The sequence below is a fragment of the Bombus vosnesenskii genome, unplaced genomic scaffold (genome assembly GCF_011952255.1).
Source record: "Bombus vosnesenskii isolate JDL3184/JDL3185 unplaced genomic scaffold, Bvos_JDL3184-5_v1.1 scf7180000013370, whole genome shotgun sequence".
NCBI lineage: Eukaryota > Metazoa > Arthropoda > Insecta > Hymenoptera > Apidae > Bombus > Bombus vosnesenskii.
This window is the reverse complement of record NW_022883003.1, coordinates 1,152,091-1,274,808: the sequence shown is the minus strand read 5'-3', so window position 1 is coordinate 1,274,808 and position 122,718 is coordinate 1,152,091. Positions and strand designations below refer to the sequence as shown.

The 122,718-nt window shown below is 31.8% G+C and overlaps 25 protein-coding genes across 53 annotated transcripts; 14 read left to right on the top strand and 11 right to left on the bottom strand.

The window, feature by feature from the left end:
- The first annotated feature begins 5,325 nt into the window (after nt 1-5,325).
- On the top strand, nt 5,326-6,315 carry LOC117237334. The gene is made up of 3 exons (XM_033501168.1): nt 5,326-5,615; nt 5,694-5,765; nt 5,844-6,315. The coding sequence occupies exons 2-3, from the start codon at nt 5,718-5,720 to the stop codon at nt 6,255-6,257; spliced, it is 462 nt and encodes a 153-aa protein (XP_033357059.1). The 5' UTR covers nt 5,326-5,615; nt 5,694-5,717; the 3' UTR covers nt 6,258-6,315.
- Nucleotides 6,316-16,060: 9,745 nt separating this feature from the next.
- Nucleotides 16,061-18,001, top strand: LOC117237332 (40S ribosomal protein S6-like). Its single transcript, XM_033501164.1, has 5 exons — nt 16,061-16,156; nt 16,779-16,983; nt 17,098-17,243; nt 17,437-17,637; nt 17,738-18,001. The coding sequence occupies exons 1-5, from the start codon at nt 16,151-16,153 to the stop codon at nt 17,933-17,935; spliced, it is 756 nt and encodes a 251-aa protein (XP_033357055.1). The 5' UTR covers nt 16,061-16,150; the 3' UTR covers nt 17,936-18,001.
- An 867-nt stretch (nt 18,002-18,868) lies between these two features.
- Nucleotides 18,869-21,474, top strand: LOC117237331 (translation factor GUF1 homolog, mitochondrial). The gene is made up of 7 exons (XM_033501163.1): nt 18,869-18,942; nt 19,063-19,866; nt 19,950-20,189; nt 20,321-20,586; nt 20,673-20,887; nt 20,981-21,193; nt 21,264-21,474. The coding sequence occupies exons 1-7, from the start codon at nt 18,869-18,871 to the stop codon at nt 21,387-21,389; spliced, it is 1,938 nt and encodes a 645-aa protein (XP_033357054.1). The 3' UTR covers nt 21,390-21,474.
- Nucleotides 21,475-22,189: 715 nt separating this feature from the next.
- Nucleotides 22,190-22,985, bottom strand: LOC117237333 (mediator of RNA polymerase II transcription subunit 21). Of its 2 annotated transcripts, none has more exons than XM_033501165.1 (3): nt 22,896-22,985; nt 22,717-22,828; nt 22,190-22,643 (listed from the first exon to the last, which is right to left on the bottom strand). In XM_033501165.1, exons 1-3 carry the CDS (start codon nt 22,935-22,937, stop codon nt 22,258-22,260), a joined length of 540 nt encoding a protein of 179 aa, XP_033357056.1. In that variant the 5' UTR covers nt 22,938-22,985; the 3' UTR covers nt 22,190-22,257. The 2 variants fall into 2 exon arrangements, with proteins under 2 accessions (XP_033357056.1, XP_033357058.1); XM_033501167.1 differs by having other exon boundaries at nt 22,717-22,825.
- Nucleotides 22,986-24,187: 1,202 nt separating this feature from the next.
- LOC117237428 (histone-lysine N-methyltransferase SETD1) lies at nt 24,188-31,803 on the bottom strand. 4 transcript variants are annotated; one of them, XM_033501381.1, is made up of 10 exons: nt 30,756-31,803; nt 28,508-30,261; nt 28,157-28,432; nt 27,751-28,062; nt 27,328-27,606; nt 26,538-27,166; nt 25,777-26,413; nt 25,084-25,305; nt 24,730-24,987; nt 24,347-24,520 (listed from the first exon to the last, which is right to left on the bottom strand). In XM_033501381.1, the coding sequence occupies exons 2-10, from the start codon at nt 30,227-30,229 to the stop codon at nt 24,347-24,349; spliced, it is 4,509 nt and encodes a 1,502-aa protein (XP_033357272.1). In that variant the 5' UTR covers nt 30,230-30,261; nt 30,756-31,803. The 4 variants fall into 4 exon arrangements, with proteins under 4 accessions (XP_033357275.1, XP_033357272.1, XP_033357273.1 ...); XM_033501382.1 differs by having other exon boundaries at nt 30,767-31,803; XM_033501383.1 differs by having other exon boundaries at nt 31,299-31,803.
- Nucleotides 31,804-32,601: 798 nt separating this feature from the next.
- On the top strand, nt 32,602-33,583 carry LOC117237432 (cytochrome b-c1 complex subunit 6, mitochondrial). The gene is made up of 2 exons (XM_033501396.1): nt 32,602-32,898; nt 33,292-33,583. Exons 1-2 carry the CDS (start codon nt 32,809-32,811, stop codon nt 33,463-33,465), a joined length of 264 nt encoding a protein of 87 aa, XP_033357287.1. The 5' UTR covers nt 32,602-32,808; the 3' UTR covers nt 33,466-33,583.
- Nucleotides 33,584-33,594: 11 nt separating this feature from the next.
- LOC117237430 (rabankyrin-5) lies at nt 33,595-43,085 on the bottom strand. 7 transcript variants are annotated; one of them, XM_033501386.1, is made up of 15 exons: nt 42,934-43,085; nt 42,767-42,835; nt 42,496-42,687; nt 42,248-42,437; nt 42,071-42,180; nt 41,732-41,991; nt 41,509-41,658; nt 38,306-38,709; nt 36,863-37,576; nt 36,333-36,605; nt 35,619-36,060; nt 35,289-35,486; nt 34,899-35,139; nt 34,013-34,268; nt 33,595-33,929 (listed from the first exon to the last, which is right to left on the bottom strand). In XM_033501386.1, the coding sequence occupies exons 3-15, from the start codon at nt 42,497-42,499 to the stop codon at nt 33,800-33,802; spliced, it is 3,372 nt and encodes a 1,123-aa protein (XP_033357277.1). In that variant the 5' UTR covers nt 42,500-42,687; nt 42,767-42,835; nt 42,934-43,085; the 3' UTR covers nt 33,595-33,799. The 7 variants fall into 7 exon arrangements, with proteins under 7 accessions (XP_033357277.1, XP_033357278.1, XP_033357281.1 ...); XM_033501387.1 differs by lacking the exon at nt 42,767-42,835 and having other exon boundaries at nt 42,496-42,601; XM_033501390.1 differs by lacking the exon at nt 42,767-42,835 and having other exon boundaries at nt 42,248-42,434; nt 42,496-42,601.
- Nucleotides 38,994-41,158, top strand: LOC117237431. 3 transcript variants are annotated; one of them, XM_033501393.1, is made up of 4 exons: nt 38,994-39,363; nt 40,105-40,281; nt 40,415-40,594; nt 40,674-41,158. In XM_033501393.1, the coding sequence occupies exons 2-4, from the start codon at nt 40,227-40,229 to the stop codon at nt 40,946-40,948; spliced, it is 510 nt and encodes a 169-aa protein (XP_033357284.1). In that variant the 5' UTR covers nt 38,994-39,363; nt 40,105-40,226; the 3' UTR covers nt 40,949-41,158. The 3 variants fall into 3 exon arrangements, with proteins under 3 accessions (XP_033357284.1, XP_033357286.1, XP_033357285.1); XM_033501395.1 differs by lacking the exon at nt 40,105-40,281 and having other exon boundaries at nt 40,442-40,594; XM_033501394.1 differs by lacking the exon at nt 40,105-40,281.
- A 530-nt stretch (nt 43,086-43,615) lies between the features above and the next one.
- Nucleotides 43,616-48,070, top strand: LOC117237406 (uncharacterized protein KIAA1841). Of its 4 annotated transcripts, none has more exons than XM_033501332.1 (9): nt 43,616-43,944; nt 44,158-44,872; nt 44,975-45,355; nt 45,542-45,808; nt 45,874-46,168; nt 46,253-46,481; nt 46,546-46,819; nt 46,910-47,091; nt 47,684-48,070. In XM_033501332.1, the coding sequence occupies exons 1-9, from the start codon at nt 43,860-43,862 to the stop codon at nt 47,695-47,697; spliced, it is 2,442 nt and encodes an 813-aa protein (XP_033357223.1). In that variant the 5' UTR covers nt 43,616-43,859; the 3' UTR covers nt 47,698-48,070. The 4 variants fall into 4 exon arrangements, with proteins under 4 accessions (XP_033357223.1, XP_033357222.1, XP_033357221.1 ...); XM_033501331.1 differs by lacking the exon at nt 47,684-48,070 and adding an exon at nt 47,159-47,349; XM_033501330.1 differs by lacking the exon at nt 47,684-48,070 and adding an exon at nt 47,156-47,349.
- On the bottom strand, nt 47,346-51,680 carry LOC117237408 (lymphoid-specific helicase-like). Of its 2 annotated transcripts, none has more exons than XM_033501334.1 (7): nt 50,812-51,680; nt 49,977-50,341; nt 49,283-49,872; nt 48,555-49,204; nt 48,082-48,476; nt 47,672-47,930; nt 47,346-47,565 (listed from the first exon to the last, which is right to left on the bottom strand). In XM_033501334.1, the coding sequence occupies exons 1-7, from the start codon at nt 50,870-50,872 to the stop codon at nt 47,495-47,497; spliced, it is 2,391 nt and encodes a 796-aa protein (XP_033357225.1). In that variant the 5' UTR covers nt 50,873-51,680; the 3' UTR covers nt 47,346-47,494. The 2 variants fall into 2 exon arrangements, with proteins under 2 accessions (XP_033357225.1, XP_033357226.1); XM_033501335.1 differs by having other exon boundaries at nt 48,082-48,422.
- A 2,004-nt stretch (nt 51,681-53,684) lies between these two features.
- LOC117237412 (U5 small nuclear ribonucleoprotein 40 kDa protein) lies at nt 53,685-55,886 on the top strand. The gene is made up of 6 exons (XM_033501344.1): nt 53,685-54,460; nt 54,535-54,664; nt 54,749-55,062; nt 55,164-55,436; nt 55,505-55,670; nt 55,749-55,886. Exons 1-6 carry the CDS (start codon nt 54,347-54,349, stop codon nt 55,805-55,807), a joined length of 1,056 nt encoding a protein of 351 aa, XP_033357235.1. The 5' UTR covers nt 53,685-54,346; the 3' UTR covers nt 55,808-55,886.
- A 188-nt stretch (nt 55,887-56,074) lies between these two features.
- LOC117237414 (serine/threonine-protein kinase RIO3-like) lies at nt 56,075-57,709 on the top strand. 2 transcript variants are annotated; one of them, XM_033501347.1, is made up of 6 exons: nt 56,075-56,216; nt 56,567-56,662; nt 56,742-56,923; nt 56,990-57,090; nt 57,173-57,455; nt 57,523-57,709. In XM_033501347.1, exons 2-5 carry the CDS (start codon nt 56,568-56,570, stop codon nt 57,437-57,439), a joined length of 645 nt encoding a protein of 214 aa, XP_033357238.1. In that variant the 5' UTR covers nt 56,075-56,216; nt 56,567; the 3' UTR covers nt 57,440-57,455; nt 57,523-57,709. The 2 variants fall into 2 exon arrangements, with proteins under 2 accessions (XP_033357238.1, XP_033357239.1); XM_033501348.1 differs by lacking the exon at nt 56,075-56,216 and having other exon boundaries at nt 56,258-56,662.
- Nucleotides 57,602-61,404, bottom strand: LOC117237413. Its single transcript, XM_033501345.1, has 4 exons — nt 58,888-61,404; nt 58,499-58,821; nt 58,164-58,404; nt 57,602-58,070 (listed from the first exon to the last, which is right to left on the bottom strand). The coding sequence occupies exons 1-4, from the start codon at nt 58,956-58,958 to the stop codon at nt 58,028-58,030; spliced, it is 678 nt and encodes a 225-aa protein (XP_033357236.1). The 5' UTR covers nt 58,959-61,404; the 3' UTR covers nt 57,602-58,027.
- Nucleotides 61,405-61,522: 118 nt separating this feature from the next.
- Nucleotides 61,523-64,026, bottom strand: LOC117237411 (FAS-associated factor 2). The gene is made up of 8 exons (XM_033501343.1): nt 63,651-64,026; nt 63,482-63,562; nt 62,916-63,141; nt 62,652-62,838; nt 62,401-62,574; nt 62,206-62,301; nt 61,808-62,120; nt 61,523-61,733 (listed from the first exon to the last, which is right to left on the bottom strand). Exons 1-8 carry the CDS (start codon nt 63,711-63,713, stop codon nt 61,569-61,571), a joined length of 1,305 nt encoding a protein of 434 aa, XP_033357234.1. The 5' UTR covers nt 63,714-64,026; the 3' UTR covers nt 61,523-61,568.
- Nucleotides 64,027-64,068: 42 nt separating this feature from the next.
- LOC117237415 lies at nt 64,069-65,288 on the top strand. Its single transcript, XM_033501349.1, has 2 exons — nt 64,069-64,618; nt 64,776-65,288. The coding sequence occupies exons 1-2, from the start codon at nt 64,542-64,544 to the stop codon at nt 65,005-65,007; spliced, it is 309 nt and encodes a 102-aa protein (XP_033357240.1). The 5' UTR covers nt 64,069-64,541; the 3' UTR covers nt 65,008-65,288.
- Nucleotides 65,104-69,525, bottom strand: LOC117237409 (2-hydroxyacyl-CoA lyase 1). Of its 3 annotated transcripts, XM_033501336.1 has the most exons (12): nt 69,414-69,525; nt 67,874-68,015; nt 67,624-67,708; nt 66,982-67,163; nt 66,733-66,909; nt 66,395-66,636; nt 66,146-66,331; nt 65,991-66,066; nt 65,664-65,901; nt 65,486-65,593; nt 65,290-65,413; nt 65,104-65,218 (listed from the first exon to the last, which is right to left on the bottom strand). In XM_033501336.1, the coding sequence occupies exons 1-12, from the start codon at nt 69,456-69,458 to the stop codon at nt 65,123-65,125; spliced, it is 1,701 nt and encodes a 566-aa protein (XP_033357227.1). In that variant the 5' UTR covers nt 69,459-69,525; the 3' UTR covers nt 65,104-65,122. The 3 variants fall into 3 exon arrangements, with proteins under 3 accessions (XP_033357227.1, XP_033357230.1, XP_033357231.1); XM_033501339.1 differs by lacking the exon at nt 67,624-67,708 and having other exon boundaries at nt 69,414-69,522; XM_033501340.1 differs by lacking the exon at nt 69,414-69,525 and having other exon boundaries at nt 67,624-67,717; nt 67,874-68,007.
- Nucleotides 68,422-76,932, top strand: LOC117237410 (sialin-like). Of its 2 annotated transcripts, none has more exons than XM_033501341.1 (5): nt 68,422-68,659; nt 74,211-75,048; nt 75,175-75,494; nt 75,559-75,803; nt 76,727-76,932. In XM_033501341.1, the coding sequence occupies exons 1-5, from the start codon at nt 68,608-68,610 to the stop codon at nt 76,874-76,876; spliced, it is 1,605 nt and encodes a 534-aa protein (XP_033357232.1). In that variant the 5' UTR covers nt 68,422-68,607; the 3' UTR covers nt 76,877-76,932. The 2 variants fall into 2 exon arrangements, with proteins under 2 accessions (XP_033357232.1, XP_033357233.1); XM_033501342.1 differs by lacking the exon at nt 68,422-68,659 and adding an exon at nt 72,628-72,811.
- Nucleotides 76,933-77,480: 548 nt separating this feature from the next.
- Nucleotides 77,481-80,992, bottom strand: LOC117237310 (arginyl-tRNA--protein transferase 1). Of its 2 annotated transcripts, none has more exons than XM_033501136.1 (8): nt 80,633-80,992; nt 80,275-80,401; nt 80,017-80,150; nt 79,512-79,942; nt 79,090-79,251; nt 78,242-78,414; nt 77,908-78,169; nt 77,481-77,831 (listed from the first exon to the last, which is right to left on the bottom strand). In XM_033501136.1, the coding sequence occupies exons 1-8, from the start codon at nt 80,727-80,729 to the stop codon at nt 77,679-77,681; spliced, it is 1,539 nt and encodes a 512-aa protein (XP_033357027.1). In that variant the 5' UTR covers nt 80,730-80,992; the 3' UTR covers nt 77,481-77,678. The 2 variants fall into 2 exon arrangements, with proteins under 2 accessions (XP_033357027.1, XP_033357028.1); XM_033501137.1 differs by lacking the exon at nt 79,090-79,251 and adding an exon at nt 78,632-78,787 and having other exon boundaries at nt 80,633-80,983.
- A 3,126-nt stretch (nt 80,993-84,118) lies between these two features.
- Nucleotides 84,119-93,648, top strand: LOC117237311 (prohormone-2-like). Its single transcript, XM_033501138.1, has 9 exons — nt 84,119-84,276; nt 85,952-86,069; nt 86,141-86,236; nt 86,322-86,454; nt 86,551-86,766; nt 89,488-89,589; nt 89,672-89,754; nt 89,835-90,082; nt 90,225-93,648. The coding sequence occupies exons 2-9, from the start codon at nt 85,955-85,957 to the stop codon at nt 90,309-90,311; spliced, it is 1,080 nt and encodes a 359-aa protein (XP_033357029.1). The 5' UTR covers nt 84,119-84,276; nt 85,952-85,954; the 3' UTR covers nt 90,312-93,648.
- A 3,520-nt stretch (nt 93,649-97,168) lies between these two features.
- LOC117237342 (mediator of RNA polymerase II transcription subunit 19) lies at nt 97,169-98,597 on the top strand. Of its 3 annotated transcripts, none has more exons than XM_033501188.1 (5): nt 97,169-97,344; nt 97,478-97,708; nt 97,806-97,962; nt 98,057-98,156; nt 98,249-98,597. In XM_033501188.1, exons 2-5 carry the CDS (start codon nt 97,522-97,524, stop codon nt 98,531-98,533), a joined length of 729 nt encoding a protein of 242 aa, XP_033357079.1. In that variant the 5' UTR covers nt 97,169-97,344; nt 97,478-97,521; the 3' UTR covers nt 98,534-98,597. The 3 variants fall into 3 exon arrangements, with proteins under 3 accessions (XP_033357079.1, XP_033357080.1, XP_033357078.1); XM_033501189.1 differs by having other exon boundaries at nt 97,176-97,358; XM_033501187.1 differs by having other exon boundaries at nt 97,176-97,708.
- A 949-nt stretch (nt 98,598-99,546) lies between these two features.
- Nucleotides 99,547-104,865, top strand: LOC117237341 (RNA-binding protein cabeza-like). 4 transcript variants are annotated; one of them, XM_033501185.1, is made up of 9 exons: nt 99,547-99,678; nt 100,465-100,824; nt 100,921-100,993; nt 102,043-102,074; nt 103,559-103,692; nt 103,781-104,127; nt 104,217-104,401; nt 104,435-104,474; nt 104,558-104,865. In XM_033501185.1, exons 1-9 carry the CDS (start codon nt 99,666-99,668, stop codon nt 104,595-104,597), a joined length of 1,224 nt encoding a protein of 407 aa, XP_033357076.1. In that variant the 5' UTR covers nt 99,547-99,665; the 3' UTR covers nt 104,598-104,865. The 4 variants fall into 4 exon arrangements, with proteins under 4 accessions (XP_033357076.1, XP_033357075.1, XP_033357074.1 ...); XM_033501184.1 differs by having other exon boundaries at nt 102,046-102,074; nt 104,217-104,474; XM_033501183.1 differs by having other exon boundaries at nt 104,217-104,474.
- Nucleotides 104,866-104,931: 66 nt separating this feature from the next.
- On the bottom strand, nt 104,932-107,302 carry LOC117237344 (probable Bax inhibitor 1). Its single transcript, XM_033501190.1, has 4 exons — nt 107,072-107,302; nt 106,085-106,386; nt 105,628-105,953; nt 104,932-105,272 (listed from the first exon to the last, which is right to left on the bottom strand). The coding sequence occupies exons 1-4, from the start codon at nt 107,116-107,118 to the stop codon at nt 105,237-105,239; spliced, it is 711 nt and encodes a 236-aa protein (XP_033357081.1). The 5' UTR covers nt 107,119-107,302; the 3' UTR covers nt 104,932-105,236.
- A 149-nt stretch (nt 107,303-107,451) lies between these two features.
- LOC117237340 lies at nt 107,452-110,310 on the top strand. The gene is made up of 8 exons (XM_033501182.1): nt 107,452-107,966; nt 108,090-108,321; nt 108,407-108,504; nt 108,563-108,754; nt 108,845-108,972; nt 109,050-109,251; nt 109,321-109,589; nt 109,671-110,310. Exons 1-8 carry the CDS (start codon nt 107,733-107,735, stop codon nt 109,861-109,863), a joined length of 1,548 nt encoding a protein of 515 aa, XP_033357073.1. The 5' UTR covers nt 107,452-107,732; the 3' UTR covers nt 109,864-110,310.
- Nucleotides 109,941-114,068, bottom strand: LOC117237336 (unconventional myosin-XIX-like). 3 transcript variants are annotated; one of them, XM_033501171.1, is made up of 14 exons: nt 113,972-114,068; nt 113,839-113,908; nt 113,504-113,739; nt 113,094-113,423; nt 112,760-113,024; nt 112,428-112,691; nt 112,120-112,355; nt 111,870-112,046; nt 111,599-111,807; nt 111,381-111,532; nt 111,128-111,319; nt 110,490-111,070; nt 110,351-110,431; nt 109,941-110,286 (listed from the first exon to the last, which is right to left on the bottom strand). In XM_033501171.1, the coding sequence occupies exons 1-14, from the start codon at nt 113,987-113,989 to the stop codon at nt 110,191-110,193; spliced, it is 2,907 nt and encodes a 968-aa protein (XP_033357062.1). In that variant the 5' UTR covers nt 113,990-114,068; the 3' UTR covers nt 109,941-110,190. The 3 variants fall into 3 exon arrangements, with proteins under 3 accessions (XP_033357062.1, XP_033357061.1, XP_033357063.1); XM_033501170.1 differs by having other exon boundaries at nt 110,490-111,319; XM_033501172.1 differs by lacking the exon at nt 111,128-111,319.
- A 140-nt stretch (nt 114,069-114,208) lies between these two features.
- Nucleotides 114,209-118,065, bottom strand: LOC117237346 (mRNA-capping enzyme). Its single transcript, XM_033501193.1, has 6 exons — nt 115,948-118,065; nt 115,394-115,617; nt 115,133-115,319; nt 114,870-115,055; nt 114,611-114,793; nt 114,209-114,541 (listed from the first exon to the last, which is right to left on the bottom strand). Exons 1-6 carry the CDS (start codon nt 117,716-117,718, stop codon nt 114,318-114,320), a joined length of 2,775 nt encoding a protein of 924 aa, XP_033357084.1. The 5' UTR covers nt 117,719-118,065; the 3' UTR covers nt 114,209-114,317.
- Nucleotides 118,066-122,718: the final 4,653 nt, after the last annotated feature.

Genomic DNA, 122,718 nt, shown 5'->3' with positions numbered 1-122,718 from the left:
AGAAGAATTTGGAACGGAGAAGGAATGGCCGAGGACTGGAGGAGAGGCGTAATATACCCGATCTACAAGAGGGGAGAAAAGGAAGACGTAAAGAGCTACAGGGGAATTACGCTGATGAACACGGCCTACAAGATATACGCAGGGATCCTGGACGAGAGGCTGAAAGCGGAGACCGAAAACAAAGTAGGAGAGAGTCAGCTCGGGTTCAGGAGAGGAAGAGGAGCGATGGATGCGGTGTATGTGCTGAAACACATACTGGACAAGCAAGTAAGCAGAGGAAAAAGGAAGCTGTTCGCGTGCTTCGCGGACCTGAAAGCGGCGTTCGACAGGGTAGACAGAGGAAAGTTGGTGGAAAGAATGAGGAAAATGGGGATCAATGAGAAGCTAACCAGGAGAGTTAGAGAAGTATATGAAGACACAAGGAACATCGCGAGGATAGGTAACCAAGAGACAAGAAAGTTCTGGACAGTGAAGGGAGTGAGGCAAGAGTGCCCGTTGAGCCCGACATTATTCAATGTATACGTGGCAGGGCTAGAAGAGGAGTTAAGAAAAGGACAAGCAGGAGGCATAGTGGTAGGAAATAGGAAAGTGTGGTCACTCTCATATGCAGACGACATCGTGCTGATAGCGGACAGGCAAGAGGAACTAAAGGAAATGATGAAGAGATTCGAAGCATTGCTGAAGAACGCAGAGCTAGAGCTGTACACTGAGAAGACAAAAGTAATAGCATTCAAAGGAGAAAGAACAAGAGGAGACAAAGGACATGGAGATGGGGCGGACAAGAAATAGAAGAAGTGGAGGAGACAAGATACTTGGGATACATTCTGCAGAAAAATGGCGGGGACGAAAAGCACATACAAGACAGGATGAAGAGAGCAACAGTAGTGTAATATCGAAAAATAAGGATAGAAATTTTTTTTCGATTACTTACAATTTATTAATATTAAACTGAATATACAGATATAAATTGGACAGAGAACGATATTTATTTAACGGAACTAAATGCAATACTCGTATCTATATCAAATAACTTTACAGTTATTTGATCACTCTTGTCACAACGAATCTAACACACACACACTCTCTCTCTAACAACTCTATCAATTCTCACGACTCTACTCTTCGACGACTCGAAACCTCTAACGACTCAATTAGCTCTGACTCTCGCAACACACTCGCTTTTCGACTCGCATACTCTCGGTCGTCCGCCCTTGAAACACGAAAAATCCTTAAGGGCATATTCTTGAATGTCTATACCTTGGTAATATGAAAAAATTTTTTTCGATCTTTTCAAATTTCTAGGCTAGAATACCCCCTTAATTATGTTTATTATCTTTTTTGCATATGTCTCCGTGGAAAACCTGGAGACTGTGAAGAAGCGTAAAGGAGGACTCCAAGAAACACGATGAACTATATGGAGTCTGTGTGAAGGGAAAAATGGCAAAGCTGCCATTCCCGAAGACAGCTCATCATATGTGTCAACGTCCTTTGGAAATCGTTCACAGCGATGTCAGTGGCAGAGTTCAGCGCAAGTCATTAGGTGGAGGTAACTATTTTGTGACTTTCATCGATGATTTCTCTTGTTTCATGTACGTTAGGATCATCAACAGAAAGAGCGAAGTATTTGAGTGCTTCAAGGAATACCAGATGGAAGTGGGGGCTCTACATCAGTCCAAAATAAGTGTTCTCCATACCGACAATGGAGGTGAGTATACAGGGGCAAATTTTGAGAGCTAACTGAGGGAGAAAGGCATTCTGCTCAGAAAGACCGTCCCAAGGAACCCCGAACAACATGGAGTTTCAGAACGAGCAAATAGGGCCCTGGTTGAGATGTCTAGGTGTTTGCTCATCCAGTCGGGGCTCCTCGACTACCTGTGGGGAGAAGCTGTGAACACTGCGTGTCACATTAGAAACCTATGCCCATCCACCGCTATCGGAGATAAAATTCCATTGAAATGTTACGTTTTAAACGATTAAACGTTCCAACGTTTTAAACGATTGGCTCTCAAGAGTGACATCAAGACGGATGACCAATTTCGGAACGAAATGAGACCCTTCTGTTACGAGAAGGAGCCGACATCTTCGCCAGGAAATTCACCGGCGGAACCCGAAGCCAAACGACGTAAGCTATTGGGCCACCAGGTGAGATGCCTTTACTGTGGTACCCGCGGACATAAAATAATGGAGTGCCGCAAGAGGATGAAGTTGGAACCGAGGAAGAACTCCCGACGCCCAGAGGAAAACCGACCGGCCACATCGTCAAAAGTATCGTGTTTTAAATGCCATAAGAAGGGACACATCGCGCCTCATTGCCCGTTGCTGCGAGAAGGAAAACATCGTTCCGAGGACGAACATCGTGTCGATGCCTGCGAAGCCCCAACCAGTAGATTAAGTCAGCTGGGTGAGTCGTTCCCATTCTATTTCGATACTGGAGCCGAATGTTCGTTAATTAAAGAATCCGCAGCCTCGAAATTTTCTGGCAAAAGAACGACTCACGTAGTAGTACTGCGAGGAATAGGAAATACTTGTATTAAAAGTACATCTCAGATTTTGTCCACCGTATGTATTAACGGTTTTACATTGAAGATAACTTTTCACGTCCTTGCGAATAGCAACTTAAAATACGATATCATGATTGCTCGTGAAATTTTACACGAAATTATATTACATTACACGAAACAGCGACGATATTTGTAAGACAAAAATGGTTAACGCCTGTAGTAAAATCGCGGAAGATGCGGTCAACATTAACGAGGTCGACACTGATGTAGTTGATAACGACAAAGATCGATTAATTTCTGTTCTCGAAAAATTCAAAGATTCGTTCATTACGGGTTTCCCGCGTGCTCGCGTAAGTACGGGCCAGTTAGAAATACGTCTAATTGACCCTAACGTCACCGTACAAAGAAGCCCTTACAGACTTAGCGAGGAAGAGCGGAAAATAGTGCGCGAGAGAATAAGTGAACTAATTAGAGCAAAAATTGTAAGGCCTAGAAATTCGCCGTTCGCGAGCCCTATGTTACTCGTGAAAAAGAAGGACGGCTCAGATAGATTGTGTGTAGATTTCCGAGCGCCAAATAAAAATACGGTCGTGGATCGGTATCCCTTACCCCTTATTGCTGATCAAATCGCAAGATTACGAAACGCGACATACTTTCTTAGCCTGGTCATGGCCAGCGGGTTTCACAGATTCCCATTCATCCTAATTCGACAGAGTATACTGCGTTCGTTACACCCGACGGACAATACGAGTACATAACTATGCCGTTCGGATTGAAAAATGCACCGTCCATTTTTCAGAGGGCCATTCTCAATGCCTTAGGCGACGTCGCGTATTCATACGTTGTTGTTTACTTGGATGACGTCCTAATTATTGCTGACTCGATAGATCAAGCCCTAGGAAGATTGAACACCGTATTAGATACCCTCGTAAAAGCCGGATTCTCTTTCAACTTTTCAAAATGTTCTTTTCTAAAGACCTCGGTACTCTATTTGGGATATGTAATTCGTGACGGAGAAGTTCGTCCCAACCCAGGTAAAATACACGCCTTGAGTTCTTTACCTGCGCCAACGACCGTCACACAGCTCAGGCAATTCATAGGTTTAGCCTCTTACTTCCGAAAATTCGTCCCTAAATTCTCACAGATAATGAAACCCTTGTACGCACTTGTTACGTATCAATTTGTTTGTTTAAATCGATCAAATCTAAGGTTGAATTTTACTGAAAAATTTTTTTTTTTTATAGTTGAGTTTGAGTTTTGAATTTAATCGGAAAGGAAATAAATTAAAATGATATTATTGTGTATTTAATTCCGATTTAGGTTATTAATTAATACGGTAGTTGCTGCCACCAGAAATAGTCCAAAGACTATTTCAAAATATTTTATTTTTTATTATTTTCCTTTGCGTTTAATGGGTAGCGTTAACTGACGCTTAATGCAACTGGTAAACGAATTTCACTTTTCGGCTAACCTGCTATGCGCAGGGATACTAGCGCGGGAGAGGATTAAAGCTGGGTACAATAAATAATTTTCCTCGTCGAACGGATTTTTACTTGAATGTGAAATGGGTTAGGTTATTATATATATATATTTGATTAGCTAGATATATATATTTTGGCGTTGCTGGATTAGATAGGAATGTGAGATTGTTTGTTGTTTTATATAAATTTATTTTTTTGTTTGACTTCCTCTTCTCTTTTAATTTCACTGTTAAGACCGAAACTCAATTCATTTACCCCGATGGATTCTGTCGCCACGATTTTCTTGCCTTTTGAGTTTAGCTATCGAGGATAATTCTAACGATCCTCTCTGTGTGGAACTCGTGTGATTTCGCCAGCCTTGCCCAAAGACGGGTAATAATTTACCAACAGTGGGAGGAGGAAGGCGAAGATCGATGGGTGTTCTCGATAATCGAAAAAACCGTTTGCACGAGCCGGCACAGCGGACGATCTTTTGGTTAATTTCCCGAAGGGGGGATTGTTTTGTTATATCTTTCTTATAATCGCATGCAAGAATGGCAAGAATATCGGTTAATAGCAATACCGGTATCGTTCTTGATTTTCAATTGACCCCGACGATATATTTATTAGTCCTTTCTGAGCGGGACTTGTGTGATATCGCAAGCCTTGCCCAAAGATGGGTAATATTTTACCAACAATGGGAGGAGGAATGCGAAGATCAGTGGGTGTTTCAGTAGCTGAAAACATCGTTCGCACAAGCCGACACAACGGACAACTCCTTTGTTTAAAATTTAAGCAATATTTCTATCTTTAAAACCGTAAATGAAATCGATGATAGGAGGTTTTGATTCAATTCTCGAGGACAACGAGATTGCCAGAGAAGAAGAAAGTTTTTTTAAATTTAATTTGCTTACCTTGAGGAAAAGGTGCTATCTGGTGCCATCACTCCAGCTGTCCCGGTGATCGTCGAAGGTTGTTGGGTTTATTATTTAATCTCGAATATAGTTTTCTATCAACCTTTACTTTATTAAACTATTTCGATACAAATTGAGTGACTTGCTAACTGAATTGATATCGTAATGAAGACTTAAAATTTTACTTTATTTAATCGCGACTCTCTTCTCTTTATCGAAAAACTAAAGACCCCGAAACGCAAAATACTTATACAAATTTCTAGACGCAAAGAATAATGAGCCGTAGTAACAAACGATCGCAAACAAATGAACGAATAATGAACTGAAGAACGAATAAAGAATTAAAGAACGCTGCGCTATGTTGCATCGCTTATTTATAATGCCATCCCCCACGGGGTGGTGGTCCGCTGGGGGTACGCTTCCGTGGGAATCGGGATGTTGCAGTTTGGGCTTCTTGGAATCGTACGTGACAAAATGTAAATTTCATATTTCGACTTAGTTTTTTATCAGTCCTGTGTTTCCGCTGAGCTAGCGTCTAGGAGATTTGAAGCATTCCACGCTGATCTAGTCCTTTCCGCGAGAAACTTCCACGTGCTGTACCGTGGGAATTACCGGTGTTTCTTCGGCGCGTGGAAGGGCTGGTGGCTGCAGCATCATTATCATTTTAAAGTTTGCTCGGGCAACACGCGCAACTCCGCTGCTCTCCCATAACAAAGACCTCCTCCATCGAATTGTTTTGCGTAAGTTTGGATGTTTGCATATTAAAATTGTTTTGTGATTTTGATTGTTTTTCCCTTTTTTTTTGCTATTTTCCTTAGGCTTCGGTGATCGACGTTCGAACCATGTTTGCTGAGTCGTTTCTATCAGAGGTTCCTTTCCAGACTTCCCTGGTACGTATTTAGTCTTGTTTTTAGTCTGCTTGATTCGTCCTGTTTCGTTTTATTTAAAATATACCGTGTTGTTTTCAGCCCAAGCGAAAGAGGGATTCCGAAGAGCCCATGGGCGACTCGGGGGAACCCATCAAGCGCATGCGGCCTTGTGATGGACCACGAGTGTCGGGGAGTTTGGAGGAACTGTTTTACATTGGTGCCGAGGCTGTGTCGAAATTCGGTTTTGACGATTTGGTTACTTTCGACGAGAATTTCTTCGATGCGGAGACCGTCATATTGGAGAGGGAACCCCCTCTGGTTGAAATCGTCGATACCGAGCGTTGCGTGAAAGTTCGTTTTGCGAATGAAATTCCCGAAGAGGTTTTGGAGGCGCATCTTCGTCACCATGCTTCTGGGAGAAAGGGAATTTCCCCTGTTGTGCGCTATTGGTGTATGTGTGAGTTCAGCGAAATTTATCCCGGAGCTCCTTGCTTCGATTTTGATTTATTGTAGCTGTCTCAATTTTGTTGGTTCGCTGTTTTGATGTTCCTTATTATTATTAATTTTGTGTTCAATATGTGTATATATATATATATATATATATATATTTTTTAGTCTGATAGTGTTAGGTTATCTATTTTACATTTGTTAATTTTTTAATTTTATATTTCCCCCTTTTATTTAAATATATATATATATATTTTTACATTTGTAGTTTCCCATAAAATTTATTAAAGAAAAGTGTTAACAATGTGTTTTCATGATTTGTTTCTCGCGCCTGACTTCCATTAATCCCTAACATTCCTGTCGCCATGACGCGTGTAAATCCAACATGGCCGCTCATAAATGTCATCAGTAAAGTTTTTAGTGACGGGTCTTTAGTTTTGTTTGATATCGAAGTAATTTTCGTCTGTCGCTCGTTTTCCTTATTCTACCGCAATTAGAACATTTATTTATTAATATTATTAAATAGTATAACTCGTGTGAATATACGTATATATATATATATGTTTATGTTGTGTGTCACTTGTTACAATGTTTTGTAATTCTTCGATTGCATTATTTATTGTTTCGAGTAGTTTATTTTATAGAGTATTCGATAATATAAAACATATGCACTCACACATACATATATATATATACGTATTTATATGCATATTTCTCTTGCCCATATAGTGTTCATACGAAATGAAATGTTAATTATTTATTTTATATTAATTTCTTTTAATAAGATAGAACACACACACGCACGCGTATATATGTATATATTTCTGGCAAAGTGATTTTCATTCAGATTCTTTAGTGATATAGTGTTGTGTATTTGAGGTTATGTGTCAATCATTTGATTTCATATATACATATATATCTTGTAGTGTGACAACATAGTATTGAAGGTTTTGTTTCTAGATTATTGTGCGTTTAGTGTGTGTTTACATATTTGTGTTTGATGATAGAATTTCTGTATGCAATTACTCAGGTCGTTGCGGTGTTAATTACTTTGAGCGTTTGGGCTATTGACAGGTTGTCGCTTAGTCCCAAGTGTTGCGTTGTGTGTTCTATTTCTTTTGTAGATTGTTAATAGTAGTTTTAGTTTAGAAAAATAAATTATTTATATGTTTATATAGAGACATGCATGTTTCATAATGTAATTCTTATATTATAATGCTCTACCGGCATCTAGGCTAGTTTTAAGTATGTATTTTAGATTGTAGAATGCACATAGATTAGTAGTAGTTTAGAATATAGATTTTTATAAGTTTGTATAGAGACATGCATGTTTCGTAATGTAATTCTTATATTATAATGCTCTACCGGCATGTAGGCTAGTTTTAAGTATGTATTTTAGATTGTAGAATGCACATAGATTAGTAGTAGTTTAGAATATAGATTTTTATATGTTTGTATAGAGACATGCATGTTTCGTAGCGTAGTTCTTATTTTATAACTCTTTACCGGAGCGTAGCCTGTATCTTAGATTGTCGATTCGAGCGTACATTAATAGTAGTTTAGTTTAGAATATAATATATATATATATATAGACATGCATGTTTCGTAATGTAGTTCTTATTTTATAATTCTTTACCGGAACGTAGGCTAGTTTCAAATATGTATCAGTTTAATAGAATGCGCACACATATATATATGTTTCTGACAATGTAACTTTTATTTCTTTAATAATACAATATTGTATGTATTAGTTTTTAACTTTGTATATACTTATATTTCATAAATTGATAATATTGTATTTATTGCATAGTATTATAAGCGCTAACTCTAATATTTACTAATTTATTACGTGCCTAGCATATATGTTTATACTTATATGTAACTCTTCAAGTTGATTGATTAAAATATATTTATATATACTCGTATTTCTGGCGTTTCAATTATTTCCCTTTCCGTAGTTATTCCTATTTCCTGGTTTATTTGTTTGGTTCGTAACTCGTTCAATCCGTTAGCTGGTTTTATTTATTTTATTTTATTTTATACTGATTGGATTTATTAGTCGCCCCTCACTTTGTTAATCCTTCCTTTAGTTTCGCGGCGCCGTGTGTTCGTTTGTGTATTCAAATCTTTATTCGCGCGTTTTGTATAGAATAGTTTTCTTGTTCTCGTTACGGCGCGTGCGGGGCGCGGGACGTGACACCCCCGCCCTTGGAGTTCAAATTTCCAAAGGAAATTTGACTGATGGTGTCTCTGAGTTCGCTCAAGGCGGATGTAGATGGCGTTGGTTGTTGAGTGACTACTGGTGTTATCGATATTCCTCTAGGTTGTGCCGTTTGATCATCGATATTTCGTTTTCCTTTGAGGTATAGTAGCAGGTGGGTAATTGAGCCGCATATTGCTCCTAATAGGGCGATTCCACATCCGTAAGTTTCACGTAACTGGTATCCGTGTATGGCTATATCTATTATCGTCTTGATTAATTTAAATATTAATTTAATTAAATATTAATTTAAATTTAATTAATTTAAATATTAATTAAATTTAAGTATTCCAAATATTGCTGCACTGACAGTTCCAAATTCCATAAAACCATTCCATAAGCTTGATACGGTATTTTTTGCTATTGTCGTTAATGTGTTTTCGTCCATTATTCCCAGAATGTTTACTGTTCCAGGGACGATTGTTTTTCCTGTTGCTCCTCTGGCCAATGTGTTCAAAACTGCAGATTTTTCTGCCGGGAACATGACGTGGTCCCGAAGTGCGTCGAGGTCCTTTTGGGTGTATATTCCGCTCGTGGCCAACGACGATGGTGCTGAATATTGCCACGTTTGGCGTACGTCCGGGCGGAGTTTGTGTGGTGCGATTCCCTTGCCAAACGGGTAGCTCCGAGTAGCATTTTGTTGTATGTCGTACTTTTACTTGTACCGGAATGCATTTGACTATATGGACCGCTTCTTCTGCGATCAGAGCCATGTGTCCTGGGTTTTGGTTATGGTGTATGCAAATTCGTCGGGCGGTAAGTTTGCCAAGCTTAAAGCATTCTCTATTAGTTTCTTCTGTGTGTTGCGTCTTTGTGTCAGTATATCATGGTATAATGTTGTCATTTGTCGTTTCAGTTCGCTGTGGAGTGCCGAAGCGTGCAGACGTGTCTCTAGTGCCCAGCGTAGTTCGAAAACAACACGTGTCGCCCAACCGTCGAAAGAGAACACAGCTAAGTGCCCCTTACCCCCTAGGGAGAAGAAAATCCCGCGCACCTAACCCCAACACGAATACTAGCCTCACGACTAGTTGTTCATTCCGAATTAACTAGCTCGATGATGGCCCAGCAACCGCGACCAGGCTCTCCGGAGCAGACTCGCAGCTACCCCGAGCTACCCCCCCCCCCCGTGGCAAAAGTGTAGCAGAACTCTCCGCACTAACGACGCTAACACTACAAAGAAGAGGAAAATAGAACCAGCAACGCAAATAAACACACACAACAGGTTCGCCGTATTGGAATCCTCAAACGACGCCATGGAAATCGTAGAACCGTCATCAAACCAACACTCACAGAGAATCCCCCGTCCCCCACCAATTTTTGTGGACGACGTCATTGACATACAGACAATGACCAAGTCCCTAGAGAGAGATACCAGCAAGGAGGAATATAACCTCAAGATAAGCAACAACAAGGTGAAAATACTACCGACGAACCCAGAAGCTTACAGAAAACTCACCAAGACACTCAGGACCCTGAACGCCAACTCCCACACCTACCAACTTAAACAGGAAAGGCCTTTCCGGGTGGTCCTACGAAACATACACCACTCAGCAGATATAGACGAACTAAAATACGAACTCTCAAACCTCGGCCACGAAGTCGTCAACGTAAGTAATATAAGGCATAGAGTCTCGAAAGACCCGTTATCCTTATTCTTCCTAGACATTAAACAAAAACCGAACAATAAGGAAATCTACAACATCAGTCGCCTAATGAACGCGATAGTAAAGATCGAACCACCGCTCGTGAAAAAAGAAATAGTGCAGTGCAAAGGTGCCAAAGGTACGGTCATACGCAGAAATACTGCAACCATACTTTCCGCTGCGTTAAATGCGCAGGCTCTCACTCCACTGACCAGTGCGCCAAATCACCGGAAACCCCAGCGAAATGCATCCACTGCCAAGGGGACCACCCTGCCAACTACAAAGGCTGCCCAGCATATAAAACACTATACACGAACAGGTACCCTAAGCCCAGGGCAAAAGAGGTATCCAACCAAACACCCAGCCCGCCGAAATTCACGACTACCCCAACCCCCTCAAGCAACCAAACGCACAGTCCTACCAAATTCATCTCCACCTCAACCTCCTTTGCCCAAGCAGTACAAGGCATCCAAAACAACCCGAACAGCCAAAGGAACCTTCCCCAAAACAGTGACCTCAACCCACCAAACACAGACAACTCCTCAAGGCTTGAAAAGCTAATAGAGAAACAATCTGAGCAAATAAATCACTTGCTATCGCTACTAACACTCATCGTGGAAAAATTAGCACGCCCCGACTCAAAATAAAATCAAGGCGCATAGCACTCTGGAACGCCAACGGTCTAGCGCAACACAAACTTGAACTAGAACTCTTCTTAAAACACCAGCAAATCGACGTAATGCTCGTGTCGGAAACCCACTTCACCGACAAGAGCTACCTGAAAATAAATGGTTACAAATTCTACCATACCCAACACCCCAGCGGAAAGGCCCACGGTGGCACCGGAATAATAATCAAAGCAAGTATTAAGCACTACGAACTCTCATCATTCCAGAAAGACCACCTCCAAGCAACAAACGTGGCAATAGAAGACTGTCATGGCTCAATCACCACCTCAGCAGTATACTGCCCTCCCAGACACTCCATCGCCAAAGAAGACTTTGATAACTTCCTGGACACCCTGGGCAACAGATTCATAGTTGGAGGAGACTATAACGCCAAGCACATCCAATGGGGCAGCAGACTGGTTACAGCAAGAGGCAAAAACCTCTTAAACAGCATAACAAACAACAACCTCAAATACCTCACCACATACGAACCCACATACTGGCCCACTGACACCAACAAAATACCCGACCTTCTCGACTTCTTCATAACAAAAAATATCCCATCAAGACACGTCCAGATCAACTCCTCGGCTGATCTCTCCTCTGATCATTCTCCCGTGATAGCAACAGTCAGTTCAACAATCATCGAGAATACACCTAATGGCACCATTCACAACCAACACACCAACTGGCAGCTCTTCAGAGAAGTCTTTACACACTCAACCTCAGCCTTCACCCCACTAAAAACAAAGGAAGATATCGAAGCAGCCACGGAATACTTAAACACGAGCATAATAAACGCAATCCGCCTCTCCACACCGACAAAGCCATCTAACAGCAAACAAGAATATCCCCATTACATACTAAAAAAATAGCAGAAAAACGAAGACTAAGAAGAGTATGGCAGACCCATAGAACACCGGAGGACAAACGCAAACTAAACAACGCAACTAGAAAGCTATCCAAAACCATAAAAAATTATAAAAACGACTGTTTCCAAAAATACCTCGCCAGCTTATCCCCCACAGCCGACGCCAACTACTCACTATGGAAGGCCTCCAGGAAACTCACACGCCCCCCACAAATAATCCCACCTATCCGCCGTCCGCAAGGTGGATGGGCGCGAAGCCCCATAGAAAAAGCCGACCTGTTTGCAAATCACTTGTCAAAAGTATTCAAACCCCATTCCCCCAAACCGCCGCGGACGTTACTGAATACCTGCACACCCCCTTCCAAATGTCCCCTCCTATCGAACCCTTCTCCTCTGCTGAGACTCTAGAAACAATCAGTCGCCTAAACCCCAAGAAAGCAGCAGGACACGACCTAATAGGCAATAGAGCAATCAAGGAACTTCCCACAAAGGGATAGCACTCATCACATCGATTTTTAATGCTATCCTTCGCCTGGAACACTATCCTAAGGCTTGGAAAATCTCATTGATTACCCTCATCCCTAAACCCGGTAAACCGATATACGAAACCTGCTCCTATCGCCCAATCAGTCTTTTACCTACCCTGTCCAAACTATTCGAGGAGATGCTCACGAACCGACTCCTTCCAATCCTAGAGAACTTGAAAACACTCCCAGATCACCAATTCGGCTTCCGAAAACATCATCCTACAGTAGAGCAAATCCACCGCCTAACTCATACGATCAGCCAAACACTCGAAAAGAAAAAATATTGCTCAGCGGTCTTCCTAGACATCCAACAGGCATTCGATAAAGTATGGCATGAAGGGCTACTATACAAACTTAAAAAGATCCTACCCCACCCCTCCTACTCCATCCTAAAATCTTACCTAACCAATAGGCAATTCATGGTTAAATACCTAGACGCCACTTCCGCAACATTCCCAATAGAAGCCGGCATACCCCAAGGTAGTGTCCTCGGACCCCTACTGTACTCCAGCTACACTGCCGACCTACCTATATCAAATGACATAACAATAGCGACATTTGCAGACGACACAGCGCTATTAGCTTCCCACGCTGACCCGGTAATAGCCTCATCCACTCTCCAGCGAAGTCTCGACTCCATGGAAAAGTGGTTTCACAAATGGGGCTTCAAAGTCAACGAAAAGAAATCCTCACACGTAACCTTCACGCTCCGAAAACAAACCTGCCCCCAGGTCACCATCAACAATGCAACAGTTCCTAGCAGGGACACAGTCCGATACCTGGGCATGACCCTGGACAGGAGACTAACGTGGAAGACACACATCTCAGATAAAAGGAAGCAACTAAAGGACAAACTAAAAAACTCTATTGGCTCACGGGCCGACGCTCCAAACTAAATATACAGAATAAAATTACCCTCTACAAGACCGTAATAAAACCTGTCTGGACCTACGGAATCCAACTATGGGGAACAGCAAGTAACTCCAACATTGAAATACTCCAACGCTTTCAATCGAAAACGCTAAGATCCCTAATTGACGCACCTTGGTATGTAACCAATGAAACAATACACCGCGACCTCAAGATACCCACCGTCAAAGAGGAAATAGCAAAATATAGCAACAGATACAGCAAAAGAATCAACAAACACCAAAACCCCCTAATCACTGGACTACTCCATACGACGGACCAGACTCGCAGGCTGAAGAGGCACTACCCGCTAGACCTAAACGTCAGATTCACTTAATTATCCAAATTAAGCATATGCACTTACTTATAATCCTTATAAATTATACCTAGCTATAATAGTATTAACTTATTGTAAATAAATAGCCATGTCACTGCGCCACGCCAGAAAAATTACTGAAAATTCTCAACGCGAGAATTGATTGTAATTTCAACAAATAAATAAAAAAAAAAAAAAAAAAAACAGATATTACGGAAACATAGCAAAAGAAGGGCTACCAAAGTATCTAGAAGGAAAGATGAAATGGAAGGACAGAAGTATGGTAGCAAGATTTAGATGTGGTAACGAAACCAGGGCAAGGGAACACTGGAAAGAGGAGGGAGAAAGAGGATGCAGATTATGCAAAAAAGGAGAGGAGGACTTGAAGCACGTGGTAGAGGAATGTGAGATAACAGGAAGAGCAAGGAACATGGTAGAAATACTGAATGAGACTGGAGAAGGACTGGCGGAACTGAAAGCGATAACAGAGAAGAGAAGAGTAGCAAAAGAGGGGGAGGAACGACAGGGAGCGAGCACAGCAAGGAAGCAGCCAAAGAAGGAATGAGCACTTAGTTATAAGCGTTAGATATAAGTTGGCAGTTAGTTATTAGAGATAGAGCAAGCAAGGTGCAATAGATAGATATAAGCAATATATAATAATAGAAGTGCTAGAGTGAGAGAAACAGATGTGATGTAAGGGCAGTATAAGAGATGTAAACCGAAAGTCGTCCAAAGCCGAAAGGCACGGACTAAGAATAAATAATAATAATAAATAATAATACTATTACTATTACTACTATTATACTACTAATAATACTATTATTATTACTATTATTATCTACTTATCGCAGATGAAAGGACCCCAGAACCTTCCCTTTGGAACTTTGGGAAAATCCCTTAACACTGTAATCTAGGTTCTAACCATTGCCGTAATTAAGCAATTGTCGTCATTCAATCCGATTGTATGTGTTCGAGATTTGTAATAATGAGCTTGGGCTCGAGGCGACAGCCAGTCGCCAAACATAGTCGCGGTCACGGGATGAACGCTTTGTCTAACAAAGGCATGGAGTAATTCTATAGCTCTCCTTAAAAAGGAAATAGTTGTAACACTCGACAGTAAACATTCCAACGGTCTCTGTCCCGTAGCTCTCCACACGCAGATCCTATTCTTCGAGTAAGATGATTGCCAGATGTCGATGCGTCTCCGCAGTACATGTTCAGCTAGCCCGAGGGCCCGTTATAAATCTTAAGATTTAGCTAACTAAAGTCCTTCAAATAAACAAACAATCTTTGTCCCAACTACGGGAAAATAGGGGAGACCTATTTTTTAACGAACGGCGTCTCCCACTAGCAACTATCCCTCGAGAGCGGCTAGCATCTTTTTCTAACCACCGATATGGAGATTGACCAATTAGCAGCAACGTGAATTTCCCTTACTTTCTGAACGAAGGCTTTTCTCGACGAATCCGATAATCTCGTGCCCTTAGACACACCCCAATATAGTTTTCCTCTGTGGCATCATCGGAACGGGAAATTCTTTCTCACTCGCGATCTTGTAACGTCAATTCACATCAGAGACCAGGCCACACACTACGGACAGGATGGCACCCAGATGTCTGCATATCCTTGGCGCGCACCCTCAATAGTCTTAAGTGCCCACCAGGGACCTTGGCATTTTCATAGTTAAGGTCCTTCGGACCAAGCGAGTATTTCCTGTCTTAGATTTCCCTTTACGTTTATTGTCTACCACGTGTTAGCTTAGAAAGTTGATTTTCTCCACATCTGGTATGTTCCGTTAGCAACTTTCTCGCGAGGGCGGCTAAAACCCTTCCTGGTCCACCAACCGTCTTATTATCCAATCGGAGACAGTGTCTACTGCCCTCACTTCCTTAACCAAAATTGTCATCAACAAATCCGATAGTCCCGTGTCCTTAGACACACCCACCCCTAGCTTTCCTCAGACACAGTATCGTCACTTATTACTTCATTACTTATTACTTCGTCACTTAAAACTTCACTTATTCTGTATCCTTAGAATAGTCAACATATCTATATCGGTCTCTACCCTTATAAGTCGCGTACTTAATGTATTGTTGTAACTAAGTCTTACATAACATGGTTGGAGTGAATTGTGATTTATGCTAATTCAATGCGTGTTACATTGTGATTGGTGAATTCACAATAAAGGTTGATTAAAACAAAGTTAATTGTTGTGTTACGACTCAACTATATTTTATTTTCACCAACCAACTCTAAAAATTACGTGACAATCTCATCGACGAAAAGAGTAACCCTTTATGACCAGTGAATATTACGCGTCCGACTTAGATTTTGTATGTTCATCTATCATCCCGTCGACCGCGGATTCGTTATTGAACCTAGGATCATTGTCATTAGTTTCTCGAGTATCTAATTACCACGGTTACTTGTCCGGTTCTATGATAATTGTATTTACACTAGCCAATGTCTTCTCTATTGCATAACGACAACGTGTAATCTAAACGAAAATTCGTTTTACGCCCCTAACCATAATTCTAATGTAAACCCGACATATATTATAACGTTTCGAATATAATAAACATAAATATGAATATGATTTGTTTACAGATTTATGAGGATTTTGTTTATTGTTATTTTCACTTTAATATTTCATTGGACTTAAACCGGATATCCGGTATACGTACTCTATTACGTGCTCATTGTCCGCAAGTGTGATATACGATCTTTCTATTTATAGGTCGCTGCACTGCTTGATATTTGTCACAATGAAAGTACGTAACCAATGTAAATTTGAAAACCTAACAAATATTACGAACTGTTTCCATGCAAATTTGTCTATTGAAATGTTATGAATAATTTTAGATATATCTAATTTATGAAACATTCGTTTATCTGTATGCTTAACCAGTATTAAAATATAACACATTTTAATTAACTTTGTCATTATGAAGAACATAAAGCAGGTCATATGTAAAAATAATTAATTTTTCTTCATATAGAGCATTAAGATTTACAATTTTCATTATTATAGAATGGAAATAAACATAACCTCATTAAAATGTCTTAGACGTTTAACCTATATTTCACTGTACAAGTATAAACAGCCGACCTTTATGAATATATTTTATGGTTATTATCAAGCAAAAAATACTTTATAAATATAAGTCAGTTGAAGTCTTACTACAAGGTGATATATCTACTATTGTTTTATACCATAGTAATCACGAGTTTCTTACAATTCCCCTTGTAATTTGGATTTTTGTTCTAACCTTTTGATAAAGCTTTATGCAGCTATGTATATAGAACATTTTTTATTTGATTATGTACGTTGAATAAACTGACAAAGGCTGTTAAATCTTTGCATATTCTGTATGATATTTATGTGTTTTCTAGTTGAACGTATCATATCCTGCAACAGGATGTCAGAAACTGTTTGAAATCTCCGATGAGCATAAGCTGAGAATTTTTTATGAAAAGCGTATGGGCGCAGAAGTAGAGGCTGATGCTCTTGGTAACGAATGGAAAGGATATGTCGTTCGTATCTCAGGCGGCAATGATAAACAAGGATTTCCTATGAAACAGGGTGTTCTGACTAATGGTAACACAAGCATTTTCTATTTTAATTTCGTTTGTAACAACTTCATGTGTTTATGAATTTTATAGATTTGGTACAATGCATTGATTTTAATTTTTTAAAAATTCCTGTATCTAGGGCGCGTACGTTTACTGCTCTCAAAAGGACATTCATGCTACAGACCTAGACGTGATGGTGAGCGTAAACGTAAATCTGTTCGTGGATGCATCGTCGATTCCAATCTGTCAGTACTTGCTCTCGTCATTGTCAAAAAAGGAGAAAAGGTATTAATTTGTCTGTACTTTCTATAATCCATGTTTCAGGGTATATCTTAGAATTGACTTATTATCTTACGATACTATCGTAAACATGGAAGATTAACTATCGTGTTGACTTGGGAGACTGTGTTATATAATTTACACTTTTTCTCAGTGTACAGCGAAGCATTTAATGTATAAGTTGATTAAATTCTTACAGGATATCCCGGATTTAACTGACAAGGAAGTACCTCGCCGTTTAGGACCCAAGAGGGCGAGCAAAATTCGCAAGCTATTTAATTTATCCAAGGAAGATGATGTCCGTCGATTCGTTGTGAAACGACCAATTCAAAAAGAGGGCAAACCACAGCGGTCGAAAGCCCCTAAAATTCAACGTCTTATTACCCCACTTACACTCCAGGTTTGTACATATATGTATTTATATCGTATTGTTGTTTTGTTTCAGTTAAAATTTTCCAAAAGTAAGGAGTTTATGATAAAATAAAAATATGTTTATATAGAGAAAGAGGCATAGACTGGCTCTAAAGAGGAGGCGTTGCTTGGCTCGCAAGCAACAAGCAGCAGAGTATGCGAAGCTGTTAGCACAACGACAAAAGGAAGCTAAGAATAGACGTCAAGAAGAACTAAAGCGAAGACGTAGCGCTTCTATGCGAGATTCCAAATCATCCAATCAGTCTGCACCTACCATTCAAAAGTAAAAGACTGCAATGATACGATCTCATACAATATGAAACTAATAAATTGTGTATAAATATGTTGTAATACTTTGTTGACCTCACTTATATGTTCCATATTCGTAATATTCATTTACTCACTATTATACTCATTTAAATTTATACAGCATATACGTAAGATAGAGGCTTATCATTTTAATTAATTAGTAATTTTTAAAGATTCTGAAATGATTTAAGCCTAATTATAGTGTTTAGCAACATCAACAGTTACTTTAATATTATTCTTAATTTAAGACGAGTATCGAATTTAATTTCTTAACATTATACTAAAATTTAGATCTAGCAGATTCTAAGTTTATTAAATGCGATAGAATTTTTTACCCCATGTTTACAGCAAAGTAATCTTGTCTGATACTTCTTGTTTTAATTTTACATACATTTTTTATATAAAGACATCACAATATATTCCATATTCTATTTGATATTCTGTAATGAATCTAACTCTTCCATTTCAATAATATATACGGAGATACATATGTAGATTGTAGATTAAGTATGTTTAATCTGTATATTGCAGCTGTAGCAGTCAAATAATATTTACGTTTACTGTCTCATCTCGTTGGATAGACACTATATATATAAGCATAATCTACATAACCTCATTATTTGTACACTAAGTAACAATTTTGTTGACGTTATCGTTGATTGATCAATGAAAAGTCCAGTATGAGTTTAATTTTAAATTTTCTTATTTACTCGTAAATATTGTTAACGATATAATTTAAAATTTTAATAAAGTACAAAATAATGATTTAATCATTATATTATAACTATATGTATGACCAAATCATATGTATGAATAGAACCGAAAATAATACGTTAATAAAGACAACTTATTATATTTGAATATCTATTTGCGCACTTTTGGTGCTTAAATAACGACTATATCATTTCATTATGAAGATAAACAAATTTATTTATGATGTATGGTCACTTCATAGAAATTGTAAAATTAACCAAATACGCATAAGGTAAGTATTATACCCCTTTTTCAAATATTCTGTACTTTTTATGTTTAAAATTCTAAATATTTTAAATAAAGGGATAAAATATTGTTTGAAACTGATATTAATCATGTGTTTGGTTTGTAGGCAACATTTTAATAGATTTTATTCTACAAATTCAGAAGTTACCAAAGAATATGATTTACCAATAGAAAATATTAGAAACTTTAGCATTGTGGCACATGTTGATCATGGCAAAAGCACACTTGCTGATAGACTTTTGGAAATAACAGGTGCAGTGAAAATTAACTCTGGTGAACAAATATTAGATAAACTACAAGTTGAGAAAGAACGTGGAATCACAGTTAAAGCACAAACAGCCTCACTTAATTATACATATAAAGGAATTAAATATCTTCTTAATTTAATAGATACACCTGGTCATGTTGATTTCTCTGCTGAAGTACATCGTTCATTAGCTCCTTGCCAAGGAGTAGTTCTGGTAGTAGATGCTAATGATGGTGTACAAGCACAAACTGTGGCTAACTTTCACTTAGCTATGAAAAATAATCTAGTTATAATACCAGTAATTAATAAAATAGATTTAAAATTTGCCAAACCTGAGAGAGTTATAAATCAATTAGAAACATTATTTGATATAACAGAGTCGGATGTTTTAAAAATATCTGCTAAATTAGGTACTGGAGTGCTTAAAGTCTTAGATGCCATAGTAGAAAGAATCCCACCACCTGATGTATGTAGAGACAAACCTTTCAGAGCTTTGATATTTGACAGTTGGTATGATAAATATAAAGGAACAATTTTATTGATATATATTAAGGAAGGATCTTTATCCCTTAAACTACATATTGTTTCAATGTATACTAAGAAGTCGTACGAAGTTAAAAATATGTCACTATTGAGACCTTCTGAAGAAAATGTAAATAAATTGTAAATATGAATTTTATGAAAATATTACATTATTAATTATATAATAATATAACATAATATAATAACATAATAGTATATTTTAGGTTCGCAGGTCAAATAGGATGTATTTCATGCAACATGAGATCTTCCAAGGAAATGATTATTGGAGATACATTATATTTAAAAGATCATGTTGCTGAACCTTTATTAGGATTTAAAACTCCAAAACCAATGGTTTTTTCAGGCGTCTATCCAATTGAAAAATCGCAATTTGAAGTTATGAGAACTGCTATTGAAAAATTAACATTGAATGATAGTAGCGTTACTATTGAAATGGAAACTAGGTATTTTTTTCTAATATTTTCTAAGCCTATTAAATCAGTTAAATAAAATGGAAGACATACAGGTACAAAATAATAGACATATTTTATATCTACTTACTTTATCTAAGCACTTTATATCTTCTTTTTTTTAGTGTAGCTCTTGGACATGGTTGGAGACTTGGATTTTTAGGTTTACTACATATGGAAGTATTTATGCAACGACTTGAGCAAGAATATGGTACATGTTCAATTGTGACAACACCTAGCGTTACATATAAAGCAAAAATTTTTGGCAAAAAGAATATTAAAGAATACAAAACTGATATGATTTCATTCAATAATCCTGCAAAGTTTCCTGATCCTAACATTGTAGAAGAATTATATGAACCTATGGTATTAGGATCTATTATAGCACCAAGTATATTTAATATATTATTAATTAAATTTTACGTATAGTATAGTTAATTAAAAAAAAATACTTATAACTTATAATTTTGATACTAGCTGAATATGTGGGTACTGTTTTAAGTTTATGCTTTGAAAGACGTGGAGTGCAACAAACAGCAAAAGATATTGGTCATAATAGAACACTGTTTCAATTTTTACTGCCACTGAACGAAATTATTGTTGACTTCCATGATACATTAAAACAAGCAACTTCGGGGTATGGTACTTTTGATTATGAAGACCATAATTATCAGCCTACAGATATTTTAAAGGTAATTATAGTTTTTTTAATATTATAAATGCAATAATTTTGTATTGAAATATTTTATAGTTTACTTCACTACATTAATAACTGCTTGTTATAGTTAAATATTGCTCTAAATGGTAATGTAGTAGAAGAACTCAGTACTATTGTACATATTAGCAAGGCTCGTACAACAGGTAGACAAATATGTGAAAGATTGCTAGATATTCTTCCACGTCAATTGTTTGAAATAGTAATTCAAGCAATAGTAAGTGGAAAAGTTATTGCAAGAGAAACTTTAAAACCATACAAGAAAGATGTAACTGCGAAACTGGTAAATAATTTTTTTATATCATACATTGTATATTGTTATATATTTTTGTTATTAATCTTTTTTATTTCAGTACGGTGGTGATATCACTAGAAGAATGAAATTATTGGCTCAACAAGCACAAGGGAAGAAGAAAATGAAGATGATTGGAAAAATATCTATACCACGAGAAACATTCATAGATCTTTTTAAGAAATAGTATAAATATAAAAATTATTATCATTTTATCTTTTATATTTAACGTAACTATAGATATATATCATGTTAAAATAAATTATTAAATATATTTTCATGTTACGTTCTATTTAGTTGCCGCGTCTGGTAGCGTTAACTGACGTTTAATGCAACTAGCAATAAGCTCCACTTTCGGCTAACGTGCTATGTGCGGGAATACTGGCACGGGAGAGGATTAAAGTTGTTCGAAAGTAAATTAACAATATGTAATGATTACTAACTCTTCGACAGACAAAATGATAACTAACTCTTCGTAATTATATTTATTACTAATCATTCGGTTGACGAACGGTAATTAATTATTTGTATTCAATAGACGAAGGGTAATTAATATACTGACTTCTCTGAGTCGCTACATTTATTTATATCTGTCGGTGATGAAAAAACGTCGGGGTCTTTCTTTTGAAAATGTTTGGGAAGATCCCCAACGTTTGTTCAACTGCCAACTTTGTTTACAATTTAAATTGTCTTAATATCGTTATAAAAACATAATTAGGTAAATATAAAAACATAGATTAGTTTCCGCAAGATATAGCTTTTAACGGCTTTAACTGCCTTTCACTTCAAATACTGTAAACACGGTTTCAAATAAACGTTTTAAATTACCTTGATTTGAAAGAAATTACCAATTTTACTTTCGTGCTACGGATCGCGCGGGGCGCGGGACGTGATATTTCTAACTAATAACTATAACTAATTTCTTGCTATCTATAAATATAAAACAGTTTTTAAGATTTATTTAATAATTTTAATATTTTGACAATGTTTACACTATTAAAAAAATTTATTTCCTTTATAAATTTATCAAAAAATCAAATTATAGTACAAATATATCATTGATTTACAGAATTAGGTGAAGGATCTGACAATTGATGTGCGCTATTCGAAGATACAGTATTTACAGAGCTTACATTTTCTTGCTTAAAAGTTGAGTTAGTGTTAAGATTAATATTAATTATAGACGTAGATGCTGGATCCTGCATATCTAATTGACTTTGAGCAATATCTTGCAAAGCAGCTTGAATCCTTTGCAAAAGTGCTTCTCCTTGTTTTACAACTTCCTCTAGTTGTTCGCCAGCTTCTTGGTTTTCTTGTTCAAGACGGCTAAGACTTGCAACTTGTAGTTCTTGTGATGACTCTTCACTCGGTAAACTTTCTATCAAGGTATCAATATCTTTTGCACATCTTGCTATAAGCGTTGCAAACAAGGCTGCATAATCTAAAATATAAGTATAATTCATATATAAGCTGCCAATATGAAATTTAATAAAATAAATTATACATAAAAGTACCTTCTTGAGGTTGATGCGGTTGAGGTGTTCCAACACGATCAAAACCAGGAAATTTACTAGGTGTTGAATATTGTTGTAAAATACCTACGCTGTTACAAAAATGTTCTGCCTGCTGGAATAACATAAAAATTAGATTGTTACATATTATATTTATTTACACAATTTACACAATCAATTACCTGGTTTATAGTATCTTGCAACTGTGTTAAACGATCTGCCATATTTTAAAAATATAACCCTTAAAATTATATTATTCCTATAATATGATCAATAATGGTATTCTACGTATAACATCACTGTAATCAACTATAATATTCAATTTTTTACTAAGAAATGTGATTGTGAAGTTCCTCACTCTAAGAAATTAACTTTCATGCTGCGTTCAATTCCAATCTTAAAATTTGATTGTTAGGTCTTGAATGTTGGCGAACATGTCATTAAAGAGAGATATTTCGAGTTCTGGGGATAGTTTGTGTACGAGATATCTTGAGTTTTCGATATGAAAAACATATTCGCAACTTAATTAATAAATTTTATTCCTTGTAATGAATGTTAGAAAAACAAAAATGACGGTCTTTAGGAAATGCTTAAGTATTACAAATAAATTTACATTTATAAGAAAAACCTCAGAGAGGAAGAAATAGAAAATTATAAAAGTAAATATTAATAAAATAGTTACTCTGACTGATATTCCGTTTTTGAGGTAAAGACGTTAAAATATATATGTAATTATATATTATTAATATTAAAATATTCTGATTAATAAAATTGTTGATATGTGTTGTTATGAATTAAGTTACTTAAATTGTATTATTTTTGATATAGCATTATAATTTTTTATATGTTTATAACGCATTTAAGTATATAATTCTTTTTTAAATATAAAGTATCGAAACATTTTGTTAAAAACAAAACAGAACATTACAAAAAACTTTTGTCAATTTTATATATATATATCGTTTTTATATTTTAATTAATTATGTGTCATTTAAATGCTTCTTTAAAAATATCCTTTATTAGAAACAGAAGTTATGAATATGAAAGAAACACATAGAGACGATATAATAGTTCCTAGTTCTCGGTTCCTACTTACTGGAATGTTGCTGATATCATTACTCTCAAATGACATAAAAAAAGTCCCTAAACTTAATATATATTCGTACATATATATATATATATTATATCGACATATACATATTTTATTCATAAGAAACGTAAATATATAAAAATTATTAAAAAGTATTATATTTATAACTCGATTAAACGGACTTTGTTAAAAAGAACGGAAATTTTTTTCATTGTCGGTTGACACGAGCGCTTTTAAAAATTCTTATTTTATTTTTAACAGAAACATAATAGGAATAAAACCTTAAGTTATGTATATACAAAAACAATCGTAAATTATAAATATTTTATAACGTTCTTGAAATTCATTTTAGGTACTTAATGCAATTATCGTAATTATGAGGAGGATGTTAAAAAAGAGGAGTTTCATATTAACATAATTTAGCATTTTTCCATTGCATTTTATAAAATGTTTACATGGGGAAATATTTACAAAAATATGAGTAGGGTATGATGAAATGTAGAAGACAGGAAAAGGGATGAACAATATAATTTTATGAACGATTCAATTGAGAGTACCCCGACATTGAGGAGCTCCACATAGGCAAGGGATTTTATCATCTTCCAATGGAAATTTATAGTCGTACGTGATTTCCTCGTTAACTCCTATCGGCTGTTTACTATAGATTACAATTTTCTTTTGACTTTCGATCGTAATTACTTTTGCATAACAATTCGGCTGAAACATAAAAGAAAATTAATAGTACGACCTATATCGTTATAAAAATTTATTCTACAGGGTGTCTCGATAATCGTGGTACAATTGGTAAGGAAGAAATTCTACGTAAAAAAATTGAATTTATTTGTTTTTTCATAAAGAATCGTCCACTCTGTCGATTTTACCATGATTATTGGAATACTATACACAAACACTAGTACAATACTCACATTGCAACTATGATTAATGAACCGTGCTAAATTTCCGCATTTTGTTGCATCGATAATCGTGTCTAAATCAATACGGAAAAGGTAGGAGCTACCGATACCGGTAGCTTCGTACTGAGACTCTCGTAAATCAGCAACAACTGGCCTGATCATTTGTCCAACATATTCAATAACCATTTCATCAGCAGCGATTGGCTCCATAGCAAATAGACCCCAGTCATGTATACCAGATTTAGCAAATTTCAATTGTTTTTTCCTAAACTGTAAAATGAAATAAACGTATTTGATATCAATTAATTTCACAGTAGCTGAAAATAATTTAGAGCCAATGATCAAGTAAAGCAATTGAAATCTTACTTTCAATTGATTAAATTTAAGAAGATCGCTATCAGTATCGATACCGAAAGCTGTTAATAATCGACGTTGATTACTTCTGGCCTCACGAGACAGAGCTTGCATTTTGCCAGTTAAAGCTTTAGTATTGTTCTTTGGACCATTCATTATTCCATCACTACCAGCATAAGGACCATTACTATCCTCAACGTCGTTACTTCGTTGTATACTTTGCGCATAGTGATGCTATACAAAAATAATTTTATAGTAAGAAAGATATTAATGTAGTGGCTTATAAAAATATTCAAAACTTTTTATGAATATATTACGTATGTTATACAAAGCATTTTGAAATTTCATTAGCTGACTAGATAAGATGTAAAACGAATTTGGAAATATACATATACGGAAGTAAGTTACATTACACTTTGCAAAGATCAACAAAGTATTTGAACAGCCAATTATTTGTTATACTAGTACAGCACAATCAAATAAAATGAAATGTAATGAATTGTAAAAAATGTTTAAGACTCTTTCTTGTGATTTTAATTAGTCTCAAATTTTGCCAATATTATCATGTCTTATTATAGTGTTAATAAAATTTCGAAATGTTTTGTGTAGCATATACACACATAAAAGTTATCTATGTTAAGTATTCAGATATTTTCGTACGCCACTGTATGTTAATTCTTATATTAAAAGATCAGTCACACATACCTTATGTTTAGCTTTTTCTCGTACATCAACCTTATAATATCCTTCTGTTCTTGCACTTCCACTCGTATGTAATCTAAGTTCATCTCTCTTTCTGCGTTTCGCAGGACTTGGAATATCAGTTGGAGGATGGTCAACCCAATGCGTGTCATTTAACCAATAACCTTGACTATCATCGGCCAATAAAGCCTCGTAACTTCGTCTTAAATATTCTACATCCTCTGCATCTATTCCTCTGGTTAAAAATTCATACAAAATAGCCATCTCCGACATAAGATCGCGTTCTTTGTATGTAACAAGTGGCTCCTCAACTTTCTTTGGATATTTCTCATAAACATATTCATTTTCAATATTCTCTTTCTCTCCTTCATGATTTTGATGAGCATGTATCTTCGTGTATTTATTGTATTTTCGTTTCTCTACTTTGTGTATCTTGTCTTTACTCTTCGATAATTTCATAATCTTTGAGGATTTAAGTTTCACTGGTTTCATTGGTGTTGAAGGTGTACGAATTACAGACTTCGTAATTTCTGATTGTGTTGGTGGTAATGAATACGAATGCTCCATAAACACTTGTGAAGCTTGAGAATTTTTAGGACTCTGTTGACCATTAAGTCGGAGGTCAGCTTCAGCTTGATACCTAATTAATTGAAAACAATACAACATTATATTTTACATTAGTTTATGTAGTATAAAACAATACTTTTAGGGAATATATTTTTATTTTGATCAAGTTTAGATTTATAGTAAGTAATTTTACGCACCTTAATCTTCTAATTTCTAAGCTTTCTTCCTCTGAATCGGTGGTAGGTATTTCACTAAACATTTCGATCTTTTCTGATTCTTTTAATATAGGTTCGTCGTTAATGTACTTAGCAGACATAGTTTGAAGAGCTCTAATAATATTTGGTTGTACAGGTCCCGGACTTCTATGCCTTATAATATTATCTTGGCCAGCTAATGTTATCAAAGCTTCTGCTGCAGAATTTTCCATTTTTTGTATATCACATGGTTCTTGTTTACCTGGTGTTACTAAAGTACTCTTTACTTTTCTTTGTATCTCATCTTCCACATTCTTTGTTTCCATCTCTTCATGCACTGTTCGAACCTTTTCAAGGTAATCCTCATTGACAGATATTTCATTTGTCTTTTCAATGTCATCTTTATCACTTTCATATTTCAATGGAGATGATACAGGGCTAGCTTCATTATCACACTGTGGGAATTCATTCGAATTTACATCTTTTATTTCAATATTAGGTATTGGTGTCTCTCTACCACTAGGGGTTGGACAATCTAATGATCTCTGAATTGCGAGTTCCATTAGAATATCAGGATCTTCACTGTTACAGGCCAGTGGACGATGATCTGACAAACGACTGTCTGTATCTTGCTAAAAATAATAATTATTTCTATGAAAAGATATGAAAAAGTATCACACATGAATATTTAGGAAAATAGTTACAAGTTATTTAGTTATTATATATTTTACATAATTATACAATTTTACAGCTACAAGAAAATAGTTATTTGTACTTTTAATAAATTATATACCTCATCTTCAAAGTTTCCAGAACATACTTCTTCGTCGGAACTATCACTCGAACTACTGGAAGATTCACTGCAACTCATTTCTTCACTACTACTCTCACTCGACGAGGATGACGAGGAAGATGACGAAGAAACGCTTGGAAGAGAAGTAACTGGCCTTTTAACTTTTTGTACTGATGCTAGGTCAAGATCGCTATCGCTTCCTATAAGTTCTGTGTCACCATGATCAGACTGACGACTATCTTCGTCCTGTGGTAATGGGCTTGGAGCTTTGATTTTGCGCTAATAGTATAAATTTTAAGTAATATGTTAAATAAAATGTATTATTACTTTAAATAAGTACTTTATCATTATTTTATATATTATTAAATATTTACTATACATAATGTCACTAAAGATAAACTTTCATATAATGAAAATAAATACCCTGAAAGAAGGCATCTTTGGCATGCTGGCTCTAATGCCCAGACCAAATCCATCGTAATTAAATCCAAGTGGAGTTCCTTGTTCTAAAAGTAATGATAATCCTTGAGGTTTCTGTCCTTCTTCCTTATTACTGTTATTAATAATGGTGTTCTCGCCTCCTTGATTTTGAATTTTCTCTGATTTCTTTTCGTCCCACCATACTTCGAACAGTTTGAACGCAGTATTTTCAATCATCTTTTTGTTAAAATCCCTTTTTAGAATTTGTTTTAATTCATTTACAACTCTGTTTAATACACCATTAATAGTAGGACCCTAAATGTTCAGAAATTAGGTTATAATTAAATAATATTCAAACTGGTCAAAATTGATATTATATCATATTTGCACTTAAGAAATATATATGTACTTGTGGATTATCTTTCGTAATATTATGATTTGCCATAGCATGAAGTCTCGATTGAAAAGATGGGTAATAATTAGCTCCTTGATGATTCCCTACTGTGCCAGAAAATGATGTAGTATTTGGTTGATAATGACTTTGTAAATATGTTGTTCCATAAGGGTACGGATATTGTGCTGGTCTTGGCCAATGGTACATATCACTGGTAGAATAATGAGTTAAATGTCCAGGATAGCCAGCTCCTGGATATAACTGACTTGTAGGTTCTGTTTGAGCTATAACCTGTATATTTAAATAATAAGATACATGAATAAATATTTATATTCACTATTTAATACTCATAGTGTTAAATATTACCTCTTCAATTTTTTCATCCCCTGAACTTAATGGACTTAATGACATTCTATCATCATCTGGTGGAGGTGGAGGTGGCGGCTCTTTTGGTGGTTCTGGTTCGATTTCATCTGGTGCAGGACTATAACTTCCCAGTAATGCTTCATCTTCGCTCGAACTTATAACGCTACCTAAATCTTCATCAACAGAAATTTGATTGATGCTATTTTCATGTACTTTCCATCGTTCTTTATTCCTTTCTCTCATTTTTTCAAAACATGATTTGTATGTTTCATGAGAGAGAAAAGGGCTTGGTGGTTCTGAGAGCATCTCATTATCTGCAGTGATAGACTTTTTTTCATCCTCAGAATCGCTACCAAACTGTAGGAAAGGTGGTGCCATTCCTCCTGCTTTGTCTTTCAATAACATAGCGATTCTAGTATCCAAATCTAATGTTTTACGAGTCTCTATTGGTGAATCTCGTGATGAATTTTTTGTTACATTTTGATTTTCTTTCTCTTTCTTAGGTGTATGATGTACCTTTACATTAGAAGCCTTAGAAACTGAAACTGGATTAGAATTAGAATTATCTAAATTTGTCCCATGTTGAACAGGCCACATAGAAGATGATGCATAACTTGCAGTCCCTGTATTATTTCCCCACCATATACCCGAATTTTGCTGCATTGAAAGATTTTGCGATACATTTTGTGGTATATTTGCTAAATAATTATTTGGAGGTTGATGATGATAACTACTATAATAAAAATCATAATTTGTAGCTGGAGTAGAATTTTGAGAATAATTACTAGAATAATTTAATTCACTAGGCGCAGTACCATATCCTAAATCACTTCCTGCACTGCCACTAGGAGTAGGATAATCTCTATATTTGTTGTATCTTGAATTTTCTATATACAGATCTCTTGATTTTTCTATATTGGATATCTTTTTATTACTTCTGAAATCATCTCTTTCTTCACTAATAATTTTTTCAATTGGAGTTTGCTTCCCTTGATCATTTTCACACTTTATTTCTTTCTCAATTTTCTTTTCTGGTTTTTTTTCCATAGTTAATTCATCATAGATCTTTTTACACTCCTCCCCAAATGCATCAAGAAATACTTTTAAAACTTTACCCATCACAGACGTGTTATTTAATTTTTCTACACAAGCTTTTGAAGCTTTCGTAGTTTCAAACACCACTCTCGCAATTCCAAGATGCTTGTTAGTTACAGGATGATAATAAACAATAAGTTCTTCTACAGCTCCAAATTTTTGAACCATATCTGATAAAAAAGTTTTATCAATATTATCATTTAAATGACAGAACGTTACTTCCAGCGGAGGAGGTTCACCGCAGTAATTAGAGTCAATCTTAAATCTAGGTACAGGTAAGTCAAGTTGTTCTAAACGTGTCCAAATTCTTGTTAACTGAGATCTAGGGTCCCGAGGTTGAACTTCAGGATAGGTTGGATCTCCTGGAACCATGCCATCGTATCTATATAACTTTGTTGCACCCTTTACTAAGAATGGATCAACTAATAACTTATAATTCCTTGGTTTCTGAGGTGTTTGAACCATAGATGTATCCTTTTGCAAATGCAGCGTATGGGTATGGCTATGTTTTGATGATTGACTGGAGTTTTGAGATACATTTTGTAAATTTCCATGTGAGTGACGATGACGATGCGAATGTGCATGTGAATGTCCGTGTCCATGTCCATGTCTCTCCATTCCGTTCATTGCCTCCAAGCATTATCCACTCATATAAATTGCTGCAAATAAAAGTTATTGATAAAAGTTGTATTACATAAAAAGCACATTATATATATCAAAGTTTCTAATATAAAATATATAAGCTTTCTTGAATTGTTTATAAATATGTAATGTAATATAATGGAGTATAAAAATGCATATGTATAGTAATTAAATACACAAAATAGTGAATCTTAAGTAATTTAATTAAATACATAAGTAATTATAATTTGACATTATACATACAGAATATTAACATAAAATGTTATATTATTACATATAAGTTTAAAAATCATATTATTAATTAAAGATTGAAAACTAATATATTTTTTAATATATAAAATTGTGAAACTATTAAACACTTAAAAAATTAAAATTACAAATAAACAAAAAATTAAACAAAATTAGATACACAGTCATCATTCTTAAAATAAAATATATGAATTTAAGTTAATACAAATAATATTACCTATTAATATGAAAATTAACGTATATTAAAAAAATTTACTCTTACTTTTAACTTACGTCCAGATTGTTTTTGTTTGTCAGGTAAATTGCTTTGCTAGTTAATGCAAGAAATTCATGTTTCAATAAAACATAACCTTAAACATTTCGAAGTTTTTAGGTTGGAGTTTAGTGCGAAGAAACAATATGACAATCATTTCGTAAAAAGAATTCTTTCTATCATGTCCTTCAAATTGATTTTCTTGTATAAATTTCGATCGAGTCAAGACTTTTTTGTGGAAAAACACAGCCCTTAAATTTTACAGAGGTATGTTCCGGTTTTTTCAAAAACTTGTAATTTTTCAACTTGCTCGTATAGTGTCGTATTTACTATATGGACGTGATTTATGCATCGGCCTTGATACTTGTCTTTTCTTTATTCTTCGTTGATTTTTCTTAGTGAAAAATATACGGATTTATTGATACTACCTCTCCGACACACCAGCGCAAAACTACCTCAATGTTTGACTGTTAAGCACAACGCACTGCGCCCTGATTTTCCTAAATTTTCACAACTAACAATCAGTACTACGAATAACGGTATGCAAATTACCTAATTCAGTGAAACTTATTCCACTTGAACATAATCTTTAGGATGCATTTATGGTTATTCAACGAAATCATAGCTTTAACAAAACTACGCGAACAGAGATTCAGATGACGCCATCCTTGTTATAAAGAACATGACGGTTCTTTTAATCATTTTACTAAACAATTCATATTAACATTTTCTACGAGAATAGATATTTTTATGTTATCCGTGAAATAACGTTTCTAACTTTCCTCGATGAAAATTGTTACGTTAAAGTATCCAAAATGAAAGTCCAAAGTAAACGGATAACGGAGCCAAAATATTCAACATTTTTTTTCGTTTCCTACTCTGTCTTGATTCACAAATTTTCGTATAGTTGAAAAGATAGTCGAAAATCTCGCCTACCGCTGGCATTCTGTATATTTACCAATAATTTGCAAAGGTAATTAAATGCTTAACGACAGTATTGCAAAATAATTGCTGAAAATCTTCTTCCCATACAATGTGTAGTATTTAATCCACGTATTGGTCAACCTTGATCTAAGAGAATTTTCTGGTTTCCTATTAGCAAATCAACTTTCTGCTTTTAAAGAAAATTGCGCATTATAATGCGCACACGAATATACATATACATATGAATGCTTTACTTCATACAAACTCAATTTTTTAATATAACATATTTTCTTCACTGATATAAACTTAAAAATAAAAGGACTTAATATCATAAAATAAATATATTAATAAGCAAATTACAAATGTGCTTATCTTTATATTCATTATTGCAATATATAGGGTGTCCCAGTAATCATAGTACAATCGGCAAGGGGACGATCCTATGTAAAAAAGCAAGTTGAAAATGTAGAATAAAATTTTTTCATATGCCGCTTCTTTTTCAAAAAGATCTAATTTGAAAATTTGTTAAGTATGCTTGAATTTGACCAATTCTAAATTGGATAAGAGTGTATAATTGATAGGAGATTGTTTTGCACGTGGAAATAAATCGAAAATGTAAAATCAAATATTTTTTTGTGCGACGCTTTGCTTGTGAGGAAATGAAATTTGAAAATTTATCAAATATGCGCACAAAAAAATTTTACTCTACGTTTTTTAATTTTTTACACATAGAATCGATTCGTCAGCGATCACGCTATAATTAGTGAGACACTTTGTATAACAGTTTATAAACGAAATATAAATAAGAAGTTATATGGGTAATAATTAAATTTTAATAAATTAATTCATTCATTTTCATTTCAATGGAAATGATTTTATTCGTCCAAGATATAGTCTAAACGTTTTTGAAATTTTATTCAGGTATTGTTGCAATTGGTTAAATTCATGAAGATTTATAGAAATCGCACCTAAGCTTCTTACACTGCCGTCAATTATAGTCCATCTGTAAGACATGCAAGTCTGGCCAACATTTTCTACAGATCTATTAAATTTTACAGAACAAGTCGGAAAATTCGGTGCATATTTAAAATTAGCTCACAGTAACCGAGTAGGTTGAAATAAATATTACCTTCAAAAAATGTCTTTCTTACAAAGTTTTCTCCAACGTTATATGCCAACTGTAAAAGCAGAAGAAGAAGAATTGATTGATCCTCAAAAAATACTTCGTGTAAGTAAAAATTGTTATATAATATTTGTTCCCAATAATTAAGAATTTCATATCTCAAGTTTTAACGTTTGTAATTATTATTTGTTATTGCAATTACTGTTTCATTCTATTCTTTTAAATGTGATCTCTCTATCATATATAAGTCAAAATTTACTTCTATAAAACTATTGAAAGAATTTTCGTTGATATGTAATCAATTGTGACAAAAATTAAGTAACAAAAAATTTGGAGCACATTCATTTATAGTCATCTTTCTTTTACAATTAAAATCAGTTTGTCAAAGTAGTTACTACAATGTACACATATAATATATCAATTAAATTATTTTTGTAAATATTAGTTATAATTAAAATATAAATTCAATGTTAGAATACATGATTATTTTCTTCTTAGGAAAGATGCTCGAGACAACCTAAATGTACCAGTTTGCAAGAAAAACTGGACACTTGCAATCAGCGTGTTAATTCAAGGAGTAATACAGAGGAAACCTGTATGGAAGAATTAATTGATTATGTAGAGTGTGTAGATCATTGCGTAGCAAAAACACTTTTTAGTAAGCTTAAGTAAGATTATGTTATTTAAAAATGTGTGATCTTTATTATAAAATATGTTACAAATTAATTCAATGCATTGTAGATGAATAAGTAATGCTAGGAATAAATGATAATATATCAATAAACATTAACTTTCATCGACTCTCCTTTCATCTGTATTTAAAATTTAATAGCTATAAATTTAACAAACTTTCAACAAGAATAATCATATAATACAGCAAAATATATATAGTGTGATTCACACAAAATGATATAAATTTTTGGTATACTTTTTTATAAAAAATGCATATGGAATGATATTTATTTTATTTACATATGAATATGTACTTTTTTATTTATTTCTTTGTTCATTCAGCACCTAGTTGCAATACATCAAAACATACTGCACAAACACGCACAGGTTTATTTAATCCAAATTTTACGATTGGAACATCTTGATCGGAGCATTTATTACATAAAATTCGACCACAATGGCGGCTAAAAATAATAAAAATAATTCATTTTAGGTAAATCTTAAATATACTGATTTATAAATTTATGTAAGTTCAAAGATTCTGTACCAGTGATGTTTTCGCATTGTAAGGGAAAATTTTGTACCACATTCCAGACAAAGATCTTTATCTGCCCATGGTGCTTCTTGTGTCAAGGAATCTAGTAATCTGTATAGTAATTGTTTTGTTGCTACTTGATAATTGAAAATTGTAATGCCTTCTTTATTCATAGAACCTAGGCATGCACCAGCCTTTACCAGAGTACGACAAAGTTGACCATTTCCTTTCATATAAGCTATCAGTAATGGAGTATTGCCATCCAAATCTTGGATAAAATACATATTGTTTTATTTAGCTTATAATAAAATAATATTGCAGTTCTATTTAAAAATAATCTTATAATTTAATATATATAATACTTTCTGTATCATATGGATAAAATCAATTATTACTATATTGTTCAAATATAAACAATCACATATATATATACATATATGTACAAAAATATATCAGAAATTCAGCAGAAATACTACTTTTTCCTAATTAACCGTGTGAGTCCCAGGGGTTTTTGAAAAAACAGGGTTGAAAAATCCTGAACTGCGCGATGGCGCTTATCTTAATCGATTACGAAGAGAAATAAGCGGCACAATAGCGCTTGTCATATTTGTTATTTTATGATATATATCTATATATATGCGTACTATTAGTTTATAAATATTTCAAGTTTTGTTCAATAAAAATTAACATAGATAACAATGTAATGAAAATAGATAAGATAACAATGAAATATAAAATACCGTCAGTCGTCCATGGCGTTCTAATGTACTGGGACTTTTCGACACAAAATCTAAACAGCGCGATCGCGCTGCTTGGGACTCAAACGGTTAAATATTATAATGTAAATACTTCTAATATGAACATATTAATATTTTGGAGTAGTTTGATGTATCTTTACCTGCATTATTTACTGGATATTGTGACATACATTCCAAGAAAAGTTCACATATAGTTGCAGCATTATCTTTTCCACACCTAGCTAATTCGTGTAAGGGATTTCTTCCTTTAAGATTTACAGCCTCTGCATCTAATGTACATTCAGTCAAAAGTGCTCTTACCACCGATACATGACCTTCTCTTACAGCTACATGCAATGCATTGTCACCATCTGCATTTACTGCATCGAAGTTTATATTGTTCTATAATAAGAAAGTAAATATATTCAATTATTTTCTGTTAAACTCAACTTATAACTAAAGATATATATATTTCATTTAATAAGATTTCTAAAGTAGTTTATTTTATAATACCATTTAGATCAAACATATAGATAAGTTATGGTATTCACCTGCAATAAAGCAGATACAATTGCTGCATGACCAGCTTTTGCAGCAGCATGCAATGCAGTATTTCTGTTTGCATCTGTATCATTAACACGTGCACCAGCCAATATTAAACTTCTTACTAACATTTCATTTCCAGAAACCGCAGCAAGATGTAAAGGTGGAGTTTGTGTAACATCATGAACTCTGGAATTTACGTCTACCTATAAAATAAGAATCATGAATCATTTTATTGCATATGTATTTTGTTTGATTAGTTTTTTAAATGCGTCAAAATTTTTATGAAATAAATATAAGTTCAAATGCATTTTAATTACTACAAAAACAATATTTACCTGTATAGATAATAGAAATAATATGCTTTCCATGTCATTCTTTTGAATAGCAGTATGTAAAAAATTTCTGCCTTTATTGTCATATTGTTCAGCAGCTTTAGGTAGTCGTTCCAATATCGCTTGAGCAGCTTTGTTGTTTCGAAATGTTAATGCTGTTGCAAATGGTGTTAAACCTTTCTTATCTCGTTTATTTAAATCTATATTAGGATGGCAAAGTAGAAGAGAAATAATTTGTGAATGTTGATTTTGTATAGCAACGTGCACTGGAGTTTTGCCCTCAACATCTCGAGCATTCACATCAGCACCATGTTCAATAAGTGTCTGTACAACTTGTTCTAAACCCCACTGACAACATAAATGTAATGGAGTACATTCATCCCTTGCTTCATCACCTCCAATACCATCTGGGCCAGGTTTTCTAGGTATGTTTAAATCACAGCCACTGTAACATACATAATTTTAGAATTTAATTATTATGATTTTTAATAATAATAAATAATAAGAAAAGATATCTTTACAATCTTTAATAATAATTATATAGAAATCTGAGTACGTCAAATTAAATTAGAATTACGAAATATTTTATTATATTTTCGATATTCTTATATAACTAAATATTTTCAAAATTCTAATTGGACCAAACCAAATATTAAATATCCTGATTTCAAATTCTTATATATTTTTAATAATTACATATCTTAATATGTAATATACCTTCTTATAAGGAACTGTGCAATATCTTCTTTGTTGTGGTCAATTGCTCTGTGTAACAATGTTTGTTGGCAATCATCTGGACCAGGACCCCAACAGTCAGTGTCTGCTCCATATTTAACTAGAATAGATGCTACATCCTCTTGATCTGAATCCAGTGCATCCCATAATGGACATCCTATAGAAGTATCTACTCCTCTTTTACAAAGTGCTTCCACAACTTCACCCAGTCTACAGTGTATGGAAAGTTGCAGCGGAGTTTCTCCATCTGCAGTTCTGAATGAAATAAAGTTTTTACTGAATATCACATAATTAATAAAACCATTTGGCAACAGATTATTTAGTGATTTTAGGTTTAGTTTTATTTATACTAACGAAGCAACACAGATAGTTATAGAATTACTTTGATAAAATTTATCTCAACCTGAAATTTCTTGCAATATCTAATGTCAAAGAGATAAATGCCATTAAGTTAAAAATGAAATAAATAAAATACAATTGTTTCTAAAATGTTTAATATCAATGATATTTACCTAGTATTCATATCGGCACCATTCTCTAATAAAAAAATCGCTGTCGCCGAATCCTCTTTTAATATCGCTTGATGCAACAATGTTAAACCATCATTATTGCACTGATTGATATTTGCTCCAGCTTTTATTAAAGCCAAAACTATATCTTTGCCCTTCTTAAACGGAGCCTTAATAGCCAAACTTAAAGGGGTTTCATTCACGTTATTTTTTAAATTCAATTGGGAATTCGAATTAGGTGCATGCAACAATTCCATTACAATATCAAAATACAAATTGGAAACAGCAATATGTATTGGTGCATCGCCAGTAGACAATGCAACTTCGTCGACTGGGAAACCAGTTTTCAATAAAGCTCGCGTTAAATTTTTCGAACCAACTTTACAAGCTTCGTGTAAAACCAAATATCCATCATTATTCTTTTGCATTAAGTTATCCTTACAATAATCAATTAAAAATAATGCAGCTTCTTCTTTATATTCTCTTATCAAAACGTGTAATAGAGTGTCCCCTGTATTCTTATATACAGGATTCGGAGTTGCGCCTTTGATTAAAAGTTTCTTAGCAAAAAATCCACTAAATGGGTCTATTTTCATTGCGATACACAATGGAGTATCATTTTCATTAGTGCTTTTGTCCAAATCTATACTCTGACATTCTAATAAGACATCAAAAAGTGGTTCATTTCTCTCCTGAATACAATTATGTAAGGCAGTCCTGCAAGAATAGGAATCAACAATAACATTTATAGAAGGTGTCTAACTTTAATTATAAGTTTAATGCTTTTGACACTTTATTATAAGTAGATTGCAGATGTTTATACAGTTATGGGAACTTTTAAGCTATAAAAATACATAGGTTGTGCATAATATGTAAGTATATGTGAAATATTTATAGGGATAAATTTGGATTGGTGGAACATCTAATAAGAGACTGTAAGAAAATAGGAAGAGGAGTTAGCATAGAGGATGTGGTGAGTGGAAGGAAGGACAAGAGAATAGAGAATTGGCTTAGGAATTTAAAATGGAAAAGGAATGTGGTAGGGATGAGTTATAAGAAGTTGATAATATCAAACAAGTTAATATTTAAGATGGAAAAAGAATGAAAAGAGAAAATAAATTAAAGAATGCGTAAGTTAAGTTAATATTGTGAGTTAGGACAAATGTAAATCAAATCTAAATTTCTTAGCTAATATCTATATATGTGAAATATCTAAAGTATAGTACTTATTATATTTAATAGGTAAAGTAAATCTTTGTGTGGATTCCACTTCAATTTTCATAAATGTCTGCAATCTAATTATGAAATAATCTGTAAAACTAATACAGTTTTTTAAAAATTCTATCAATTCAAGGTATAAATTGCTACTTTTGAACCAATTTTAATTTTAATTTTTACAGTGACTTTCAATGAAATAATCAAGTAAAAATAATTAAATAATTATACCATCCTCTGTGATTTTGTAAATTGGGATCAATACCAGCATGAAGTAACCTGGATGCGACTGTTAACATATTTTCTGAATTATGTTTTGTTATTAAATGTAACGCAGTACATCCTTCAAGTTCTTCGGGATTTTTTATATCCTTCACGTTTCGGGTAAGTTTCATGGGCTCGCATAATTCTTTCATATTTCCATTATTTTCTAGCTGTTCTATTACGAATTCAGCCGAATAAGAATCTCCTTTAAAAATAGCAGCTTGGAGTAAAGAAAGACCTCTTGAATCTTTTGCGCTTAAATCGGCCCCGTGTTCAACTAAAGTGCGCGCCAGTGATGGTTGACGAGTTTTTAAAGCAACTTCCAAAGGCATTTCTCCTTTATGATCCAAAGCATTAATGGCTTTCGTTAACTAAGACAATAAAACATTTAATTATAGAATGATACTTATAAAATATATATAATTTTTTCATTCGATATTGTATAATATATTTCTTATACATATATATTGTTCTAAACTAATAATTTATAAAGAAAGACACTTTTAGTTGAAAGTTTAATTTATTTAATTCATGATTGTATCTGATAAGATTAAAATAATAAAGTTTTATTTACTGAAATTATAATTTAAAAGGTTCGTGATATGTAATTGACTGAGAACCACTGTTTTGATTTTATACACAAAATATACGATGCGGTACGCCCAACGAAACGGATGTTTGTTCATGCACGCATTAGTGCTAGTTACATACATATATAGTTAGTATTAAAGATTACATAAACAATGTGAATGATTAAAACGGGAAGGAATATGAAGATGCACTGATTCAGCAGAAACAGTCGTTTGTAAAGGATAGAAAAGCCATGATGTGGCGTGTGATAGGCTCATCTAACAGTCAGCTTCCGATTAAAGGAGCATATTTCTTCGTAGCAGAATGAAAAACAGTTAATCAAAATCCTACGATTGCTCTATGGCATTTAGTGAATATTAATAAAGGGTGCTGTTTAAGAATGAATGACAGTGTTTAGTAGAATATAGTTGAAATGATCTCTGATGGAATCGAACGTAAATATTGAATTTCTTATGATATTATGAATTTTGAAATATTTAAGTACGAATTAAGTGCAGATTTTTTCCTACATTTTTCAATTAATATTTATTTAGTTAAATTTACATAGATCAGTCTTTTTCATAAAAGAAATTAATAAATACCTCTTATTTTGTACTGATCCAATTAATTCATAAATTAAATTTAAAAAATGTATTTTTCATTGTATAAAAATAATATTACAATATATTGAAGATTAGTGCAACATACGGTTTCATTATATTGATTACAAATTGCGATATAAAAGTTATTTGTAACCTTTTATAAAAATCTAAATCACTTTAAAAGTTTTTTGTTTAAAGCAAAGAGAGTATACAAAACATTATTGTTTTCCTTTAAATAAGTTATTGAGGTTATGCTTATGCAAATATTATCTTTTAACAGAAAGATGAAAATATATAGAAGTAAATTTAATTAAATCTATTTTTATAAACTAAACACTCATTCTGTACATCAAAAGTGACTCACTTAAACTAATTTTAATGAATGATTTTTTTATGGAAATTCAGATACAAAAATAATTATTTTATATTATGTCTAACAAAAATATACAGCTATATGCATCCAAATAAATATAATAATTATTACGGTATTAAAAAATACAGTTAATTTGGAATCTTTATATTAAATCATTTTTATTTTTGAATGTCATTTCTAATAGTAACTAAACTTATTGTTGATAAATAAAATTTTTTCAGGTTTGCGTAATGATGATGATAAATTGAACTATGAAATAAATAAATATAAATAAAAATTGTGCTAAAATTGGTGTAAATAGTATTATTGTATTCTAACCACATTTTGTTTAATTATAAATGAGATGACTTTCCAAATACAGTCAAAAAAGATCTTATTAATTGCTATAGTTTTTCTATGTACGTTTACATTTAACTTATATATTTTATCTTTATATAAAATAATTTATATTCACATTGAAAACATTTATTCTTTACTGTTTAATAAATATTTTTAATCATATTGTATGTCTGGAATATTCAATATTTTTAGTTACATTAATAATGCAAATAACTGCAGGAGGTATTGCATGCTTCAAATGTTATGCATCACAATCAGGACATGAAAAAACTGATTTATTATGTTCTCATTTTGATGGAAGTCCTAGGTTTCAAGTGTATTGTCCTTCGTCCACACTTTGTGGAAAAAGAACGATTTATTCTAAATTCAAAAGTAAGTAAAGTGCTGCTATATGTAAATTGAAAAAACATGTTTGGCATATATATGTTCATTAATTTATCATCTTTACCAGCACCTATGATCACAACTGTAGAAAGGGACTGTGCACCTCAAAAACGTACAGTATTAACCTATAGCGATAATAAGTGGCAAAACAGAGAGGAAATTGTAACATCAGCTTACAAAGAAGGTTGCTTTATTGGTGAAGATAGGGGAGCACCAGCAGGTCCATCAGAATATTGCTTTTGTGGTCACCATTTATGCAACTCATCAGAACCAACCAAAACCATCAATATGTTTTATATTTTTATACTAATAACAGTACTATTGTTTGCAACACTATTATGATATCCTTTCTCTAAGTACTTATTATGGTAAGAAATTTTTTTAATATATATATGATACATATATATATATATTTCACTACTATTTAAAAATGGCATAAAAAATGTTATAAAAATCGATATTTGCTTTACTTTTTGATATTAATCCTTATAAATTATGAGATTGTAAATCAATAAACACATCTAAATAAAAAAACGAAATAATTTTTCTGTATCATCTATAATTATTGAACTATATCTAGCAATTTATTGTAATAATTTTCTGTAATAATTATATATTCAAATTATAATTATATATGATAATTATATATACCAAATAATAATTCCAAAAATTAATTCCAATAAAGTTTGTTACTATTAATATTTGTGAAACAATAACATAGGTTGTGAATGTCTTTAATTTACTACATAAATATTACTTTACTATTTATAAAAATTAAAGGAATAATATGGAAACACCAAAACATGATTGTTATTATAAAATCTTGTAAGTATATTAAACTTACAAGTAAGACCTATTATATATAAATAGACATTTGTAATAATTTAAAATATGCAACTTACCCCTGAATTATTTTCCACTAAATATAAAAAAACCACATCTTCCCTCATTAGTCGAACAGCGGCATGCAATGGGTATTTACTTTTAGTCTGTAATAATTTGTATAATAGAGATCCAGGCATTTCTTTAAAGTCTTCTCCTGTTAAATCTTCCTAACGACATGAAATTTTGATCAGTTAAGAAATTGAAATTACGCAATTCAATATATGTTTCTATCTCTCTTACCCAATGTGCAGAAATCAAAGAACTGCAATGCTCTTTTAATTTCTGTGCACCTAATTCCTCAGCAGCTGCGTACAACTGAACACAATCTTTGAATCCTACAATTCCAATTAAATATTTTTCACATTGTTCAACTAATTCTGTCAGCTGAAAATTAGATGCTGCTTTCATTAATTCTAAAGTTAAATTCTCTTGAGGCACCTTCCCTGTGTATATCCATTTCAGCAATATTAATCCAATCTTAGGCTCCAAATAAGTCCAATCTAGAGAAGGTGTTTCTTATTATATCTATATACATGTAACTTTTCTTCGTACATTTCTGTTTATGTTTTAATGCTTTACCTAAAATGGTCACTTCTGATAGTGTTGCTTCACTGAAAAAATCTGTTCTAGCAGACAATATAAATTTATGTGCTGGTATTTCCTGATTTTTCAATTTGATGATCACATCGCTAAAAGATATATGTTTATTAGTGACAAAGCTTATATAATAAATTATGATTTGAAGAAGTTATAAACCTATAACGTTGTTGACTATATAGAGATCCAATGGTTGTCAAAAGTCTACCAATAAATCCTGTATCTTGTTTATTTGCAGTAACAATTGCATATTCACGTTGAAGTTCCGTATTTGTATTGTATAAATTAACATACTGCTCCCGTAATAAAGATAAATGCTGTTGCCATTTTTGAGCTTCTGTAGAATCTTCTGAAACGTATGAAGTGTAAAATAGTCTATAAAACGTAAATAAACATTTTGAACTTACCCATAATTATTATGAGCAATTATTTTTACTCTTCTTGAATGTAGTATGAAAGTTATTGCATGTCCGGCTTTTTACGTTAGTTCATATTTGTTCAATATAATCTGTTCTACGTGATAACGATAAAAAATAGATAATAATGATCAAAAGTTTCTACGAGAGATCTCGGAAAATAGTGTCGATGTTTCGTTTACGCTAAAAACATATATTAATAAGATTCTAACACGTATTCTACGCCCACGTACAGTATTCATTACATTTGTAATTCACATACATATTTTTCTTTCTGAAGAAAATGTAGCCACACTTTTGAAAGACAGAAAAAATTCCTATAGAATTTAAACTACAAAAAAGTAGAAATCGCTCTTTCGTTAGTTTCGATCATAACAATGGTAGTATTACATACGGACAAATTTCTTATATTATGTTAATTATAGCCACCTTTTAGATTCTATTCGGTGCATGGATCTGTTAAATCATAGTTCATAACACAATAATGAATGATATTATACAAATTCATGGAACTATTATATCAACGTTTCGATAAAGCTCATTCCCCAGATTTAATCTAGTTATATTAATTACATGTAAAATAAAAATATAAAAAGATACATTTTTGTAGGTTTACATTTTAAATATATTTTGAATAAAAACATGATATGATATCAAATATTCAAACGTTATTTCAAAAATAGATATCATAAGTATTAATGACTTTTAGCAAAAATAACTAACAACAGACAAAGATAAAATAATTAACGGATTTAACTTTTAGGAAAGATATTAGCTATAACTGTAACTTTATATCGGAACATAAGTTATGTAACTATCTTTTTGGTAATATTTTAATAATATTATTTACATCAAAAAGAAAATTTGACATCACACAAGTATGTATACATATGTAGTATATATATGTATATGTATACACTATCATCATATAGATCAGCTAGCATATATATAATATATGCTAATATAATATAATATAATTTATTATATATATAATAATAAGTGCGGTGGATAAATATATATAATTTAAGATATGATGTTAATTAATTATGAGTTATATTTAAATTCAAATTATTGGAGATATCTACTGTAAATTTTCCAAATAAACAAATTTATATGGAGATACTACTGTTTTGTCAATATTGTCGAATCTACACTAGTTTTCAAGCTACAAATATGAATTTTTTCATTAAATTAAGAATTGTATTGAAATTAAAAGTTCATATACAAATGACTAATTTGCGTATAGCAATTGTTAAATACAGTGATAACTAAAAATTACATTTAAGTAACATATAAATTGTAATTGTAGTAATTGAAATCTGAATTTATTAAATAAAATTTATTAATTAAAAGAAATGGAAATAAATCAGATTAGTAATTTATCTTTGAAAGAGAATATACACAAATTATTAACGATATGCGGTTCAATAACTAAAGAAGGTATTGATGAACTAATTCATATATTGCACAACTTCAGATCGTTGTATTTGATATTTATCACTTTTCATTTTATCTTTGTTGTCTAATTTTCACAATAAATATTTATTTAAGCTTTATTTAATCAATATAGTTGAAAGAAGAAGTTGAAATTATCATTTATAAATTTATCATACTGTCTTTTTAACATAAAATAACAAGAAATATTTGCTTCAGATTTGTCACAAATATTTTATAAACTTGAGGATTGTAATCAATCAAAGTTGACAATTGGAATGTTTTTTGAATTCATAAAACTTGCATTCCAAGTTAATGACAATTGTGGAAATTTAACTACAATATTAACCACAGAGAACAAGCTTGATTGGAGCAAGTTAACAAAAATTGATATACATTATAAAATACAGAATTATAATAATACTGATGAAAAGTATATTAATAGTAATGTCATGCAGAAACATAAAAGTATTCATACAGCAGAAGAAATTTCATCTGATACAGATGATAACAATATTAAATACTCTCTACATTGCATTGTGCCTCCAAATATGCAACTTAAAAATAAGCAAACACATACTTATGATCAAAATGTAATATCTGATTTTGAAAGATGCAATCAAATTATGCAAAATTCATTACGAATAGAGGATATGAACATTGGAAGATCTGTAGATACAACAGAAAATTTTTTAATTACCTTAATGAAAACAAATCTAAGTGATGTATTGCATGAAGGTTTATTAGATTCAATATTGCCATATATGATTCCAAAACCTACTATTTCACAGCCTATTATTAAAAAATCTATTATAAGTACCGAGGTGAAGAAATGTAATTCATTGACTAATAATATTGAAACCAAGGTACTTACGAATGTCATGCATAAAGAGAAGGAAAAAGATAAAAGTAAATCAAGTAAGAGATCAACTGAGTAAGTGTACCAATAATTAATATCAATCGAAAGTAAATTTAATATTGATGTTGAAAATAATTTTTTATAGAATTAATAACAGTTTATTCTACGCTTGTACAGCAATGAAGTGGAAATTCACGTCTGTGACGAAGAAAAGAACATTAAAAAAAATTTCCATTGTCCTCAAAAGCTTCTTATTCAAAAAATGCGTTATTTTGCTGATGTGACAGCAGGTCAAAAATTAGAGGAAATAGATATATCAGTTCATTGTGATGTTACAATATTTGATTGGCTAATGAGATGGGTGAAAAAAGATATTATAAAAAAATCTGAATGGCCAGTTTTGGAAATTAATAATGTTATTCCAATAATGGTGTCTGCATCATTTTTACAAATGGAACCACTACTAGAAAGCTGCTTACAATATTGTCGTGAAAACATATCTGATATATTGAAAACATCAACAGTTTTAACTGGGTTAGATGATAATCTTTTAATAAGGTAGGTGTTTTACTTTTATACAGTTTTAAATATTTTAAATGTTCATTAAGCAAAAAAATTTATTTCTTTATTATTGCAACAAAATGCATAGAAAAAAATATTTATTTATTCAGTATTTGCAAAATTTATACCATTTATTCTTAATTAATTAATAATATATCAAATTCAGTTAATATCTCTTTTCAGATTAGTAGAACAATTTACAAATGAAGATGTTGAAGCATTAAAAGACAAAAAGGATAAAATTCAAAGTAAATTATTTTGTAAATTGATTATGTCTCTTGCCGAGGTAATGCCAGATAATAAGAGGGGACACTATAGTTCTTTAGCTACTTTATTTAAGTGTAGTAAATGTGGGAAAAATATTATTCAATCAGTTTCTAATTATGTACCATGTATTTCAAGTGCAATGAAAATTGACAACCATGGGAATATTCACAGCAAACACATAAGGTACGATTTTAGTATTCAAACTTAGTATCAAGAGATGTATAATTGTAATAAAATTTATATTACAGAGATTTGACATGGACTTTAAATGATTACATTATTAGTCTTCGAACAGAGTTACGTTCTTGGCGTAAAGTTTATTGGAGGCTATGGGGAGATTGTCACTTTTTATTTTGTACACAGTGTAATATATATTTTCCAATCCATCACTTTGAGTGGTGCTGCTATCATACAGAATTTCCACAGTTTTTTATTAATGAACAACAACGGCCTATACCATTTCCTCTGGGCAGATATCCATGCTGTAGTCAACGGGCATATAAGTTTGGAGTATTACCAAATCATGAAGGTTGTAGATATAGGGTACGCATTTGTTAATATCACTTCTGAATTTTGAAAGTTTCCAAAAATATGAACTTCATAATTACTGTGTTGTTTCTTCCTTAGGAACATATTCCAGATATTAAGACTCAAACAGACATAAGTGTATTGAATATTTTTACAGTACATAGGGAAGTAATAGTTATGAAACCACCGCAATTGTTTTTCCCAGAAAAGATTACTAGATTAGTAGCTCGTGATGCATCACTTCAACCAGGAAAATTAATATGTAAAGATGTAATGTGGTGGCTTGGTATAGAACTTACACCACAGCGACCAAGACTTGGACTTTTAGGTAAATTAACATATTTTAATGCTTATAAGTAATGATAATAATGGTATATTTTCTAAATATTTAGGAAAAATTTGGAGCGGGTCAGGATTCCGACGAATATCTCAAATGCATGATTTACAAAAATCATCACAAAAGGTTCGTCAGCAAGTTTCTATTACAACTGATACTTCATCGATTACATCTTCGACAACAGATAGCGATATGGATGATGGTATTACAACTTATGAATATAGTAGTATTGATGAAGAATCAAATCATAGTGAAGAATCTCATGCACGGTCTTCATTAAAATTAAAAAGTAAAATAAAAAAGAAATCAAGAAATGACATCATGTGGAGGTGATTAATGTCATATGAAAGAAATTTATATTATAATATTGTTTTAAAGTGACAAAATTATTCATGCTTACTGATATAAGATAATTTTAGAAATAATGGTCGCTCGTGGAGTGGTAATCTAAATGTAAGACACAATCAAGATAATCAAAGAGATTTTGAAGAGAATGCAGCTTTACAAATGATAACGCTACTAACAAAGAGAGTATCTGTAGATTCTTCTTCGCTATTAAAATCATCTACTAAACATAATCGGATAAAAAAACAATTAAATGGTACATTTATTACATATTATATTTTTAGAAAATATACAGTTTTTATAAATAATATTATTCAAAGCAGGAGGAATTTATACAAGATTGGAAGCAGAACTTCGTGATCAACTAAATCAATCTTATAAAAATAAAAATATAACTGGGAAGTATTTTCTACGTACGAAATTAAATAAATCATAAGTATATCAGACTAGTTAACTGTTACTGACTGTTTTGTATGTTGAACTCTTTCATAAAATAAAATATTTTTTTACTTTTTGTTTAAACATCATTAAATAAACCTTAGTATTATATGACAAATGATACAAAAATAAATATTATATAGTAACTAAAAATAATATGAAACTAAAACAAACTTATATATTTATACTGTATTATCCATTCAAGAAAGAAGTTGAGGCATTTAAGTTTCTCCTTGTTTTTTGTATAAGTCACTCCTATCTAATAGGTTGTTAAGTTCTTCCTCCGTAAAGACTGTATTGAAAATCATTAAAAATGATTAAAAATTATACAAAATTACTTATGATTATAAAAATTACGAAATGTGGGTATTAAAATTATGTACATTTCAATAATTTACCTTCATTTTCAGATGCAACTATTTGACATTCTTTTGATCCTAAAAGTTTTTGTAACTTCAGTAAATCTGCTTTGTTATTCACATTTATCGACTGAATGTGTTTGGAGATTACTACTTTCTCTAGAAGGCGTTTTGCATCAGCGCGATTAATAATTGCTTCATCAATAGTTCCTTTAGTACATAATTTATATATTACTACTGGACGTGTTTGACCTATTCTATGGCAACGTGCCATAGCTTGTATATCCGCTTGAGGATTCTGCAAATGTATCAAATTGCTTTTAATTAACAATGTGATATCAGGATTTTTATACTTATCATCATAGGTAATAATAATAAGAAATTAGTATCAGTTAGTATTAGAAGTTACAATTTCTATAATAAAAGTAATAAAACAAACAACAATGTACCCAATCACAATCATATATGATAACAGTATCTGCCCCAACAAGATTTAATCCAATGCCACCTGCTCTTGTAGATATAAGGAATAGAAATATTTCAGGATTTGTATTGAAATTGTGAATATTTTCCTTTCGATCCACAAGCTTAGTAGAGCCATCTAATCTGACATATTTGTAATCACGTAATGAAAGATAATCTTCTATAACATCTAATATCATTGTCATGGTGGAAAATAATAAAACTTTGTGCCCATGTTTTTTAAGTCTTGCAAGCATTGCATCTAATACTAAAAGCTTACCAGATGATCTAACTAATTCTTCATTTATTTGTGGCAAGAAATCTGGACCTAATGGGCAATGTATTAAATATGGGTGATTTACAATCTTTTTGTACAAACTAACTGAAACAATGAAGAGATAAACATAAGAATAAAATATTTGAATGGTTAATATATATTCTACACTAAATAATAACTTACCATGTCTAGTCTGAACATTAATTAAGAAGTCTTTATTACGCTCTGTAATATCAGTGTATTTTTTCCACATTAATAAATTTTCTTCATTTCCAGATTTTACATTTATCCAAGTTTCACTGTCTCCACTATCATCAATTTGTTGAAGTGAACTATTTGATGAGACGTCATTATCAAGATATGTACTCATAATATTATTCATATTTCTTAAGGCACATTTTCTTTTTGGTCTTTTACCATCTTCTGTGTATATAATCGGTTCTTCCTCGATCTTGCTTAATTGATCTATATCATGATTTAATACTGCTTTATATAAACTATGCTGTAATTCTGTCAGAGGGGCATAAACAACTAATTCCTTTTTTGGCGGTATGTCCAAACAAACCTCGCTCTTTTCACGTCTCAACAGAAATGGTTGTAATATCTCACGTAATGATGACAGTACTCGTTTTTCTTCTTCTAACTTTAAGAATTTTTTTGCTCCTTCATCACCCTGATGTTTTTTTGCATCAAACCATGATTCAAAAACAGCTAAATCATCAAAAATTTCTGGTAACAAAAAATTTAACAATGACCACAGTTCTGCTAAATTATTTTGTAGTGGTGTGCCTGTTAATAAAAGTCTGTTCATGGATTTACAAGCCTTTAAAATCCTATAAAATATAATGAATTATATTATTTACAATTCAATGTTTATGATATAAATAAGTAGTTGAATTTTAACAACATACTTTATAAGTTGACATTCATGATTTTTAATTCTGTGTCCTTCATCTATGATTATATATCTCCAGCTCAAAGATTTAATAAAACTGCTTTCAAGTAATGGCACTTCGAAAGATGTAAGTACAATTGGGAATGTACTATAAGTTTCTGTAATCTTATATTTATGTTTAATTTTGCTCCTTAGTATTAATTTTTCCTCTAGTGTTCCATGAAATAACACAATGGGCAAGTTTGGTGCAAATTTTTCAAATTCTAACATCCAATTTGGAAGAGTTGAGAGAGGAGCAACTAATAAATACGGTCCACCTTGCCGTTTTTCAATGAGATGACACAGTAAGGCTATGACTTGAACTGTTTTCCCAAGTCCCATTTCATCAGCTAAAATTCCATTTATACCATTTTCATAAAGAACTTTTAGCCATTGGAGTCCTTCCTTCTGATAGTCTCGTAACTCTCCTTTAAAATATTTTGGTGTTTCAATAATAACATTGTTGCTATTCTCTGTTTCACCCTTAAAATCATTTTTTAATTCATTTTCAATTTCATCTTCACTTAAATTTAACTTGTTTTTATTTATATGTATTTTCCTTTGTACCTAGAAATTACATATATAACAGTAAAGAAAACATCAACAAATCATAAAATGTGTATAAAAATTATAATTATCATATAATTATAAATACTACTACGTTTATTTACATCTTTAGATATATATTTTTGTGTATTATTATTTTTTTTTTTTCCTTTGTCATATGGCGCTATGTTTTCATTTGCATACTGTATTTTCTTTCCATCCCTTTTTGTGGATTTGTTAGATTTACTAGCATTTTTCTCCAAACTTTCGTCAATTTTACTAACAATAAATGAAGCATAAAATTTACTTCTACTTAACAAATGCATTAATCGTTTATATTGTTGTTCTTGAATTTGTTGATTATATTCTTCCTCAGCTAATTGTTTGTTTTCTGCTTTTTCCTGTCGTTTTCTTTTCTTTTGATTTATTTTAGATTCTTCCAGTGGTTCATTGTTAAATTTGACATTGTCTACAATGCTTCTAGAATTGCCTTTCCATATATAAGAAATAAGAATAATATAAATATGACAATAATATAATATGACAAAAATATTAAGTAAACATAAAAAATTAATATCCGTTTTTTTTAATATCAAGAATTATGATACATATTGATTAAATTCTTGTTTTAGAGAAAAATATTATTTTTCACAATTACTTAACAAAATTTCAATTTCAAATCATTTTAAAAAGTAATAAATGAAAAAAATAAGGAGTAAACCAACAATAAAATATAACAGAATAATTTTGAATATTTGACTTTTCAATAGAAAAAAATATTAAATTTATATTACATGTTGCGTTTAAAATGAGATCGCTAATTGTTTCACATAAATAAAATTTATATTAGAAATATTGAAAAGTTGATGTAAATCTTGTTATTAAAAGAAATAGTGATGTATGTAACAACTTTCTTTTATTTTCATAACAATTTGTATAATTTTAATAAGAGAGTTTTACCTGTAACTAAACTCGTATTGCTAGAAATAAGAATTTTTGTGCCACAATTATTACTTTCCATTTCGAGAAGTGATTAAAAGTAACTTTTAATATTTATTTGTTAAAAAACAACTTCAAATCAAGGAGAAAACGAATTTAATAAAATATATGAATATCTCACATACTGAGAAACTCCCGCTAAATTTGACTACACATACGAATATATAACTATCTTTTGCGTGGTTAGATTCGTAATAATTGGCAGAGAGTGGCGTTGCGATCGCCCAACTACAGCTTCGGGCTTTGCATTGAGCCGTTTCTATGAGCCAATCTTAGCTCACGCACTGGCGAAGTTATAGCTGGTTTACCGTCTTGGATTTGGTCATTGTTGAGTTGAGATATGAATTAATCGGTGCAAAAGAATGAATAACTATCATGGACGTGGGAATATAGGTTGTAGTCAAGATTATATATAGAGGTCTCTATATTCATATAGCGAAACCTAGGGAAAACTGTCCAAAAATCAAGTCGTGACTACCATCATATAAATGGATCTCCAGACTCGCTGGGGAAAATCGTCCGAAAATTGAGTCGTGACTAGTTGTGAAAAATGTATTCTCCGCATGCGTGATCAGAGAGGAAATGAGAGTGGATTATGGACCTGGTTGTTCCCGGACTAGTGCTGCACCATACGACCAAATGCTGAATTTAACTAAGATTAGCAGATACAAGAACTTATACATCGAAGCTTAAAGTCAGGGATCTGCCCTGTTTGGTTACACATTAGAATAGACAAGAATCTACTAAGTTCCACGCTACAAGAACCTATTTAATTTTACGGTTCTATGGAAAAGTATGAGAATGACAAAATCGCGCAACAATAACACATTGTAAGTTGCCTAAGAAAGAGAAATTAATAGTTTACTACATTTTTTTTGAAGGAGATAAAAGAATATTCCCTTTCAAACGATTATGGATTAGTGGAATGATGCAATAATTTTAATACACCATTTAGATTTAACATTAATCTTTGGTACTTGGCGTGTTAATTGTACTGGCATGAATATTTTTCATCGTCGCATAAAATCATATATTCTTTTTCTTTAGTACGATGATGCTCGTTGAAATGAATTAAACGATTTTACATATAAGGCCATTTGTTGTTGTAAAATGTTATAATGCTTTTTTAGCATTTTCTGATAGCTCTCATGAATAGAGAAGAATAGAGACGACATATAGAAGTTTCCAATTTAGGAATCCATTGGCTCAAAAGTCTTGCGTTTTTAAAGTTTGGTACTTTTAGACTACTGCATAGCTTACTTTAACGTGACAGCCATTTAAACAGTAAATTTTATTATTTATTTAAACACATATTGTGTTCAGAATAACGTAATATCGCTTTATCATCAATATATAAATCGATTTGTCAAATAACGTTTTGAATAATGGTTATACGTGGCGCATCTAATATTACTTGTATTTTTCTATCTCCATAAGACAATATTCAATTACACTCATAGTACCAACAAAGACGAACAACGTATAAGAAAAAAAGTCATGTGGAATAGGCCAGATAATTTAATAAAAAAATATCAAACTTTAACAATGTGCAAATTTTGAACCAGTGCAATGAATTCTTGGATTTCAAATCGTAATTTCTATAATCAAAGTCGTTATATCTCTCCTTCATTTACGAATTCAGGAAACATTCGATAATTATACAAAAAGATCCTTTGCATAATTACACACTCGTGCACTCTTCCCCACTACGGAGGTTCCCGTAATGCACCGAGAAGCTCGATAGTCTGCCGCAATCGAGTGGTATAATATAATCCAATATCAGATATCGCCGAGACAATGTATCTAGGTACTAATTTAAAAGTGAAACTTTTTGTTTTTGGTCTTTTTAAGATTAAACTTTTACTAATGTATTTGTGAGATCTTTCTGACTAAAATAAGTAAACAAATATACTCCAAATTATATCGTGTTTTGTGTCATTTTAATTACAAAAATGTAAGAAACATGTTGGTAAATGTTTCATTTATCACGAAGCAAAAATAAGAAAGTTTGAGTTTTGAGTCTCAGCTTATCGCGGGCTTTTAATATTTGTCGTGTGTTTAATATGTTTAATATTTGATCGTTTAGATTCTCAGTCTATCCTTTTCTTTCACTCGCATTGTTCTTTTCTACTTTCGACGCGTCTAAGATCTCAACTTCGAGAAATAGAATCGTTTCTACATTTCCATTATTGTAATACATGGATCCCGATTTTTGTGCAATTATCAAATGTTTCCTGTATTGTCAAAAGACGCAATAATAATTGAGGAAAAAATTGTGCCTGGAGACAAAGTTCAGCTATTTTTTCAATTAAAATATGCTCATAATAGGGGCATTTTAGCATTTTGATGATATCTTAGGATTTATAATAAAACAATTACATAGCTTTTTTTTATTGAAGTGCGGCACGTCATAGGCGAAAGATTGACCCCTTCGGCGATTGTAGAAGCGATGTTGAGCGGGCCACAGGAATACGAGGCTGTCCGCCTCTTCTGCGAGCGAGTTATGCTCGCAAAGGAGCAAGCAGAAAGGGAGAGAAAGAAAAACTCTCACCCTTGTAGGATAAGGCGATGGAGGGGATGGCGGTCAGGCGGCCTAGACCGCTTCATCGCCGCCCCAACGGACCACGACTAGAAGGGAGGATAGCGCTAGAGGCAATGGCCCCCCTAACGCTAAATTCAACAGTCAGAGAATTATTAGGCCTGGCTCGAACAAGAGGACGCGGGAAGGAGGTGCAACAGAAGATAATTCATAAGAGGTTCCTGGAGCACTCCTGTCATACGCGTAGGATGGTCATCGTGGAGTTTTAGTTGGTAGGAGTCCGACACTACTCTGCTGTTATCGGTTATTAGCAGCAGCGGTGTGTCCATGAGGATTTCTCCCTTGCAAAAAAAGAAAAAAGATTCAAAATCGATATATCTTGCCTCCATTTGTCGAATACAGGAAACATTCGATAATTGTACAAAAAGATCCTCTGCATAATTGCACACTTGAGCACTCACTCATACTACGGCGGGAGAGGGGGGTTCTTCTAACGCACCAAGAAGCTCGATCAGATAGTGTAACATGATCCAATATCAGATATCGCTGAGACAATGTATCTGGGTATTAATTTATAAGTGAAACCTCTTTTATTTTTTACTTTTCTAAAACTGAACTTTTACTAACGTAAATCATTATTGCGTGATTTTGTCATTCTCATACTTGTCTATTTCAAATAGAAAAGTAGATATGAACATTTCCGTGGTACTATACAACAGGTTCAAGGACAAATTGGTTCTTATAACGTGGAACTCAATGGGTTCTTGTATATGCTAACTTTAATTAACTTCAGCATTTAGCCGCATGGTGCAGCACCTGTTTTGTGAAATAGCTAGAACTACGGGCGTGAGTAGTTTTATTTCCTCGCTGCTATCAGCTAGCTGGTTTATGCTTTTATCTGTCATAAACGTATTTGTAAAGTATCGTGATTATAATTAATAACCAAAATTATTCATTATGCCAATTTTGGATAAACGTAAAGGAGATGATATCTTAGCATTAGTTCCTGCCTCAAAACGTACCAAAAATGAGGTAGTCTTTAGTAGTAGAGAAAAAGCAGTTGTACAAAATGTAAGTTAAACTAACGTTATTCATCTTATAATTGTTGAATAAAGCTTTGAAATAATAATTTATTTTTTCTTCAGGGTCCACCTAGAACATCTTCTCTATTTGCACCTATTATGCTCCTTGAAGGACATCAAGGAGATATATTTTCTCTTGAATTTCATCCAGAGGGTCAATATCTTGCTTCCACAGGCTTTGATAGACAAATTTGTATGTTATCAATGATTTAAAAAATTGTGAATGCATTACATATACTTTATAGTAGATGCAAATATAATATATATATACTTACAGTTATTTGGAATGTCTATGGGGAATGTGAAAATATTTCTGTATTAACTGGACATAGTGGAGCGATTATGGAATTACACTTCAGTCCTGATGGCAATCATTTATATACAGCTAGTACAGACATGACATTAGGTTTATGGGACATAGCTGCTGGAACTAGAATAAAAAAGCTCAAAGGTCATACTTCCTTTGTAAACTCTGTGTCTGGAGCAAGAAGAGGCCTTACACAACTTTGTTCAGGTAGCGATGATAGCACAATACGTGTTTGGGATCCCAGAAAAAGAGGACAGTGTTATACCCTAAATAATACATATCAGGTAATACCTTTCTCATAATGATTTTTGATTTTTTGAATTCATTATTTATCAGGCTTTGGCATTTTCTATTCTCTTTCTCTTTTTTTTTTATTTTAATGTAGGTTACTGCTGTAACATTTAATGATACAGCAGAACAAGTAATAAGTGGAGGAATAGATAATGATATAAAAGTATGGGATTTAAGAAAAAATTCTATTCTTTATAAACTAAAAGGACATTCTGATACTATAACTGGATTAAGTCTTAGTCCGGATGGTTCTTATATATTATCAAATGCTGTAGATAACACATTAAGAATTTGGGATGTAAGACCATTTGCTCCTTACGAACGTTGTGTAAAAATTATTTCTGGACATCAGCATAATTTTGAAAAGGTGGGTTTTTAATTTTTGATACATATATTATTAAGATTTTATGATTCTATTTATTTAAATGATTGCAGAATCTTCTGAGATGTGCATGGTCTCCAGATGGTAGTAAAGTATCAGCTGGATCATCAGATAGATTTCATTATATTTGGGATACTACAAGTCGTAGGATATTATACAAATTACCTGGTCATAATGGTTCCGTCAATGATATTGACTTTCATCCAAAAGAACCAATTGGTAATACATATAAAATTATAAAATGCTGTAATGATTAGTCTATCATAATAATTTTAAATGTCTTTTTCTCACTTTTAGTTTGCTCTGGGTCCAGTGATAAACAAATATACCTGGGAGAAATTGAAGCTGCACAATAAGGAAATTAAAATTGATTTTCACTTGATTTTTAAATTTAGATATCTATATAAAATAAAATGTGTAATAATATTACATGTATAGATCATTTTGTATTCTCATTTTATACCTTTCTATGTATACTTGTTCTATTATCAAAAGAAAGTATTCAAAAAAATATTTTGGTCAGTAAATAAAAAATTTCAAAAATAAAAGGAAATGTAACTATATATAAAGTTATTTTTAAACAAATTTTTTATTGAATACATCGCTAACTTAAATTCCCACTCTAACTGTAATCTATTTCAAACACCCTTATCGATTCACTTTGGCTTAACTTCACGCGATATATTTTAGTGCACTAGGCGTTTCTAATTCTTCATTCGTTTATTTTTCATCGTCTTCCACATTTTTATTTATTCTAATTTTAAGGTAAGTACGCACTCTCTTCTTAATTTTCTTGTGTAACAAATATTTTTAATTTTATGTTAAAACAATCGAAATTATTTTATGGTACGATTTGTCAAACAAGTATTGCAAACTATTGAGAAAGACTCTTCTACGAAATGGCTATCTCCACGTATGAATCACAGCGGAATCAAACAATTACAAAATTTAGTTAAATAACGAAGTTTGATATATTTTTTCTTTTGTATTAGTCCAATTTTTCATATTAGATAACTTAACCATTGTTTACGTTATATCAGTAAAAACATAGAGTAAAATTATATCCGTGATACATTTATTTTTCAAGATTTGTAATTTAATTTATTATTTATAAGAATGTCAACTCCATGGGCGAAAATTCAGCCAGTAGAAGGCCCTGTCAATTTATTAGAGATTACTTCGGAACAACTTGCAAAGAGCTTGCAAGAAAAGTAAGTAATAAGTAATTTCTTATATTTTTATTATGGTTTGTCAGTAAAAGTATAAAAATATGCATTTTTCTTCTAATAGAGAATGGAAAAAGAGTCGCATTCAGACAGTAGATAATGTAAACATTGAGAATTATACAATATGTGAAACAAATGATACAGAAAATGATGAAGTGATTGCACATATGTTGCAAGATCAATTTAACAAAGAATATAATCTAATGTTAAAACATACAGAGAAAAAGTTAAATCGCGATTCTAAAGGTAAGATATTCTTTTTAATAAATCTTATTTAAAATTTTTTTATTTTTGTCACCATATATTTTATAGTTAATATAACTTATACGAACTATCGAACTTCTCTATGTGAGGACCAGGATGAGCAAGACACAGACAGTGAAGATACAACTAAAGATTTTGATAGATTTGTGGTAAATATTTTATAACATAATATTCTATCCAAAATTCTTTATAAAAAAGTTGAATATTTAATACATATCTACTGTTTAATAGAGCATAGAAAAAGAATATGCTTCTATACCACGTTGTGGGTATAGAAAAATGGGTGGTGAAGGATCCCAAATTGTAACAAAACATGATATGTTAATGACATCAAGAATAAATGCCTGCAGAGTTTTACAATTCCCACCAGGTATTCATACAGGGGACACAGGAGGATTTGATGTCAAATTAAACAATAAAGTGTTCAATAGTTTAAGAGCTCATAGTAATGCTCAGAGTTCAAGACAGAAAGCAAAAGCACGACCACATACAAAATAAACTAACTATATATCTTGTAAGTGTAAATATATTATAATAATATATTTAAATTTGAATTCACGATACTATTTATTATTGTACAGGCTTTCTCTCATTATGTGCAAACGCGTACTGCTTAATTGTATCAGAAATGGATTGGTCTTAGAAACATTTAAAACATAATTATTTTTGACATTAAACACTTTATTAAATGTTGTAATGATATCAATATTACTATATTGTAATACAAAGGTACAAAAAGATTAAATAAATGAACTTATTAATTGCTAATTAATTATTTTAAGTCTGTTGTCTATGACCTTCATTACCCTACATTCCTGTTACTAAACTTGCTTCTTTTTTATTATTCTGTGTTCCTGTTTTATTTGGGAACCTTGATCAACTCACAAATGGTTGTGACAGATTCTTTCTTCCAATTTACGCCAATTATGCTCGAAACCGGGAAACAGGAATAAGAATTTAAAATATTAATTTTTTATAAAAATAGTAATAAAATTGTATTTTTTTCTATGGTATAATTTTATTTTTGACGCGTATTACATTTTAACATTTAATTGTTAAATTTAGATCATTTATCGATGTTATCTTTCAATCCAGTTTTTTTTCCGACGATGATGGAAGGTATTCCTTTCTATGAACAAAATTGTGAAAATTCGTTTATTAATGACTTCATAATTAACATACTAAATGATAAATCGCAACTATATTAATATGAATATCTCACATTTCAATCGGTAACGGTTCATTAAATTTGCTATTATCGCTGTCAAGTAATTTCTGTGTCGCTTCACATTCCTTTTGACCTTCCTTCAAGATCAGATTATATATTTGTTTATTTAATCGAGAAGACGGATAGTTGGACTTTTCAACGGAATTCTTCAACGTTTCTAATATATTCTCCTTCCCTTCTTGTTTGCTCGTTCGTGTAATATTATCATACGTTACTCCTAATTGATGTGTTTTGGCTATAAAATATGAATAATTTTGTTAATTACTTTTTTCTCTCTTTATTTATTTATTTACCCTTTATATATATAAAGAATTCAATATTCGTTATACCACGTAATCCAAGATCTTTGTTCCTTTCCTCTGATATTATATCTTCAAAAGAATATCGTGGTGGATTCAAGTTCTTCGACTTGTTTCCAATTTCTTCCAAAAAGGCATCCGGTAATCTTTCATTATTGTTAACTACTGTTTTTTGTGCCAATAGTTCGTCATACTCTGCTCTATCTATATCACTAACTACAGCCATAGGACTTTCACTTGTCAAATTACTTTCCGAATCTCTATTATTTAATGACGCTTGGATCGCGGTTCTGTATATCAATCCATTATACAAGGTCAACGAACACCGCATCGATGATCGTAACCAATTATCTCTAAATTAGAAACACATTTGATTAGAAAAAATTACTTGAAATGCAATTCACAGTGATTTCACTTACAGGCGCTTGATGTGCAAGAGTCCAAAAATAAAAACTAACGTAGCCACTGGAGCTACTAAATAAATAAACATTTTTAATATGTTTATAAGAAGTATGACGCTTCAGTGGATCATTTTGTCAGTTGACTATAGTTTTTGACAAAAGACGCTCGATTTAGCCTACTAAGATCTATTGCATGAATCCAAAACAAGATAACAAAGCAAAAGTTATATTATTTCTTCTTAGTATTATAGCAATGAAGAAGCAACGCAAAAAGTTTCTATAGATGCCAAACGAATTTACTTGTTAATTAATTGTTTTTAATTACAGGATGTAATTCAGCAGGAAATTTAATCCAAAAATCATCTAAATCCTTAGGATATTTAACGAATTCGCATTTATCATATTTAAATTTATTCACATTTAAAATTCACAATATTCACAAATGAAGAAACTCCTCTGAAACATCGTATTCATAAAGACATTATTCCCATTTTTTATTTTTTGTCCCTTTTTTCATGATACAATTATTCCATATTTTATGTAAAATAATGATATGGAAGTTCTGATATCTATAAAAATAATTGTCTAGCAAATTGTCCAACTGTATTATCAACCATTTTCGGAGTATTTATCTCAGAAAAAACAACAATGAAATTAGAATTTAATATGTTCGAAAATATATTAATGATAACGAAATGTTTTTGTAGACTATCATATACATATGTAGATACATTCAAATACGTTGGAAATTTGTTTTTATAAACTTATATATAATTACATATTTTGTTATAGTCTTAGCCCTTGTATCTTTTCATACTGTAAAAACTTTTTTATTTTATTATGAAGCTATTTGCAACATATTTATTTTAATTATTTGTTCCAAGTAACCACTCAATTCATTTTATTTAGCAGGTGTATCTACATCTGATGCTTGATATTGACATAAATAGGTATATTATACAAATACATAATATTCAATTAAAATAGTTAGGATGTTTTAAATACTTAATAATAATATTAAAAATGCAATAAACTATGTAATAAAATGTCCACAAACGAAAAATATATATTCTCAAACATGTTTATTTAAGCATTGCATAGTAACAAAGAAACAGCAATATCCAGCATCAGACAGTAGCTGGGATTAAATGGACTGTCATTTACGTATATACAGAAGAGTATCTAAAGGAAAATAAAGACGTATCAAAACTAGATCACAAAATGTGTATACAAAAGTTTACATTTAATGATTAACGATCTGATGCATTGCACAAATTGCTGTATTCATTTTATCAAATGATTTATATATGCATATGTATATATATGTGTATATTTATGTATGTATAAATGCTATAGATTGCTCTTGAATATTGTATATTCTTCTATAGAACATTTAGAAGAAGCAATACAAAGTTGTATGTTTGTTTTTGTTCGGTTGTTTCTTTACAGAAAAAAGCACAGCATAAAAAATAATTAATTCGCGAACATTTCAAGTGAATACTTTAAAAATTATAGATATTTGATTTCCAATATCCAACATTTATAAACCAATAACACATGCTAAACAATTTCCTTACAACCCACAAGTAAAGCGACAAAAATTATTTGAACTTACGATAACAAGCAATTTTTCTTAAGATATTCTTTAAAATATGTAAAATAACATTTAATTTAGTCTTTAGTCATAGAAGAGAGAAAGACATCTCTTAATACGAAGGAAAAGAAGCTACCGCTGCGTGCACACTCATAAAATTGTGATAAAAAAAAGAATACGATTACTTTCTAATCTAAGATAAACTATTTTCGATTAACTTTTTTTCTTTTTTCTGATACAGAAACTTGTATCGAGTAGAATTGCATGTGATCAATAAATCTATTGCGTTTTTTCATTGTATCTAATAGCATTTTTAATAAGACTGACCAAAATTGCGGAGACGGTAAAATGCAAAAGGAACCACACTTGCTAGAAACTGTTTTATCAATTATACTTAAAGTACAGATTTAAAACAATGCAATATTATAATAATGTAACTTCAACTTTCATAAAATTGTGAAGTATATATACATATGTATTAAATCTGCGCTTTAACTATAATATTTACATGGTTTGTTCTTTTATTTTATAAATTACTTACATTTCTTAGTCAGCTTATTAAAAGATTTAAGCTAAAATGTATTAAGACAAATATAATAAATGTTTGGTGTACAGCTTTTGTGAAATGTCGTATTATAGATATATATATACCGTATATATGTATACCGTAGATATATATATATAAATTGCTTTTTTAGTTTTTACAACAAGATCTGTTGTTTTCAATTTAATGTGTACTTTAGGGAGCGTATTGTTCGTAGTACATGATAAATGTACTCATAGTTGATACGATAGTTCTATGCAGAAAATGCAGCATAATTAACCATTCTTTGATTTGTCTTTCCAATATATTTTTTAAGTCTGCTGTAAAACTGCATTCCTGACAGAAGTGTACGCTTCACATAAAATACTCAAATGTATCAAATATATATATATATCTATATATATATATTTATATGTATGTATATATATATATCTTTAGATATATATATATATATATTATTATTGTTATTATCTTTTGATAAATGTCTCTTACGACAGTATCATTTTTTCCTTGGAATGATACTTAAACACAAAGAATGCAGTACTGAAATATCAATAGAGGTTAATCATCTAAATCATTAACATGGAGGACTTCTCTGTGTGTTAAACCAGCGTCTGATAATGTTAAAATTTCTCTACATGGATATAAAATTCTCTTCGGGAAACTAGTAGTTATTTCAAAACTCACTGGAGAATCCGGCTGACTAAATATCCAATGATATACATCCTAGAAAAGAAAATAATTTGTTTAAAACATTGAAATTAAGCAACAAAGAAAAAGTTAAAAAATAAATAACACACTTCTAACGTGTCAGACATTAGAAAACGTCTTTTCATTGTCCTTTCTCCAAGCTTAATTTGAAGATGACATGCATTAGGATCAGTAGGCTCTGGCTCGAGGGGCACTTTACAAACTGTAAGTTCTTTCTCACGGCGAATACGTTGAATTTCCATTTCTTGTGCATTTAGTTGTTCTTTTTCTCTAGCCTCTCGTTCCTCGCGTGCTCTTCGTTCCTCTTCTCTCCTCCGATCCTTCTCTTGGTCCGCACGTAGCGATTCCTCATATGCTTGATCTTGTTGTTGACGTAAAGATTGCGCCGCACTACGCTCCGCCCTATAGTAAGGTAGATTAAACAATATTTCACCTAAATAAAATTAAAATTTTAGCTTAATTTTACAGATATTTATATTTTTTCTACCTTTCTTGACGAGCTTGTATTAAATTAATTTCGTTGTGATCTATAAATGTTTGTAATCGAGATATTAATTCAGAAGGTGATGGTGTACCTTCCATCCTGTAAAATAAATATAATTTTCGGCAGTGTTACATTCATTATTTTAAGAATTACACATGAAAGATTAAGGTATATACATATGCAAATTATTTTACGTACCGACCAACTATTGTCATTCTATTATCTCTTAAAACAATAATAGCCAGGAAAGGATAAGAGCCAGATTTAAGAGCTTCTGCTACTTTATAACCTTCACCTGATTTCACATTACATGCCCAAAATAAGGTGTGTGTATTTACGTATTGAACAACTTCTACATTACCTAATGTGTTCCTGTTAATAAAGATTTAATTCTGTTATTTACTTCTCTACAAAATTTTCGGCAATTAGTGCATGATTTATAAGATTACCTGCACCACTGATCAACATTTTGTGCTTCATCTTTATGCAAATATACTAACAAAAACCTTAATTCTTGTTTTGCATCAGAAAGAGCTTGGCTGTAAGAGCCTTGATAAAAAACAGGGTGACTGTTACCATAAGATTCCTCATAAGATCGAATGAAATTAATCACATCTTCCACAGGATCAGAAGATACTTGAAATGCAATCAATATGTTAATTTTTCTTGTAGAATCTTTCTCTAAAATTAATTATTACAAAAATACAACATACCAGGTCTGACATTTCTTCTAAATATTGACAGAAGTAGTTGTAGGATGCTAATGACCCTTTCATAACACAATGAAAAGATATACCATAAATAACTACCCCTGCCACTAGGACTTCCAGAATAATGAAAATATATTCTAGAACTGCTATCATCAACAACTTGTGGTGGTCTTGATCTTGAATCCTGTGCATACATTGATGGTCTTCCTTCATACAAATTTAGTTGTTCCTAAATAAAAAGAATAAGGACATTTTAGTTATAACACAATTTATGCTTAAATCTACTTGTGTCAATAATTAAGAGAATAATTAATAAACATCAAAGTATTCAGATGAACAAGATAAATATATAAAATTATTTAAGGATTTTTATCAATCTTTAAGATATCATAAATACTTCTATGACACAATTGATCTATATGTGATATAATAATACAGTTTCTTTGTAATTTTTACAAAACAATCGAATTTATGTGTCAATTTCTTTATGCAATCTTATCCTTATAAAAGTATAAAACTTTTTGCTGCAGTTAAAGATATTTAAACAATATACAGCAACAGAAATTCACCTGAACTGCAACCTCCAAATTCCAATTATGCCTCTGTAAGACGTCTCTGCAAATTGATAGATCCTCGATACCTGTTAAATCCTGAAATCATCTCAATATTGTTACTCTATAATGACACCAGAAAATGAATTTAAAATTGTATAGTGCAGCATGTAATACAATGAATCACCTGAAACTGCAGGATCTTCTCAGTCTGATCACTACTAAATCCGTTTAACGCGAAATCTGCCATATCAATGTTATTTTGTCTTCAAAAGACTAGAAAATCCTTGACGATCGTTCAGTTATGCGACTCCACAGAATGATTCTGAATTCATCAGCTAATAGAAAAACCAGGCACTCGAACAAAATTACGATCAAACTGCGCAAGCATTTGGAGTGTGATACCGAGAAAGATTAACCTCTAGTGTACACGGCCTCTAGTTTATGGACCTCCATTCATTATCATTACGACACGTTTTGTCTCGTCGCTCTGTTCTATACTCAATGTTTTCGGTGTCATGACTTTTTTTTTACGATAATTTACAGTTTCAAGGTTCTATTTCATGCGACACGATTTTAAGTGACGTCAGCTGCATGCATTGGTGAAACGACAGTCAACACTCTTTCTGTGTTGCCATTGGTAGAGTGTTATTTCAGCTAGCAACCAATACTGTGTACCGTAATTAACTTATCGTATATTTTGCAAAAATATTAATAATAGTAATTTAATATATTCTAATGTAATTTTTTTATATAAACATCTATTCATGTATTGTTGACAAATTAAAGTTTCTTAACATATATCTAAAATACAAAGATAACCAATGAAAAAGTAGTACTCGACAAGATTTTAAACTCATTTCTTATGTCTTAAGCATGGCCTTAAGCTTAAGTTAAATTTTAAGTCAGTTATATTTGATTATCAGAATTGATAATCACTGAATATATTGTACTATTTATTGTATACTCTACATACATATGTTGAAACTCCCCATAATGTATTATATCTTATAATCCATTATTTTGTTGGTTGGAATTTATATCATACATCAGTTGTATACAATTTTGATTTGTTCAAATGGATAGTGGTGATATTGATGTTAAAGTTGAAATTCAAAAGACTCTGATATCTCTTAACGAAATAACATTAAAAATGTAAGCTTCAAATAAATATGAAATTTAGTTTTTTTTATATTCTGTTATAAATTAAGTTTGTAATTAGCAAAAAATTGGCGTGCAAAGATATTCTAGAAAATAATCTCATTCTTTCAATAAACAAAAATAAATGATACAGTTTTCTTTTGTTTTTCAGAAAAAATGAGTTGAACATAATTAATGACCTCGTGAAAAAGGATGGACAACTTCACACAGCTGTGGTTGATGCAAATAAAACATTAACTGTAGTAGCCCAAGATATGGGCATAAATGTTAAGAATATTTTAAGTAATGAGAAAAGTGAAAATGAATCTCAATTCAACTTAAGGGATATTATATCTTCTGCTGCTTTCCAAGAAAAAATATTGGCATGTTTAAATAATATGTGATCTTTATTATTTTTAATAAACATTTTGTATATTTATATTTACAAATTGTCTTATACAAAGAGTAGAAACAAGTACAAAGTTCATATTTTTTTTTACCTTTACCTGCTTTTCATTATTAAAGCTTTGATTCTGTTAACCAATCGAACTTTTGTTGTTTACGTTCAGCCTGGGGATTAATCATAATGTTTATCATGCTAGGAGAATCATTGACCTATAAGGAATTTATTAATTAAAGCTACTGACTGTTATAAGAATTAAATGAAAAATACAAATTATATTTACTTGAAGGCATATTCTGAGTGCACGTTGTATATCTTGTACAGTGGTGCAGAAGTGACCTGTGCGACCAAACATCTCTAACATTTTTTCATAATGTGTTTCTGATGTTAAAGAATTTGGCGGTATTCTAAAAGTTATATATGTAAATACATGTGTAATTTTGTCAATTTTTATGAATGCATAAAAAAAAAGGACTTACACCTGTGTTGGTTCTCCTGAAGCTTGTATTTGTCTAAATGTTTCATTATCCAGACCACCATAAATACCATTATTATTTATAATGATGACAATAATAGGTAGTTTATACCTAAAATATTGAAAATTACTAAGAAAATTAACTTTTATGATATTAATATTTGGTAATCTCAGTTACCCACCTAAACATTGTTTCAATTTCCATGCCAGAAAATCCAAATGCACTGTCTCCTTCTACACAAATAACTCTTTTTGTGGGAGCATTTTTTTTACAATAAAGGGCGGCTGCTATAGCAAACCCCAAACCGACTCCCATTGTACCAAAGGTAGCAGCATCTAGTCTGTGACGGGGTTGATTATTTAATAAAATCGTTTTTCCTATGTCCATTGTATTAGCTCCTTCTGAGCAAATAATACAATCTACAAGAAGAAATTAAATATTTTTATTACTTATTTCCATAATTATCATTATAAAATATCGTTTAATTTAAATGAGATATGTTACTAACCAGATGGAATTATATCTTGAATATGTTTAAAAACGGCATAATAATTTAACGGTACCGAAACATCCATTGACATTTTCTGTAAAATAGGCAAAAAATGTTAATAATAAAAACAAAATATGTTATTTCTCAAACTAATATTAATACATGATGCTTACTTGAATTATAGCTCTATTTTTATTTGATTTGGCTAGTAAATCTTTCCACCATGGACTATTTTCTTCAACAAACCATTTACGTTCTTTCAAAATGGTAACAAGACTATCTACAGTTGTAGATATATCAGATTGAATTGCGATTGCGGAAGGAACAGAATTGTGCAGTTCCTCTGGACATAAATCGACCTAAAATATAAACACTGAATTTTTGTTCACTAAAATTATTTCATAAAAATAAAATTGTATTACCTGTATCATTTTAACATCAGGCTGGAAACGAGGTGGCTTGCCAAAGTGTAACATCCAATTTAATCTAGCACCTAGTAATAAAATGACATCGCTTTGTTGTAATGCAAATGTTCTAGCACTAGAAACGCATCGTTCATTCGTGTCTGGAACGACTCCTTTTCCCATCGGCATCGGGAGGAAAGGAATACCAGTTAAATATACCATATTACGGACTTCATTCTCTGCTCTTCCATAGGCTGCTCCTACAATCCATTTTTGCAATTATATATTGATCGGAAATTTTTTGTGTATTCTCTTATAATTAATAGATCTTTTAATAATATTGTATTATTAACTACCTTTTCCTATAATCAACAATGGTTTCCTTGCTCTCATAAGCAAATTAGCTGCTTGTTGGACTAATCGTTGATCGGGAAATATCAGTGGCGGTGGTGGACATGATGCAACTTTATAAATGTTTTCTTTGTTGATTGATTGAATTAATAAAGTAGCTGGTAAATCCAGGTACGTAGCACCTACAAATATTCATAACGTAGGACCGCGCAATATTTTATATGTTTGCTAAAAATAGTATGCAGTGAATGTACCTGGTCGACCGTAGGTAGAAAGTCGGACGGCCTTTTCCACATGAAGCGGTATTACCGCTGCACACGGCGGCCGGGCAGCATATTTACAATAGGGTTTACTGGATTCTACCTGCGGCCATTCCTGAAAACCCCCGACGCCCTCATGATCTTGAGCACATGATCCACCAAGTACTATGAGCGGCCTGTTTAAGAATTTATAACATGTAAATTACAATAATATGTACTAATAGTAGTATAGCAACAAATTAAAAATTGTTTTCCAACGTTTTTGCACTTTTTAACATGGTTCTTATACGACACGCTTTACATAATCATAATCTAATTTATATAGTATGCGTTTTCTTTAATAATATTGCACAATGAATGCGAAACTGGTTACGTAATCAACTATAAACGTTTCATGTAAGATTACTATTTTTTTAACGAGACGAAAGATTTGTATATCACAAAAATGCATTAGTTGTAATCTGATAACAATATAAAGTTCTAAATCGTTGCAACATATTGCGCTAATGAATTTCCCACAGAAGATATATTAACTCTGCGTTTGCCTTCAGCTAGGACACGCACTTTTGATTACAAATTTTTATAATATGAACATGTTGCATTATATGCAATAAAAAAAACTTGAGTAAGACGCACCAGCAATTTATTTGAGCGTTCGCCATACCACCGATAACATGAAGCAATCCTGGTCCAGAAACGCACAGTACGACGGCTGGTTTTCCTAATCAGATTAATCTAATTAATACAAGGACCTAGCGATAAAAAAAGATTATTATGGGCTATGATGAATTTTAATTACATCTTTCGATTTCTATGCTGGGGTTTATATTTTATGTTATGCTCTGTTTATATTTTACACTAATTATTCACACTTTTTCGCGCTTACTCGTTAAATATCCGTAAGCTTGCGCAGCATAGCATGCAGCCTGCTCATTTCTAAATCCAAGATATTGAATCCCCGCCATCTGTATGGATAGTGCTAGTTCAATTACAGGATGTCCCATTATACCAAAAGCATACTCGACACCCTGTTAAAAAAAGAAGGAAAATGTGTAGTATTTCCAAAATGAAAAATTTAATAAAATAATTTTTATATTTTTAATATATTGTATAGCGTAATTAGTATGATGTGTTTTTAGAATATGTATGCATAATACGTGTATACTTCTAACAATGTTTCAGGTTGATACACGATGAATGAGAAATCAGCTAAAAGACGATAAGCTTTCCTGAAGAAACTAAGAGTACAATGGATAAGTTAATTATGCTTTTTGTATTTTGTATACTAAGAACAAGGATGATAAATAGTTATCTTGATGGTGACCAGTTATACAAATTTAAATGATAAAGCGAATACAAATTCAAAGAATCGGAAGTTTCTACATAAATGTTTTGCTTGTATGTGTATTCGTTATCAAGAATGTTTCTGCGCGTTGCAGTGGAATGATAAATTTCTTGTATAAGTGTCTTATTGAAATAAAGGTTCGAATTTTGTTCATGATTCTTTAAAAACAACGTCATTTGTATTTTACTGCATTTTATATATTTTATTATACAACAATCAATTGGGAAAGTAATTGGAATACAATTAAATTAAAAGTTAGTTGGAACGAAAGGGAAATGTTTTGTCATGGTGAAGAGCGAGTTCCGCTTATATCACGAGTGAAGAAACGTAAGTAACTATTTATGAAGTCGTAACAATCATAATGATTTATGAGACAAAATTTGATCAACTTTGTAAGTTTATGTTACAAAATAAATATAAAATATCTTAAGAAATAGATTATTCGTAAACGTTGTCTGTAACATAAGTTATATGTATTTAGATTGTACAATTTAAAAAGTTCATAGTTCATTTCGTAAGGTACAAGTCATAGATCCCTGAGAAATTTCTAATTGAACTTAATTAGTTAAATCTTCAAAACAAAACAAAAAGAAGACATGCTTTAAGAAACCTTTTAATTAATTTTAATTAAAATCAAAATTTTTAACATATTTTAACAGGAACATATTTTAAGAGACTTTTTAATTGAAGTACACTTCCTTTGAATTTTCTAATTAAAATTCGACCAACCGATTGCATTTATTAAAAACAGTCCTTGATAATGTTACAGGATAATGTCATTTGTCAGTTTATTGCATTCATATATGTCATAAGTGATAATCGCTTTATCATCTGATATGAATGTTACAATGGAATTTTTATAAATCTGATTTGTAATTTATGACAATTAATTCGTAGCTCGATCATAATTCTAATTATGATATTGCAAACAAAACTTGTCTAGGTGACTATAAGGATATATGTTTATAACATTAATAAATAAATACATTTCATAACCTTAAATGTCATTATGACAACAGTAAAAAAAAAAAAAAAAAAGCAGAAGGGACAAGAAAAACATACATGAGGTCTGATTACATACTTGTTCTTTTAAAGATTCCGCGGTTATTTGATTTCCGTTCTTCATTTTTAAATCGATTCTATCAATATGATTTGCATAATACGATGTTATACGTTACCACAGTTCCAAGCAACTGATAAATCTGGTGATGTACTTTGTACCCATTAACGACGCGTCAATGAATTTTATAACTAATAAAAAAAGAAAAAGTTCAATTTTCTTGTAATTTTAACGAACCTTTAGTAGATAAATTTCTGTTTGTGGTATTTACATACTTAAACATTAAATTTACCATGTAGAGATTGTTCCGAAAACGGAACACCTATAATCATTCGTAGTAATCATTTCCTTTAATTGCTAATGGGTTCAAGGTCATGTTCGTCAGTTTTAAAGTCGCACGTGTCCTTCAAGAAAAATAACAAACTTGTTTTTTATAAACGACAGAATTGATATCAATAAACACTTATTTATTTATCCAAATATGAATTTTAAATAATAAAATTGAAATAAATAAATAAAAATAAATAAAAATTTAGAAAACTGGATTTTTTTATTAAACAAAAGGAAAGTTAATTTTACTGTAACATTGAATGTACGCCGTCGTTTGGGCGGCAGGTCGTTTCTCGGACTGCTGTCTCTTTATTTAAAAGCACGTACCTGAACGGAGCTTAGTGCGAAAAGGATAACGGGTCTCCAAATTATGACTTGCAGGATACCTGAAACACGACCGTTCGAGGTTTGCAAGAGTTTTCCTATTCAAAAACTTTCACCGTTTCCTTTATTTCCGAGTTGCCTTATTGTCAATGCCTAGTCTTCGAAAAATGTACTGCAGCGGAAATCCATGATTTATTACGGTATTGTGTTGCGAGTTACTAACATCTTCGTCCACGGGCGATTCCATTTTTAATGCATTATTTTCTTAGAGTAAATTAGAAGATTCGAGATGTAACTACGTATTATATGGACTCCTATTTTTAAATAAATTTTAAAAATTAATTTTGAATATTGTATGAAAAATTTATTTAGGTATAGTAGGAATATCGAGTAAAAATCTTGTCTATACCACTTTAGAAACGACGAATATTTTACCTGCTGTTGACCTTATCTAAAGCTTGAAATTATCCTACAGGTAGACAGGTCCATTAAACACTTCTGTACACGGAACCGCGGATTTACTTGGGTCGAAGAATTTTGCTAAGAAATACACAATGTTTATTGTCCAGGGTATAGAATAGTCCCAGTGGATAAGATGACCTACCGGTGAAAATGTTTCTTTTTCTTTTTTTTATTATCTGATTTGTAATTTACAATTCGGCCAGCTGGACATTCGGTAAATTAACGGTTAAAATGTATAATTAATCTTTGTGGAACAGAGTTGTCCATGAAATTTTTAGAAAGTAGTTTGTATATTTTAAGCGTGGAATATTTTAACTAATAAATCACGTTTCTTCTCTGGAACTACGGTACATTGTATGATTATTTAATTTACAATTAAAACCTTTTCTATAAATGTTCAAATTGATACGGATGATTAACTAAAATTAAAAAAGGAGAGATCGAGCTCCAGTGTTCATTTCAACAACGATAAATGGAAATTTCCCACGTGGGTTACGTAATCATCTTACCAGGACATCACGTATTTTTTTATCTAAATTTAAGATCAAATTTTATTTAATACTAAACAACTACCACTAATCGATGCAACATACGAGCATATAGTTTAATTGTTTCCGCTGCTTACCGTGATATAAGCAAAAGCGCATTTTAATTATACTCATAATTAAAAATATAACATAATTACAAATATTTCCGTTAAACAAAGAATTTAGTCTAAAAAAGTATTTGTACTCTCAATTTCCACAACGTCTTATCTTAATTTTTTCTATAAATTTAAGATCAACCTGTCTATCAATCAACAATCAGCTTTTATTCGATTTAATATTTTCAATTTCCTCCTTCCTTTTTATCAGAGTATGCTACTGATGCATAGCATCTTCTTTCAATTAAAATCGCGGTTTGAAACGGTAGCAACAGGGCGTGTTATCAATAGCCCGCTACCATCGGGCGAAAATTTATCGGTGGCTATCGAACGCAATGATCTTTTGCATAACACCAGTCGAGTTAACGTGCCGCGAATATTTTAAGCACGCGCGATAATTCGAATCGATGTGTTCCATTTGGAACAACGATGAAATTCGATCGTGACATTCCTGTAAAACAAAATATATCGTCAACAAAATAAATCGCCGTTTAATATTTTGGCGAATAGAAACGGATTTACATTATCTGTTTCCACACGACACGGTTACGACACGGTAACGACACGATTACGTTCCAACAAACATTCTCGTGGATATTAAGATAAGACTGTTCACCGTAGCGGATTCGTTCCGACACGTTACGTACGAAATGGGATCGGCACAGGTACGACAGAACATTGAAACATGTGTTTTAAACAAAACTGCTCACGCTATCCGTCACTGACCGATACGTGACGTTGCTGTTACGTGACGGTTTGTGCCGCATAGTATAAGTCGACCTTTATTCGCTCGGTGAAAAAATGCGGTAACGCTACATTAGAAAAGAAACCGACACAGAAATTCCATAGCCAGCGTACAAATTCGTGGTGCAATCTGCAGACCGCGGAATTACGTAAAATGACAAATTATTGAAAATTAAGGAAACCTTGTTTCATGATGTCAAATCAGAGTCGCGCGAGGAACACGCGACGAAAAAAAGAATGAGCTCGACCTTTTGCATTTATGTTTCGTTCGGTCTTGTTTATTTAAATGCAAAATATTTACAATCCTAACAAAGAACGCCTATTTTGTAAATTTTTGTCAGATTGTTTTAACACAAGTGAAAATACGTATAATTAGAATTTTGCTGCAACGACTCAAACAACAATAGCATAACTGGACGATTTTTACAATTCAATACAATTGAAAAACTAAATTCAATAAAAGATGTTGAAAGATATTGAATAAGAAATATTTGAAAAATTTTCAGTTAAAAATATTCTTCAAAGCTTTTGGGTCCCTGTGTAATGTAACAGAATGGTCAGTGGCAGGTCTGCAGGGGTGGCAAGTGTCCATCCCCAAATTTCGGTGCCCTTTCCTAACTTTTCATGGAAGGGATGTATATACCTGGCTCCCCCACTTACTCTTACCTACTGACTACTTAAATAAGCTGGCTGGATAACCAATGTCATCCAGTTACTCCTTCGGCAGTTTCCGATGTGTGTCGTGTTTGAAAGCTAGTTTTCGTAGGAATCGTTTTGTCCTCTGTTTTGCTTCCACGTCTTTCTCAAACGATGTCCTGAGGAAACGTCTCGAATATCGCGTTAGTTGGTGCATGTCGTAAATTCCTCTGCTGAAATCGCAGAATGTACAAGCATTATTACGAGAAGTTTTTCCCACGTGAGTAAAGCATGTATTTTCCTATTTCATTCGCCTATTTACTTTCCAATTTAAACTAAATTTCGAGAAACGGTCGGATAGTTCGATCAGGAATCAGTTTTCACTTCTGTATTTTTCTCAGTCTTCAATGAAAGCGGTTTTCTGTTTTCAAACTGTTGCTACCGGCAGTACGAAGTCTGATCTTCGACGAATGTCGAAACTTGTATGTGTTCAACACAAATTCCACTCTTGTCGGCACAGTTTTCGAATCATGTCCGTTATTTAACCTTCTTACAATCACTTAGATTGCTTACTTAGGTCACTTAATTTTCCTTTGAAAAATCTCCATTATTTCTTGGAACGGCCTCACTATCCATTTAATCAAAAAACTTTTTTTATTGTTCCATATCGATTGGTCTCTGGATCATCGAGAGCCGATAAGATTAATAGTGTATAAAGATTAATATTGTTCAGTATTATTTCTTTTTTTTCATTATCATTGGATACTGTTTCCACATGGAAATCGATTGGTAAGTTGATTCGAGTATCCAAAGGAAACTTTCATCGGAATAGTACACAAAACGGAAGTAGGATCTGTAACAGGAGCAGTTTGAATTTTGTAAATAACAGCATACGGTAGCGATAGTTTGTAAATACTCAGCGGAATGTTTAGAAAGTGGTCGGGAACTTTCTTTGAAATACGCATTATATGTATGTACTAACTAGCTGTAACGACAATTACTTAGAGAAGTTTTTAATAGAACGTAATATTGTCTCCATTCTCCGCGTAAAAACTTCGATCGCTTTATGCTGAATTAAAATTTTTTAATTTAAAATTTTCATTTTAAAATTAGAACGTTTCTAATTTATATTTTTATACTAAATTAATTTTCTTTAGATCTTGATAATACACAAATATGAAGTAAATACAAGATCCGTGTAGCAATATGATTGAACATATAAAAGTTACATTCACGCGAAATAAGCAGATTTTATTAAAAAACAAATATCAAATTCATTGCTAAACATCGAGCGATCATAATCGTCATGGCAATCCGTCAAATTCTCTTCATTAATCACTGGTCAATCATAGGATATATTGCTACGTTTTTTTTTCAATTTTCTTTGATTCCAAATGTTCATCCTCAGATCTATCCAAGAAAAGGTAACCGGTATACCCGGATTTTTTAATAATCCTGACTCTCCATTTTGGAACTCTTTAAGTGAGTGAAAAATCGCGAAAGCGAGGAACATTATTTGAAGCTAATAAATTATTGTGTGGATTGCAAACATTTTGTCGGAAATAATCATTTTTCTAAACGAAATAACAAATAAATAGGAATATAGCAGTTGGACTTCAAAAGACTTTAAAATTAAAATACTTTAAACTTATTATCACCGACATTCTTATTTGTTGCAGAATGGATTCCGACAAGAGTTCTGATCTGCATAATGATGTTCACGGCCTGTTGGACCAACTACATGTGCCGTCTGCAAATGCCAATCCTCGCCGTGCCAATGATCAAATCTCTACCGGGTAACATAACCGAGGGCGTCTGCAGAGCCGACCAGTCTCGAATTCGCCGCGCGATTTCTTGGTTGGATCCGGGCGCCTATCTGGAAGACTACATCCTGTCAGAGAGGATAGAAGCTACACAAAATGCAGTGGATCCAATGGCACACAATATTCGTGTACGCAGGAATAATGACAAAGGAAAGATTCGTCCAACAAATATAGAACTATTTAATGGCCTACCTTTCGACTGGAGGCCTGAGATTCGCGGTCAACTGATTGCTGCATACAGTTACGGAAATGTTCCTGGTAACTTCATCGGTGGCTTGATGGCTGTCAAATGGGGTGCTAAGCAGTCGATCTTGTGGACATCCATAGTAGCCGCTATAGTGTCGCTGATCAGCCCGATTCTTGCGCAGCTTCACTGGGGAGTTCTTCTATTCTCAAGAATAATCATCGGTGTTACTGGTGGAGTAACTTTTCCAGCCTGTCATAGTTTGGTTGCACAATGGGCACCACCGAACGAGAAGGCCCGTTTTGTTTGGTCTTTACTCGGCGGTACGTTCGGTACCATCTTAACGTATCCTATGGTAGCTGGCATTGCAGAAAATATACACTGGGAGAACGGATGGTACATTCCATCGCTACTAATGATGATTTGGATATTCTTCTGGGCTGTAGTTACATACGATACACCTGCAGAGCATCCTGGTATCTCAGATGAAGAAAAGGAATACATTCAAAGGTAAATATAGTTGAACTAATACCATTTGAATACTATACTTTTTGTTATTTGCTTTTGTTGATAAAAAGTTTGCCATTGGTTGATTACTAACTTATTCTTACATAAATTGTTCTGTAAATTTTTCAGTTCGCAAGCAGGTACAGTGAGGAAAGAAAAACCTTCACTGAAGGAAACTCCAGTCAAGGAAATATTTACCTCGATACCTTTCCTCAGTTTAGTCTGCTGCCACTTCGGGAATTTGTTTCTTTTATTCTTCTACCAGAATGCCATGATGCTTTACTTAACGAAAGCTCTAGGATTCGAATTGACGAAAGGAGGTATAGCTGCTAGTCTGCCTTGGGCTTGCAGAATGTTGTTCGGATTTTTCTTTAGTTGGGCTGGTGATACGCTCAAGCGGAAGGGAACAGTCTCTGTTACCATGATACGTAAAGGCGCCACATTCTTCTGTAAGTAATCTAATTTCGATTTTCATCAAGAATAGAAATGACAGTTTCTTTTCTTTTGCTGCAGCCCATTTTTTGCCAGGCATCTTCCTCATTCTAGTCGGCTACGTTGGATGTGACTTAATTCTCGCGAACATTTTTCTCGTGCTGGCATTAGGTTTCAATGGAGCAGCGAGTATCTCTAATTTGTCCAACAATCAAGATCTATCGCCGAATTTCGCCGGCTTTATATACGGTATCATGAACACAGTTGGTTGCGCTTCTGGCATGATTATTTCTCCTATGGTGGAGGAAATAGCTGGAAAATACGGAGTAAGTAGCATTCTATGTCATTCACTGTGGTATGGTATGTATTTCTTGCTAGCTTTACTTTGCATCTGCTTATCGCTTTTTCGCAGCAGTTGACAATTTTCGTGAGAAATCACATGTTAAATTATTCGTACAAATTACATAACTTTTTTTGGTCGTGTGTCGTCATCATAGAGAGACGAATATCTTGTTACAGCCGAGTTGTTGACGGGCAGAGGTGCTCTTGGCATATTCGAAACCTCAGTCCAGCCATGTACTATGTTACGTAATTCATAGTACGGGCAGTACTGAGGAGTCGTGTCTGCGATGCATTCAAAATGAAACACAACACAAAATTTCACTATGATCGATTTAGGATTTCTCTTAGCTAAAACAAGCTTTATTCTTATATCCTACTTTTGCAATTCATTTCTCTACCGTTTAAATAATTAACATGTTATTGGATATGTAACATATAATTCGAAGTACATATTCTGTAATTTTCGCATCATACATGTGCATGAAGTATTAATTAATGTGTCAATATCAGTAAGGTATACAGTGTAGGAAATTGCATAAGTCAAATAGAAGGCTTTGCCAAACTAATCCTCACATGCATCCACATACTCGTGATGTCGCCTCGTGGGTACTATTCGTCTCTATATTATCAAATTTATAGTACGAAAAGTACCTATAAGACGCATCACTAGGTGATTCATCCATACTGCAGTATAACATTTTGCTATTTTCATCACTCTTAACAAAGATGTGCAAGTGTATCGGTATGTGTATTCCAAATTTATGTACACTACATATATATATATATATGTTAACGCTTACGCTTATATAAATTTGTCTATATAATATGTTATTTTTATTAATTTATGAATGTTTTCATCCTGTAGAGAATTATCTTGATTTTATACACAATTGCCTTTTTCTTTTAGAATCCTATTGACAGATGGCAAACGTTATTCTGGATTGGTTCGGGCGTGTGCATAATTTGTATGATTATCTTTCTATTGGGAGGAAGTGGAAATATCCAAAGCTGGAATGAAATTCGAACCCAACCGGATGCAGAGCGCGGCAGAAACTAATTAAATTCTGACTTTTACATTTTTATTAATATTGAATATCTTAATGTGAACGCGAATCTGATCAAAAACAAGTATTAAGATGTACTTTCAATTTCACATCTATAAAAACTAGAATTACATTTTATATTATTTGAGACGTTAACAACTAGAACAAATTATCGTGGGCCGAAGAATATTGTAAATATTTTATAAATTGGTCAACGATAGCTATAATGCAAAATTTTATTAGAATTTGAACTGACGAATTTTATATATCAAATGAAACTTAATTTTTTATATGATATAAGAATTGTTATTAAATGTTTCGTTATTAAATAAATTTATACGATATTATCATTCACTTCTGCCATTTCAATGAAAAATATTTCATATCAATATAATGAAACGACTATATTTATACATAAAAATAAAGTATTTATGCATGAAATTGAAAGACTGCATACGAAACGTACAATATTTATTTTCAATTTAGTGTCTTAGTGTTTTGTACATTAGCTAAATTTGAAATTTTTATGCAATTAAGTCTTTATTACATCAGAGAATAAGAGTAATTTATTTGATATTGCAAAATAAGAGGAAAAGGAAGTAAATATTGTAGAGCGTATGCATAGCATGAAAAGAATCACTTTTATTTGATAAGAATTTATTAATTTATTACACACTTATCATCACAAATACTTTATTTGAAACTATTAATTTTATTAATTTCACTTACTAATAATTATCCATAATAAGATTCCAATTCGTCTTTTGATAAAATACACGATTGTTTTCATAAATAAGTTAAAACTTTTTGCATACTTTAACAGCGATAAAGCAACAATCTCTGTGCACACTTCATGCCAACTAAACTAGTATATTCTTTAATCTCATCTTCTTCATCTTGCGTGATGGTTTGAGCTTGCTTTTTATAGATTTCATACGGCATCGCAATTTGCCGATACAAAATTAATACCTGGAGACAAATGACATTAATTACAATAAATTAAACAGTTTGTAATACTAGATATGAAAATAACGTCGTTTATTACCTTACGAATATCAACTATATTATCCTCGCTAATAGCATCAATATCATCATTCAGTCTGCTATATTTTTGTTTATCTAATTTTAATAAACACGGTTCAATATCAAACCATGCATAAGTTTCAGGACATAATAGTTTTGATGGTCTCATTCGTGCCTTGTATCGCATTTTAGGACATGAATGTATGTAGAATCCCATGTAGTAATATTTCAGATCTTTTGCAATTTTATTTAATTGTCTTGTTAAATAAACTTCTCGAAGTGAACTAAGTAAAATATAGAAAGTTAACAATTTATTGGAGATAATTTAAATATCAAAATGTGCCAAATGTACCAACCTAAATGTGCCAAGTGAGAGATGAGAATAAGCCGGATCATAAAAAAAGTAAACGCTTGAAACACAAGATGGTAAAATATCTATCACACCAACTGCAATTAATTCATTATCTAACCAATATTGTTCATGAAAAGAACCATATCCACTTGGTGGTCCATCATCTGGTGTCCATGGCTTCAAAATTATAAACTCCTTATTTGTATATATTCTTTAGCCAAAGCAATGAAATTTTTAAGCAATATTTAATAAAAAGGATTGTAAAAATATCATACATAATTTTGTTAAACATTTTAATATATTAACGAACAGCATGAACAAATATTTCTTTTTATGTCATATAAGATTGGATTATAAAATCAGATTGAGATAGCAACCTGAATACGAAGTATACCTGTAAAGAACTTTTTACAAGAAAGTTGAAGAATGATTTATCATCTGACTCCTTTTCTGTTTCACCATGAATAGTCATTTGATATTTTTTAAACAGGTTTGCACTTATTTTAAGCGTTTTAATAAACTCGTCCGACATTGTTCTCACCAACTTCATCTGATGAATTTAAACATGTGAATAATACATGATGAACACAATGTACAGAATACACATTTAAATGTGGTCCACTTTGCTCCAATTAAGCATTGTTTCAATTATTCAATTTTCAAAACAGTATTTTATATACATATTTCTTAATTAATATCTAATAATCTGTAATACTTTTGTATAACTATCTACTTTAACAATAATTATGTACGATATTATGTAAATGAAAATAAAAAAATTGTAATAATCCTTCTTTAACAAGTAAAGCTTTAAGATAGCTCAGCAGGAAATTATAGAAATTGCAAAATTACCTGTAAAGGTGAGTTCACAAGAAATCCCATATATTGCATCTCTGTAACCTTTTCTGCTAGAACTCCATGTATTGTTGTTTGATATTTTTTATATACCTCATAAGATTGTTTTGAGGTATTTAAATATCCAGAGCTCATTGGTGAAGTTCTAACTAGTTTCAGCTAATAAAAGTCGTAAATTTTACAAAACTTTATCAAAATAATTACGAAATTGAACTAACAATGAACTAATAACGAAATATTGTAACTGAAATGAACAGTTAAAAAAGTATGAAATAGTAAAAACACCATTCGAGTATTTTTCAATATTTCCCTACCTACTTTTTAAATATTAAATAAATTGGAGAAAAGAGGACCAACATTTATAGAAACCCATTTGCATGCAACATTTACTGAACTTGATGGAATAAATGTGTATCTACCTCTAATCTGTTGGTTCCATTATAAACTTCATCAAATATTTGCTCCAAACTTTTAGCCTGGTTTTCTTGTTTATTTTCTTTGAAAATAGCTTCTATTTCTTCCTGAGTTTTTCCTTGTGTCATTAATTTGTTTTGTTTTCGTTGTTTACGTAAAACCTTTGCTTTCATACAAGGTATCCGAGTAGGATTCATTTCTACAGATTGTAGACTTTGAGGTGTACTATGAGAATCATTGTTATAACTTGATGCAGCAGGTACACCTTCAGAATTATGTTTTTTATTTTCTAGACCATGTTTTTTCTGTCCTCTATCTGATGTGCTAGGATGTAACCTTGCATTAACTTCATCACTAATAAATTTCACATTCATATCAGAAATATCTTTGTCAACTTTTAAAAAGTGCTTATTGTGATTAGGAATTTCTTCAATATCTATGAAAAATGGTTTCATAAAATCACATGTTAAAGTGCATATTGAATAATAATTTAACATATTAAATCTTTACCAATGTTATTATGAAAATCTCCATCGTACGTATCCATAGTATCATCTTTATGTAATTCATTTCTTAAAAACTTTGCCATTCTTTTCAAAACCTTTTTTTGTGATTTAGAAATTTTAAATTGTAATGCTTCACATCTATTACAAATATTTATATATATATGAAAAATTTGTAATATAATTTGTAATAATATATACATGTACATATTTTTTAATATGTAGGAAATTCGTTTTTAAAACATTTTAGAAGTTTTAATCTTACTTAATTGTATACATTGGGCAACATGTTTGATCCATTGTAGATTTGTAACAATAAGAACCACACCTTCTCCAACCTCTATCTACTAGAGCTTGGTAATCTTGCACAGTCAATCTATGTGTACCCATACCTAAAATGTACTACAATTAAGATAAAGATGCAATACAAGACATATTATTCAAATAACATTGACGCATTAATAAATGAAACTTAGCATGACAAGAACAAAAATTATACATGTGTGAAATAATCATTGAGACTACATAACCTATTAATAAAAGTATGAAATACTGTATATATAAGTAAAATAATTTAAAATAAAAATCCATAATTGATATTTGCTGTATGCTTTGATACTTGCCATGACTGAAATTTGTGTTTGGGCTTTTGCAATAACCACATTTATATCCATCCTGTTCACCATAATACTCAACAATACTGTACGATTGTCTTGCCATATTTTGTTCTTTATTCACTCGTTTTATTATTGCATTGATTACGATGAATTAATTATCAACAAAGATCATGCAATCCACTTATTTATTACTCAATATATATATCTATATTAATAAAATTGACACCATCACGTATTTAAAAATACAATCTACTAAACGGAAAGCGGTATTGCCACAGCCATCTTGTCATTTTTGAGTAATGTTATTAAAATGCAAACTTCGCAATGTGAAATTAAATATTTCCTTTGTTTACATTTCTTATTCAAATGTTCTTGAACGTGAAATCAATAAAAACGTGTTGTGTAAACTTAATTAAAAAATTCACCATTTAGTATCTAGTATCTATAAATATAGAATTGCAAGATACAATTTAGGATAAATATTACGCATATGTATTTTCTAATGTAATTATATTTATAATAACATAAAGCTTGAAAGTTAATAACTCTACGTGGAAATAATTGAGAAGCTAGAATACTGATACTGGAAAACACAAATAATATGATTATTTCTAGTAAATTAATAAATAATTATTGTATAACTATTACTCATTAAAAATACAAAAGTCTTTCAATAAAAATATAACATCATATTGATTTTTTAAATTAATCAGCAATTAAAATAATTTTTAATTATCGCAAAGATCTAAAATGGTATAATGCGTATACATTTTACCATTTTCATGAATGAAACTATGCCTCTTTTACAGCAACAGGCGTTTCTTACTACACAGAGTGAAACATCGATCTATTCCTTCGGGATACCCCCCTTCAAGCTGCTGGTTACAGTTTCCACTTCACAGGGTAGTATCAACAACCTGAAATACCTGTCCCATCATGGATTTATACTACTGTATCCAGTATCACACATTCATCTATCATGTAGTTGAAATTTATTATTTTATTAAAACTCCTTAAATTTCTTCAACCTCTAACAATTATTTTTATAGCAAATAATACGAAAAACATCCAAGTTCATTTTCTGATATTAAAAATAGTAAATTTCTGTTTTAATATTTTGCAATTTTAATTCCTGTCTTAAGATGAAACAGAATAATCTCCTGCAAGTTGTAAGTCTCCACGAATACATATAACGATAGCTCAAAGCTTAATAAGTTAAGGATTTCAATAATTATTCGTATGAGAATTAAAGTATAATGACAATGACTTAAAGCTCAACTTATTATTGCTGATAAAAGCAGATATAGTAGTAATTTATTACCTACAATTATTATCAACGAATAAATTATTTTGATCCTGGTATTCGTACAACGTCCCTGAATACATCCATGTTCCCCTCCCACGAATCATTTCCTCGCGACGCGTATGCCCCCCCACTAAGTTTTCGAAGCGCGGGGATTCGTCGTTTTCAGAATCAACGGCTGACGTCAATGGGAACAAACCTTCGGATCGAGCACGTCGAATGGTATTATTTCACAGAACTCGCCCCGTAATTACAATGATGGCATCGGGTCCTATCTTAGTCGGATGTATCTATCCTCCACGGAATACTCAAACTTCTGGCAAATTTACGAAAATAAACCTTTCTCTTCGCCTGCCAAATGCATAAATTGCGACCCGCAAATTCGTTCTGAAGTTCAAAGAAAAAATATCTCCTTCGGCAATGGTTGGGGGTGTGGCATTAATTTTTCTCGATACTTCAGCAAAAATTAACGACGGTCGCGTGCTTCTATTCTTCCTGACCTTTCGTATTTTGTGTCCCTTTATAATGAAATACAATAAAGGAATATTTTGTACTACTTTTTGAATATTGAATGAACAATATGATTAACATCCTTCTGAATCAAAAAAGTAGAAAAATTGAGATTAAAGATATCTTTTTTTTTCTTTGTCATCGTTAAGTAATAAATCTATTGATATCTATTAGAGATGGCTGTCTTCGAGCATCTATCATACACGCCCCCGTAATTGTATCACCGCAAACGTTGTTAGTTGGCTAGAAATCCGACCAGGTGAGTTATACTTGTTTTTGTGCAACTACTTCAATTCGCGCAAGCGTGCAGCCGATTCTTTGGAAATAGGTCAATTACTGGGGTACGTAGTGCGCTAGGATGCGTCGTATTTCAAGTTGAATACTTTGCTAAAGCGGTTGTTTCCGAGAATTTGCCGACTCTTCTTGGAGAGTTATGGCTAAGTACATAATTCCGTGCTGCTGTTCTCTTCTTTGTCCACTTGTTGTTGCTAACTGTTTTCTGAAACGATGGCAACGAACAAATTAAAAGAGGACAGATTAAAATATTATGCACCCAACTTGAATGGATTTCCATTTTCTTCTAGAGTAATAAGAATAATTTCTTCCTCCTCGTCAAACACGTCAAATTCTTGATTATTCATGAGAAAATTACATCTTGACAAGATGAAGAAAACATGACAGAATTCAAGAGTGCCTTGACTAAGGATATGACATCGTAAATATTTCAAAAATCTTCATCGATGATAAATACTTCGTCGCAAGAACATGTGAACGTCAGCATGACGCTGAGGAGAAGAGAAGAAAATTTCGCACTTCGGTTGATCTCTCTTCTCCTTCCCAACCCTCCCTCTTTCTATCATACGCCATGGAAAATATGTGTGGGCGTTGGGTGCTCGTGGGCGTTATACGATGGCGTAGGCGTTTGGCCTGTTGCGGGGGCTGAAGAAAAGTGGCCGGGGACTGAATACGGAAAACGGTGCTACAATTCCTCCTGTACAGCCCACCACTCCACCGCTTGCGTTCGAGAGACAAAAGAAAGTACGGATTTGCGACGAGGACCAAGAAAAAACGATCCACGATATTGCTCGGAAAATATTCTTCCTTCAAAGATCGAATGAATTTCGGTCACAACATTGACTTTGAGAGAACACGTTCTATTTAAGAAGCATTATGCCTCATCCTGCTTCCCTCAATGAAAGCTAAATATCCCTGTTGTGTAAAACTATCTTCACCTGTTTATGTACTGCTATAAACAACGTAAAAAATTTACTAAATCATCCTATCATAAAAGTTCCCTAAATAAAACTTCCTTAAAATCTAGAACACATTATACGATGCCGGTTTTATTAAGTAGAATTAGGCTTAATCGAAACAAGATGCCACCGAAAAATTACTAGAAGACTTCTCCTCTTTAAATGGCGAATTCTGAAGATAATACACGGCCAAGATGTGACATAAGAGACGATTTCAAGGATAGCCTGAGGATCTGGTCAGGTCATCGCGTGGGCAGACGTATTTTGTGGCACAATGGCAGTGTGTACATGTTCCGCGTAGAATGTCCATATAACCGTGCGCGTGTGCACGTCATATCACTTCGTAGAGACGCGGTAGGGGTTGCTTTCAGGGTAGGGGTGCTCGCCCACCAAGGTGGGGGTGGTTGATCGACCGTACCCTCTGCCAGTTTTCTAGTCGTCCTGCTCAGCCTCGACGTTCATTCTACGTTGATCAGCCGAACTCACTAGTTCTCTGCATCTTTTGGAGAAACGCTCCCGTAAGAAGAAATCTGAGAAGACTGACCAGAAACCTAGAACGAAGAGAATAGTCGACGTTAAGTAAGGTGAAGGAACCTATCTTTCAATTGTTACATCTGGCCCTTTCGAATACTAATATTTTTGCTTGAAATTTGAATTACGACAGTGATCCTTCGATCGATTTAATTGGCCAACTTTCGTAAGATAAAGACCCGCTAAAATTGTACGGGTATAAATAGGAGGGTAAGAATAGAGATTGTTCGATCACGACGATTTCTTATCAGCGATATAATTATATTTCCTCGAACTTTAGTTCTAAAGATAAAAAATTAATCTGATTCAAAGTTTCATTAGAATTTTGTTTCATACACGCGTACATTTAATAGCTTTAATTTGAAGACATCTTTAAATTATAACATGTTTGAAACGGGTCTATAATTTTTAGTGTTAGATTGTTTGTTAAAAATTCGTGAAAATTGTTAAAACATATTTTATCGAGGCAAGTAATATTAATACCATACATGCGTCTGGATTTGTCAATGAAAGCACAGTCAATGAAATGTATTTTTAATTGCGAGTTGCATAGACGCGTATACAAACGCGATAAATGACTATAGTATTTCTAGACGCAACAAGTGTGCGATTTCTGGGTCTACTATATCCGGTTTAACTTTATTTCCTGGCCAGATTTAATTGCTCAATACTATCACTAGCATCATATCACAAACTCTTTTTTGCATTTATTAAGCTTAGAGAATAATTATCACAGAATATATGATATTTTTTAAAACGAAGATAACAAAGATGAAACGTAAAAATAATACAAACGAGTGAATTTTTCATGTAATGTTTACATTACATATGTACATATATATGATTAAAACATCCTTTTGAACTTTGACATTTCAAACTAATGGAATGTCTATAACGAATAGTTGATTATGAGTCATGAGCTTCGAAGCTACCACTGCCTTTGCTGAGATTTAGTTAATTGCATATCTAATTAGCGAAAACTCTCGTGTATCGACGTAAGCTAATTGCGTGTATGTTGGAAAGTACATGTAATTGAATTATCAGTGTTATTTGTTAAGACTATAGAGATTCCAGAATCTGTTTTGGAGTGAGATTCCAGTTCACTTCCCACGAAACATACTAATAAACGATAAATTACAATTAATTCTACTTCACGCAACCGATTCACGTTTGTTCTTCAGACTGCTGTCAAATTTAATTTATTTTTCGTTATTAAGAAATTTATTATTTTCTCAAAATTGTGAAAAATTAGATATTATTATTTGCAGTAGAATGTAATTTAAATTGTTACTTTAAAGGAAAAAATAGTGAATCATCGACTATTCTTCAAGAGAAAGACTTATCATCTTTATCTTCACGAAATCATACAAACATTTACAATTTCCTATCGAACTTCCGACATGTATGCCCGTTAATTTTTTACGTGCAATGGAAATAGATTCCTGACATTTCGCATTATGTGACATTTAAGCTTCTTTCATAGTGACCTGCTATCTTCATTTACTTCAGCTTGTAAGGGGTGTAAACTTCGATCTGTACAAGAAGAGAAGACTTTATAGCAACCATACTTCTTCTAACTGCACCCTTAATCAATTTCACATTTGATTAAAGGGTCAATAAACTTTTGCTCATAATCAATAAAGAAATCTTTGATTTCATCTTTTTAATAAATCTCACAGATTAGTTAACCAAAGTTTAAGTCAATAATGGACCAATCAATTTTTTCAGATCATGTGTGACTGGGTGTGGTTACTAACTCTATATTCCCTCTTCGTGGTAGCACAACCTTTGCCAACGAATCTGGCAGAGGATGCAAAGAAGACTGAACAAACAATGAGACCAAAACGTAAAGCATACTATGTTTTCTGTAGTTTACAACACGATTAATGATTTGTTTACTAAACGTTTTGGTTTCAGCTAAACGGGCACAGGAAATGTTGATGTACGGCAACCAACAGAATCATCAGCCGGAGAATAAACCAAGTTCATCTTATTCGTCTACCGTGGAAAAGAGTAAGTATAAGCAATGAGTAACCATTTTCAATTATCTTTAACACCTTGTAACTATTTTAATTTATAATTAATCTTTTAATCCAAGGAACTCTAGCTGCATCAGGACTAGGTGGATTGAAAGCAGCCCTTACCGAGAAAGAAAAACCATCTCATTCTAATGCACCTAACAACGCTCTCTACGACCGTGATTCCTTTTCTCCATTTGATAGAAACTACGAGTTGGTATTCTCAATAAATTAAAATAGTTCATTTTTTAAATTTCACATCAAAGTGAGTATTAACTAATGTATAACTTATTTCTGTTTCTGTTTCAGCGGATATGGAAAAATCCTGATGAACGAATTTGGATATGACATGCCTCAATGGGATGTTCCGTCGTACTCTCGTTACTACTTGAACGATGATCGTCGGAAGAGATCCGAGAAAACAACAGTCACCGGATCTACCACCATGAAACCGTCCACGACCACTTCCTTCCAGTCTCCAACATCTTCTACTCAGCAATCTATGCAGGTGCAAGTAAAGAGAAGGTGAGTCAATCGTATTAATTTTTTTATTATTATTATTAAACGGAAAAAAAGAAAATAAAGGAAAAAGTAGAAAATTATAAAAGGAATTTACTAAACAATTTAAATCTGATTGATCGATTGTTCGATCAATTGTCATACTATCTACTTCCTTCAATCAGTTTAGAATTTCGTCAAGTTGTGAATATCGTTTACGAGACATTTATATCATATTGCTTCTATTGTTTGACGATTGCGTTCCACGCAGATGAGATTAGGATGTGTTAGGGCGAATTCACCTGTAGAACAAGCTGCCTTGGGCAGAGTGAATCGACTCGGTAACCAGTCTGTAATTCCCACCCCTGCGAGAACTCACCCTTCCCGCCCTCTTGCTCGGAACATCCCTCTTTTTCTTCGACGTTTCTTCTGAATGGGGATGAGAGGGCTGGCGAGGGCGTTGCCCTCGGCAGAAACGGCGGTGGACTTGACGACCAAGCCGGTTCAATACGACTTCGAGAAGCTGTCGTTATCGAAGTTGATCTGCAGAGCATATAGGATTGGTTTTCTCCTGCCTTGATCTACAATAATTTTTAGCCTATAACAAAAAACTATATATACACATAAAATAGTATAGAATAATTGTAAAATATAAACACGATATTTTTCTTTCTTTTTTGTACGTTTCTTCTCTTTAACAACAGACTATATATATATACATTCGATAGTATAAGGAACCTCTAGATGTTCCGATTCAAATCGGAAGTCGATAGTTTCGTAACGAAGGCTATCGATGGTATTTATAGCGTTTACATAGAATCGTCATCGTTAAGTAAGTGACGTAGACGACGACGCTGTACGATACGTCATAGAATGATCAATTACTTTGAAGCTCCTTACGTCAAACTTTTATTTTTACTCTCAAACGTAGTTACAAGTGTGAATCGCCTGACCTGTAAATAAATGTCACAGGTCACTTTGTGCACATGTACGCTAATACATTTATAGTCGAGCTAATTTCCATTACATAGAAAAAATGATTTAAAAGTAGGCAATTCTGTAGATTGAGCGTAATTCTAATATTTGACTATAAGTTGTTTCTCTACTTTTTAGCATAAAAGATGGCTTTTACGACCAATTGGTTCTTGGTAATAAGATTTTGTTATCGGGCTTAATAATTCTATATCAATTCCCTTGGTTGTCAAGGCATCAAAGGAAAAAGGAGGAATAATTTGCAGGTATTGCAAAATCAATGTGACAGAACGCAGCAATGTTCACTCTATTGTATATATAGCACATTTTAAATATTGTACTTGAGTTACATTTCAGCAATAGAAAAAGATACAAAAATTCGATATTAAATATTAATTAATTTATATTTACATTAATAAGGGGAAAAGTTAGTAAAGTATAAAGATTATATCGTTAGCGAATTTTATATATCTCTATGATATAATTGAATTAATTAAAATTTGCAAACGATAATCGAAGTAACGAACTTAACGGTTGCAAGAACTAATAACGTAGTATGTACATATAGTACGAAGAAAAAGTTATCCTCGAAAAAAGTTTTACATGTCCCACAAAGTGATCGCGTCAGCTGAAAAATTTTCCAATAAACTGCTCACGTTCACGAGAACGTGCGAACTCTCTCACAGCGATGTACGTACACGTATTATATGCACAGTTTGGCGCAGTCATCGAGACGTTCGATACTTGTGACGCAATAGGGTAGCTTTCCAAGGGTTGGGTCCACGAAAAGTTGAATGGAACCAGCCAGTAAAACTAGGTCAGACTTGACTATTACTTGACATATCGCTAGCCAATCAGCTGACGAGAATAGGCTCCTAGTTAGCGCCGACTCCATGAGGTGCAGTAATTCACGGAGTTTGCCCGGAATTTATATTCAATCAACTAAATACAAACTAGATTCAACTTAACAATAGATACTATTGTTATCGGAAACTCGAAAAATAAAAGTTCAGGTTTTGGATATGCAAAATATGGAACCTAGAATCATTAACTTTCGACCAGATGTCCACGAATCATTTTATTTCTTTCGTCCTTTTCCATAGATCAATTAAAATTTCGAATTAATTAGTCGAAATCAATTATTTTTAACGTTATGGTTTGTTTGATCTATATCTTTTTCTGTTCAATCTCCCACCATGTTAAAAAAGGTATTCACGATACATTTCGAACAGTTTCCCTGTTCTTTGTTTATCTTACATGAATGTATAATACCAAAGAAGTAAGTGGAAAAGCTGAATGAAACCACCTGACGAGTCAAGTCGTTTTGGCATATGGCCAACCAATCAGCTGATGATATTAGCCGGTTTCGTCATATCGATCATCCACAACAGAGGATGTACCAAGCATGCTCGGCGGACCTGACCTAGGACAAATCCTATCAGCGCAAACGCGTGCAATGCAATCTCCTCGTCGCGTCGTATTGGCGGCTCAGTATCGTCCTTTTGTTTGCCAGTTTTTTCCATTCAACGTACCTCGCGTACTGATCCTCAATGATACTGTGCACGCATGATTGCATTACATGCAATAAATGCGCTTTAAACTCAACCTCCATAGAAAATCGATATTGTTCAGAAATACGAGTCTCGAATGACTGCTAGATTATCCGAATATCAAGGAGAACTTTATCCGAAGATATATATATATATATATATATGATTTTACAAATTAATTTTTTTTTATTTAAATATGTTTCAAACATGAATGTTGGATTTTCAGCGTCCCGATTTATCAGGAACCACGATTTAAGAGAGAATTGGATATTGACCCGCAAGATGTTTTAACACTCCTCTCCCTCTGGGAAAATGAACGCCACAAGCGGTAATAATAATATACATATGTGTCATTAACTGTAAACAATATAAGTATCCTGGGTTTTAATTCAATTAAAATATCTTCACAGAAACTGGCATAAATATATGAACGATGAATATGAAAATGTAGACGATGAAGACAACCTTCTTGAAGAAGAAGATCCTCGAAACAGTAAGTCAAAAATATTTTAAAATTGAATGTATTGATATTGTTTTTATATGTTTTACATTCTGAATTATAACTTTGCAAAGTCATTCCTTGGATGGATTCTTCGGCGTATCCCCCTCGACATTACAGCGTAGAGTCTTTATCACCGGCAGATATTGGAATCGTTCGTACTCATCCATCCAGCTATTACGAACAATACGAGAATCAGTACGGGCAACAATATGATGCGAGTTCTCAATATGGCAGTCCTCAGTTTGGTTTGGTTTATCCTCAACAGACTTACTATAATACCCCCGAGAAAAGGTTTATGGTCTCCAGGAAACGCTCGCAGGTAATACATCCGATGAACTCTAGAAACAATTCATTAATCTACAAATAAATGATCCTGAGAAATATAAAGTATATTTAACTTATAATAAAATTTCTAAAATTCTTCGATTTAGAATCGTATTGGTATTTCATTCGATTTACAGACGTACGATCCTTACTCCAGCGCAGCTCAGTTTCAAATAAATCCCCAATCACGGGGATACCCATACCAACACCATCTCATCTACTAAATCGATATCAACTCGACGAACAGCAACAAAATTAACACGAAACTATCGAGAATGTATTTGAAGAAAGTGAAAGATCCTATCGATAAAACGCGGAAAGAGGGTAACGTACTGATGTTTTCGGACTCATGTATACGCAAAGAGGAACCAGACAAAAATTTTGGGCTTTCTTGGCAAATGTTCCCTCTCTGACGTCTTCTTCATTTGACTATTCTGTCTTTATTATGAACACAGCGGTACGTGCTTGAGAAAGACTACACTTATTTTAACAAATACGGTGCTCAGAAAGACTATTCATAGTTTACAAGAGTCTGCTGAAGAGACAATAGTTCTTTTGATTAACTTCTTAATCGTGTGGTCACCAATCATCGAAATGAGTAACGAAGAAAAATTTGAGTAATATTTTTTCAACATCTTTTGAAATCCTTCAAAAGTATTAAGAGAAGCCGATGGACATAGAAGCGTCTTTGGTTTCAGTGTACTCTTGTATTTTTCCGCAGAAAACGATGAAACTTTAAGGCGCAAGAAAAAGGCACAGTCCGCGCGATGACTGAAATCGTTGAAAATAATCGTAGTTACTCGAATCAAATTACCCTCAAACTTGGTTCATGACTTTTCTGACTGATTAAAAAGAGAGAAAGACGACGAATAGTTTTTTTCGTGAATTAGCTCGAAGATAGTCGTAGCACAAGATCTGATAGATAAACATAGTAGGTATGAGAAAATGATTAATATGAAATGAAAAGATGAAACGATACTTCTAATTCGGTGACCTAGAGAAAGGTAGATGATTTCTTAGCAAAATTTAGAGCGAAAGATGATGCTGAAAATATTTTATAACTTTCTCATTACGTTTCACATCTACGGATATGTATATCTTGTTATAAATATATATACATATACCTATAATATGTTGAGAAAAAATGAACAAAGTAACTGAAGTTCGATCAAGCTTGTTTATACCACTATTATATATTTCAACCCCTTAATTTACTTTGCAAGAGGCAAGAGATAAATGTTAAAGGTACACAAATACATGAAATATTGAAGCACGGTGTATATTGAGTACTGCAAATATCAATTTGAATCCAATGAAATCGTCGGTATTTAGAGTTATAACAACATATCTTCTACTGGATTCATATCTTATATTCAACGTGCCGACATGACCGATAATTCTCAATCCCCCCTTACTTTAAACATGATCGTCAATTAATTTTTCTAACCGTGTACAAAATACATAATCGCAACATTTATCGTCAGTGAAGTATTGATGAGTGTCAATGCATATTTCAATGATATTCACTTCTATGGCTGACTAAATAACTTTCGAAAATAAAAATTTCACGACTCAATTGTAATCCTCGATGATTATCGTTTCCAGTTGTTTGACAAACATTATTGTTGAATGATACTAATAATTTCTATTACGAGTTGGCATTAATAGAAAGCAATCACGTTAACAATGTCTTATCGTAAAAGTATTTGCAAATTCAACAAAAATTAAAAGAAGATAAAATTGTGAGATTTATCGAGTGCGTGAAATTTTTTATTCTCGTCCTCTGCTGCGAATGTAAAGTGTAAAGCACCGTTATACCGATAATCCATCGTCTTACCATTGTCAGAAAAAATAAAAAAAGAAAAATACAGAAAGGTAAAAAAAAAAAGAAAAGAGAAAGAAAAAAGTATATAAATATATCTATACAAACTACACCGAGTGACATCTAACGTTTTTGTCGATCGAACCAAACACGGCCTTCCATAGAGCAAACGTTCCGAGGAGACTGAGTAATTTTTCCTTTTCGTTCCTTGTTGTTTGATCAGTATATGCTTGAAACGCGTATATAATAATATAACATATGATATTGTAACGGTAGGAAAAAGGAAAATCTAACGGATGACTGACCGATCAATTGGACGCGTGACGATCGGCACGAAGAAAATCTTTTGTGCTATATATTTTTGACGATCGTTTAGCATGTAATTAGAATTACGTAGACTAAGTAATACCAAGAGGGAATGATTCAGTATTTACTACTTATTAACATGTAATTAATGTTATAGATAATGAAAAGTATCGATTATATATTGTGTATGATTAAAGGAATGTCAATCAATCGGGTTTGGGTTTGGGTTTCATTGATACGCCGTAATGTTTCGCAATCGAACAAGGTATTTACTTGAGAAATTAAACATTTTAACGGATAATTGTTTGAAAAATATCTCCAGATACTATATTCTGTGCGTATTTTACAGCTACAACTTTTCTTCTCTTGTTGAAACAAATTTATTATCTTGAAACTCTATTAAACTGTAAAACATTACAGTCGCGAGATTTTTCGTAATAAAAAAAAGAGGAAATAAAATTAGAATTATTTACTTTGTAATGTGACTGCTATCTTGACAAATTAAGAAAAAAAAAAGAAGGAAATTTCGTTTTATTTTTGTGATGCCTATACTGAATCGTGTAATGATACTATATTCTTACTACAAATTAATCTTCAGACACCATATCTTTTTACGATAAGAATAACGAACTGTTAAACGTCGACGCTAGAATAGTATCGATAGTATTATTACACTGAACACGGAACCATTCCTGAAGTGGCTTTTAAAGTCGACGAAATAAAAAGACAAAACGATTTAATATCGGCCAAAAAACCTGTTCAATTGTTACTGTGCGGCATCAAAATGATGATCATTCCTAAAATTTTTCTTGTATTTAAACTATTTTTAATGCATATTCCGATCTAACGCATAAGAAGAAGAAATAAAGAAGCGATATTTTAATGGCAAATTAAGAAAATTGTCGAGATCTACTGAACTTCTTGTTAATCTTATAGAAACATATTCTAGCATCTTGAACTGTAATATTAACGTTTAAAGAAAAAAATATTATAAAAAAAATATTTTTGCTTGTGACAAATTTATTATAAAATTGGACATCGTGATAGAAAGATGATAATGATAACATTCGAGTAAATTATAGCAGCGTGTATTTTGGAAACAGTCGCGAAATTTTACGAAAGATTTTTTCAACGTTAACGATATGCCACCGATTGCTAATCGACTATGCAAATTATTGTAACTGAATAAAACGAAACTGTGTGTCAGCTATGTTACTTTAAAATGGATATTATATACATATTATATTATAAAACTTCATATCGACATTCAATTATATGTACCTACGTGTGCATTTTTAAATCAAAAAGTTATATCATTCGGCGTCATAAGTATTTTTCAAACCCATGGTGCTTTTGATTGAACAATAACGCATTATTGTAATTAAATTAAATCATAAAAAATAACAAAAAAATAAATAAATAACTATATTCTACTTATAAGCGCATTCATCCTGGAATATTGTTTTATCTGCCTTTCTTTATTTAACCCATTCATGCTCAATGTTTCACATACAACATTGAACTTTAACAAGTTATTAATTAACTAAATGATAAATATATTAGTTTTTAGCAAAATTAGTCTTAAATCTTGGTATATTATGCTTTCTTCTCAGAAGCATAAAAAGATATATTACTTTTAAGGTGAATCTTTTGAATCTTGAGGTTGAAGGGCCGAATCTTTCTTTGAAGAGCTAAATCTTCATAAAATTATATTTTTAATATTCATATTTTACTTCAAATTCTCACTTGTCCAATTCTCATTTTACACATCCACTTCTCGTTTTTTAAACTCATACATTCACAATAAATTGTAAAACTATCCAGGAAATATCCACATCATCGTGTGATACTCTTCATATATTTCCCTTTATAATTATTGAAAATTACTAAACTACTATTCTAAAAATTGTATAGATAAAAGAAATTTCTACTGGGTGTTTCACAGCTCAAAAAAATTTGATCCTCAAAGAATAACTGACCAAAATATTTGATTTCTGGTAAGGTAATGAAGAATGATGAACTGTTAAAAATGTCCCAAACATAAATTGTGCTTAAGATTTGAATTCTTATATCTCTAATGACATCATACTAAGAACAGTTATTACCATGTATATACTTTAACGCTCTATTTTTACGTTACATGTCCTTGCTAAATATTGTTATCGTGATGCTCCTCGTGTACATTGTATAATTAGAAACATGTAGAAACAGATGCCTGACGAGTCGCGCAGCGATACAGCTGCGATATCACTGCGACATAGCATGGCATCGCAACAGTCTATTACACAATTACCATAGACATAGGAATATATGCCTATGACGAGATTATGTACTTAGAAACATACATATCTGCTATCTACATACTTACCTGTGACGTTACAACGGTGTCGTGTCACTCGTGTGCATCGTGTCATGAACAGATCTACGATCGGGTCTACATCTTTTGTTTTATTTGTGCTAATATTAACCTTTAAATTCTTTTGAACATCGTCGAATAAATATTATAATAAATGAGTAAGCGACGTCGTATCGTAATAGTCAATTTTGCAAGTTGGCCAAAATCGATAAACGACAATGTTAGAAATAATTACTAGTTCATACCATTCGTCAGGTGCACATGGCAAGAGAAGCGCTCTCTCAAATATAAAAATTCTTAACCACCAATTTTAATTAATAGAGAGTACGGTTAGATGCATCTAATATTAATTTTATAAATGGTTTTATTTAGCATGCAGATATCAATTGTAGAAGACATGATTAACTCGTTTGGATATTGCGGTCATAATGACACAGAACTTATTCAATTGCTTTGCAATCACCCATTAACATTGAAGCAGAAACAATAGATGGTTAGTTAATCGTTAAACCGAATTGATATTTCGTATTATAAAAAATATTCATTATAGATATCAATTTGCTAGATAATTACTTTACAAAAAAACTATTCAGATTTTTCTTATGCTACTTTTTTTAATTTACATTATGATTATGCATTAATAAATACACTACTAATTTAAATTAATAATCTAAAATTGGTTAAAAAAAATTACATATACATATATATGTATATATTTCTATACAGGATTAACATTCCTTCACAAAGCTGCTTTTCTTAGATATAAAAATGCAATTGGAAAGTTATTTCAAAATAATGCTGTAATATAATTTAGGTAGATATCCTTTGCATTATGCTGCTCTTTGAAAGGATATTAAAAGTGCTTCCCTATTATTAAGAAATGGTGCACTTGTAAATATTTATGATGTCTTTTATGAAAGCCCTTTGTATACTAGTGTCATATGAAGATCTTCCCTTCCTATGATTAAATTATTAATATTGCGTGAGTACAATGAGTAAATTAGGGATAAATGAGTACAATCGATTTAAAAGTATTCATAAAATTGATGGAATCAAATTTCTTCGCAGAACTATTGTTTCATTCATGCTAAATCAAATCAAATTTCATTAGGTTTATTTCTTAAAGCTACTTTCTGTACATGAAAGGTATAGGATATAGAAATACTTGGTTTTCTATTTCGAAAAATTGCAGATACAACAGATTTTATGGGTTTACACAAGCCGTTATATATATCACCTATGACAGAAAATATGAAATTGATTACGTTAGTAACTGTGAAAATAAAATATTTATATAACATTTTTAAATTAAGTTTTAAATTTTGAAATTATACAGTTATCTTATTGAGAAGTGAGCAAATCAAATCGGAAAAACAGAGCCGGTCATATACCAATGGATGTAACTTTAATGTATTGTAATATTAATATTGCACAATTAATACAAAACTTACTTTCAGAAGAATTAAAAATACACAGGATACTAACCATCAATTTTATAAAGAATTTTATGAACGATTAGATTTATCTATAGATGATTATGTAAACATAACCTTACTATTGTTCACTTATATACAACAGTAATTTAAATAAATTTATGTGAGTAAAATATGAAATAAATTCTGTACCACATAACGTACATTATATAACATACATCTTTAATTTTTCACAATTATAGAAAAAGAAAAGATACCAATCAGAAATATACTGAAAAAATATATCGAAAGAAAATGTTTTACATGCATATACTCTTCAAATATTTCTTTAAAAATCAAAGTGACATGAATAAAAAGATATACGAAAAGGACAAAAATAAGTACAAATAAAGCATATAAATTTATAATTTTTTTTACTAAACTTTAATTATATAGTACTTTAATTTTGTCGAACTTTTTAATCATGTAATTTATGATAAGTTTCCTTTGCATATAGTTTCTTATCTATATACATAAATACTCTGTATATGTTTGATTTAGGAACAACTGTGTACAGAGTATAGATTTTTGGGTGTATTATATCATGTATGAATATGAGAAAATAAAAAATAAAAAATGTTTGAACAGAACAGTGCTTCGATAATAAATGAAGATGAAAGAAATAGTTTATTAAGGTTAGCGAGGATACCTGGAGAAATGATGAATTTAGACAAATTAGCACACATAAGTTTATCTCTAATGTTTACATCAGTATATGCATAATTAAGTATTGTAATAACATAAAACCTTGATTAACTTTTTCTTTGAAAACTAAAAATATGGATCTTCGTTACAAATGATAATAATTCTGTTCTATACATACTGTGTTAGAACATAGACTAGGAATAAAATAGACTTAACACCCAATTCATTTTTGTGTTGTATACTTCAGGGGTTTAGGACTGTCTTATCGTTCTAATGTAATTTTCGGCGTTATCGATTCAATGTAGAATGAAATTACATTTATAATCGAACATTGAAACGAAATTTTAATATGAAATTATAAATAACATATACGATAGAATACTAAAACTTTCAATTTTTTGCATGATCGGTATTTCAGAACATGAGACATGAAGTCTCGTAGTCTCATATGATATCACGTCTATTCTGTCCTTAGTCAATGGTAAGAAACCAAATAAGTAATGAGACAAGATGCTAATAAAACTATCACTTAGCGTCTTATTTAGTTTATGGAAGAGTAGATTGCGGTGATAATTCAAACGTGTAATGTTACTACACGTATTTTGTACAATTGAGTTAAAGAAAATTAGAAGAACATTAAACATATTGTAGACTTAGTATGTGATTTGTAGTATGTGTTCATTGTACATTTTATGATAGTAATCAGTTGTTTGAATCTTTTAGTATACAGTGTAAATATATATTGGTTCACCAAAGAAAATTTTAACTATCATTAATGCTCTCTACTAGGGCCTATTAATTATAGTGAAGCTGTCATGAAGTAAAATTAAAGGATGATGATGGGCGATCAGTTTCGTAGCAAAGTGGAACAATACTCACCAAAGTCATCACCCAGGGGTGCACGATCCCCTGTTGTTTCACGTCAAGATTCAACAGGGACTCTTAAGACAACCATTTCCCTGGGTAAAAATCCTTCCATTGTACACAGTGGGCCATTTTACTTGATGAAGGAACCCCCAGGTACATCAACATTTTGTTTCGATATGTTTTAAATAATTATAAATCATAACAATTATAATCATAAACAAATATATAATTCTTTATTAAAATTTTCTAGGAGAAAGTGAACTCACTGGGGCAACAAATTTAATGACCTATTATGGACTAGAACATTCTTATAGCAAATTTAGTGGGAAAAAATTAAAAGAACAACTTTCATCGTTTCTTCCAAATTTACCTGGAATTATAGACAGACCTGGTCATTTGGATAATAGGTACACCTATATACCTTAATATAATTTTGTATGTATCATATTAGACAATATATTTCATATACTCTATAATCATTATTGTAACTTCATATTTCAGTTCATTAAGATCTGTAATTGAAAAGCCTCCAATAGGAGGGAAAGATTTAATACCACTAACCAGTGTTCAGTTAGCTGGTTTTCGTTTACATCCTGGTCCTGTAAGTAAATGCAATTATATTATAACAAAAAAGTTAATTAAGTAATTAAAATATTCAAATAACAAGCATAAAAAGCTTATATATTTCTGTAGCTACCGGAGCAATATCGTTATGTTAATCAAGCTCCACAAAGAAAACACAAAAATAAACATAAAAAACATAAACATAAACCAGGAGAAGTACCTAGTGGTCAAGAGGCAACAGCAACAGATATTGGCGGTTCAGATACCCATGAGAAAAAGCATAAAAAACAAAAACGACACGATGAAGAGAAAGAAGCTAGAAAAAAGCGTAAGAAAGAGAAAAAGAGAAAAAAACAAAAACACAGCCCTGAATATAGTGGTGGTTTAACGCCATCTCAGCATTCCAATTCGTGATCTTCAATTTTACCTTTTCTGTTTATATCTAACATTTGATTTAACATCACAATTTTTGTAGAAACAATTAAATTTATCTTTCTCATTAAGAATAACATACATGTATAGGTAATTATCATATAGAATATAAGTTATGGACATATTATTTTTGATCAAGGAATTTTTCGATTATTATGAAGTTATACATACTATAAAATCTATTTCCATTATTCGTGCTTTTCAAAATATGATATCTGATTTTTGATAATAAAACTTTAGTCTTTTTTTACCGTGTTTAAAGATGTAAAATTGTTTCCTTAGAAGATTGTATACTATTAGTATGTACCATAGAATCAATGATGTAGGAACGTATTTATATTTACATATTATAGGTACGAGACATACATATTGCAACATATACTGTTTGATTCATTGAGTCTATCAATTTTTCACAAGCAAAAGTTAATTTCAGCAATAGCCGTTTTGATAAAAAAATGGCAATTCCTTATAAATATTGATAAATCATAAGGTATAAACATGGACGAATTAGTAGTATGAAAATATTGGTGTATTACTGTTGATGTAAATATTATATATATATTAAAGAAGGCAGCAGTAATGTTACTGTATTAAATATGTTTTTTATGATGATTCTTAAAATGTTATCAAGTTTGTTCAAAAACAAAACTAAAATCATGCATTGTATTGAGAATTTAAGATATATGTAGCATTATGATACGAAATTAATAAAAAAAATCATGAAATATAAAGATGTCTATTCTTTATCTTCTTTCCCTTATGAAATTTTTTGGCAAAATATTAAAATTATTTGTGAAACATCTTTCACAAATTAGTTTTGGCAATATTACATTGATAATTAAATATTATTTGCTATATAACAGTACATAATTCAAAGAATTTGTAAATAATACTACTATAGTCAACTAACAGTTTAAAATTCAACTCAGTAGCAACGCCATCTATTACAGAAGACTTCCGGTTGATATAGCCAATATCCGGTAATGAGACGCTAAATTCTACCATTGTACCATTGAGCGAAGACCGTTCAGATTCGTTGTTGGAAAATCGCTTCATTCCCGCCATTACGTGCTTTTTGTACTGTGTAGCAATTTGATCGCTGGAGGAAAGCACGATGACGGACACTCGTAAGTGAAAAAACCTCAAATTTTTACATTAAAACCTGTAATTCTCTTTACAATAGCAGAAAATTGGTTTTTTATCAACCTAGGAGGATACTTTTCAATAAGAAATTTCTTGAGTAGTGCGTGCTACTATAATTTGTTATATTGCCACGTTTAAAGCTCCTTCTACTATTTTATCTAATTTATAATGCGTTATTAAACTATTATTCGAAACTATATTTAAATATAAGTAATTGTATACAATTATGTAAAATGATGGGCTAGGATACAAATTTTAACGACCCTGATTTTCTGACTCCGTACATTTTCGCGTAAACTTATCGATCGGCATCCCAAGCGTCTCGTCCTACTTTTTTACTCCATTTTGTATAATTTGATATTTAAATGCCATTCTTATAATATATGTATCTTATATATAATAGCTAAATTTTTGTAATATTTCATCACAATTTGCATTATCCCGCGTATTTTTGTTCAACCCATAATGAAGTATAATTTACACCGCTAGCACCATGAATAAATTTTCGTTCATGCTATAATTATAATTATATTTTTAAGTTATGGAAGTAAGAATTACATTTGTTTCAAAGCACACATTTACTAATAGAAAAAAGTCAAATATAAAAAAATTTAACTAATGAAATGATATATGATAAGAATAAATCTGAACTTTGAAATATAATTTTTAATTTAAATTTTTCGCGTCATATTAATTAAAGTTTAATACAACAATTAAAGATTTCTATCAAATTCTACAATGACGCTTAATTTTTTTTATATGTGCCCTAGAGTATTCGAATTACCAACAACAGGGATACAATCAGTACAGTCAGCCACCACCTTCTGGTGGTCAGGATACTTCGTATCCACCACCTTCTAGCAGTGGTGGCGGTGGTGGTGGCTACAATCAATATAGTCAACCACCACCAAGTAGTGGAAGCAATTATGGCAGCGGTTACAACAGTTATAATTCCAGCGGTGGCCAAGACTACAATCAATCACAAAATCAAAACAGTTACCCAAATAGTTATGGCAGCGGAGGTGGCTCTGGAAATGGTAGCAGTGGCAATTATAGTGGCAGTTATGGTCATGGAGGTGGAGGCAGTGGAGGCTATAATCGTAATAGTTCTGGTGGAGGCTATGGTGGAGGTATTTTAAATATTATGACTAATTTAAATGTAATGTAACTTTTACTTTGATGATATGATTTGTTATACATGTATATATATATGTTTATGTACATAGGTCAAGGAGGAGGTGGTGGCAGTAGATATGGAGATCGCGGGGGATACAGTGACCGCTCTGGCGGTAGCTACAAGTAAGTTTATTTCTTGTATTTTTTATATATACATATATAATGAAGCGAAAAAAATATAAGACCAATAAAAAAAAGTTGAATTATATATCAACAATATTAATCAATGAAGAGGTAAATACATTCATTGAAGTTAACAAGGTATGAAATGAAATTCTTATGACAGTAATGAAAACTTGTTGTCTCTTTGCAAATGGCTTTATGCCCATTGGGCGTTAATATGTTTGAAGTGTGCCTACAGGTTTAACACAGGTATAACTGGTAAAGGTATAAACAGGTTGTATATGACAAATGACGTAAGATGGTTATAATGTCTGGTACATACTGATTTATATTACATTAAGTGATAATATGATGTGTATACATAATGGTTTTGTATTGATTATACCTGTAAAGCGGTTTATACTGCCACTGGGGCCACTGTTGTCTGAATAGTACTACTTAGGGTTATCGACTAGACAATCAAAAGACGCCTAAAGTTTCATATAACAGAGAGATTGCAGTTTATATAATAGAAATAGTATTATTATATAAGTTGGAGTTTTATTGAATATATTGGTGTTTCTTTAATATATTTTGTCTATTTTTCGTAATAGGATATTAATGTTGTACTAACATCACAGTTGTTTACCCAATGTAATTCATAATTTTTTATTCCCATCTTTACTCTACTGATTTTATTATATATATGCTTCAAATATTAATTAATACGTAGTAATCTCTGTCAATACTCAGATAGAAGATTCATGTACATTTGACGCAAATAGGATAATCTCTTACGCAGGATTGTCCTGACCAATTTATATCTCGCAAAGTTATTAATAACAGCTATGCAGAAAAAGAACACGATTTTTGCATGCCGGACGTAACGGACTAACATGACGATATACGGGACTTATCTGTAGTTTTAAGTAATATAGTGACCACCGACATTTAGACAGTAGGTACATCAAGAAGAGAGGTGGCGAGCAGCATTTGATTCGCCATGCATCGATCGATCGATCAGTCTGTCCATGAGTCAACTCATTGGTATATCTGCTTCTGTGTTTTAGCAGTGGCGGTGGCCGTGGTGGTTATAACAAAGGTAAATGCACCAGACTGTCTGTACTGGTCTGGTGCTATTCAAGCTTTCACTCTAATATTTAAAATCTAAATACTCGGTTACTCGTATTATATGAAAGGGCTGCTATGCAACATTGTTAGGGATTCATTTTCTCTGGTAATTAACACTCTGCCAGAATTCAGCAATCTAGTTTTAAAAAAGGTGTAAAAATACGTGATGATATTTTTTACTGCAGCATCATAAAGACTGCGTTGATCACCAATTGCTTTTTCAGTAAATATGTGTTAATTTTTTATGCGCTTCTACATATTATAATATTTATAACAAGAGCAGGTAACGTTATTTTTTATTTAAAAGGTTACACACACTTAATTATACTAATTTGAAATACAAATGCGCTATGCGCTTGGCACATTAAGTTTCATATGTGTATGTATAAAAACGACCATGTTTATGTACGAGTTGTTTTATATAAAAAGAAACATTTAGAGGTATAAAATCTTTACCCTTAATCAGCACTTGTGCTGCTTACACTCCAATATCTTAATATTTTAAAATATAACTCAGGATAATATTAAGCAAATATAAAAGGCAGCTGGTGAATTAAATATCTACCTATCCCTAATTAATCAAGGCTTCCCAAAAATACAATATAGGGAAATGGTAAGAATAAAAATAATGTTGCAGCCCTTTTGTATGTTAAGCTGCAACCTTGTGTTCTCTACATATTGTTATATGCTACTAAGAATGTTAGGCCAATGAGTACTAATACTTTTGTTACTGCACGGGTCGAACAGAAAAAAAAGCCTTTGAATTGATAATTTTATACAAGGTATTGAAGACATAATAATATGTATATCAAATAATAGAGGTGTAATAAATGAACAAATTAAGAAAGCTTAAGTGTTGTCATGGGATATCACTTATTAGTAGGCAAGACAAAATTTATGTATCCTGAAACAAAAACTAATGTCAAAGTAATTGTATGTTTGTAAACATACATAAATTACAAAATTTTTGGTATATAATAATAGAAAAGAAGTTTCTTTTCACTTGGAAACACTATTTGTGGGTAATGGTCATTAAAGAAAGTAAGAGTTATTACATTTTCATTGTTACAATAAGTAATAACTTCTAAATATATTGGTAATACTACAAGAAGAAAGAGGAACAAAGTATTTAATTGCTTAAAATAATAGTGCTTAAGTTTACTTACCATTTTAAAATTATCTTAAATATGAAATGTGGATACATTAGGGAGAGGTATTTATATGGGATTTTCTTATAATATAAAAAAAAGCATACTAGATTAAAATTCCAAATGGTTTGCAAAATTTCATTCCTCCAAGGTGTACTGTGTTATTAGTTGTTTTTAACCCGATACAAAAGTTTTCCACTTGTTAGCTTAGACTTGAGTAGGTTTAGGGACAGTAGATTTGCAAGTATTATTCCTTACTTCAAGGAGTACTATGCTAGGTGAAATGTTAACTCCTATCAAATTACAGGGGGCTACGGTGACCGCGGTGGTGGCAACGATGGGATGGTTACACAAGAAGATACTATTTTTGTATCTGGTATGGATCCTTCAATTTCAGAAGAAGAAATTTGTCAACACTTTGGAGCCATTGGTATTATCAAGGTAAGTCACTATATACAAATAATGATAGTAATCACAAAGTATATTACATAAATAAACATTTAACCTTGATATCTTTCAATGTGTACAGAATGACAAGCGGACAGGAAAACCCAAAGTGTGGATGTACAAAGATAAAAACACTGGTAAATCGAAAGGCGAAGCTACCGTGACTTACGATGATCAGAACGCTGCGCGTTCTGCGATAGACTGGTTTGATGGAAAAGAATTCAAAGGTCGAACTATAAAAGTACAAATTGCCCAGCACAAGAGCAGTTGGCAAGGTAATCGTAGTGGTGGAAGTCGTGGTGGAGGTGGTCGAGGTCGTGGAAGTGGTGGTTTTGGGAGCCGTGGAGGTGGCGGTGACAGAGATGATCATCATCGTGGTGGTGGTGGTGATGATAGACGTGATGGAGGTGGTCGTGGAGGAGATTGGAGGTACGGTTTCACTTTATCTATATAATGATATATATATAGTCTACTATAAATTAAATATTTTATAAATTTGTTTTATATTGTTTAAATAGGTGTCCCAATCCAGAATGTGGTAATACAAACTTTGCTTGGAGGGACCAGTGTAACCTCTGCAAAAGTCTAAAACCAGAAGGTGCTGGTAGTAGCAGTGGGGGTGGAAGAGGAAATCGTGGTGGAGATCGAGGTGGTCGAGGAGGCTTCAGAAGTGACAGAGGTGGTCGAGGTGGAGATAGGGGTGGTCGAGGAGGTTTCCGTGGTGGAGACAGGGGTGGAAGGGGCGGGCGAGGTGGTCCAATGAGAGGCGGTGGAGGGTTGGTTCCTATAATTATTTAGTTGTACTAGATGTGTCATTGAAAATAACAAATTGTCATTCATTTTTCTTGTGTCATTTCAGCCGAGGAGACAGAGATAGGGATCGTCAGCGTCCTTACTAAATGTAATTTATAAAGTGATTGATAAATAAATCACTTATTGACGTACTGTACACAATTTGTACACAATCTTAATGTATGTAAATTTGTCATAACACAGAAATCATGTGTTACACTTCATTATCATCGATTTGTTTTCTCGAACATTTTTTATATATTCACAACAATCGATGTGTGATGTGTAATTTTTGTTTTATATACGTATGTAAATGATCATCATATGTGTAAAGTTACATTTTAATAAATAAGACTTCAATTCTCTAACACTAAATCTTATATTATTTTTTGTATTTACAAATACCATTTTTAAACATAAAAAAAGACTAGGGACGCTGGGAAATTTTGTTTATTGAAAGATAAAAATATAGTACAATAAATTTATGTCTATTTATGTATACATGTATATAAACCTAATAAATAATTGGAAAAAGAAATGATAACTAAGTAATTTGAAACAAATACATTGCGTTTTTATGGCGAACGTATGCCTAAAAATTTTACGATGTAATGAATAAGCTGTATTATTTTAATTCATATTATCATAGTAAATATACGTTTTACATATGGATAGATAGGATGAAGACGTCTAGTTCATGGATTTACTTGAATGGTATGATATCTTACAGCTTCCTTTGCTCTCATTTAATCTCTGCGTTTACGTTGATCTTTTAATATCTCCTATAATGGAGTAAAAGAATAATAAGTATTAGTTCACATTCATTTCATCACAGCAACCCACACTTATTACATACTAGGAAATTTACATTGTACATAGTCATTGTAGTTCTTAACTATTCTATCTCTATTAGTTTGTATATTGAGTTCAAAGTTTATGAAGATTAATATGATTGTGATGAGTTAGGACTTAAAAGAATTGAATATTTGTTGCTTTCTAAGTAGAATTTTCATAAATTTGTATTCTTTGTACCAGTAAGATATATTAATTATATTTTTTTGCAAAATGGAATTAGAACAGTTAAGAATTAGGACGACATATAGAATAATATTTGTATATATTGTTTCTAACTTTTACCTTCTGTGTAAGGATTATGAGGAGGTGACGGAAAATGTTGACGAAATCTACAAATAGATCTAGAGAATGTAGAATGAAATCTTTGCTACCCATGTGGTATTTTTCAATAATCAATTGTGTATCATAAATAACAAAACCACACATTAAAAACAGTCCAATATATAAATAGGCTTGGTAGAAAATGGTCCAACGTAAAAATAGATTGACAAATGAAAACAAAACCATAATATTCAGCAAGCTAATTAAGGTACCACCAAGATATAACCAACGTCCTCTTTCAGCCAAAAGGGAGGAAATACTGAATGATACAAATATAACAATTGTTCCTGAAAAAATAATCGTGTTAAACATTGATATAGTTTAATGGTATGGTTCAATAACCATAACATGATATCACAATATGTAATAATAATAATAGATACATTTTCAAAGATAAATTTAAATAATAATAACTTACCAATCAGTGCAGTTACTATAACAGTTGGATTGACACTCATAACCAATTGAAGTAAAGGACCCAGACCAAGCCCAGAAAAGAATGCAAATCCCAGGAGATAGCTAAGTCGTAACTTTTGATTTTTTCCATTGTCTGGTGTATTAATTAAAGTAAAAAGCAGACCCAATGTACCAAGAGTCGTTAACAAATTGGCTCGCAAGAGCTCTGAGAACATGTGAATGTAAACTCCTCCAGCAGCTGATAGCATTGACATGGACAGACATCCATAGACATTTTTCAAGTGTTGCCTAACTGGGGGTTCCCTGCAATCATAAATCTTTATCACATTTTCTACATATTTGGGAATCCTTTGTAAGGAAAATGAAAAATTTTATAAATACATCAAGTATAGTCTTAGACTTTGGTCTTAGGTGATAGGGTGTGGTATTAAGATTATAGCAATAGCTAAAATTAATAGTTTAAATGAGATTTAAGAAACGAATAAAAGGTGTAAAAGAAAATAAAGTTCAAGACGATTCGTAAAGAAAAGTATAATTATAAATTTACAAAGACATTCACGCTCGATGTACTTACTTACTCGTAACACGTCATACATACTATGCTCGCAAAAAAAAGTTTCACTACATGAAATATTCACATTAATGAAGTTCTCGAATATACATACATGTTTGAAGGTCACACAACATACCAGTAACGTAGATAAGAGAAAAACGCATATCACGATAAATAATTTTATTCAAAGGTGCGTCGCAAAAAAGATACAGTCGATTTTTATAAAACGAAACGTTTCTTTAACGACTTCCTAGTTACATCATCGTAAATCAATGTATTTTAGAAACCGCGATATAAATGTAATAATAATGAAAAATCAATAGGAAGGAAAATATTAAAGTAAAAATTATAGAAAAGTAAATCTGAGAAAAGTATCTTCTCGATAGAAATGTTCATAGTTCGATAAAAAATATTCAACAGAAAAGATATACGTACAATTTCTTAGTGAAAGAGTTCACAAATGTGTTCAATACTGCTGCCATAATTTCGTTGCTTTACAAATACACCGTAATAAGACACAATTCGTTAAATGCTGTTGTTTTCCAACTAATGTACTTGTACAAATCGAGAATAATCATAAACCCTTGAAGTAGACTCCGCTTCGTGGACACGTCAGTGATACTTCTGTGCGTAAATTTTGTCGACACTTCCGATTGGTCGACGTGCCTCTCGAAATTTTATGAAACGTCAGCTTTCACGTGACAATGATGGAGGATGTATTGTTTCGTAAAATAGACAAGAAAAGAAGAAAACTTCTGGCGAGTAATGGCGACATCTTCAGGACGAAATTTTAATTTTTAGGTTTTATAGTTGCTATGTTGTGTGTAAATAACATCCGTCTGACAATATGTATATATGTAACAAATTTACATTTATTGTTTAGTTTGTAATAGGATTTTGATAAAATTTAATAAAGGAAACCGATACTTTTATATCGAATTAATTGATTATCGCCTTTTATTAAATGTTATAAAAACATATATCTTGTAAAACAATTAGAAGAAATTATAATGTGTGATACAATTTCCATTTCGTCAGCCATATTGTTTTAAAATCATTGTAGACGAAATATTTATATTTTGTATAATCTCAAATCATGAAAGAGATGTTAACAAATCAAACTAGTTCAGGATATAGTAACCCTTTCGTTAATAATAATGGAGACAGCAACAGCAACAATACAAACGATAATAATACAAGGAGATATGCTGTTCTTAGTACAGACTGGATATCTGCAATTGGAGAAGAACTGGGAATGCATCCTTTACCAGATTCTTTATTAAAAAGACTCGCAGAAGATGCCTCGTATCGACTTAGAGAAGTTCTACATGTATATTAGTTTTATACATATATTATTATATCTGGAATTATTATTAAATTTACTCTTAAAAAAAATATATGTATATAATACATGTTTATCGTTAGAATGAAGCTGATAGAAATTCATTTTTAGAAATGTGTAACAAGATTAAAACATAGCAAAAGAAAACGTCTAACGTCTACAGATGTAAACGCTGTGATTACCAATTTATGTGATGTAGATCCAGTATTAGGAGCACCAGAATCTCTACCAGAATACCATACAGAAGCAAAAGTCTTTGTTCCTAATGAACGTATTGTTAATCTAGTACAAAAAATAAATGATCCACTTAACATATCGCAAACTAGTGTACCTTTCATTCAAGGTATACCTTACTTATTTATTAATTAATTTATTAATTTAATTATATTCTAACATTATTTGCAATTTATCAATAACACATTCAACAGAATCGGAAATATGTGATATCAGACTAACAGAAGCAAGAAATAATTATGCAAAACGCGCATTGAAAACATTATTTAATGGATCTCAGAAAACATTTCAGGTATGATATATTCAACTATGTGATCTGTTATAAATATTATAACATACATAATTTATAGGTTCTAATTAATGATTGTGCCACTAATGTTCATTTGAGTGGGGAAGGAGTAATTGATAAATTAATGTCTATTGCTAGATCTATGATAATTTCGAATAATGTGCAATACACAAGAGTATCAACAAGAACATGCCAACTTATTATTGCAATTGCAAGCAACAGTGAAGCTGTTTATCCATATCACTTAACTTCGGTAATATTCTACAGTAAGATCATATGAATTATACTAATTGATTTATGGATAAATGGATATTTTAAGACCTCTAATATTTTTTTATTACAGGTTGATAAGTTAACTGAATTGTTATTGGAATTACTTTTAGGACAGAGTTTCATAAATCCAAACCTTGAAGCACTCTTTAAAGATTGCACGCTAAAATTAATGCTTCGTTGGCCATCTATTGCTGATAAGTAAATAAATTATTATACACTTAGACGTTATTCAGTAATGATTATCTTGTTATAAAATCGATTTTTATTGTTCAAAGATATATCCCCATGTTGGAGAACGTACTCTTAAAGGAAGAAAAGATAGATATAAATGGTAATAAGAAACATATTTTGGTTATGGAGTTATTAGCTAGTATTCAGCCTTTGATGCTTTTCCAACAAGAGATAGGCTCTCCACTCTCAGTACATACTGTTTTAAAATTTGCCTTACCTGGTTCTATCCTGTGGCAAAAAATAGCTGTAAGCTAACTTTAAAATATATTTTCTTACATTATTTCTTTCCATTGCTAATGTATCTTTCAATTATAGCTTAGTATTTGTGCTCTTATAAAATCACAAGCTCATACTTTAGATATTGAAGCTTTCATGGAACATTATGGAGATTCTTTACTACCATATTTACCATTTCGTTATAAAAGCACGGTAAATGGTTATAAAAAACCTATTTCTCTTCCTATCACTGTCAAAAGTAAAATAAAATATGTTAAAGTTAGGCCGGTAATAAGTAATCGGCTGTTATGGGATCGACAAACAGCATTTCCTGATTCTACATTACGAGGTCCACGACGAGAAATAAGGTATGCAACTATATTAGATTTATCAATTAGATAGAATAAGTATTTTCGTATGTATTTTTTTATATTGCAATACAATTTTAGATTTGCCTTCGCCGGTGGACGACCGGTACCATCTAGTAATTTAAGGCGTGTTAGTTTGAGAGCGAATTATCAGATTTTAAGAAGTGAACTACAAGCTACGCTTGCTCTAGTAGCATCACGAAGGTTATTAGTACTTAAAGATAAAAGAAAGAGATCATTCGATATTTATAATCTATTATACGGTTATTTATAAATTTGTATGTCCCAGTGTGTATGATTTAAATAATAATTTTACGTTTACATTCGAATAGCCTTTGATACAAACAAATATTATTTTTTAAAAGATTTCATTTGGTTTCAAAATACATATAAACATCGTAATATTTTCTCGTTAAAGGGAGAAAACATTATTTCACATTTATACATAAAGTTTAAGATTTGTTATTTATGATCCTACCTATAGTAGTACGTTTTTATAACAATATCTTCTGTATATTGCTGAAAACTATAACATATGTATTAAATTAGTAATAAGAAAAAGACTGAAGCCATGACCTCACCGAAAAAATTGACCTGTCTATTAAAGACAGTCTTGTAACCCTTGCGGTAATACACTACGTGGTAATATATGCGAATTAATCAAACATGTAGCCCGAGTATGCATCCTTATCGGTATCTGAAATAAATATTTTTACCATCAGTGTTGTTTTTCAACATTATCACAATTTTAAAATACATACTGCAGCAAGTTGTCGTCGACTTAAAATTCGATTCTTATAAAAAAGTAAACAGGAATCTATTTCAATAGTAACAATTTTGTCCTGAAAATAATAAATTTTTAGTACATTAAAATTATACTAAGATATCAAAATTACCAACCTTCTCGCAATACATAGAATATCTTTTTTCATTGATATTCTTTACAGAGTCTATATTCATTAAAGAACTATGTAACGCTAAACGCTGTTTCAATAAATTATTGTTATTGTCATTACAATTATCATCTATCATATCATTGTACATATGAAAGTCTTTACCATGTTCAAGTTTTGGAAAATAATCAGAATTGATCGTTTTTAAGTAAGTTTTAGTTTGTATATCACTGAGTTGATATCTAAGGTTAATTATTTTTGGCCAATTTTTAAGGACATATACTTTTTCAAAAATATTTAGCATCTCCGGCCAGTTATTCTTATTTTCATTCTTATATTCTGAATAAGTTTCATTCAGACTTTTATTTATATTCTTATTTTTATCTTCCTTATTTTCCATTACCAGATTTAGATGACTTGTTTCCTTATTGTTCTGAGCGACTGGAGCTTCCTCCAAAGAATTTGATGTTTTCAATTCGCTTTCAAGCATAATTTTGACAGTTGTATTGTCTTTGTTTATGTTGTATATATTTTGTATTGAAAAGTTAGTTCCCAAATATTTTGAGATAGCTGGTATTATTTTACGTCCTGTGAAAAGAATTTTGAGAAAAGAACAAAAAAGTATATGTAAGATGTTATACTTACTATGCTTTATCCAAAACGTTTTTATTTTATTAGCATATTTTATACGATAATTCCTTCTATAGGATTCTAATTTAAGAAAAATAGGCTCTGTTAAAAATATCAACTGCTTTCCAAAATGAACCTGTGTTTGTAGATCTCTCTTAGGTACAATTGACTCCAGAATCAGTTTACATTTGTCGAGATCAATCATTTCTGTTAAAAATTATTTCCATTTCTATACCTAAATAAATAAACAAGTATCTGCACTACCTACCCATAGGCTTTCTGGAGTAACGAACATAAAAATCTTGATGACGTAAACGAATAGGATATTTACATTTAGCTAAAGGTAAAGCATCAAAAATACCAATACATGCCAATTGTTTTTGGAAGTTTTTACGATCCCATTCATTATTTATCGATCGACTGAAAAAATTAATTATTAAGTACAAGGATATCATAGAAAAGTAATTGTAGAAAAACATATATTACTTTGGTTTAACACATCGTACGTAATGCAAGTCACATTTTCTAAGTTCCTTAATAAGTGTATCCATATTATATTTTAATTTAGCTAACATAGTTTTTTTTGTAATAGATCGCTTTACAATATGCAAATATTGTTCCTCTCCAAAATTGATTAAAGAACGAAGAAATTTATTCTTACTTGTACTGAAAATTAGAGATATTTCATTTGGAACCTATAACAAATTTTTAAAATTGTTAATAATTTTTATTCTGAATCGTAAAATATATTTAATACCTTATCTGTATTTTTAGATAGTAAATCTTCTATAGAATATGTAACAGGACCAGAGTAATGTTCTATAATGAAGTTTCCTTCTTTCTCATTTAAAAATTTTTTTTGTGCATTGTGTAAATTTTTACATACTGACTGAATTATTGTTAATATATCTATCACTACTGGTGATTGACAAGCCTGTAATATAATAACCACAGTATCACTGCAATGATAACTTTTATATACAGTTAAATATATATATTTTACATACATCATTCAAGGTCAAAAATAAATTTTCTTCAATAACGTTTAGACGTTCTTTGTATAAATTGATAGTATGTGAAGGATTGCAAATTTTAATAAAACCTTCCTCTTGTAAATCATTACGATTATTTTCCACACAAGTTTCTATGAAATATTGTTGCATTTTCTCATTAGCATAATTTACACAAAGTTGTTCTATTCCGTTTTTAGTAAACGATTCGAAACCAAAGATATCCAGTATGCCTAAAAAGGATATATACATATATGTGCATAATTTGACAAGACTTCAATATAAAATTCAGTGTTGTAGCATACCAAGCCATTGTGAATATTGTTGCTTTAAAGACAAAGTTTTATTTGCATGATTTAAGATCCAATGAAAAAGAAGATCGTACATATATCTAATTATACTATGTAATCTGTTGCGACACGCATCAACAGTAACAAGGTGTCGATGGTACGAGGTGTGTTTCCGCCAAGTACTTTGTGGGTTTATGAGAATAGTAGTAAGTAATTCCATGATAGTATCTTCAGTTAAAGAACTAAGAATACAAGTACTTTTTAGAGCTTCCTTTGATTCTACAAATATGGTTATATAAAATTTCTCATTCTTGTATTATATGTATAGGATAAGTAGTGCAACATACTATTATTACTAAAATCAATTGCACATATTTCGCCATCTTCTCTAAATTTAATATTTCCCATATGAATCAATAAGGCAAGAACTTGAAAAATGTTCTTTTTTTGATCAGATTTGAAATCCAATATATCCAATGCATTCAGAGTATCTTGGAAACTTTCTTGAAAATATTTCTTCTTATTGCAATCTATAACATTTAATATATCATAATATTTATCTTTAGATAAATTAAAAATTTCAAGTTCTGTAGGTGACATTCCAAATATCATCTGAAATATATTTTTTTAGTATTTCTTACAGATACTTTCAGCTGCATAAGAATATGTAATAAATCAAACCTGATAAAAAATTTGAAAATTGCTTGAACCTCTTGTTACTCTATTTCTTTCTAAGAGAAACGAGTTAATAGTTGCACCAGAAATAATTCCACTTTTATAATGAAGTTTTACAAGTTGTCCATGTCTTGAACTTATTTCATTTTTTTCAGTACAGGCAGTTGTAAAAGTAGATATCAAACGACAAGCGTCTGTAATTCTTAGCATAATATTGTGTGCACAATCTCCTTGAGATAATTGTACTGACCATTTGTTAATATTACTAAGAAACTCTAGACACTTGCAAGCATTGAATGTTTTTCCTGTTCCAGTTTCTCCACTTATAACAATTACCTTAATATATAATATACTGATAAGTTTGAAAAAGAAAATCAATGTCTTTTATGATGATCTATCTCTTCTAAATGTTCTACCTGAGCATTTTGTCCATGTTCCTTGATAAGATTGTAATGTGCCTTAGCAGCAACAGCAAATATGTGAGGATTTGCTTCATACGTAGTATGAGATATATCAATATGTTTATTAAATTCTGAAGAATTATACAAATGAGATGTTGATACTTCATTGTTAGGATTTAATGTCAGGAGTAGTGAACCAACCCATGTATAAATTTGACCACGTTGTAATCTTTGTAATAGAAAATCTATAACTGAGAAAGAAACATTATTTGTGAAATGCTTTTTGTTATTTTATTATTTGATAAAAAGTATTTAAGGCTTTTATATAGAAATAGCATATGCATACATACTAATATTTTCATCTTCTGGTAAAGTACCTAAATCGGTAATGAAATCCCATCCGGCTTGGGAAATTGGTTGCTGTAAAATGTATGTAATATATAAGAAAATGTGATATAAATGATATTTTCATTAATGACAAACCTCTTCTGTTGCTGGCATAACGTTCTCCACATCTATCACTGGCAATATGAATAAACGAAATGATGTTGTCAGAAACAAATATTTATTTGTTCAAGGTCAAAAAAGTTCACATATCGGTTTCTTCCCGCATTATTCAAAACTATAACTTCTACGTAGATGACGTAATTTACGTTACAAAAACAATAAAGTTCTTTAAACGTATCAAATGTTTTTAATTTATTATTATAAACAAATGAATTCACGTATGAATCTCTTTATTCAAATACATTAGAAAATTATATTACAAACAATTCTTTAAATGCAATTTTAAAATTATTTGTCTTTAAAAAAGTTTATGTTTAATTCATTAAGGACGCTTCTCTTCCATTGCTTGAAGAAACTTTCTGTTATTTTGAATAAGTTTCTCCAAACGTTCCTTTGTAGCTGAAGTTTGCTTTTGTGTAAGTTTACGACTTGCAGATTCAATTGCCACTCGATAACCAGCAACATTGTGGAAAACTTTTATATGTCTATCTCCAGCAACTAAAACATATTCTCCCACAGCATCAAAAGCTAGGCTCGTAATAGGTCCTGTAATGTAATATTATATATATATAAATATAAAAAATGTAGTATTTGTATATTATAATGAAAAAATACCCAGAAAAATATCTTCTATGGTAGTATCCAACAAGCCAGTAATTGTAGAATAAAAACTTAACGAAGATCCATGAGCTATCGCTAAAACTTCAGTATTAGGAGATAATGCAATATTAGCTGTTATTGTACTTTCCCATGGTCCAGTTTGAAGTATATGAGGATCCTCTCCTTTTTCGAATTCAACTATATACGTATAAATTGGCAAATGTAGCACAATTTGACACAAATAATTTACGAAAAGAATACCTCAATTTATTACTTTTTATATCGTATAAACGATAAGTTTCATCTTTTGATACAGTAGCCATACAACTACTATCAGCACTGAAAGTAAAATCAAGTATTCCAGATGAGTGACCAGCAAGATCGAAAGCCTTTACTACTTGTTTGAATTCTCCTGATTTACTAAATACTATTTCCCATATGTTTGCATCTGGAGTGAACCCTAAACAATAAAATATCATTATTGAGACATGGAATAAGTGTTAGTTAGAGCTAAGATAAAATATTCTAAAGAATTACCGGATGTACCGACGAAACGTCCACAAGGTGATATTCGTGCTCGATAGGTCGATCCAAGATGCAATTCTATAGTTGCAAGAACTTGTCCTTTAAGGTCCCATACTACAAGATCGTTCATTTTACTGCATGTAATAATATATTTTCCTGTACATGCAATATCCATGCCAACAACATCTTCTGTATGTCGCTAAAAAATTAATAATAAAGGATATGAAATTTATGTATAAAAGATAATATAATAAAGAGATATTTAGTACATACCTTTGGAAATTCTAAAGTTTTAATTGCAGAGGCTAAGGTACCATCTGGTTTCTTGGAAATTTTATAAACTTCGATAGTATTTGCTACAGCTTTATGAATGAGAAAAGCTTTACCATCAGGAGACCAGCGTACTAATGTCGCATGATCGAATTCTATATTAACACGTAGCGATCTTTTTTCTTTTATTGTCAATTCTTTTGTGCACCATAACAAAACAGTCCTATCTGAAAAATTAGAGATCACAGTCTTACAAAACTATTCTAATAAAAGACGTAAAATAATTCTGACAAGGAAAGGATTAGGTGATAAGTATCTTATGCAAGACCAAAAAGACATTTAATTTATTACAGAGTATCTTTATTGAGCGAACAATTTACAATTGTTAAAGTTTTACAGCAATTGAAACAAGTTTCAATACAATACAAGTACAATAGGCTAGATACATGTATTTCATGCTTATAGACCAATTAAAATCTCACAATAAACCTATTATTTCTTAAATCTTAAATACATTATAGTATCATTAAAACTATGTGTAGTCAGTTATATGTTACGCTTTTTATTTGGAGGTGGCATAAGATCAGAATCATCTATTATAAATCGGTGCCTATTAATATAATCTAAAAGTCGTTCAGTTGTTATGGGTTTTATAATGCTTTTGCATACAGATTGAGCCGTATTGTACGAATTAGGAAATGATTTATCAGTTCTTTCACGCATGAAAACCCATTGGCCATTTTCAAATTTACATTCAATAATTGCATTATTTAAATCTTTTATTTGTTTGGTAACTTTCATTTTGTCAAATGGTTCTTTCATGCCACCTACATAGAGATAGCCAATTTTCTTTGGAAGAATTCCTTCTCCAGATTCTGTAATTATTTTTAATCTAAAATCAACAGAATTCTGTGACAAGGGTTTCCATTTTAAAACATCTGGTGAAAGCCCTGGACAATAGGGTTCCTTAGCAGGTTGAAATATTAAACCATCAGGTTCATGGCCTAGTTGTTTGGCAAATTTTTCACTTAATAAATTAGCAGCTTGTGTCACATCCCAAAAATGTTTTAATCGTACTGAAAAGGGTTCCATTTCTTTTCTCAATTTTCCTTCCTTCATTGCTCTATGTCTGCCACCTATAATTTCTCGTTCAATAATGCAAGAACGCTCAGGATGGAATGGTAATTTGCTAATATCTTTGCCATCGTACATCACTACATCATAAACTAAGTATCTTGGATATTCTTTACCATTTGCCTTGTCAATCACCATTTCACCATCCAATAATGTATCTTTAAGAGTTCTAGATATGTCTTTTGGATGTGGAAAAGTCATTCCATTAACTTGAAATACACTATTATCTCTATCTACAAAATAAATTTCTCCATCTGCTTGAATCATCATCATATACCTGGTCCCATCTGCTTTCCATGAAACTCTATATGGTTTTTCATGTAGCAATCTAATATTATCTTCATCCATAGAAACTGGCTGAGAACCTGGAAATCCAGTTGATTTCCAAGAACAAATACCTTGAACACGTCTCTGTATTCCACTTAATTTTCTATCCTCTAAAATAGGAGTTACTCCAGGTACACCAGCCATGAATATTGGATTTTTGTTATTAAACTCACGCCTCCTTTTTTTATTGGGTACGTCTTGATTATAATTATCATTATCAGCACTAGTGCCTTCATCTGTATCTTCTACATTGGAATCATCATATTCTAAGCACCAAGCTGGTCTAGGAGCAGGATCAGGAGCATCCTCCACATCATCGTATCTCCTAAACAGTTCTTGGATATAATCAGCTTTATATATGCCTGGTGGTCTTGCAGTAGCAAATTCTGCCAAACCAGCATCAACGCTAGTACCATCAGTTTCTACTAAATAACTAATTATAAGGAAGCCAGTTCTATTAAAACCATGCGTGCAATGAACACCGATAACTTCCAACGGGTTAAACGATATAAAATTTCTGCAAATTTGCACAAAAATTCTTGTTTGTTCTTCAGAGGGAGTTTCACCGTGACCTCTGCACTGCAACTTTAAATATTTGCAACCATACGCTTCTAAACTTTCCTTGTCATAAAATCTCGTAGTGTTGGTTAGGTCAATCCATAGACCTAATTTTATTTTCTGACTCTTTAACGATGCGAATAACATATCCACTGAGAAACGACATTCTTCTGGCACTTGGCTATCAAATGCAGACGATAGCGGAGTCTTGAAAGCGAGAAATTTATTCTGTATTAGTTTTACTGCTTTCCGTGGACAATGAAGCCATCGGGGCGGAATTGGCCCCTTGCTTTCGTTTCTACTTGACATTTTATCGCGTTTTTCTTTCTTATAAAATTAATTTTCTATAACTTCTAGTTTATTAATCAATTTTTATAAACGCGAGATACTGAAAATCATTTTTAACAACATGGAAACATGAAAAATACAGTACTATAACCTTATATTTATATTTATTTTTCCAAGCACATTCGTTTCTCTATTTCTTCGTACACACGTAATATGTTAATTTTTTCAAACTTGTCATTTATGCCAGTAACATCACAAAGTAGATATTCAATTAATTTGACAATAAGATACGCAAATTTTGCTTCCAAATACGTTCCAAACAACGGAACAGCTGTTGCTAGCGTCCACTGGACGCCATTACAGGCTTTCACAATTTCGACTAATAACAAACTTCTCGATGAAACGTATCGATATTCAATAGAATCGATTTGACTTTCCGAAATTTAAATTTATAAATTTACATGTTTTAATTTGAATTTAGACGATTAAATTTAAAGATCTGCATTTTTTAATTAAAGTTTGCCATATAATCAATACTATTCTTGAATTGACATTGCTGTGACATACACGCTCACACATGTAAATAAATATTACGTTGACATTTTTTTTGTTGTAGGACAACAATTTTATTTTATTCCAAGTTACCTTGACAAATAACTTCAAGTATGTCTAAATTAATTCTTTCTTCCTATATCTGTATCCGTGGTTAAAAACGTTATTCAAGGTCATCGTTGGTTAAATCAACTAAAGTATAAGCACGAAGGTGAAGAGCAAGGTGAGGTCTCTCGCTCAAACAGCGGGGGAAATTATGCTCATAGGAAACGAATAATTCGTCCCTGATGTTTCACGTATCGCTGATTCGACGGTTAAATATCTAGCACATTGCCCAACGTTAAATACAAAAACTTAGATGCTCGGTACTATTGATTATCAACGATGAGAAATTTGTAAGATTATTACAAAATATATTAACCAGTAAATTAATATATTGATATATATAATCACCTATAAATTCTTATTTTTCATTTCGTTAAATACGTGTACTACCGCATAAAAATATGTAGATACTTTCTTTATTTTTAACGGCGTGTAACAATTATAGTTACAAAGATATTAGTATTAGTTATAAATATATTCAAGACAATTGTTTTCTTTGTTAAAGTTTGTTAAAGTGAAATAATAAATCGTGATATGATAAAATTTACTTTTAGAAATTAATATACGATCAAAGAAAAATCGTCATCTGTAAATGACAACCTTTATTTTTTTTGAGACAGTTTTGGTTTTTAAGGAATTCTCGATTCGTTTGATCGTCGACCTATAGATAAAACAGAAATGATTCTTCGTAATTAATAGTAAGTCTATCGTGATTGTGTAATTCTATCAATGATATCTAAAATTAGTCAACATTTCGATCAATTCTATCTAATTTTAATATACTCTTGCGTAATAAATCCTGAAATAAAGAATGTATGTTCTATAGGTATATTTATTCATTTCACAAGAAGATAATAGGTAAGTATTGTTTTTGATCATTAGTTTGCCATTGATTCAAATATTTTAATAATACCTGTGTATTACAGAAGCATGCAAAATCTATGTCTAATATAAAAACGAAGTTGAAATTGATCTTGAAATGGAATATCACAAGGTACGTGTAAACATTGTGTCCACATATACGTATTAATTGCAAATCGATAGAATATGAAATACGAGTATGTATTACTTTCTCGAAGATCTAAAATATAATTGCTGTAGATTGTACAAATGGAAATGCAGAGCTCTGTCTCGAGTTTCTCGGAGAAAGCGTGACCGGGGTGAACGAGAGTAGCACATTGCAATAAAACGCTACTCGACGTTAATATACGAGTAGCTAAATATAAGTCGTTCCCTTGTGGTTCACCCACGCTATGCGTTCGATTTTGATACACGTAAATTTTTACCAGCTCAACGTAACCTTTCCCAACATCATAGTGATCATGAGTGATCAATACATTTTTATAATTTATCAATTTTCAATTTAGTCACGACTCGTAATTTAATATAAAATTAAACATCTTATTCTCTTGGAGAACGTAACCTTCGACATAACGTGTTTTCATTCGATCGATATATTGTTTAATAAAAACGGAAAATCAACAATTGGGGTTAGGTTAGGGTTAGGTTTTGGAATTATGTCAGTGATGAAACGTGAACTTTTCTGTCGACGATCTCAAATCTCTCGATTACTGCAATAATTTCCAAATGCAAATCAATAATTTCAATAATATTACAATATTGTTGTATTTTTCTAAGAACAGCACGGACATTTTTATACAATATATAACGAATATAGTAGTCTTTTTCGCGAAACAAGCTATATACTATATTCTATGAGTAAGAATGAGAGGACTCATATAAACGTAGACTTATAAAATACGAACTAATAACGGATTAATGTTTTCTTTAATGAAGATTATGAAGACTACACGGGAAAAGGAATGAATTCGTTTTTGTTGATTTTCTGGCTTTAATATCTTCGTGGCTGAAAGAAAGTACTTCAACATGAAATAGTTGAAGAAAGGAATAATTTAATAGGTTTGATGTTATGCAAATATGCAGTTATCATGTTAATTTCATACTACTTTATAATATTAGTCTCTATATATGTATATATAGTTATTGTTATTAATACTGTTTAAATATTCAAGAGGGTGACAAGAACATCTAGACTAGACCAGCAACAAAGACTAGTTTTTGGCCCTCAAGATCGTTGGATATTATGCCTCTGGAGGACGTTTATTTGTGGGGAATGTTATAGGAAAAAATTTACGTGACAAGAGTTAATACATGTTAGGAATTAATGCAAATATTCGTAACTCATTAATCGAAATTAGAGAAAATCAACAAGAAATTCAAAATCTCATGAATTTAATTTTTACATATTTTGGAATGGAATTAATACATGTAAGTATCGCCAATCTGTTTCTATTTTCCATCGAAGAGCAAACCAATCCCTTGTTGTTTAGTATTTGTAGTAGCTTTTAAGGCATTCACAAGTTTACGTTTATATAACATGTTTTACTTACGTTTATCCATAGAATAAGCAAGCTAACATCGCTACATGGAAAATTCTGCGATATATAAATATTATACAGAGATACTTATGGCATTTTAAGAAAAATGCAATGGAATATTGCAATGTTGTTAAAAACTATTTATCCTGCAAGAGGACAAATTCTGTTCATTGAATATAGTATTCTCTAATAGAGCAAGTCAGGAATTGATGTAACGTCGGATCCTACATTTCGCAATCCACGAACAAACGATGAGCCACGTTCGTGTCTTCCGTTTGATTTCTCAATCGACAATGGCCTAACCTACCTACGGAATATTTAATGTTCTCGTCTCTAGCGAGTCTATGGTGACAACGTTTTTCTTTCTATCAACAGTCAGTAAAAATCCAAAGTTTCTTCTTTCTTCGACATTTCATCTCCCTCCGTCCGACACTGTAAACGAACCACAAGGATATTCTTCATCGTTGACAACCGCAAGGACTTCATGAAATATGAAAAAGTAGGACATCAACCGTAATCGCTTTGTCAATAGTGAGAAATTGCCTTAAATGTGCAAATGTTTAAAACCTTGCTGATACGACGAACAAACAGAATATTTTTCGATTTCGCAAAGATCAAAGAACTTCATCTTACGTACACTACACTCGATCATAAGTAAGAAGAGACATACGAGTACGATCGTTTCTATTCGGATGAAATTTTACGTTGTCCTCTAACAAGATCGCTCCCGGACATTTCCACGTGTATTACCACTAGCGCTCAAAAACATTCGAACACTGGCTTATCTTTGATAAAATGTACTTTAATTACAAGATTAAAGACGGATCGGACTGTAATAATTTTGTAATTAGAATTTGTAAAAGAAGTATTTCTCTTTATAAAATCCTCCTTAGTTTGTCTCATAAATCCGAAAGTAAAGAGTTTGTCAAGTGGCAAAACAGTTTTATAAGATCTGATAATTGCAAATGCCGATTTTATTACCACGCATTGACTTCTGAAAATCAATCTAATCGCATATACGAACATTGGTGATCGTAAAGAACAAGATTAAAGACGGATCAAACTGTAATAATTTTGTTCTTCGCGATCACCAATGTTCGTATATGCGATTAGATTGATTTTCAGAAGTCAATGCGTGGTAATAAAATTTATGAGACAGATTAAGGAGGATTTTATAAACAGAAATACTTCTGATGTTGATTGATATCGAGCGTTTTTGACGGTCGATTTTAGCCAACTTCTTGTAAAATTTGGTTACCGCTCTTATTATTAAAAAAAGAAATAAATTAATTTAAATGTAATTTACATGGTGAATTAACTGCTATGTTCGACACGCTTGATTTCGTTCTTTTCTAGAAGGAGAAATTTTGAAGAAAGTCGATAAAATCGTGCTAACGAAGAATCACGCGATGGTATAATGCTTCATGAACGAGCGCGTCCAACAGGCTAACAAAGTTATTTAGCTAATGAGAATAATTAGTAGCTCGGAAAATTGAACGATGCACTGGAATCACGATATTTATAAAGATTTAAAAGTAGACGTTGATCTCGTTTCCGATTAATAATCCGAATAATAATACGCTAAAAAGCTTTATTTGTCGAAAATAATAAGATTTTCGGCTTTTGCGCGTTGCTTTGTTTTCTGTAACAATGTACACTTTTATCGCTCGGCCTTTAATCAAAATGTTCCGTCCACGATTTCGAAACTGGAGAAAACACGTTTTATCGTTTTCTTTGTCCCATGCTTGTTTCTCTAATTATGAAAAAATGCTAGACGGGACATTTTAATTAAGAAGAGAAGATTACACATCGATGAAATATTAAAACAAATATACCATGTTTTCTTAGCCTATAGGGTACTACAGTGATAGCAATTCGAATCTAATCGCTATCTAGTCGGTTACAGTTCGTCATCCTGTTATTGTCTACCCATTTCCTTTGTTTTCGTTCGTGTGAAACTTTTAT

Bases quoted from the DNA above. Each gene is read 5' to 3' on its own strand.
- LOC117237334 (XM_033501168.1), top strand. From the start codon at position 5,718: ATGTTTGCTGAGTCGTTTCTATCAGAGGTTCCTTTCCAGACTTCCCTG. The intron at 5,766-5,843 runs GTACGTATTTAG...TGTTGTTTTCAG, and splicing joins TTCCTTTCCAGACTTCCCTG to CCCAAGCGAAAGAGGGATTC.
- LOC117237332 (XM_033501164.1), top strand. The intron at 16,984-17,097 runs GTAACACAAGCA...TCCTGTATCTAG, and splicing joins ACAGGGTGTTCTGACTAATG to GGCGCGTACGTTTACTGCTC. The intron at 17,638-17,737 runs GTTTGTACATAT...ATGTTTATATAG, and splicing joins TTACCCCACTTACACTCCAG to AGAAAGAGGCATAGACTGGC.
- LOC117237331 (XM_033501163.1), top strand. From the start codon at position 18,869: ATGAAGATAAACAAATTTATTTATGATGTATGGTCACTTCATAGAAAT. The intron at 20,190-20,320 runs GTATTTTTTTCT...TCTTTTTTTTAG, and splicing joins ACTATTGAAATGGAAACTAG to TGTAGCTCTTGGACATGGTT. The intron at 20,587-20,672 runs GTATATTTAATA...TTTTGATACTAG, and splicing joins AGGATCTATTATAGCACCAA to CTGAATATGTGGGTACTGTT.
- LOC117237333 (XM_033501165.1), bottom strand. From the start codon at position 22,937: ATGGCAGATCGTTTAACACAGTTGCAAGATACTATAAACCAG. The intron at 22,829-22,895 runs GTAATTGATTGT...ATGTTATTCCAG, and splicing joins TGCAAGATACTATAAACCAG to CAGGCAGAACATTTTTGTAA. The intron at 22,644-22,716 runs GTACTTTTATGT...CTTATATTTTAG, and splicing joins ACCGCATCAACCTCAAGAAG to ATTATGCAGCCTTGTTTGCA.
- LOC117237428 (XM_033501381.1), bottom strand. From the start codon at position 30,229: ATGAACGGAATGGAGAGACATGGACATGGACACGGACATTCACATGCA. The intron at 24,988-25,083 runs GTAAGATTTCAA...TTCATTTTACAG, and splicing joins TTAAATTTAATCAATTGAAA to TTTAGGAAAAAACAATTGAA. The intron at 24,521-24,729 runs GTGAGTATTGTA...TTTATGTTTCAG, and splicing joins TCATTAATCATAGTTGCAAT to CCGAATTGTTATGCAAAAGT.
- LOC117237432 (XM_033501396.1), top strand. From the start codon at position 32,809: ATGTCTTTCTTACAAAGTTTTCTCCAACGTTATATGCCAACTGTAAAA. The intron at 32,899-33,291 runs GTAAGTAAAAAT...TTTTCTTCTTAG, and splicing joins ATCCTCAAAAAATACTTCGT to GAAAGATGCTCGAGACAACC.
- LOC117237431 (XM_033501393.1), top strand. From the start codon at position 40,227: ATGACTTTCCAAATACAGTCAAAAAAGATCTTATTAATTGCTATAGTT. The intron at 40,282-40,414 runs GTACGTTTACAT...CAATATTTTTAG, and splicing joins AATTGCTATAGTTTTTCTAT to TTACATTAATAATGCAAATA. The intron at 40,595-40,673 runs GTAAGTAAAGTG...CATCTTTACCAG, and splicing joins GATTTATTCTAAATTCAAAA to CACCTATGATCACAACTGTA.
- LOC117237430 (XM_033501386.1), bottom strand. The intron at 42,181-42,247 runs GTTTATAACTTC...TATATCTTTTAG, and splicing joins TATAGTCAACAACGTTATAG to CGATGTGATCATCAAATTGA. The intron at 41,992-42,070 runs GTAAAGCATTAA...CACCTTCTCTAG, and splicing joins ATCAGAAGTGACCATTTTAG to ATTGGACTTATTTGGAGCCT.
- LOC117237406 (XM_033501330.1), top strand. From the start codon at position 43,860: ATGGAAATAAATCAGATTAGTAATTTATCTTTGAAAGAGAATATACAC. The intron at 45,356-45,541 runs GTAGGTGTTTTA...ATCTCTTTTCAG, and splicing joins GATGATAATCTTTTAATAAG to ATTAGTAGAACAATTTACAA. The intron at 46,169-46,252 runs GTACGCATTTGT...TTTCTTCCTTAG, and splicing joins ATGAAGGTTGTAGATATAGG to GAACATATTCCAGATATTAA.
- LOC117237408 (XM_033501334.1), bottom strand. From the start codon at position 50,872: ATGGAAAGTAATAATTGTGGCACAAAAATTCTTATTTCTAGCAATACG. The intron at 49,205-49,282 runs GTATGTTGTTAA...TATATTTTATAG, and splicing joins CATGAATGTCAACTTATAAA to GATTTTAAAGGCTTGTAAAT. The intron at 47,566-47,671 runs GTAAATTATTGA...TTTTCAATACAG, and splicing joins AGTTGCATCTGAAAATGAAG to TCTTTACGGAGGAAGAACTT.
- LOC117237412 (XM_033501344.1), top strand. From the start codon at position 54,347: ATGCCAATTTTGGATAAACGTAAAGGAGATGATATCTTAGCATTAGTT. The intron at 55,063-55,163 runs GTAATACCTTTC...ATTTTAATGTAG, and splicing joins CCCTAAATAATACATATCAG to GTTACTGCTGTAACATTTAA. The intron at 55,671-55,748 runs GTAATACATATA...TCTCACTTTTAG, and splicing joins TCATCCAAAAGAACCAATTG to TTTGCTCTGGGTCCAGTGAT.
- LOC117237414 (XM_033501347.1), top strand. From the start codon at position 56,568: ATGTCAACTCCATGGGCGAAAATTCAGCCAGTAGAAGGCCCTGTCAAT. The intron at 56,924-56,989 runs GTAAGATATTCT...TATATTTTATAG, and splicing joins GTTAAATCGCGATTCTAAAG to TTAATATAACTTATACGAAC. The intron at 57,091-57,172 runs GTAAATATTTTA...ACTGTTTAATAG, and splicing joins AAGATTTTGATAGATTTGTG to AGCATAGAAAAAGAATATGC.
- LOC117237413 (XM_033501345.1), bottom strand. From the start codon at position 58,958: ATGTTTATTTATTTAGTAGCTCCAGTGGCTACGTTAGTTTTTATTTTT. The intron at 58,405-58,498 runs GTATAACGAATA...CATATTTTATAG, and splicing joins CAAAGATCTTGGATTACGTG to CCAAAACACATCAATTAGGA. The intron at 58,071-58,163 runs GTGAGATATTCA...TTTTGTTCATAG, and splicing joins GAACCGTTACCGATTGAAAT to AAAGGAATACCTTCCATCAT.
- LOC117237411 (XM_033501343.1), bottom strand. From the start codon at position 63,713: ATGGCAGATTTCGCGTTAAACGGATTTAGTAGTGATCAGACTGAGAAG. The intron at 62,575-62,651 runs GTAATCTTATAA...CTTTATTAACAG, and splicing joins AATGTTGATCAGTGGTGCAG to GAACACATTAGGTAATGTAG. The intron at 61,734-61,807 runs GTGTGTTATTTA...TTTCTTTTCTAG, and splicing joins TAATGTCTGACACGTTAGAA to GATGTATATCATTGGATATT.
- LOC117237415 (XM_033501349.1), top strand. From the start codon at position 64,542: ATGGATAGTGGTGATATTGATGTTAAAGTTGAAATTCAAAAGACTCTG. The intron at 64,619-64,775 runs GTAAGCTTCAAA...TTTGTTTTTCAG, and splicing joins AACGAAATAACATTAAAAAT to AAAAAATGAGTTGAACATAA.
- LOC117237410 (XM_033501341.1), top strand. From the start codon at position 68,608: ATGTTTTGTCATGGTGAAGAGCGAGTTCCGCTTATATCACGAGTGAAG. The intron at 75,049-75,174 runs GTAAATATAGTT...TAAATTTTTCAG, and splicing joins GAAAAGGAATACATTCAAAG to TTCGCAAGCAGGTACAGTGA. The intron at 75,495-75,558 runs GTAAGTAATCTA...CTTTTGCTGCAG, and splicing joins TAAAGGCGCCACATTCTTCT to CCCATTTTTTGCCAGGCATC.
- LOC117237409 (XM_033501336.1), bottom strand. From the start codon at position 69,458: ATGAAGAACGGAAATCAAATAACCGCGGAATCTTTAAAAGAACAA. The intron at 65,414-65,485 runs GTAAGTCCTTTT...TATAACTTTTAG, and splicing joins TCAGGAGAACCAACACAGGT to AATACCGCCAAATTCTTTAA. The intron at 65,219-65,289 runs GTAAATATAATT...AATTCCTTATAG, and splicing joins CACTCAGAATATGCCTTCAA to GTCAATGATTCTCCTAGCAT.
- LOC117237310 (XM_033501136.1), bottom strand. From the start codon at position 80,729: ATGGCAAGACAATCGTACAGTATTGTTGAGTATTATGGTGAACAGGAT. The intron at 80,402-80,632 runs GCAAGTATCAAA...AGTACATTTTAG, and splicing joins AAACACAAATTTCAGTCATG to GTATGGGTACACATAGATTG. The intron at 80,151-80,274 runs GTAAGATTAAAA...TATTTGTAATAG, and splicing joins TGCCCAATGTATACAATTAA to ATGTGAAGCATTACAATTTA.
- LOC117237311 (XM_033501138.1), top strand. From the start codon at position 85,955: ATGTGTGACTGGGTGTGGTTACTAACTCTATATTCCCTCTTCGTGGTA. The intron at 89,755-89,834 runs GTAAGTCAAAAA...AACTTTGCAAAG, and splicing joins AGAAGAAGATCCTCGAAACA to TCATTCCTTGGATGGATTCT. The intron at 90,083-90,224 runs GTAATACATCCG...TTCGATTTACAG, and splicing joins TCTCCAGGAAACGCTCGCAG to ACGTACGATCCTTACTCCAG.
- LOC117237342 (XM_033501188.1), top strand. From the start codon at position 97,522: ATGATGATGGGCGATCAGTTTCGTAGCAAAGTGGAACAATACTCACCA. The intron at 97,709-97,805 runs GTACATCAACAT...AAAATTTTCTAG, and splicing joins CTTGATGAAGGAACCCCCAG to GAGAAAGTGAACTCACTGGG. The intron at 98,157-98,248 runs GTAAGTAAATGC...ATATTTCTGTAG, and splicing joins TTCGTTTACATCCTGGTCCT to CTACCGGAGCAATATCGTTA.
- LOC117237341 (XM_033501183.1), top strand. The intron at 103,693-103,780 runs GTAAGTCACTAT...CAATGTGTACAG, and splicing joins GAGCCATTGGTATTATCAAG to AATGACAAGCGGACAGGAAA. The intron at 104,475-104,557 runs GTTGGTTCCTAT...GTGTCATTTCAG, and splicing joins CCAATGAGAGGCGGTGGAGG to CCGAGGAGACAGAGATAGGG.
- LOC117237344 (XM_033501190.1), bottom strand. From the start codon at position 107,118: ATGGCAGCAGTATTGAACACATTTGTGAACTCTTTCACTAAGAAATT. The intron at 106,387-107,071 runs GTACGTATATCT...TTATGATTGCAG, and splicing joins AACTCTTTCACTAAGAAATT to GGAACCCCCAGTTAGGCAAC. The intron at 105,273-105,627 runs GTAAAAGTTAGA...ACTCCATTATAG, and splicing joins TCATAATCCTTACACAGAAG to GAGATATTAAAAGATCAACG.
- LOC117237340 (XM_033501182.1), top strand. From the start codon at position 107,733: ATGAAAGAGATGTTAACAAATCAAACTAGTTCAGGATATAGTAACCCT. The intron at 107,967-108,089 runs GTATATTAGTTT...ATTCATTTTTAG, and splicing joins GACTTAGAGAAGTTCTACAT to AAATGTGTAACAAGATTAAA. The intron at 108,322-108,406 runs GTATACCTTACT...CACATTCAACAG, and splicing joins TAGTGTACCTTTCATTCAAG to AATCGGAAATATGTGATATC.
- LOC117237336 (XM_033501170.1), bottom strand. The intron at 113,740-113,838 runs GTATGTATGCAT...TTTCTTTCTCAG, and splicing joins ACCAGAAGATGAAAATATTA to TTATAGATTTTCTATTACAA. The intron at 111,533-111,598 runs GTAATATATGTT...TAATTTTTTCAG, and splicing joins GTACGATGTGTTAAACCAAA to TCGATCGATAAATAATGAAT.
- LOC117237346 (XM_033501193.1), bottom strand. From the start codon at position 117,718: ATGTCAAGTAGAAACGAAAGCAAGGGGCCAATTCCGCCCCGATGGCTT. The intron at 114,794-114,869 runs GTAATAAATTGA...ATACGTATATAG, and splicing joins TCGTTTATACGATATAAAAA to TTGAATTCGAAAAAGGAGAG. The intron at 114,542-114,610 runs GTATTTTTTCAT...ATTACATTACAG, and splicing joins CATAGAAGATATTTTTCTGG to GACCTATTACGAGCCTAGCT.